Consider the following 128,691-nt stretch of genomic DNA (forward strand, 5'->3'; position numbering starts at 1 on the left):
CCAGAGGGAGACACTGTACTTCCCAAGGCTGTTCATTATACAAACTTCCTTAAAAAGAGAGTCCATAACAAAAGGCAGAGAGGGCCTCTGCTAACGAGCCATGCAGAAGCATGAGAGACCCATGGAGAATTACTTCTGAACACTGGGCAAAGTCAACAGGCATTAGTAATAAAAATAGCCACTGCTTGTTAGGTGTTCATATGTGCCATGTACCGAGCTGAGTATTTTATATGCATTAGCTCCTTTATTCCTCTCAACACACGAGAAAATATTAACACATTTATGGGAAAATATTTTTATCAATTAAGACTTTCAGCATACAAATAATAGCAACAATGGAGAATTTGGAAACACAGGAGCCTTAGGAAGGTCTCAGGAAGTGGCTAAATCTATTAGCTGAATACCACCTGGACTCTCACTCCATCTGCTATCTCTGCTTCTGCCTTTCTGTACTTCTCTGGCAAAAATGTAACTGTGCCAGCTCCCAAATTCACTTGCTGTAGTTCCAGCGAACTTCAGAAGATGATTAAGAATCCCTGAATCCAATCGCCAATTCCATATTCAATTCCAAAGAATATGATTGGCCCATCATCAACACTGTGTATTTGTGTTGGGGAGAGAATTTTACAGTAATATAAATAATAAGAGGTATTTTAATATAAAAGAGGTACACTTTTTTTCATAATCATTACTGAACTTAAGGTAATTTGTGTTCCCACTTACTGATCTATATCTCCCAGGCTGTGAGCAGCTGGAGTTATTTTTATTACCAATGCCTGTTGACTTTACTCATATCGTTTAACAGAATTATAGTCATATTGGGTACATATATGTATATATTCAATTTTTCGAGTTTTATATATATTATTAAAATCGTTTTCCAAATATGTTGTACTAACATAAATTCCTGCCAGCAGCTTGAGTGACCCTATCTGATGGCTTATTTGGTAGAATTGATCATTATTTTTCAGAAAATCTTTAACAGGTAAGAATGGTCTATCTTTAGGTTTTACTTTTTTTTTAACTGGTGAGATTAAACTTTTTTTTTTAGCCATTTATATTTCCTCTCCATTTATTTTCTGTTAAAGCCCTGGCAGGAATCAAGCGTTCTTTTAATGTGCCTCAGTGCTTAGAATAGGTCTTGTCAAGAAGCTGACACTCACAAAGCTCTGAAAACAAACTCATAGATTGACCAACCCAGTGGTAACTGTTTTACATCCTTGTAAGAATAATTAAGCCACTAAAACCTAACAATTGTTTACCATTTTAGAATTTACACAGAATATATTGGCATATTTGAACCCACAACTACTGTGTGTTGTTATTTTCAACATTTTACCATGTGGGGAAAAGTCTGGAGTACTGAGGTCTGATAGGGATAAAGGTTTAAAATCTGGTCTACCGTAGAAACGAAGGAATTCAGCTTCCCTGAAGAAAGCGACTAAACCAAATACATTTCGTCCTCCTGTACACGAGAGGGCGAAGCAGCAGGATATGAAGCAGCAAGAATGAGGGGCCCGCGGGACTACACTTCCCAGAAGGTCTCTGCGCGATTCCCCCGGGATGATCAGCGGCCGAGGACTGCACTTCCCAGGTTGCCGTGAGGCTAGACGTGACTCTGTCTCCCACTGAGCCGAAGTGGAAATGGGCACTGGCTCTCCGGTGGGACTTGACTGTTGAGCTGTACATCTCATTGCCTGGAAACGGGAGCCGGAAGGTTCTCAAACAAGATTCCGCTTTCTTAGGGCGGTAACGGCGTGCACGGGTTGAGGAAGGGAGGTGGGAGAAACGGAGCCGCTCTGAACCATGCTAGGGAACTGTGGGTCAGTCTGTGAAGAGGCCCAGCCTATGAAGAGGCCCAGCCTGTGAAGAGGCCCTGCTTTGCGGGACAGCGGTGCGAGCCTGCGCCGAGAGACGTTCGTGTGACCGGCGGAAAACTACATTTCCCAGCACCCTCTCGGTACCAGAACTACCTTACCCAAAAGCCTGAACGCGATTCATCCAGCTTTTCGCCCTTCCCCGCCAGCTGGAAAGCCGAAGACATGTGGGGTCGCTGGTTTGGGCGGCTCCTGCGTTCTGAAGGCAGCGGGGGCCGCTGGGTTTCAGCTCCCCGCGGGCGTTTTTCCCCGGCCCTGAGGAGAGGTGAGAAAAGGCACCGCATCACCTATGCCTGCGTGCTCTGTAGAAAGACGGTGCCCGTGGTTCGTGCCTGCTCGGGCGAGCGTGAGGCGAGGGTGCCACGCCTTCCAGCCCACTCCGGGTCCTGGCTACGCTGCTCCCGGGCCTCGCCCCGAGGGATTGAGGCGGGAGGGTCGAGGACGGAGAAGAGGACCGCCTTCCTCTTCGGAAGGCTTGCCTCTGAAGGCCTGGCTTCCCGCCTGGCCCCGCCACTAGAGCCCCGCCAGGCGTCTTTCTGAACCCTTCTCCTTATTATTATCAAATGGGGCCGATAATCCCCGCCCTCTCGTAGGTGTGTTGGGAGCAACCGTAAAGTAATCTGTGTTCGGAGAGACCGGATATCTTTCGCGGCCTGTTCAGACTTAGACTGTGTTGCTTACGTGCGGTCCTCGAACCCAGGTCTCTGGTAAACTACAGCGTACATTTCAGGTCAGGTGCGCTTTATTTTCGCTGATTTTCAGTACTCTGTAATCACCTAGTAGCCTTTAAAAAAAAAAAGGAAAGAAAAGAAAACGGGAATGCCGTAACTACAAGGGTTGACTGGGAGGCGCAGCTGTTAGCAGTGTGTCCTGGACGTCTGACTTTATTGAGAGACGTTTCCAGAATCTTTTTTCCCCTAATTTTAAAACTCTGTAAGGTTGTCCGCAGAGTAGGCACTTCGTAATAGCCGTTGTCTGTCCACCTTAAATCTTCAGTGCCGGGTGAACTGAGCCGCCCAGCACCACTACTTTGTGCTGTTTTGCTCATTGTTTCGTTTTACTCACCCAGCAAGACTGCAGCTGTAGATCCCCCATCTATAAGACCGCTGTTTAGTTCCCAGGGTCCTTGGTAAGGTATTTGTACATATTCAGGTGTTTAGTATACACGCACATTATGATGGGCTTTACAAAATGGACGTAGCATTTTTTTGAACCCTGGGAAATCACCGCAGTCTCAATCCTTTGTAAACTTTTAGAGCTAATATGATTTGTGTCCCTCTTCACTAAACAAATATTTATTGAGTGTTTACTGTGTACAAGTAGTTTAAGCTTGCCTCATAATGTCAGTAATCAAGGAATTTGAAAACCTTGACCTCTGACCAAGGGAAGGGTCTTAGTTAACTATCATCTAGTCCCATTCCCTATTTAAAGATAAAGGAAGGCACAGGAAGGTGATGTTATTTGTCGAAGTTTTGTGACCAGTAGTGGTGGATTCCTAGTTCATTACTACTTCCCAAACTTAGCAGAACATCAAAAACACCGGGGGTGCTTTCAAAAACACAGATTTTTTTGGCCCTCCCGTAGAACTGCTGAGTCAGTCTGGAGAGGTGGAGCCCATAGATCTCTGTGTTAGTTCATTATTTAATATATTAATCCTGATAATTTGATGCATCTAGCAAAGCATACGTCTACATACCAGCATGTAAAAATATATATTAATGATCACCCACGTCACTGAAGTGTTGCAGCTCTGAAGTTAGCAGTAAATTTTTAAAATTCTTTAAGTATAGTTGATTTACAATGTTGTGTTAGTTTCAGCAGAGTGACTCAGTTTTATATATATATATATATATATATATACACACACACACACACACACACACATATATATATTCTTTTTCAGATTCTTTTCCATTATACTTTATTTTTTTCTTTTTAAAAACTTTTTATTGAAATATAGTTGATTTACAATGTTGTTAGTTCCAAATGTATAGGAGAATGATTCAGTTATACATATATATATTCTTTTTTTACATTATTTTCCATTGTAGATTATTACAAGGTATTGAGTATATCCATTATACTTTATTACAAGATATTAAATATAGTTCCCTGTGCTGTATAGTGGGACCTTTTTTTTTAATCTATTTTATTTATATATATATATAGTAGTTTGTATCTGCTAAACCCAAACCCCTAATTTATCCCTCCTCCCACCATTTCCCCTTTGGTAACCATAAGTTTGTTTTCTATGTCTGTGAGCCTGTTTCTGTTTTGTAAATAAGTTCATTTGTATTATATTAGATGCCACATGTAAGTGATATCATATGATATTTGTCATTCTCTCTCTGACTTCATTTAGTCTCTAGGTCCATTCATGTTGCTGCAAACAGCATTATTTCGTATTTTTTTATGGCTGAGTAATATTCTGTTGTACCACATCTTCTTTATCCATTTATCCATCAGTGGACATTTATGTTGCTTCCATGTCTTGGCTATTGTAAATAGTGCTTCAATGAACATTGGGGTGCATGTATCTTTTTTTTTTTTTTTTTTTTTGTATTTATTTTTGGCTGTGTTGGGTCTTCGTTTCTGTGCAAGGGCTTTCTCTAGTTGCGACGAGCGGGGGCCACTCTTCATCGCGGCGCGCGGGCCTCTCACTGTCACGGCCTCTCCTGTTGCTGAGCACAGGCTCCAGACGCGCAGGCTCAGTAGTTTTGGCTCACGGGCTCAGTTGCTCCGCGGCATGTGGGATCTTCCCAGACCAGGGCTCGAACCCGTGTCTCCTGCGTTGGCAGGCAGATTCTCAACCACTGCGCCACCAGGGAAGAGCATGTATCTTTTTGAATTATGGCTTCCTCTGGATATATGCTCAGGAGTAGGATTGCTGGATCATATGGTAGCTCTGTTTTTATTTTTTTAAGGAACCTTCATACTGTTCTCCACAGTGGCTGTACCAATTGATACTCCCACCAACAGTGTAGGAAGGTTCCCTTCTCTCCACACCCTCTCCAGCATTTATTGTGTGTAGATTTTTTAATGATGGCCTTTCTGACCGGTGTGAGGTGATACCTCATTGTAGTTTTAATTTGCATTTCTCTAATAATTAGTGATGTTGAGCATCTTTTCATGTGCTTTTGGCCATCTGTATGTCTTCTTTGGAGAAATGTCTATGTAGATCTTCTGCCCATTTTTTGATTGGATTGTTTGTTTTTTTGATATTGAGCTGCATGAACTGTTTGTATATTTTGGAGATTAATCCCTTGTCAGTCACTTCGTTTGCAAATATTTTCTCCCATTCTAAGGGTGGTCTTCGTTTTGTTTATGGTTTCCTTTGCTGTGCAGAAACTTTTAAGCTTAATTAGGTCCCACTTATTTATTTTTGCTTTTACTTCTATTGCCTTGGGAGACTGACCAAAGAAAACATTGATATGATTTATGGCAGAGAATGTTTTGTCTATGTTCTCTTCTAGGAGTTTTATGGTGTCATGTCTTACATTTAAGTCTTTAAACCATTTTGAGTTTATTTTTGTGTATGATGTGAGGGAGTGGGGTTTTTTTGTTTTTGGGGTGTTTTTTTTTTTTTGGTTGCGCCATGCGCCATGCGGGGTCCTTAGTTCCCCAACCAGGGATGGAACCCATGCCTCCTGCAGTAGAAGCACAGAGTCTTAACCACTGGACCACCAGGGAAGTCCTGGGAGTGTCCTAACTTCATTGATTTACCTGCAGCTGTCCAGCTTTCCTAGCACCACTTGCTAAAGAGACTGTCTTTTCTCCGTTGTGTATTCTTGCCTCAGCTGTCAAAGATTAATTCATCATAGGTGTGTGGGTTTATTTCTGGGCTCTCTGTTCCATTGATCCATATGTCTCTTTTTGTGCAATACCATGCTGTTAGGATTACTGTAAGCTTTATAGTATTGTCTGAAGTCTTGGAGGGTTATGCCTCCAGCTTTGTTCTTTTTCCTCAGGATTACTTTGGCAGTTCTGGGTGTGTTGTTTTTGTGGTTCCATATAAATTTTAGGATTATTTGTTCTAGTTCTGTGAAAAATGTCATGGGTAATTTGATAGGGATCGCATTAAATCTGTAGATTGCTTTGGGTAGTATGGCCATTTTAACAATATTAATTCTTCCAGTCCAAGAGCATGGGCTATCTTTCCATTTCTTTGAATCACCTTCAGTTTCCTTTATCAGTGTTTTATAGTTCTCAGCATATAAGTCTTTCACCTCCTTGGTCAGGTTTATTCCTAAGTTTTTGTTTTGTTTTGATGCAGTTTTAAAAGGGATTGTTGTCTTACTTTCCCTTTCTGATATTTCATTGTTAATGTAAAGAAGTGCAACCAATTTCTGTATGTTAATCTTGTATCCTGCTACCTTGCTGAATTTGTTTATCAGTTCTGGTAGTTATTGTGTGGAGTCTTTAGGGTTTTATGTATATAGTGTCATGTTATCTGCATATAATGACAACTTTATCTCTTCTAATTTGGATACCTTTTCTTTTTCTTGTCTGATTGCTGTGGCTGGGACTTCCAGTACTATGTTGAATAGAAGTGGTGAGAGTGGACATCCTTGTCTTATTCCAGATTTTAGCGGGAAGGGTTTTAGCTTTTCACCATTGAGTTATGTCGGTTGTGGGATTGTCATAAATAGCTTTTATTATGTTGAGATATGTTCCCTTTATACCCACTGTGGCAAGAGTTTTTATCATGAATGGATGTTGAATTTTATCAAGTGCATTTTCTGCATCTGTTGAGACAATCATGTGGGTTTTTTTGTATTTTCTTTTGTTGGTGTGGTTTATCACATTGATTAATATGCATATGTTGAACCATCTTTATGATCCTGGGATGAATCCAACTTGATCGTGGTGTATGATCCTTTTTATGTGTTGCTGGATTCGGTTTGCTATTATTTTGTTGAGAATTTTTTCATCTATATTCATCAAAGATATTTGGCCTATAATTTTCTTGTCTTTGTGTTGTTTTGGTATCAGGGTGATGGTGGCTTCATAGGATGACTTTGGAAGTGTTCCCTCCTCTTCAGTCTTTTGGAAGAGTTTGCGAAGGATCAGTGTAAGTTCTTCTTTGTATGTTTGGTAGAATTCTCCAGTAAAGCCATCCCAGTCCAGGACTTTTGTTTGCAGGGAGTTTTTAAATTATACATTCTAATTCACTTCTAGCAATTGGTTTGTTCGTATTCTCTCTTCTTGATTCAGTTTTGGTGGGCTCTATGTTTCTAGAAACTTGTCCATTTCGTCTAGGTTGACGAATTTATTGGCATATAATTATTCATAGTATTCTCTTACAGTTTTTTGTATTTCTGCAGTTTCAGTTGTTATTTCTCCTCTTTCATTTCTTATTTTGTTTATCTGGGTCCTCTCCCTTTTCTTCTTGGTGAGCCTGGCCAGATTTGTAGATATTGTTTATCCTTTCAAAAAACCAGTTCTTCGTTTTTTGTTTGTTTGTTTTTAAGATTATTCTTTTTGTTTTGTTTTGGCCACGCCACGCAGCTTGCAAGATCTTAGTTCCCCGACCAGGGATCAAACCCTTGCCCTCTGCAGTGGAAGCGTGGAGCCCTAACCATTGGACCATCAGGGAATTCCCCAGCTCTTGGTTTTATTGATTTTTTTTTACTACTTTCTTTTCATCTCTGTTTATTTTCTCTCTCTTTCTCCCTCTTTTTTTTTTTGCTCCATGCCGCATGGCTTGTGGGATCTTAGTTCCCCAACCAGGGATTGAACCCAGGCCCTCGGCAGTGAAAGCACGGAGTCCTAACCACTGGATCAACAGGGAATCCCTTTTTTTTTAATTAATTCTTTATTTTGTTTACTTACTTATTTTGGCCATGCTGTGACTTGTGGGATCTTAGTTCCCTGGCCAGGGATTGAACCCAGGCCAAGGCAGTGAAAGTGCCAAGTCCTAACCACTGCACCACTAGGGAACTCCTTATTTTCTCTCTGATCTTTATTATTTGCTTCCTCTGCTGACTTCAGGTTTTGTTCTTTTTCTAATTGTTTTAGCTGGTAGGTTAGGTTATTTGAAATTTTTCTTGTTTTTTTGAGGAAGGCCTTTATCGCTATTAACTTCCCTGTTAGAACTGCTTTTGCTGTATCTATAGATTTTTTATGGTTGTGTTTTCATTGTCATTTGTCTCAAGATATTTTTAAATTTCCTCTTTGATTTTGTCATTGACCCACTGGTTTTTTAGTAGCACGTTGTTTACCCACCATGTAATGTTTCTTTTTCTGTGGTTGATTTCTAATTTCTTGCCATTGTAGTCAAAAAAGATGCTTGAAATAATTTCTATCCTCTTAAATTTTTGGAGGTTTTTTTTGTGTCCTAGTATACGGTCTGTCCTAGAGTATATTCCATGTGTGCTTGAAAAGAATGTGTATTCTGGGGTTTTTTTTTGATGTAATGTCCTAAAGATATCAGTTAAGTCTAATTGTTCTATTGTGTCCTTTAGGATCTCTGTTGCCTCACTGATCTTCTGTCTGGATGATCTGTCCATTGATGTCAGTGCAGTGTTAAAGTCTCCCACTATTATTGTATTTCCATCAGTTTCTCCCTTTATGACTGTTAGTATTTGTTTTATGTATTTAGGTGCTCCTATATTGGGTGTGTGTATGTTAATGAGTGTAATATCCTTTTCTTGTATTGATTCTTTTATCATTATACAGTGTCCTTCTTTATTTTCCTTTATGAGCTTTGTTTTACAGTCTATATTGTCTGATATGAGTATTGCTACCCCTGCTGTCTTTTCATTTCCATTTGTATGAAGTGCCTTTTTCCCCTCACTTTCAGTCTATGTGTGTCTTTGCCCTAAAGTGGGTTTCTTGTAGGCAGCATAATGTAGGTTCTTGTTTTATTACCCAGTCTGCCACTCATCTAGTTCATTGACATTTAAGGTAATTATTGAAAAATAAATATGTACTTATTGCCATTTTAAACCTTGTTTTCCAGTTGATTTTGTATTTCCTCTTTGTTTCTTTTGCTTTTTGTATTTCTTTTTGTTGCTTGATGGTTTTCTTTTGTATTATGCTTGAGTACCTTTCTTTTTGGTGTCTGTGAATTTACAGTATGTTTTTGATTTGTGGTTACCTGGTTTCCAAATATGTTAACCCATTACTATGTCTACTTGCTTTAGACTGGTAGTTATATAAGCTCAAACGCAGTCTAAAAGATCAACATTTTTGTACTCCCTTTGCCCACATTTTGTGATTTTGATGTCCTATTTTACATCTTCATGTTCATCCTTTTCTGTGCATTGTAGTTATAAGCACTTTCATGAAATTTTTTTCTTAATCTCTGTAGTGGTTTATTTAAGTGATTTACTTTCCTATTGTGGTTTTCTCTTTCCTATAGATTCTTGCTTCTCTATTTAGAGAACACTTTTCAATATTTCTTTTAGGATAGGTCTAGTATTACTGTATTCTTTTAGTTTTTGCTTGTCTGAGAAATTTTTTATCTCTCCTTCTATTCTAAATGGAAATATTGCTGGGTAGAGTGTCCTGGGTTGCAGGGTTTTCCCTTACTTTGAATATATCTTGCCACTCACTTCAGGCCTGTAACGTTTCTATAGAGAAATCAGCTGATAGCCTTATGGGGGTTCTCTTGTAACTAATTCTTTATTTTTCTCTTGCTACCTTTAGAATCCTCTCTTTTTAACTTTTGCCATTTTAACTATAAAATATCTTGGTGTAGGTCTGTTTGAGTTTATCTTGTTTGGGACCCTCTTGCTTCCTGTACCTGGATATCTGTTTCCTTCTTTAGGCTTGGGAAGTTTTCAGCCGTAATTTTTTCAAATACACTTTCAATCCCCTTTTCTGTTTTTTCTCCTTCTGGGATCCCTATTACGCATAGATTGGCACACTTTATATTATCCCATAGGTCTTTTATGTTGCTTTCATCTTTTTTTTTATTTGTCTTTCTGTCTGCTGTTCTGATTGGGTGATTTCCATTACTCCATCTTCCAGATCACTTCTTTATTCCATTATTTAGTTTCCTGTTTATTGCCTTTAGTTTGGTTTTCATCTCAGCAAATGAGTTTTCTAGTTTAATTGGCTCCTCTTTATAGTTTCTAGTTCCTTGTTACAGTGATCTGTATTTCTATCAATAACTATTCTTAATTCCTTCAGTATTTTTATTACCTCCTTTTTGAACTCGGCATTTAGTAGACTGTACAGGTCTGTTTCATTGTTTCTTCTTTCAAGCTAGTTCTCTTGATCCTCTAATTGGGGGTGGTTCTTCTGCTGCTTAATTTTACTTATATTTCTCTGACTGCATTTAGGAGAAACAGTTATCTACTGTGGTCTTGAAGGGCTGTTTTTATGTTGGTGTGTCCCTGCATAGCCTCCATGAGTCTAATATTTTTGGTGTGAGGACACGTTTTAGTATGGCCTGCCACGTATCTCCTCAGTGTGTTCTGGTCGTTATCCCCTTGATAAGGGGGTGTGATTGGTGTTGTGGTAACCAGAGCCTGCATTGGATGTTGAGCATGGTCTCATCTTTGGTCTGGTTGTCACAGCCCTGTCAAGGGCAGGGTTTGTTTGCTCCCCAGTTGTTGGAGTAGAAGTCCCTAGATCCATGTCTGAGCTGTGGTGTAAGGTATGCAGGACTGGAGCACTTCTTCTGGTAGAGGAGCCACTGAATATGCCTCTGCAGGAGCTGTCCACCAGGAAGTGCACTCTGTCCTGTTGCCTGTCATCCGTGTGTGCTCACAGAGTACACTGTTGTTGGCACTGCGCTTGGCCCCACCTCAGCTGTCGGAATGCAGCAATCAGCCCAAATGTTCCTCAGGTGCTATGCTCACAAAGCCACCAGCGCAGGTCCCTAGTGCATTTCCGTTGCAATCACACAGGCACCAGTACTGCTGTGGGAGCCACAGAATTAGCCCAGACCCCAGCCCCACCCCTGTGTGCATGCTAATGCCAGACCTGCCCCAGCCATGGGAACACCAGTAATCAGCTCGGATGACCCACAGGCACTGAGCTTACAAAGACACCAGCATCATAAATCTGCCAAACTCTCACATCCTTGGAGATATGGCTCAGGTTTCAGCCCCACCTCTGGATATGGGCAACCCACTGGCACTTGCACGTTCCCAGAGCTAGTAGAGTCAGAACCCCACCAGCTGTGAGCATGCTGAGAATCAGGCTGCTATGGTGGGATATCTCCTCTCCCTTCACACATGCATTAACAGTGGGGCTTCTGTGGCAGACCCAGGCTCCGTCCTGCACACACTCCCAGTTGCAGCCCGGACCACACTCCAGCAGCTTTGTGCTATCTCTTCTCAGACAACATCAGTCCTCTCCCCGGGTCTGTCTGCTGAAGCTCGAGTTTCAGCACCCAGCCCCCAGGTGCACTAGTAGATGGGCGTCTCAGGATGGGGAGTGCAGTGAGGTGGCCAGGACTGGCTGCGCTGGTCTCTGTTCTGCATGCTGCAAGCCAGTTGCTGTACTATTCCCTGAGTCTCTGAAGCACCCTATCTATTCCGGCTGATCTCCCAGCCAGTGAAGGGGGTTCCCAGAGTGAGAGAACCTTTTTTCTTTCACAGCTTCCTCCCAGGGGCATAGGTCCTGTCCCAATTCTTTTTTTTTTTTCTTTAGTCCTACTGCATTACATGGTGATCTTTCTTGAAGCTTTGATTGTATCAGATCTGCCAGTGTTCAGTGGGTATTCTGTGAGAATTGTTCCACATGTAGATGGATTTTTGATGTATTTGTGGGAGGAGGTGAGCTCCACGCCCTTCTATTTTGCCATCTTGATCTCTCCCCTGAGACAAATATTCTTCACTTGGGCCATCTGAGAAATGATTCTTAGTTTCTTTGCATGTGATTTACATATAACTCACATGCCTACACAAAATATTACCAGCTGCCTCTGCAGTTTTCCTACTCAGGAAAGAAAGCAGACCACTGTCAGAGTGAGGGAGGTGAGGGATGAAGAGCAGCAGCTATGTGTGGACTCTACAGTTTGCTTCGGTTTTACATTTTTTCTCAACTTTGATTCTTTGAAGAGCTAAAGAAGACACAGAGTACAAATGTTGAAGAATATATTTATTATCGTTATTGTTTTCATAGAACTTTGACCTATAGTGGCTGCTTTGACTTAGAAATCTGACCGTGCATCAGGGCTACCTGTTGATTTTAAAGCATTATAGGCTTGGACTGTACCTCAGAACTACTACACAAATAACTCTAAAAGTTATGTTTAGGTATATTTATTCTTCAAAATCCTTACGGTTGAGTCTGATATACAGATAGGATTGAGAACCACTGGCCTACAGGATAAACTTTAAATACCATTGCATTGCAAGCCATGATGTTCACAGTCTGGGCCAGTCTATCTTTCTAGTCCATTCTCCCTATTCCCTGTATCTACTCTCCTACCTTTGTAGCAGTATTATAGAACTTGTCATTCTCCAGACATCAGATTTTCTTTTAATCTTCCTGAATGTTTCATTTGTTTGTTTGTTTGTTTATTTTTAGCAGAATCTGACTTGTATTTCTTCTTTTGGAACATGGTATAAAAACCAGCCTGGTTGTTTTACTCTGCTTCTCTTTAGGAAGTCTAACCAGGATATACGTTATATGAACTTTTTTTTTTTTTTCTTATGCAGCAGGTTTACATTTCCCTCATCTTCTCCATTTCCAATGTTACTCATTTAGAATAAATCTTGTTTGAGACCCCATGAATTTACAGAAATCCCCAACCTATTGCTAAAATCGCAAATCCAACTATTTTACAACTCATGAAGTGATTTTTATTGATTAATTTTAAAGATATGAAGCATAAATATCCTTGTTAAGAGTTGGGTACTGTTAAGAGTGCTGAAGAAATATCTGTATAAGGATGGCTACCTAGTTTTTGGCTTCTTTCTAAGACGGATTTTCAGGCACCATATTTACCTGCTAAGGAAACTTATTACCCTCGCTTGTTACCTTCAGTTTCTGGCTGTGGTTCAGGGAGGAGGAACTCAGAGAAAACCTAGTGATAGGGTGACACATATGGTCTGATTTGCCCTGGACTATCCATCCCTCAGTTCCAGGCCAAGTAAGATGATTGGTTACTATACCTGGCACATTCTTAGAGTTGAAGAGGTGGAACTGACAGTATGGGAGACTAAAATGACTTGAGTTCACAGAACAGACACCATAGAGGAGAATGTGCACAGAGAGAGAACTTCAGAGATTAGCAAAGGATCCACTTAGAGTACTTAATGGAGTAGTGAATAGTGTGTACATATGAGAAGACTGCCTGAGGCTAGAGAAAGAACCACCCTATATATATATATATATATATACACACACCATATATATACCATATATGTATGCACATGCACATATATGTATAGTTATATGTACTTAGGGAGAACAGTACCCCACACACCTACAGGACCAGGAACAATGTCTGTTTCCATCAGCCAGGTGGGAAAAAACTCATGATTCATGGGACATTGGGTAGGATATATTTAAGGGTTTTACCTCATTAGTTGGGGATAAATAACCCTAGACTGAGCACTACTCTGGGCCTGAATAATGTATATTAAAATCCAGACCTAAAAAAATCAAACCGTTTCTGAGTAATTTCAATGCATTCCAGAATGAAGCTCAAGAATACTTATTATAAATATATCCACCACCAAACAAGGTAACAAACTTATTATTTAGCATCCAATCAAAAATCACCAAGCATGAAAAAATCAGGAACACACAACCCATAATGAAGAGAAAAAATCAGTCATTTGAAACCAAGCTAGAACTGACAGATGTAAGAATTATCAGACATGAACATGTTTAAAAACTTAGAAGATATGGAAAAGGTAAGAAATCTATCAAGTTGAGTTTCTAGATATCAAAACTAAAAGGTTTTATATGAAAACCGCATTAGATAGAATTCCCAACAAATTTGTCTTGCAATATAACTTGTCCCATGCATCTCTTCCATCTCGTTGTTCCTAGTTTGGTAGTCTTGATGTTGTCACAAAATAATGTTTCTTTCCTATGAAGAAACTTTTAAAAAGTAAATAAAATTCTGCTGAGCTCAGAAAAAAAAATTAGTCTTACAGAAGAGAAGATTTGAAAATTTGAAAATATAGCAGTAACAACTATCCAAAGTGTAAAAGAATGTGGGAGGAGGAGGTAGAAAAAAGGTTCCAGTGAGCTCTGAGACATCTTCAGTTGGCCTAATATATGTGTAACTTGAGGCCCAAAAATAGAATGTGGCAAAAAAATTTTGAAGAAATGATAGGTGAAAGTTTTCAAATTTGAGGGAAACTATAAAATGACAAAGCTCAACAAACACTCAAGTACAAGGAACATGAAGAAAACTAAACCAAGGCACATCATTATAAAATTTGTTTAAAACAAAGATCAAAAAATAGTAAGAACATCCAGGGAAAAAAATTAAATAGCCATACTAAATACAGAGCAACAAAGGTAAGACTGACATCAGATTTCTTCTTGTAAAAAAATGCAATTGAGAAAACATTGAGGCACCATCTATAAATTACTAAAAGATGAAAAGCTGTCAAGCCAAGAATTTATTTAGGTCTTCTGCCCAAATTTTGATTGTATTATTTTTTGATATTTAGCTGTATAAACTGTATATTTTGGAAATTAATCCCTTGTCAGTTGCATCCTTTGCAGGTATTTTCTCCCATTCCATAGTTTGTCTTTTTGTTTTTGTTTATGGTTTCCTTTGCTGTGCAAAAGCTTTTACGTTTAATTAGGTCTCATTTGTTTATTTTTGTTTTTATTTCCATTACTCTAGGAGACAGATCCAAAAAGATATCACTGTGATTTATGTCAAAGAGTGCTCTATGTTTTTCTCTAGGAGTTTTATAGTATCTGGTCTCACATTTAGGTCTTTAATCCATTTTGAGTTTATTTTTGTGTATGGTGTTAGAGAATGTTCTAATTTAATTCTTTTACGTGTAGCTGTCCAGTTTTCCCAGCACCACTTATTGAAGAGACTGTCCCTTCTCCATTGTATATTCTTGCCTTCTTTGTCATAGATTAATTGATCTTAAGTGCATGGGTTTATTTCTGGGCTTTGTATCCTGTTTCATTGATCGATGTGTTTGTTTTTGTGCCAGTACCATACTGTTTTGATTGTTATAGCTCTGTAGTGTAGTCTGAAGTCAGGGAGCATGATTCCTCCAGCTCTGTTTTTTCTCAAGATTGTTTTGGCTATTGTGTCATCCTCAGTTTCTTTCATCAGTGTCTTATAATTTTCAGTGTACAGGTCTTCTTGCTTCCTTAGGTTTATTCCTAGGTATTTTATTCTTTTGGATGCAATGGTAAATGGGATTGTTTCCTTAAATTTCTCTTTCTGATTTTCGTTGTAGTGTGTAGAATTACAACAGATTTCTGTATATTAATATTGTATCCTGCAACTTTACCAAATTCATTGATGAGCTCTAATAGTTTATTGGTGGCATCTTTAGGATTTTCTATGTATAGTATCATGTTGTCTGCAAACAGTGACAGTTTTACTTCTTCCTTTCCAGTTTGGATTCCTTTTACAGTAAGTCCTCTACATACAAACGAGTTCCATTACGAGAGTGCGTTCTTGAGTCTGATTTGTTCGTAAAGTCCAACAAAGTTAGCCTAGGTACCCAGCTAACACAGTCAGCTATATAGTACTGTACTATATAATAGGTTTATAATACTCTTCACACAGATAATACATGACAAACAGAAAAAATAAGGAAACATTTTTAATCTTACAGTACAGTACCTTGAAAACTACAGTAATACAGCACAACACCTGGCATACAGGGGCTGGCATTGAGTGAACAAGCAAGAAGAGTTACTGACTGGAGAAAGGAGAGGAGGTGGGAGATGGTAGAGCTGAAGGATCATCAGCAACAGGAGACGGAGAGCAAGCTGCAATTTCACTCATGCCTGACGTTGATGAAATACACATTCATATCTTTGAAAGTTTTCAACTTTCAAAGAAGGTTTGTGTGTAGGGGACTTACTGTATTTGTTTTTTTTCTCTGCTGTGTCTAGGACTTCCAAAACTATGTTGAATAAAAGTGGCAAGAGTGGGCATCTTTGTCTTGTTCCTGATCTCAGAGGGAATTCTTTTCAGCTTTTCACTGTTGAGTGTGATGTTACCTATGGCTTTGTCAAATGTGGCCTTTATTATGTTGAGATATGTTCCCTCCATGCCCATTTTCTGGAGAGCTTTTATCATAAATGGATGTTGAATTTTATCAAAAGCTTTTTCTGCATCTATTGAGACAATCATATGTTTTTTATATTTCAGTTTTTTAATGTGGTGTATCACACTGATTGATTTGTGGATAATGAAAAATCCTTGCATCCCTGACCTAAATCCCACTTAATCATGGCATATCCTTTTACTGTATTGTTGGATTCCGTTTGCTAGTAATATGTTGAGGATTTTTGCATTTATGTTCATCAGTGATATTGGCCTGTAATTTTCTTTTTCTGTGATAGCTTTTTTTTTTAATTTAATTTTATTTATTTTTTTATACACCAGGTTCTAATTAGTCATCCATTTTATACACATCAGTGTATACATGTCAATCCCAATCTCCCAATTCATCACACCACCACCCCCACCCCCTGCAGCTTTCCCCCCTTAGTGTCCATACGTTTGTTCTCTACATCTGTTTCTCAGTTTCTGTCCTGCAGAGCGGTTCATCTGTACCATTTTTCTAGGTTCCACATATATGCGTTAATATACGACATTTGTTTTTCTCTTTCTGACTTACTTCACTCTGTACGACAGTCTCTAAATCCATCCACGTCTCTACAAATGACCCAATTTCGTTCCTTTTTATGGCTGAGTAATATTCCATTGTATATATGTACCACATCTTCTTTATCCATTCTTCTGTCGATGGGTATTTAGGTTGCTTCCATGACCTGGCGATTGTAAATAGTGCTGCAGTGAACATTGGGGTGCATGTGTCTTTTTGAATTATGGTTTTCTCTGGGTATATGCCCAGTAGTTGGATTGCTGGGTCATATGGTAATTCTATTTTTAGTTTTTTTAAGGAACCTCCATACTGTTCTCCATAGTGGCTGTATCAATTTACATTCCCATCAACAGTACAAGAGGGTTCCCTTTTCTCCACACCCTCTCCAGCATTTGTTGCTTGTAGATTTTCTGATGATGCCCATTCTAACTGGTGTGAGGTGATACCTCATTGTAGTTTTGATTTGCATTTCTCTAATAATTAGTGATGTTGAGCAGCTTTTCATGTGCTTCTTGGCCATCAGTATGTCTTCTTTGGAAAAATGTCTATTTAGGTCTTCTGCCCATTTTTAGATTGGGTTGTTTGTTTCTTTAATATTGAGCTGCATGAGCTGTTTATATATTTTGGAGATTAATCCTTTGTCCATTGATTTGTTTGCATATATTTTCTCCCATTTTGAGGGTTGTCTTTTCATCTTGTGTATGGTTTCCTTTGCTGTGCAAAAGCTTTTAAGTTTCATTAGGTTCCATTTGTTTATTTTCTTTTTATTTACATTACTCTAGGACGTGGATCAAAAAATACCTTGCTGTAATTTATGTCAAAGGGTGTTCTTCCTATGTTTACCTCTAAGAGTTTTATAGTGTCCGATCTTACATTTAGGTCTCTAATCCATTTTGAGTTTATTTTTGTGTGTGTGGTGTTAGGAGTCTTCTAATTTCATTCTTTTACATGTAGCTGTCCGGTTTTCCCAGCACCACTTATTGAAGAGACTGTCTTTTCTCCATTGTATATCCTTGCCTCCTTTGTCATAGATTAGTTGACCATAGGTGCATGGGTTTATCTCTGGGCTTTCTATCCTGTTCCACTGATCTATATTTCTGTTTTTGTGTCAGTACCATGTTTTCTTGATTACTGTAGCTTTGTAGTATAGTCTGAAGTCAGGGAGTGTGATTCCTCCAGCTCTGTTTTTTTCCCTCAAGACTGCTTTGGCTATTCGGGGTCTTTTGTATCTCCATACAAATTTTAAGATTTTTTTTGTTCTAGTTCCGTAAAAAATGCCATTGGTAATTTGATAGGGATTGCATTGAATCTGTAGATTGCTTTGGGTAGTATAGTCATTTTCACAATATTGATTCTTCCAATCCAAGAACATGGTATAACTCTCCATCTGTTGGTATAATCTTTAATTTCTTTCATCAGTGTCTTATAGTTTTCTGCATACAGGTCTTTTGTCTCCCTAGGTAGGTTTATTCCTAGGTATTTTATTCTTTTTGTTGCAGTGGTAAATGGGAGTGTTTCCTTAATTTCTCTTTCAGCTTTTCCATCATTAGTGTATAGGAATGCAAGAGATTTCTGTGCATTAATTTTGCATCCTGCAACTTTACCAAATTCATTGATTAGCTGTAGTAGTTTTCTGGTGGCATCTTTAGGATTCTCTATGTATAGTATCATGTCATCTGCAAACAGTGATAGTTTTACTTCTTCTTTTCCAATTTGTATTCCTTTTATTTCTTTTTCTTCTCTGATTGCCGTGGCTAGGACTTCCAAAACTATGTTGAATAATAGTGGTGAGAGTGGACATCCTTGTCTTGTTCCTGATCTTACAGGAAATGCTTTCAGTTTTTCACCATTGAGAATGATGTTTGCTGTGGGTTTGTCGTATATGGCCTTTATTATGTTGAGGTAGGTTCCCTCTATGCCCACTTTCTGGAGAGTTTTTATCATAAATGGGTGTTGAATTTTGTCAAAAGCTTTTTCTGCATCTATTGAGATGATCATATGGTTTTTATTCTTCAATTTGTTATTATGGTGTATCACATTGATTGATTTGTGTATATTGAAGAATCCTTGCATCCCTGGGATAAATTCCATTTGATCATGGTGTATGATCCTTTTAATGTGTTGTTGGATTCTGTTTGCTAGTATTTTGTTGAGGATTTTTGCATCTATATTCATCAGTGATATTGGTCTGTAATTTTCTTTTTTTATAATATCTTTGGTTTTGGTATCAGGGTGATGGTGGCCTCATAGAATGAGTTTGGGAGTGTTCCTTCCTCCACAAATTTTTGGAAGAGTTTGAGAAGGATGGGTGTTAGCTCTTCTCTTAATGTTTGATAGAACTCACCTGTGAAGCCATCTAGTCCTGGACTTTTGTTTGTTGGAAGATTTTTAATCACAGTTTCAATTTCATTACTTGTGATTGGTCTGTTCATATTTTCTATTTCTTCCTGGTTCAGTCTTGGGAGGTTATACCTTTCTAAGAATTTGTCCATTTCTTCCAGGTTGTCCATTTTATTGGCATAGAGTTGCTTGTAGTAGTCTTTTAGGATGCTTTGTATTTCTGCAGTGTCTGTTGTAACTTCTCCGTTTTCATTTCTAATTTTATTGATTTGAGTCCTCTCCCTCTTTTTCTTGATGAGTCTGGCCAGTGGTTTATCAATTTTGTTTATCTTCTCAAAGAACCAGCTTTTAGTTTTATTAATCTTTGCTATTGTTTTCTTTGTTTCTATTTCATTTATTTCTGCTCTGATCTTTATGGTTTCTTTCCTTCTGCTAACTTTGGGTTTTGTTTTTTCTTCTTTCTCTTGTTCCTTTAGGTGTAAGGTTAGATTGTTTATTTGAGATTTTTCTTGTTTTTTGAGGTAGGCTTGTATAGCTATAAACTTCCCTCTTAGAATTGCTTTTGCTGCATCCCATAGGTTTTGGATCCTCATGTTTTCATTGTCATTTGTCTCTAGGTTTTTTTGATTTCCTCTTTGATTTCTTCAGTGATCGCTTGGTTATTTAGTAATGTATTGTTTAGCCTCCATGTGTTTGCGTTTTTTACGTTTTTTTCCCTGTAATTCATTTCTAATCTCATAGCATTGTGGTCAGAAAAGATGCTTGATATGATTTCAATTTTCTTAAATTTACTGAGGCTTGATTTGTGACCCAAGATGTGATCTATCCTGGAGAATGTTCTGTGCACACTTGAGAAGAAAGTGTAATCTGCTGTTTTTGGATGGAATGTCCTATAAATATCAATTAAATCTATTTGGTCATTGTGTCATTTGAAGCTTGTGTTTCCTTGTTAATTTTCTCTTTGGATCTGTCCATTGGTGTAAGTGAGGTGTTAAAGTCCCCCACTATGATTGTGTCACTGTCGATTTCCTCTTTTATAGCTGTTAGCAGTTGCCTTATGTATTGAGGCGCTCCTATGTTGGGTGCATATATACTTATAATTGTTATATCTTCTTGGATTGATCCCTTGATCATTATGTAGTGTCCTTCCTTGTCTCTTGTAACATTCTGTATTTTAAAGTCTATTTTATCTGATATGAGTATTGCTACTCCAGCTTTCTTTTGATTTCCATTTGCATGGAATATCTTTTTCCATCCCCTCACTTTCAGTCTGTATATGTCCCTAGGTCTGAAGTGGGTCTCTTGTAGACAGTATATATATGCGTCTTGTTTTTGTATCCATTCAGCAAGCCTGTGTCTTTTGGTTGGAGCATTTAATTCATTCACGTTTAAGGTAATTATTGATAAGTATGTTCCTATTACCATTTTCTTAATCATTTTGGGTTTGTTTTTGTAGGTCCTTTTCTTCTCTTGTGTTTCCCATTTAGAGAAGAAGTTCCTTTAGCATTTGCTGTAGAGCTGGTTTGGTGGTGCTGAATTCTCTTAGCTTTTGCTTGTCTTTAAAGCTTTTGATTTCTCTATCAAATCTGAATGAGATCCTTGCTGGGTAGAGTAATCTTGGTTGTAGGTTTTTCCCTTTCATCACTTTAAGTATATCATGCCACTCCCTTCTGGCTTGTAGAGATTCTGCTGAGAAATCAGCTGTTAACCTTATGGGAGTTCCCTTGTATATTATTTGTCGTTTTTCCCTTGCTGCTTTCAATAACTTTTCCTTGTCTTTAATTTTTGCCAATTTGATTACTATGTGTTTTGGCGTGTTTCTCCTTGGGTTTATCCTGTATGGGACTCTCTGGGACTTGGGTGGCTATTTCCTTTCCCATGTTAGGCAAGTTTTTGACTATAATATCTTCAAATATTTTCTCGGGTGCTTTCTCTCTCTCTTCTCCTTCTGGGACCCCTATAATGCGAATGTTGTTGCGTTTAATGTCCCAGAGGTCTCTTAGGCTGTCTTCATTTCTTTCCATTCTCTTTTCTTTATTCTCTTCTGCAGCAGTGAATTCCACCATTCTGTCTTCCAGGTCACTTATCCATTCTTCTGCCTCAGTTATTCTGCTATTGATTTCTTCTAGTGTATTTTTCATTTCAGTTATTGTATTGTTCATCTCTGTTTGTTTGTTCTTTAATTCTTCTAGGTCTTTGTTAAACATTTCTTGCATCTTCTTGATCTTTGCCTCCATTCTTTTTCCGAGGTCCTGGATCATCTTCACTATCATTATTCTGAATTCTTTTTCTGAAAGGTTGCCTATCTCCACTTCATTTAGTTGTTTTTCTGGGGTTTTATCTTGTTCCTTCATCTAGTACATAGCCTTCTGCCTTTTCATCTTGTTTATTTTTCTGTGAATGTGGTTTTTGTGTTTGTGATAGCTTTGTCTGATTTTGGTATCAGGGTGATGGTGGCCTCATAGAAGGAGTTCAGAAGTGTTCCTCCCCCTGCAATTTTTTGAAATAGTTTCAGAAGGGTAGGTGTTAACTCTTCTCCAAATGTTTGGTAGATTTCACCTGTAAAGCCATCTGGTCCTGGACTTTTGTTTGTTGGGAGTTTTTTAATTAATTATTTTCAGTACTGGTAATTGGTCTGTTCATATTTTCTATTTCTTCCTGGTTTAGTCTTGGGAGAGTGCACCTTTCTAAGAATTTGTCCATTTCTTTCAGGTTGTCCACTTTATTGGCATATAGTTCCCTGTAGTAGTCTCTTATGGTCCTTTGTATCTCTGTGGTGTTGGTTGTAACTTCTCCTAATTCGTTTCTGATTTTATTGATTTGGGCCCTCTCCCTTTTTTTCTTGATGAGTCTGGCTAAAGGTTTATCAATTTTGTTTATTTTTTCAAAGAACACGGTTTTAGTTTCATTGATCTTTTCTATTGTTTTCTTCATCTCTATTTCATTTATTTCTGCTCTGATCTTTATGATTTCTTTCCTCCTACTAACTTTGGGTTTTGTTTATTCTCTCTCTAGTTGCTTTAGACGTAAGGTTATTTGAGATTTTTCTTGTTTCCTGAGGTAACCTTGTATCGCTTAGAATTGCTTTTGCTTCATCCATAGGTTTTGGATTATCATGTTGTCATTTTCCTTTTTTTCAGGTATTTTTAAATTTCCTCTTTGATTTCTTCAGTGACTCATTAGTTGTTTAGTAGTGTATTGTTTAGCCTTGATGTATTTGTGTTTTTTGCAGTTTTTTTTTCTTGTAGTTGATTTCTAGTCTCATACTGTTGTGGTCAGAAAAAAATGCTTGATATGATTTCAATTTTTAAAATTTATCAAGGCTTGTTTTGTGGCCTAGCATGTGATCTATCCTGGAGAATGTTCCATGTGCATGAGAAAAGGATGTTTATTCTGCTTCTTTCAGGTGAAATGCTCAATAAATATCAATTAAGCCCATTTCATCCAATGTGTTACTTAAGGCCTGTGTTTCTTTATTGATTTTCTGTCTGTATGATCTGTCCATTGATGTAACATGTAAGTTAAAGTCCCCCTGTTATTATTGTGTTCCTGTCAATTTCTCCTTTGTCTGTTAATATTTGTCTTATATATTGATGTGCTCCTATGTTGGGTATATATATTTTTTCAGTTGTTATATCTTTCTCTTGGATTGATCCTTTGATCATTTTGTAGTGTCTTTGTCTCTTGTGACAGTCATTATTTTAAAGTCTATTTTGTCTGATATAAGTATTGCTACTCCGGCTTTCTTTTGATTACCATTTGCATGGAATACCTTTTCCATCACTTTCAGTCTGTATGATTCTCTAGATATAAAGTGAGTCTCTTGTAGTTAGCATACATGTGGGTCTTGTTTTTGTATCCATTCAGCCAGTCTGTGTCTTTTGGTTGGAGCATTTAGTCCATTTACATTTAAGGTAATTAACTATATATATGTTCTTACTGCCATTTTGTTAACTGATTTGGATTTTTGTAGTCTTTTATTCCCCCCTTCTTTTGTTCACTTGTCTTGTGATTTGATGACTATATTTAGTGTTGTGTTTGGATTCCTTTTCTTTTCTTTTTTTAAAAAATAAATTTATTTATTTATTTATTTTTGGTTGCGTTGGGTCTTCATTGCTGTGTGCGGCCTTTCTCTAGTTGTGGCTAGTGGGGGCTGCTCTTCATCTTGGTGTGTGGGCTTCTCATTGCAGTGGCTTCTCTTGTTGCGGAGCACAGGCTCTAGGCACATGGGCCTAGTTGTGGCTTGTGGGCTTGTAGTTGTGGCTTGTGGGCTCTAGAGTGCAGGTGCAGTAGTTGTGGTACATGGGCTTAGTTGCTCCACAGCATGTGGGATCTTCCCGGCCCAGGGCTGGAACCTGTGTCCCCTATATTGGCAGGCGGATTTTTAACCACTGTGCCACTAGGGAAGTCCTCTTTTTCTTTCTTATGTGTAGATCCATTAAAAGTTTTTGGTTTGCGGTTATCATGAGGTTTTTGTATAGCAGTCTATGTATATAGATGATTGTTTTAAGTTGCTGCTCTCTTAATTTCAAATGCATTTTAAATACCCTTCATTTGTACTCTCTTCCCCTCACAATTACCGGGAGTTTTTTCATGCGTTTTTGGTTTTGCTTTTGGGTTTTTTTGGCCGCACTGTGCGGCATGCGGGATCTTAGTTCCCTGACCAGGGATCGACCCCATGCCCCCTGCATTAGGAGTGCAGAGACTTAACCGCTAGACTTCCAGGGAAGTCCCCACAATTACTGTTTTTGATATCATATTTTACATTTAATTGTTTTGTGTATCCCTTAACTGCTTGTCGTGGATACACATAATTTTACCACTTTCGTCTTTTAAACTCCCTACTGACTTTGTGTGTGGATGATTTCCTGCCTTTACTGTATGTTTGCCTTTACTGGTGAGCTTTTACATTTTGTAATTTTCTTGTTTCTAGTTGTTTTCTTGTTTCTAGTTTCTAGGTGGTCTTTTCTTTATCATCTTGAGAAGTTCCTTTATCATTTGTTGTAAAGCTGGTTTGGTGGTGCTCAATTCTTTTAGCTTTTGCTTGTCTGTAAAGCTTTTGATTTCTCCATCAAGTCTGAATGAGAGCCTTTTGGGTGGAGTATTCTTGGTTGTAAGTTTTCCCCTTTCATCACTTTAAATATATTGTGCCACTCCCTTCCGGCCTGCAGAGATCTGCTGAAAAATCAGCTGACAGCCTAATGGGAGTTCCCTTGTATGTTTTTTGTTGATTTTTCCCTTGCTGCTTTTAGTATTCTCTTTTTGTCTTTGTCATTATGATTATAATATGTCTTCGTGTGTTCCTCTTTGGGTTAATCCTCTATGGGAATCTCTGCACTTCCTGGACTTGGATGACTGTTTCCTTTCCCAGGTTAGGGAGGTTTTCAGCTACTGTCTCTTCAAATATTTTCTCAGGCCCTCTCTGTCTCCTCCTTCTGGGACCCCTATAATGCAATATTATTGTGCTGATGTTTTCCCAGAGGTCTCTTAAACTGTCCTCATTTCTTTTCATTCTTTTTTCTGTTCAGCTATAGTGATTTACACTGTCTTCTAGCTCACTGATCTGTTCTTCTGAATCATTTAGTCTACTATTAATTCATTCTAGTGTAATTTTCATTTCAGTTATTTTATTCTTCATCTCTGCTTAGTTGTCCTTTGTATTTTCTACCTCTTCATTAAAAACTTCTAACTTCTCGCTCTGTTTATCCATTCTCCTCCTCAGTTCTTTGATTATCTTTACAATCATTACCCTGAACTCTTTCTTGCATAGATTGCCTATTTCCACGTCAGTTACTTCTTCTGTGGTTTTATCTTGTTCCTTCAGCAGGCACATATTCCTCTGCTATCTCATTTTGTCTGACTTGCTATTTGTATTTTTATGTATGTGGCAGGTTAGTTACCTTGGAGAAATGGCCCTCTGTAGGCGGTGTCCTGTGCATCCCAGCAGTGCACTCCTCTCTTGTCACCCAAGCTATATGCTCTAGGGGTTCCCCCTAAGAAGGCTATGTGGGCAGTCTGGTAGGTTTGGTTGGCCCCTAATCTGGTTGGTTGCCACAGCCTGCCTTGTGTGGATGCTGCTAGCTGCTATTTAGTGGGGCCTGGTCACAATGTGGATGGTCGCGGAATCCTAAGGGGTCCCAAGGCTAGTGCTCACTCACTGATAGGTGGAGTCAGGGTCCCAAAGTCTCCTGAGCTGTTGCCCACCCACTGGCAAGTGAAGCCAGATCCTGGTGTTAGTGCCAGGCTACTGTCAGGCAGAGCTGGTTCTGGAGTCTTGCTGCAGGGCCCAGGGATCCCAGAGTTCATTTCAGATTGTTGGTGTGGGGCCAGTTCCTTACACTGTTGGATCTGGGGTCCAGGGTGTTCCAAAGTTTGCATTGGCCTGCTAGTGGGTAGGGCCAGGACCCAGCTGGCCCCAGGATAGGGTCTGGCCTCCACTGCAGAATTGTAGGTTTGTTGCTTTTAGTGTCTGCCTCCTGGTGTGTGAGGCTGGTCTAAGGGCTTGTGCAGGCTTCTTGGCAGGAGGGACCAGTGCCTGCCCACTGGTGGTTGGAGCTGGGAGTTGGCCCTCCTGTTGACTGGGCTTTGTCTAGGGGTGTGTCCAGAGGTGGCTGTGGGCTTTTTAGTCTTTAGGCAGCTTCAGTGCTTATGGGTGGAGCCGTGTCCCTGCCCAGTTAGTTGTTTGTCCTGAGTCTTCCCAGCACTGGTGCCTGCAGGCTGTTGGGTGGTACTAGGTCTTGGCTAATGAGCCAAGATAGCAGCTGCCAGCAGCAGCAGTGCTCACACAGCTGAATGTTCCCCAATTTCTGCCACCTGTGTCTATGTCCCCAGGGTGAGCCGCAGCCACCCCCCTCACCGCCTCTCCAGTAGACTCTCCAAGACCAACAGGTAGGTCTGGCCCATGCGCCTATCAAGTGACTGCTTTGCCCTGGGTCCTGGTGTGCATGAGATTTTTGTGTGGGCCTTTAAGAGTGAAGTCTCTTATTCCCCCAAGTCCTGTGGGGCTCCTGCAGTTAAGCCCCATTAGCCTTCAAAGTCAAACGCTCTGGGGGCTTATCTTACAGGTGTCAGACCCCTGTGCTGGAGAGCGTGACGTGGGGCTCCGAAATCTCACTCCTGTGAGATTACCTCTGCAATACAATTATTCTCCAGTTTGTGGAGATGGGATTTGATTGTATCGTGTGTTCACCCCTCCTCTCCATCTTGTTGTGGTTCCTTCTTTATGACTTTAGTTGTAGAAGATCTTTTCTGGTAGGTTCCAGTCTTTTAAATCAATGGTTGCTCTGCAGATAGTTGTGATTTTGCTATGCTCATGAGAAGAGATGAGCTCAGGGGTCTTTCTACTCCACCATCTTGGCCGCTCTCTCCCAAGATGGAGCTCTTTTTTTGTGTACACAGTTAAGTTAGAAAAAGCCAGCCTGATTAAAAACGTCTTTTCAGAATTCTGACCTTAAACAAAAGCCCTTCTAGGGGGAACTTGCATTTCTCTTCCTGTGTCTTTGAAATGTAAATGTACATTTACGTGTACATAATGTACATGTACCTGTACATGTACATGTACTACCTGATCTTCATCTGTGTGTGTGTGTGTGTGTGTGTTTTGAGAACTTGGTCTCTGCCATCCAAAAGGTGCACATATGGTATACATTTGGCAACCTATTGAATAGACTGGGTTTCTGAGCAGTCTTTTGTGTGATGGCTTTTTGCCATCTTAACCTTTGTTGAGTCAACCTGTACAATGAAGTCTTTTACTTTCTTAACTGTTTTGGAGAGTAAACTTTCTGGATCTTGTTTAGGCGCCATCTTTTGCACTCTCTTGCGGGGAAGCCTCTTGCATCTTACTGGTTTGAGTCACTATTAAGATATATCTCATTAATGGATAGATGATGGATCCTTCAAATTTGAGAAACTTCTAAATTGGTAAATTTTAGAGAGCTCATTATAAACAGCTGTTTTATTGGTACCTATGGGGGGGAAAACAAATTAAAAGGTGGGAAATACATATAAATGGTATTGCCTGAAAAAAACATGCACAACATGAGAGTTGTGAATTAAGTTTTATTTGGGGCATAATGAGGACTATAGCCCAGGAGACAGCCTCTCAGATAGCTCTGAGGAACTGCTCCAAAGAGGTAGAGGGAAAGGTCAGTATATATATGATTTTAGTGAAGGGGGATATGTGCAGTCAGGCACACATTTTTTTTTTTTAAAGATAGTAGTCATCTTTTCTTTTTTAAATTTATTTATTTTTATTTATTTATTTTTGGCTGTGTTGGGTCTTCATTTCTGTGCGAGGGCTTTCTCTAGTTGCGGCAAGCGGGGGCCACTCTTCATCGCGGTGTGCGGGCCTGTCACTATCGCGGCCTCTCTTGTTGCGGAGCACAGGCTCCAGACGCGCAGGCTCAGTAGTTGTGGCTCACGGGCCCAGTTGCTTCGCGGTATGTGGGATCTTCCCAGACCAGGGCTCGAACCCGTGTCCCCTGCATTGGCAGGCAGATTCTCAACCACTGCGCCACCAGGGAAGCCCCAGGCACACATTTTTGCAGGAGGTTACTGCTGGTCATGAGAAGCAGATGTCTCCCTTGATGATTTTAGTGCTTTTCTAAATATGAAAAGATACACGAATTTGGGCTCATGAAATCTTCTCCTGAAAATATCTAACTATCTGAAGGCCTGTTCTGCCAATTTTTCCCAGAGCACAGAGTGCCTCATTCCTGATCTCTTCCCTGAACTCCTTTCAGGGTGTGTTGAAGGTCAGTGACTGCAGTGGCTAGTGACTTAATCCTTAGAGAGGCAGATGGCAAATGCCAGTTTTTAGTTGGCAGTGGTTAACCTAAAAACTCCCTTAGTTTAAAAGAAACCAAAAATACAAATGGCTTGGGAAGCCTTGTTTGTGATCTCCACTTCCCCTCAGTGGGTCTTAGAGATGCTACTAAAAACATTAGAATAATTCATGTTAACTAGGTTGATTAACAGGGGAAAAAAAAACTGAAGGGAAATTCTAGAGACTTTTTCTCAACCCGGTGGAAATTTTAAAGGGACGTGTCCCAAATTAATAAAATCTTTAGATGGTTATTTTTAAATGGAATAAATAAAACGGAAATTAATGGGATTAAATCAAAGGTTTGATACCGCACTACCTGAGGTTAGATGGGCCAAAGGGATCCCTTGCTGTCCCCAACATTACAGGGCCCCAGACAAGTCCACTCTGTTTACCTCAGTGTTTTGTTTGTTTATATTTATGTATTTATATATTTAAAAGGCTGGAAGAAAATTACACTCAGATACCTGACCAACAGTTACTTGGGGCAACAGGCCAATAAAGTTAAAAGATTGAGAAAAGGGCTTGAAACCCTTGGCTCAACCCCCCCCACTGGGGATCCCAGAGCCTTTTATACAAAAATGGTCAGTATAAAAAGAAAGGCTTCTAGGACTCCTTGTAAGACCTACACTTGTTGATTGGGTCCTAATGGAAACTAAAGATAAAAGAATAAAAGTTGATAGACTTGAGATTAAAATTTATAAAAATGTACCCATTTTAAGTGGGCTTTATATAAGATGGTTACATCTCTTTTGCTTAATTATATCGTGGAATAGACATGTTTCACTGGCGAATGCTTCCCCTGCTTGGTATTATAAGGCAGGGCATATGAATTTGCCCCTCAGGAAATATTAATTAAACATGCTAAAGGAAACCAGTAGCATTACCTGAGTCCATACAGTATAAAGTAAAACTGAGAAAGAGGGCCTTTGTTGAATGCCTTATGCAAGCTTTTGAAGGCATGATAAATTAAGCTCTGAAATCCTAGAACATAGAACTCCTGAATTGCAGTTTAGTTGGAAATCTTCTCACTGATATAAAAAAGGACATTAAAGAAAACATAGTTGGGCAAATTAATCTTTTAATATCACTTAGGTGACAAACCCGTTCTTTGTGGAATTAAAAGCAACATCTTTGTCTTGCAAGTCTCTATAAATCAGAAATGTAAATACAGCCCACAATGATCTGAGACTGAACCTAATTAGCTCAGTCAGGTTTCAGAACCTGAAACCAACGGGGGAAAAAAGGAAAAAAGTGGCCTTTTTAAACTCAAACCACTGGAAAGGCTCCCTCAGCCAGAATCTAATTCATAGCCTCCTTAAGGGTTTATCAAGGACAAATACAAATATTGAAAGTCTTTTCCACAAATAATAAAGCCTTTGTCATCTGAGCAAAGAAATTTAACTTACCCCAACTGTTATAAATAACTAGTAAATTTACATTGTAGTACATGAATCATAATTAAGTTTTTAAAGTGAAGCTATGAGATCTCTAAATTTGTCTGTTTATGTGTCTGTGTAGACATTATATGTATGAAATATCTCTAGCTCTGGGAAGTATTATCAAAATTAAATTTATAAAGAGCTCTATTTAATTGACTTAAAAGTAAGTGCTTACAAATTAAATATTTCTAAATATGAAAGAAACTGGCCGGAAGGAATTTCAGGGTCACATGATCTAGGAAATATTCAATATTAAATTAACATCTGGTATTAAAGCTAGCTTAAGTTTGCTGGTTTAATCAATGTAGACATATCTTACTTTTATAATAAAAGTAAGTTTACCGAAGGTCAACATGTTCATGTTATTTCTGTTACAGAGTTTGTCAGCAAAAAAAAAAAAAAAAAAAAAATTTTTTTCACTTGGTATGATAGTATTTTCATAAGTTATAAAATAAAGGGGAATGGGATGAGAGTTTTTAGGTGAACTCTTTAGGAATAATTATGTTTAGGGTATGTCTATTTAAAATAGTTTCTCCAGATTTTTGGTAAGTTGAGTTTTGCTAAGTTAAATTAAATGATGGCAGTTCACTGAATATCCAGGTCATTTCAAGTAAGATAAAATACTGGAACAGTAATTGCTGAACAGATCTAAATTTACCTACTTTTGTCTCCTTACGAGAGGGAAACTAAAGATGTTTGGGTTTATTAGACCCATATCTTATACCACATTGAGGAAAGAAATTATGTTATATGTTTCTAGAGGTTATAGGATATTCCAATAAGGAAATGCTGGTATGACAGTTTACAGTTACTTGCTGATTGTCGATTTTTGGTAGAGAGTAAGGTTTTTAAGGGTTAAAAGTGTAATATGTAATTAGAGTTACTAAAAATAATAAGGGAAACATTTCAATATGCAAGGAAAGTAGGATGGGTGTTTTCAGCAAAAGAAGGTGTGAGGAATGAAAATACATTTTGTTAAGGGGAAAAAATGATTGTCCTAGAACTGGCCTTTTTGGATGGAAAAATATAGGACAAACTAATATGTATACAAAAAGTCTTAGAAGGTATGTAGAAAGGGAGCCCTGAAAAAGGAGTTTTGTACATAGGGATTTTGTACAGTTTTGTACAGGCTGGGATTAGATTAAATTTAATTAGGTAAATGGATTTTTATTTTATTAAAATAAATGGATTTTTTTTTTTTATTAAAAGTAGGCTGGTGCAAGACTGGATTTGGTTCCTCTCTTTGTTAAGAGAACAAAGTTTTCTTGGAGTATTGCTATTGGTAACAGATTGTGTGAGTTTCTTTGCCTTTAAGTGATCTGTATTTGTTTTTTGAAGTATTGTTTCACAATGACCTATGATCCTATTTGACCAAGTGTTTTGAAACCTTTTTGATGTTTTTGACAAACTTCCCAAATACGAAATTCTTGTTTTTTTTTTAAATAGTTCCGCTAACATCTTTTTTTTTTCTTTTGGCTGCATTGGGCCTTCGTTGCTGTGCGCGGGCTTCTCTAGTTGAGCAAGTGGGGGCTACTCTTCGTTGTGGTGTGCGGGCTTCTCATTGCGGTGGCTTCTCTTGCTGTGGAGCAGGGCTCTAGGCACACGGGCTTCAGTAGTTGTGGCACGTGGGCTCAGTAGTTGTGGCTCATGGGCTATAGAGCGCAGGCTCAGTAGTTGTGGCGCACAGGCTTAGTTGCTCCACGGCATGTGGGCTCTTCCCAGACCAGGAATCAAACCTGTGTCCCCTGCATTGGCAGGCAGATTCCTCACCACTGCACCACCAGGGAAGTCCCCCAAATATGAAATTCTAACTAAAGTTCTTTTGACCTCCAGCTAACTCTGGGATGCTTTGAAGGAACGCTGAGACATCTCAGAGAAGAATATTAAACTAATTAGGCTTATTTGGTTATGTTAATTACTTGAGAAGCATCGTCAAGTGATTGGAGGTGAACCATAGGTTATAGTGTATAGATAAATGTCATTAATACAGATATTCCAAAATTTATATGGAATACCTAAAAATCTGATGTGCCCTGGTATAATGTTATCAGTCATAAGTCTGGTTATCTTAAAATGTGTGTCACAGAAGTATCCAAGTTTCTTGTCAATTGCATTGTAATCCGATCTTTAACCGTGCCATTTTAAGTCTTGTCGTTTGTAAACAATCATTGTTTTACTCTGATGCTTTTATAAAATGAAGATCTTAAAGAAGATTCGTAAAAAGGACTTTTTGACAAATTCAAGTTGCTGATAATTTTCAGATCATACCACTGAACTGGGTAAGAAATTACAGAATTCGGATGGGAGACCTGATGACTGCATTCAGATCTTCAGGAATTAATTACATGAGACTAAATGAACTGATGAATATGATTTATAATTATCACTTTTTCTGAAACATACTGGCTTTTTATCCTTGTTTTCCAGGAAAACAGGAAAAGCTTTCCTCTTATGCTATGACCTACAACAAGTTGATAAAAGTATACCTTTGTAAACAAAGATGAAATATATATCATTTTCTCTCTGCCTGATCCTTCCAGAATTTGGCTTCTCCAGCTGGCTCCCCTGTGAACTTGATGGTTTATTGCAACCAGATTACAACTAGTTATACTAATCATTGCTTTAATTTGTTCTCCTTGTTTTCAATTTGTTTATGCTTTCTGTCTCTCTCTGCTGTACTATGACTTTATTAATGTATAAAGCTGTACTAGTTGTGTTACCTACATCCTGTCTGTTTTATAAGATTAGTCTCTTGGGGAATTCCCTGGTGGTCTAGTGGTTAGGACTCCAAGCTTTTACTGCTGAGGTCACAGGTTCAATCCCTGGTCGGGGAAGATCCCACAAGCTGCACAGCATGGCCAGAAAAAAAAAAAAAATTGTTGTCTCTTGCATAACCCAATGTGTAACCAGGTCTCCAACAAAATTAATGATGGCTAAAAGTCTTCAGACCATTGATTATATATACATAACCTACATAAAATAACTGTAATAGTACAACTCTAGTTATGGGAAGAAGCAACAAGGGAAAACATTTCCTGGATCAAAACAGACTAGTAAGACAGGTGATCCAGAGAAGTTTAGATTATCAACAGGGCCTAATCCAAAAATTAACACATCGAGTATAGCCTATCAACAGAATCTTCACCTGATCTAGGAATGAGCCTTCCTAGCACCATGGGACAAAATTGGTCATGAAATGCTTCCCAAATGATGCTTGGATTTATGACCAAGGCAAGGCACTGTGGATGAAAAATGTTGCCTGCCATATCAGTAAACGAAGGATGCTGCAGCCACCAGCCACTGCAGCCACCCTCAGCTGTGCACTCTGAGGGGATTCAGGATGGAGAAAAGCAGGATACTGGTCCTAGATAGTTAAGGTGCATATCAAAGGAATGACTTCGGTGAGCCCAGACCCTTGCATCTTCCCATACACAGAAAAGCGCTAAATTCATTAACTTGAGATGTCTGGTTTTCTTTAACAGTAATCTTTTGATGTTCCAACTACCTGGTTTTTGTTGCAAAACTCCTGTATATCTTGGCTCCTCCCTGGACCTCTTTGGAGCAGTCTCTCAGACAATCTGAGAGGCTGTCCTCCAGGCTTAAGTCCTCAGAAAATCCACTGAATAAAACATAATTCTCAACTTTTAGGCTGCATTTTTTTTTTTCAGTCAAACAAGTAGGAAGCGTCTCTCTTTTTTTTTTTTTTAAGATTTATTTATTGATTGATTGCTATGTTGGGTCTTCGTTTCTGTGCGAGGGCTTTCTCTAGTTGCGGCAAGCGGGGGCCACTCTTCATCGCAGTGCGCGGGCCTCTCACTATCGTGGCCCCTCTTGTTGCAGAGCACAGGCTCCAGACGCGCAGGCTCAGTAGTTGTGGCTCACGGGCCTAGTTGCTCCACAGCACGTGGGATCTTCCCAGACCAGGGCTCAAGCCCACGTCCCCTGCATTAGCAGGCAGATTCTCAACCACTGCGCCACCAGGGAAGCCCCAGGAAGCTTCTCTTTGTGGAAGGTATTCAAAGTTTGTTGACTGAAGTCAGAGGAACTGTGTACTAATATGCCTTGCTCTGAGACCATAAGATCTCAGACGAATTACTTAGCTCCTCTGAGCCTCAGTTTTCCTCATCCACAACATGACAATTTTAAGGATAAAGTAATAGGTGTGAAAATAGTAACATGTTGTATAAATATTATTACTGATTTTTTCCCCTAAACCCCAAATGAAAGACTGAACTTCTAATCAACTGAATCAACTTCTAATCAAGGATAGGTAACTAAGGGTACCAATCATTGTTCCTAATGCAGTTGTTATAGGAATCTGCCCCTCTTTTTCCTCTAATTTTCTTTTTCTCTCCCTCCTTAGGTTTAATATTGACCCACAGGCACACTGCTTAACTCTTCTAGATGCCACTCAAAGCCAAAAAGATTGCTGACCTCTGTGCTAATGAGTGTGTGTGTGTTCAGAATTGATCCACCTTTACGTCTGCTTAACCAGAATTCATCTGAGTACTTGAATTAATTAATCTAAAGGACTGGATATTACTCTTTCATTATTTGAATTTAGAGTTTATGTTTAGATTTTTTTTTAAAATATCTGTTTCCTGTTCATTAGTCTATAAAGTCAATGAAGACATCTGTTATGTCTGGTTTTGCTCATCATCCCCTGTGCCTAACACAGTGCCTGGCACTCAGATGTTTCTTGACTAGAAAGTTATATAGGAAGGAATCGCATTTGCCTTACATTATACTAGCAGAAAAGTAATACCTAAGGTTGCAGCTTTGTCTTTTAAGTACCTAGATGTCTTAAGTGGCTTAGGATAAAAAAGACAGCATGGGGTAAGAGAGCATGAGATTTGGAGTCAGAAGACCTGGATCTGAATCCTGATTCTGCCAGAGACTCTATGACCTTAGGCAACACCTTAGGCAAAACCTTAGGCTTTACTTTTCCTAGGCTTGATTTTCTTATCTAAAAAGGTGAATAATACCACAATGCCTTGGTAGTATATAAAGTATCTAGTATGGTACCTTGTGTTTGATTAGTAGTTTATACTAATTAGCAGTTATTTTACTTAATACATAGTAATGGCAGTAAAGTTGTATACAGACAGAGTTCTCCCCCAAAGAAAATACTTTTTAATAAATTCATCAGCAGTAGATGGAAAAGAACCATTCTGTGTCTAGGTTAAAAATTGGGAATTTATTGAAATAGGACATTTATTTCAAAAATGAGAACAACGTCCTAGGTCTTTTGTGTTGATACCACTAAATACTCCAGGATTTAAAATCCGATTCACTGATTGATTCAACAATAAAATATTGTGAGCCAACTATTTACCAAGCACTGTTTTAGGTACTAAAGATACAGATGAAAAACACAGTCCAGGCCTCATGGCACTTACATTCTGGTTCAGAGAGACAAGCAGTAAACAAGATAATTTCAGATTAGAACTGAGAACTGTGTAGGAAATAAACTGTGGATATATAAGAGTGGGAGGACAGAAAGCTACTTTAGATGGGGGTATATGTATAAAAATTATCACAGCTCTATGAAAGACTTCTGAGCAAGGAGGAGAGTTGCTGGACAGTTTCTGCTCTCCAGTAATTAGAGATGTGCCAGCAATACCCAAAGCTTTTGATGTATATTATGTTATGATGTTAGACTGACTCTTAAAATTTTGGAATACTAAAAGACAGCAAACATTTACTGAATGTTTACTATGTACAGAATAATGTTAGAGACTTTTCAAATAAAAGAATCAGGGGCTCAGGGACTTCCCTGGCAGTCCAGTGGTTAAAACTGCACTCCCAATGCAGCGGGTATGGGTTCGATCCCTAGTCGGGGAATTAAGATCCTGCATGCTGCACGGCGTGGCCAAAAAAAAAAAGAAAAGAATCAGGGGCTCAGATAAGTCCTTTATCTTGCTTGAAATTACAGAATTCCCAAGTAGAAGAGCTGGAACTGTATTACAAATAGATGGGGGGAAATGCTTTAGAAGCTAAAATGTGATGCTTCTATTAGTTACTACAAAAAAAACTGCCTTCTCTTTTCAGATTTCTTCACCACCACAACCAGGGAAGGATATGATATGAGGCGAGTGGACATAACTCCTTTAGAACAAAGGAAATTAACGTTTGATACTCATGCATTGGTTCAGGACTTGGAAACTCATGGTGAGAAACATGGGTCCCTTTTGAAAGGAGAATATCAACAGTACTCATAACAAATTACCTAGTCAAGACAACATCACCATTATGAACAATTAAGAGTCACTGTTTAGGTTGCTTCCGTGTCCTGGCTATTGTAAATAGAGCTGCAATGAAAATTGTGGTACATGACTCTTTGAATTATGGTTTTCTCAGGGTATATGCCCAGTAGTGGGATTGCTGGGTCATATGGTAGTTCTATTTTTAGTTTTTTAAGGAACCTCTATACTGTTCTCCATAGTGGGAGTATGAATTTACACTCCCACCAACAGTGCAAGAGGGTTCCCTTTTCTCCACACCCTCTCCAGCATTTATTGTTTGTAGATTTGTTGATGATGGCCATTCTGACCGGTGTGAGATGATATCTCATTGTAGTTTTGATTTGCATTTCTCTAATGATTAATGATGTTGAGCATTCTTTCATGTGTTTGTTGGCAATCTGTATATCTTCTTTGGAGAAATGTCTATTTAGGTCTTCTGCCCATTTTTGGATTGGGTTGTTTGTTTTTTTGATATTGAGCTGCATGAATGGATAAAGATGTGGCACATATATACAATGGAATATTACTCAACCATAAAAAGAAACGAAATTGAGTTATTTGTAGTGAGGTGGATGGACCTAGAGTCTGTCATACAGAGTGAAGTAAGTCAGAAAGAGAAAAACAAATACCGTATGCTAACACATATGTATGGAATCTAAAAAAAAATGGTCATGAAGAACCTAGGGGCAAGACGGGAATAAAGACACAGACCTACTAGAGAATGGACTTGAGGACACGGGGAGGGGGAAGGGTAAGCTGGGGCAAAGTGAGAGAGTGGCATGGACACATATACACTACCAAATGTAAAACCGATAGCTAGTGGGAAGCAGCCACATAGCACAGGGAGATCAGCTCCGTGCTTTGTGACCACCTAGAGGGGTGGGATAGGGAGGGTGGGAGGGAGGGAGATGCAAGAGGGAAGAGATATGGGGATATATGTATAACTGATTCACTTTGTTTTAAAGCAGAAACTAACACACCATTGTAAAGCAATTATACTCCAATAAAGATGTTTAAAAAAAAAGTCACTATTTAAATATGAGCCATCCATAAAATAGAATATTTTAGTCATGAAAATGGTATAGCTTGAAGAATATTTACTGATGTGAGAAATGCTCAAGATACATGTGCAGAATGATTCCAATTATGTAAAAAAACAACTGTAGTTTCTAGGCTGATACTAAAGTTTATGTGGAAGTACAAGCACAATGTTTAAGAATAGAAAAAAAGAAAATCAAAGAACAGTCACAAAAAGTTACCTGATGTCAAAACAGTTATTTAAAGTATATGAAACTATAGGAATAGAAGAGTTGATTTAATGGACTAGAATGGCATTCAGAAACGTGTGTCTTAGAAAGCAATAAAGAAAGCATTACAAATTAGGGAAAGGAAGGACTGTTTAATAAATGAGCTATGATAAATGACTAGCCATTGGGAAAAAATAGATTAGATTTCCTTACTGAAAAATAAATTCCAGATTGATTAAAAGCTAAATGTAAAAAGAAGAAAGACTACAAAAAATGTTATAATATAGAAATATTTTTTGACTTTTAGAGTAAGGAAGCAAGACATAAAACTCAAAAGCAATGAAAGTAAAAGTAAAGAATGACAGATGTTACTACAGAAATATTTATTTAAATCTGTGTATCAAAGGATATGATCTGTAAGGTTAAAAATGTTAGCAACACATATGACAATGAGCCTATTGCTTTAATATACAAAGAATTCATATGAATCAATAAGAAAAGTTAAGCAGTTTTATAGAAAAATGGACAAAGGCCATAAACAGCTCACAGAAAAATAAATTACCAATAAATATATGTAAAGATGCTTAATCAAGGAAATGCAAATTTTAAGTACAAATTAAAATAATAATGCAATACCATTTTAATGCCAATTATACACTCAAAAAAGACTAGTAATACCCATGTTGATGTAAATGTGGGGAAATGGATCAGTGGAATTAAAATTGGAGGGTGCTTTTTAGAGAGTAATTTAGCATAATCTATCGATTTTTAATTATAACCATTTTTTTAAAAGACTGCAGTTGACCCTTGAACAACACGGGTTGGGGCACCGACCGCCTGTGTAGTCAAAAATCTGCATGTAACTTTATAGTGGCCCTCTGTATCCGCAATTCCACATCCACAGCTTCAACCAACCACAGACTGTGTGGTATGGTAGTATTTACTATTGAGAAAAATCTGCACCTAAGTGGACCCACTCAGTTCAAATCCATGTGTTCAAGAGTCAACTGCATGAAAATTTAAATGATAGAAGTTATTCTAGCTGTCTATTTTGAGAAGGATGTGCACTTTTTAAAAAATATAAATACCTATTTGCTGCTTGTAGGATTTGACAAAGCACAAGCAGAAACAATTGTATCAGCATTAACCATTTTATCAAATGTCAGCCTCGATACTATCTATAAGGAGATGGTCACTCAAGCTCAACAGGTAATGTTTTCATTTTTATCACTCCTGACAGTTTCATTAGACAATCTTTTTCATAACTGCATCTCTTTTTACCCACCCACCTTCTAAACACACCTGCGTCTTCCTTATTATTCTCTCTAAAGGAACCAAAAACAAAAAACGTGTAATAAAGTCAGTATCCAGAGAGACTGAGGAGTTAGAATAGTCATCACAAAATTATGGTAACACAAAGAGTAAAATTTTGTCAAATCTTTCATTGTGTAAGATAATTATATTATTTGAGTCATGGGTTGGTGGGAGGTTGTTAGTGAAACAACTTTTTCCACATAGAAAGCCCACCACAGTAGAAGAGCTGACCACTTTACTGCAGTCATGTGTATGTTCTACAAAGTTGGAAAGCTGGAAGGGACTTACATGGCTGGGAAGGAGTTCATAAATCACCTGGCTAAGATGCTTTAATCTGACCAGATACCTGAATCCTTAAACCCCAAGTAATACCATTTACTAAGAACTTAAGAAGTGAGAGGCAGTGCTGGGGACTGCTCATATATGATCTTATTTAATCTCTCTAACAACCTTGAAAAGTAAGTAGAATTATTCTATTTTACCACTGAAGAAAGGATCAGAGAGGTTCAGTAATTTGCAAGAGTTGTCATTGTGGTGCTATGGACAAAAAGCAATAATTTTATATGAAGGATAGAATAAGCTAAATGAACTTAACTGTAGAATAATAATTCATAATCTGTCAATCATGAATTACTGTGTTTAAGAATCTGTTTTCTTTCTCTGGTAATTTTTTTTAATTTTAGTTTTTAAAATTTAGGCTTTCTTCTTCAGATAAATATTTCACAGCAGAGAAATATTAGGATTTCTTTCTTACATAAAATTAGGAGCTCTTGCATAAAATGTCACTACTTTAAAGGTCATGAAAAAGGGAAATTTTTGAAAGATTTTTACTGTAATATCCAATTAATTATATATTTAGAATTAAAAGCATTCAGCCCCTAGATTTAACTTAACTTTAAATTTGTATGTGTATTATTTTAGCTAAATTTATTCAGGATCATAACAGACTATTAAATCCACCAAAGAAAAAGCCACTCATTTAATCCCCCCAAACCTTTGAGCTATCCTGAAAGAGCTAATGGTACTCTTAAATCAGATTTTTAAGTTTCTCTGTAATATAAGCAGTGAATTAAAACTGTTGTTTGAGGAATTTTTATGCTGCCAGGGCCATTTAATCTTACATTTAAAATGTAGGATTGGATGTAGGAACACTACTACTGAACTTTTGGGTTTTTTATTACTGGTGTATGAAATCAAAATCCCATTCCATCCTTGAGCCACAGGCTATGAGGCAAACAAGCTTCATACTTGATCACTTCAGAAAGAGCCATGCTGAGTCAAGTGTGCTCAGTCTGAGAATTCGGTTATATTCTGAACTTGCTTATAGTCTGAATAACATTCATATTCTCTGGTGGCTCCACAATAGTTACAATGATCACACTTTTAATAGATTTGACTGGATTATATTTTTCCACTTAAAGTTTTTGAAGATGGACATACGTGCTATCTTATAGGCTTTTTGAGTCCCAAACTATTTAAAGGCGGAAAGGGAGATAGAAAGAGTTTAGAGTCACAGTACAGTAATTCCTTATTCTCAAGTTCAGAGTCTATAAGAAGTATGTAGTTACATTTTCTACTCTTCTCTATGTAGTTGTGGTAATAAAATAACACTTTATTAAAGACTTAAACAAAAATAATATTATAGTTAATGTCTTAGAACTCCTTCATAATGATATTTTGGGGGAACAAGACCGACAACCCCTAGAGGCCACTTCTGTATGACTTCTGAGGTAATTCTCATGAATATTTCAAGCAGAACTACATAAAAGAAAATGAACCTCCTCCCCAGTAATACAGATGAGGGTTAGGGAAGGCATTAGAGTCAGGGATGTCTATTGTACACAGTAAAAAATACTTTTTAATTTTATGATAGGAATAATATTTAAAGCAAAACTCCCTCCACATCAAAACATTGGAGTCACACTGTCCTGCTTCAGCCATTAGACACCTGTCTCATCACATTCATCGAATGCTAACTGTGCACCAAGTATTACTGTAAGCATTTTACATGCATTATATCATTTAATCCTCAAAGCAACTCTATAAGGTATAGGTAGTTATTATTCCCATTTCAGCAAAGAGGAGGTCAAAGAAGCTAAATAACGTGCCCAAAGGCTCATAGTAAATGGCAGCGTTTGGATTCAAACCCAGGCAGCCTGACTCCAGAACTCACATTTTTAACCTCCAGTCTATGTGGCTGTGCCATCTGAGAGCTGTTTTTGGAGAAGATGTGTGCATTCCAGACCCTTTGAAGACTGAGTCATTCTGTAGCCATGCATCTGGAACTATTGTAGCCTCTGTTTTCTAAACGTCAAGGCAGTTTTGAAATAGCCTTTCTCACCCATATTGTGGTCAGTGGAGCACTGTAACCCCAACAGTGTACCCCTAGCCACAAACTATGACAAAATGGGGGTTCCACTAGGCATTCTGTTCTTGTTTGGGGTTTTCTGTTTTGTTTATAAACCCTGTTATAGAGGGCCTTTTTCAAGGTTACACCTTCATCTACTTTTTCTTTTGATTAAAAAGGGATAAAAGATGAGTCAGCAAGCTACACGATTTTGAGAAGTTTAGTGGTGAAAGTTATATTTTCCTTGTAAGACTGCTTTAAATCATTTCTACAAAAATGTCCCTCCCTAGCAAAGTAAAAGTTTATAAGTCTATCAGATAGGGCTTCCCTGGTGGTGCAGTGGTTAAGAATCCGCCTGACAGTGTAGGGGACCCAGGTTCGATCCCTGGTCTGGGAAGATCCCACATGCCACGGAGCAACTAAGCCCATGCACCACAACTACTGAGCCTGCACTCTAGAGCCCGCTAACTCCTGAAGCCCGTGCACCACAACTCCTGAAGCCTGCTCACCTAGAGCCCATGCTCCACAACAAGAGAAGCCACTGCAATGAGAAGCCCGTGCACCACAACAAAGAGTAGCTCCCGCTCGCTGCAACTAGAGAAAGCCCACACGCAGCAATGAAGACCCAACAGCCAAAAATAAATAAATAAAATAAATTTTAAAAAAAGAAAGAAAGAACTCGTGTGGTGACGGAGGTGTTAACTAAAAACTTAAAAAAAAAAAAATGTATCAGAGGGGCCACCTTTTCTTTCACAAATTCTTTGTAGTGCCAAATATAGGAAAGATACTCAGGAATTTAAACCAAACTATGTTATACTGACAATTATTTAAATCATACTTCTATTTTATTACCTGACTTCTAAGTCTTATTCAGTATCCTAGAAATTTCTGATGGTAGAAGGTCCTTCAAAATCAACTTCCCTGGCGGTCCAGTGGTTAAGACTCTGTGCTTCCACTGCCTGGGGTGCAGGTTCGATCCCTGGTTGGGAACCAAGATCCCGCATGCCGCGCAGCCAAAAAATAAAAATTAAAAAAAAAAAAAGCAAAGCAATGAAAGGTAAAAACTTTCCCATGTAGATATTTTAAAAATAAAGAAAGAAAGAGTATTTGCTGAGGAACTCTTGGAGGTTAAGTAAGCATTTAATTGGGATTCTTTCATTGAAAAGACCTAGACATTTGTTTCTCTTCACTGGGAAATACTTTTTCTTCCTTGAATCTCTTACTTCTTTTCATTTTGATATTTCAGATATATAGGTTTCATATGTTTTGTTTTGTTTTTTACTTAGCCAAGCAACATACCTTGTAGCAAGACAATAATTTTTTTAAAGTTCCATGAACAATTTCATGCAAGGGGATGGCATCACTAGGTTATTTTAATTTTGCATTTTAGGAAATAACAGTACAACAGTTAATGGCTCATTTGGACTCCATCAGGAAAGACATGGTCATCCTAGAGAAAAGTGAATTTGCAAATCTGCGAGCAGAGAACCAGGTGATACAAGTCTCAATTTATTACTAATAAAATAACTGATTTCATAAGTATCCTACTTGGTGAAGAACAGGACCCCAAAACAATTTCATGTGGTTATTAAATAATTATTAGCAAGTTTTTAGATAAAAGTATACATGTTTAACCATACCTGATCTATGTATACCTCATAGTTTCTTGCATACTGAAGAATAACAGTTGTATCTTACACAGGTCACATAAAAGAGGAAATCTTTGAGCTACATACATTTTATTAAATTTCTAGTGTAGTTCAGAATAATGTTCTCAGAACTGACAGTAATGTGGCATTTTCCATTTTTTTGGTTCTGTAATAATTATTTTGTCACTTAAGAGAAAAATGTTTCTGTAATTCAGTCAGAACTTTGTTGTTACCCACTAGCTTAAAATATTTTAAAATTTAGAATATCAATCTTTTTTTTTAAGTAGACTACAGTAGGTCCCCCCTTATCTGCATTTTCGCTTTCCACAGTTTTAGTTACTTGTGGTCAACTGCAGTCTGAAAATATTAAGTGGAAAATTCCAGAAATAAACAATTCATATGTTTATGTCACACTCTTCTGAGTAGCATGATGAAATCTTTCACCGTCCCACTCCATTCCCCCCAGGACATGAATCATCTCTTTGTCCAGTGTATCCACACTGTATATGCTACCCACCCATTAGTATGAGAAAAAACATAGTACGTATAGGGTTCAGTACTATTCGAGGTTTCATCCACTTGGGGTCTTGGAACACATCCCCAGTGGATCAGGGGGACTACTATATTGAAACATAAATACATTGTCTAATGTTATGTTCAGTTATTTTCTGAATACGATGAACTATTAGTTTTTTGTCTTTATTCTTAATCAGATAATGTATTAGAAATCCACAGAATGTCCAATTTTTGCTTATGCAGTGTTTCAGATTTTTTTTAATAAATCATAATATGGACTTTTGGTTTAACACCAATTGTGTGTGATCTTTCTTTATACCTAGAAAATGAAAATTGAATTAGAACAAGTTAAGCAACAGCTGATAGTAAGTGAAACTTTTTTCCCCACTTCAGAATAGTTCATTAATTTCAGAACAAATATTCATTACAAGATCACTTTTTTAATATTTTTATTTTCTTTAAAGAATGAAACCAGTCGAATCAGAGCAGATAATAAACTGGATATCAACCTAGAAAGGAGCAGAGTAACAGATATGGTAATGTGCTTTTAAATGTACTTTTTTGCACTTACTCCTTTTTAATTCCTTTTAGTCTTCTTTTTTTTAACCTCTTGATAAACCATATCGTTTAGTTTACAGATCAAGAAAAGAAACTTATGGAGGCAACCACAGAATTTACCAAAAATGTAAGCTGCTATGTAAAAGTTTCTCTTCTGTATAGCTCTCATGCCTTATGTAACTGCCTTTATGTGTATAATTTTATAAGTTTGGATTTTAACAAGCTAGCCATATAGAATCCATGATTTCCTCATAGCTATTATAGTAAACCAGTACTTTGGGGGAAGCTGTTACCAGGTGGATGATAGTACCTGAGCTGTGACTTCTGAGTCAGAATCAAGCTTTCCAGGTAGCATACTTTTTTTTAACTAAATTATTTTTATATGGAAGAGAACTATTTTTTAAAAAAGACAAGGATTCACAATTAGTATTTCAATGAATGCCTGGGTTCAGTCAAATAAAAAATGTTTATGTTAGATACTGTTTTACTTACCTTTTTTGTCTTAATTTATTTAATCCTCATATCAGCCTCTGTGTGAGGTAGGCACTCTATTCCCATTCTACCAATTTGGAAAGTGAGGCAGAAGGAAGTTAAGGTCACACAACTAAAAAGTGGTAGAGCCAGATGTCAACCTGGATTCTAAACTCCATACTCATAACTACTGTTTACCTCAGTAATCCTAAATTGTGATCATTATTTAATCTCTGTGGCTGAGTAAAACCTAGCTTTCTAACTCAGCCTAGTCCTTTTCTTAAAAGTTAAAAGTCACTCGGTCTACAGTCTAACATAAGAGACATCACTCTTGATTATAATTCAGTAGACGCAAAGGTCCCATTTGCCGTTCTAAGCAGCCTATTCCCTTCTCTAACTTCCTGGCCAGATAAAGGAGATAAACAAGGAAATCAACAAATTCTCTCCCAGCTAATTTCTGAGCTCTAAATATCATCTTATTTCTCTTTCTACCCCTTAGTCCCTATGCACATAGCATTCAGTGTTGTTACCCAACAAGCATTTCTGCCATCCTTTAACATTGGTGCCAGTTCATATTATAAACCCAGTTTGTTTTTCCTTTTGCAAAATATATTTAAAGTTTTAACTATGATATCCTAAGGACTTTATACACATAAGGTGATAGTTCTGTGACTAACATTTTTGCTTCTTAGTTTATCCTCATATATTTAGGTCTCAAATACAGGCATACCTCAGAGGTATTGCAGGTCCATTTCCAGACAACAGCAATAAAGCAAATATTGAAATAAAGTGAGTCACACAAATTTTTTGGTTTCCCAGTGCATATAAAAGTTATGTTTACAATATACTGTAGTTCATTAAGTATGCAGTAGCACTATGTCTAAATAAACAATATCCATACCTTAATTTAAAAATAAGAACTGCTACAAAGATGCTAACCATCTTCTGAGCTGTCAGTGCGTGGTAATCTTTTGCAATAGTAACATCAGAGATCACTGATCACAGATCACCATAATAAATATAGTAATAATGAAAAAGTTTGAAGTATTGCAAGAATCACCAAAACGTGACACAGAGACGTGAAGTGAGCAAATGCTCATGGAAAAATGGCGCCGATACACTTGTTTGACTCAGGGTTGCCACAAAGCTTCAATTTGTTTAAAAAAAACTTGCAGCATCTTCGAAGCACAATAAAATAAGGTATGCCTGTATCTTCCTGTGAGGTTTTTAGTAGAATGTGCCCAGAATGTGATAATCCTAAGAAATAGTCTCCAAATATCAAAGTAGAAGGAATACTTTTTGTCAATTTGTAATATTCATGTAGTGTTATTTTTTCTTTTTAATATCACTGTGCTTTTTTACTGTGTTTCCCCACTTAAAACATTTGTTACACAAAATTAGCCCATAAGTGAGGATTTCTAAAGTAAACATTTTTCTCCATGATACACAGGGACAAAATTTAATTGTCTTATTCTTAATTACTACAGGATACCAAAACCAGAGGTGTTATTTCAGAGACCGGTAACAAAATTGACACTGAAATTGCTTCTTTAAAAACCCTAATGGAGTCTAACAAGCTTGAGACAATTCGTTACCTTGCAGGTAAGGCTGTGTTTGTCAGAGAAAGGAATTACTGTCATTTGATTTTTGGATTTATTAGCTCCTACCTCCCAAGGGAGCCATGGGGCACAGAAGAAAAAAAGGAGGAGCTGTAACAGATCTCCTTTATTGTTTGGTTCCCTGGAGTACTTGGAAAATGTAAGTTTAATAGGCAATAAATTTAGGATATAAGTTTAACAGGCAACTCTGCATCCTCCTAATAGGAAAAAGCATATGGATGTCAAAGATAAACACAAGTACAAAATGATGCAAAGATACACTGCGTATTCCACAATGAAAATTTTTAGATAAAGATCACCAAAATAGATATAGACCATTAAAAACCACAGCAAGCAAAGGGGCAAAAACTACCTCCTATCTTGAGTCCAACTGACAGAGCAGGGATACTACCCAAAATTAGATTATTTGTCACATACTGAGTTCCTCAAGTACCATGTGACCTGACCAATTTACAGAGCCCCAAGGAGCTAGAAAGAATGCCCTAGTCAAGTAGTACTTTTTTCTTTGTATAAAAAAGTAATATATTTTCACCCTAAATTGTTCATATAATTCAAAAGCAATATAGTAAAAGTGAAAGCCTTCTCCCTCCCCATATGTATTTACTATTAGTAGTATATATCTTTCTAGGCTTTTCCTTCTATATGTGAACATTGCAGATTTTTTAAATAGTAATTAGATGATACTGTACAGAGTACAACTTCTAAAAATTTAACCAAATGCCTTGATTATCTCTCCACATGAATACATATATAGACTTTTTTTTTTACTAGAAAACATACTATTCCGTTGTATGAAAATACCATAATTTATTTATCCAAACCTCTATTAACAGACATTCTGCTCCCAATTGTTTTTATTAAAAACAATATTGCGGGCTTCCCTGGTGGTGCCAGTGGTTAAGAATCCACCTGCCAATGCGGGGGACATGGGTTCAAGCCCTGGTCTGGGAAGATCCCACATGCCGTGGAGCAACAAAGCCCGTGTGCCACAACTACTGAGCCTGCACTCTAGAGCCTGTGATACAACTACTGAAGCCTGTGTGCCTAGAGCCCGTGCTCTGCAACAAGAGAAGCCCCTGCTCGCCACAACTAGAGAAAGCCCACGTGCAGCAACAAAGACCCAATGCAGCCAAAAATATATAAAATAAATAAATTTATTAAAAAAATATATTGGACCGAATAGCCATATATATGTGTGAGTAAATACACACATACCCCTTTATGCCCTCATGCTAGTATTTCTGTATAATAAATTGCTTATGCACATCTTAAAATAGGGGTCAAAAAGATAGGCACATTTAAAGATTTTATGTTACTGAATTGTCCAAAATAAAATTGCTGCTTTATACCATCTGTGATTTTCTGGGTAGGCACTAATCATGTTGAAGCGGCAGCAGGAGTAGAGATGGAGCCCCTAGCCCTCAGCTAATGCACACCCCCACTCCCCCTTCCTTTCTTCAACTTGAATGACTTAGCGTCTAAGATCCATTTGAAGAAAGGGTTCTAAGGCTAAAACAAGTTTTGAAAACCCCTATTCTAGCAAAGTCTCTGGAACCAGAGATCTTCTGTCAAATAGGAATGCTAACGGGAAATGCCAAATCAGCGCAGTTTGCAGTGTTCATTCCCACTTTCAAAATAGACCTCAGAGCACCCCAGGTTAGGAAGAGCTTCGTATTCCACTCAGCTTCTTCTAGTGTATTTACCTAAAGAGTCATCTTCCTTTCCTTTTTTCACTGAGGATTTACAACTAACAGTTCTGAAGGCACCACCCTTTATTTTTAAGAGTAACAGCAACTACCTTGGAGACAGGTACACATAGTGTTGAGTCCTGCTTCCACCACTTGCTAGCAGTAAAACTTTGGGCTTGTTGCCTCATCTCTATGATGGGAATACTATCACCAACCTCATAGGGTTTTAATTATGGCTAAATAAGGTAATACATGAAATTCTTTAGCACACTATCTGGAACATGGTAAGTAGTAGCAGGATCAAATGAGAGAATGTATAATTGACCAGTGGCAACAAGACAAGAAACTGTTAAGTGTTATTCTTTCTCCTCAACTGTCCAGCTTCCCCCTGTGTCTCAGAGAGACCTAATCCCATTTCTTAAAATTAAGGAAATGATCTTGTCATTAATCAAGTTTCAGTAAGTAGTGTGATCAAATGGGATAATGTATAATTAGATTTACACATTAAAAATAGGCTAGCCTTAACTATGAAAGGCTGTTTCTCATGTCTTTTTTTTTTTTTTTTTTTAATTCTGTGGCTGCATTGGGTCTTCGTTGCTGTGCGCAGTCTTTCTCTAGTTGCGGCGAGCGGGGGTTACTCTTCATTGCAGTGCGCGGGCTTCTCATTGCAGTAGCTTGTCTTGTTGCGGAGCACGGGCTCTAGGCGCACGGGCTCAGTAGTTGTGGCACGGGGGCTCTAGAGGACAGGCTCAGTAGCTGTGGCGCACGGGCTTAGTTGCTCTGCAGCATGTGGGATCTTGCCAGACCAGGGCTCGAACCCGTGTCCCCTGCATCGGCAGGCGGATTCTTAACCACTGTGCCACTAGGGAAGTCCCTCTTGTGTCTTTAATCATAGAAGTTTGCTCTTCATCTCAGAGTCTCTATTTTAAAATCATGGCTGTTTAAACAGACTAGAATCTAGGGAGTCCCTAAAAGCCTCACCCAAATTCACCTTCTTAAGAAGAACAGAAAGGTTTTCTATCCAGAATGATGTAACATAGAGAGCAGGTGGTATATTAACTATTTAAAAAGCCTGATGCGGGCCTTCCCTGGTGGCACAGTGGTTAAGAATCCACCTGCCAATGCAGGAGACACGGGTTCTAGCCCTGGTCCAGGAAGATCCCACATGCCACGGAGCAACTAAGCCCGGGTGCCACAACTACTGAGCCTGCACTCTAGAGCCCGTGAGCCACAACTACTGAGCCCACGTGCCACAACTACTGAAGCCTGTGCTCCTAGAGCCCATGCTCCGCAATGAGAAGCCACCACAATGAGAAGCCCACGCACTGCAACAAAGAGTAGCCCCCCGCTCGCCACAACTAGAGAAAGCCCACAGGCAGCAACGAAGACCCAACACAGCCAAACACAAATAAATTAATAAATAAATAAATTTAAAAAAAATAAAAAGCCTGATGCTTTCTCTGCCTTTTCTTCTACCTCATTGAGGTTTTTCTTAAAGGGTTTCCATTAAAATTTCATTTTTTATTTATATATTTTTAATAATTATGAAATCATTTTTTCTTTTTGCCATTAACTTTTTTTTTAATAATTGCTTCACCATACTGTGTTAGTTTCTGTTGCACAACAAAGCGAATCAGCCATATGCATACACATGTCCCCATATCCCCTCCCTCTTGAGCCTCCCTTCCATCCTCCCTATCCCACCCCTCTAGGTCACTGGAAAGCACCAAGCCGATCTCCCTGTACTATGGTGCTGCTTCCCACCAGCCAACTATTTTACATTCAGTAGTGTATATATGTCGATGCTACTCTCACTTTGTCCCAGCTTTGCCCTCCCACCCCATGTCCTCAAGTCCATTCTCTATGCCTACCTCTTTATTCCTGCCCTGCAACTAGGTTCATCAGTACCATTTTTTTTGTTTTTAGATTCCATATATATGCATTAGCATAGCGGTATTTGTCTTTCTCTTTCTGACTGACTTCACTCTGTATGACAGACTCTAGGTCCATCCACCTCACTACAAATAACTCAGTTTCATTTCTTTTTATGGCTGAGTAATATTCCATTGTATATATGTGCCACATCATCTTTATCCATTCATCTGTTGATGGACATTTAGGTTGGTTCCATGTCCTGGCTACTGTAAATAGTGCTGCAGTGAACATTGTGGTGCATGACTCTTTTTGAATTATTGTCTTCTCAGGGTATATGCCCAGTAGTGGGATTGCTGGGTCGTATGGTAGTTTGTATCAATTTACATTCCCACCAACAGTGTAGGAGGGTTCCCTTTTCACCACACCCTTTCCAGCATTTATTGTTTCTAACATTTTTGATAATGGCCATTCTGACTGGCATGAGGTGATATACCTCATTGTAGTTTTGATTTTCATTTCTCTAATAATTAGTAATGTTGAGTATCTTTTCATGTGCCTCTTGGCCATCTGTATGTCTTCCTTGGTGAAATGTCTGTTTAGGTCTTCCGCCCATTTTTTAACTGGATTGTTTTTTTTTTTTGATATTGAGCTCCATGAGCTGTTTGTATAGTTTGGAGATTATTCCTTGGTCTGTTGTTTCATTTGCAAATATTTTCTCCCATTCTGAGGGTTGTCTTTTTGTCTTGTTTATGGTTTCCTTTGCTGTGCAAAAGCTTTTAAGTTTAATTAAGTCCCATTTGTTTGTTTTTATTTCTGTTACTCTAGGAGGTGGGTCAAAAAAGATCTTGCTGTGATTTATGTCAAAGAGTGTTTTTCCTATGTTTTCCTCTAAAAGTTTTATAGTGTCTGGTCTTACATTTAAGTCTTTAATCCATTTGGAGTTTATTTTTGTGTACGGTGTTAAGTAATGTTCTAATTTCATTCTTTCACATGTAGCTGTCCAGTTTTCCCAGCACCACTTATTGAAGAGGCTGTCTTTTCTCCATTGTATGTTCTTGCCTCCTTTGTCATAAATTAGGTGCCCATATGTGCGTGGGTTTATCTCTGGGCATTCTATCCTGTACCACTGATCTATATTTCTGTTTTTGTGCCAGTACCATACTGTCTTGATTACTGTAGCTTTGTGGTATAGTTTGAAGTCAGGGAGCCTGATTCCTCCAACTCCGTTTTTCTTTCTCAAGATAGCTTTGGCTATTCAGGGTCTTTTGTGTTTCCATACGAATTGTAAGATTTTTTGTTCTAGTTCTGTGAAGAATGCCATTGGTAGTTTGCTAGGGATTGCACTGAATCTGTAGATTGCTTTGGGTAGTATAGTCATTTTCACAATATTGATTCTTCCAATCAGAGAATATGGTATATTTCTCCATCTGTTTATGTCATCTTTGATTTCTTTCATCAGTATTTTATAGTTTTCTGAGTACAAGTCTTTCATCTCCTTAGGCAGATTTATTCCTAGGTATTTTATTCTTTTTGTTGCAATGGTAAATGGGAGTGTTTCCTTAATTTCTCTTTCTGATTTTTCATTGTTGGTGTATAGGAATGCCAGAGATTTCTGTGCATTTTGTATCCTGCAACCTTACCAAATTCATTAATTAGTTCTAGTAGTTTTCTGGTGGCATCTTTAGGATTTTCTATGTATAGTATCATGTCATTGGCAAATAGTGACAGTTTTACTTCTTCTTTTCCAATTTGTATTCCTTTTATTTCTTTTTCTTCTCTGATTGCTATGGCTAGGACTTCCAAAACTGTGTTGAATAAGAGTGGCGAGAATGGACATCCTTGTCTTGTTCCTGATCTTAGAGGAAATGCTTTCAGTTTTTCACCATTGAATATGATGCTTGCTGTGGGTTTGTCATATATGGCCTTTATTATGTTGAGGTAGGTTCCCTCTGTGCCCATTTTCTGGAGAGTTTTTATCATAAATGGGTGTTGAATTTTGTCAAAAGCTTTTTCTGCATCTATTGAGATGATCATATGGTGTTTATTCCTTAATTTGTTAACATGATCACATTGATTGATTTGCATATATTGAAGAATCCTTGCATCCCCGGGATAAACCTCACTTGATCGTGGTGTATGATCCTTTTAATGTGCTGTTGGATTCTGTTTGCTAGTATTTTGTACAGGATTTTTGCATGTATGTTCATCAGTGATATTGGTCTGCAATTTTCTTTTTTTGTGATATCTTCTAGTTTTGGTATCAGGGTGATGGTGGCTTCATAGAGTGAATTTGGAAGTGTTTCTCCGTCTGCAATTTTTTGGAAGAGTTTGAGAAGGATTGGTGTTAGCTCTTCTCTAAATGTTTGATAGAATTCGCCTGTGAAGCTATCTGGTCCTGGACTTCTGTTGGAAGATTTTTAATTATGGTTTCAATTTCATTACTTGTGATACGTCTGTTTATATTTTCTAATTCTTCCTGGTTCAGTCTTGTAAAATTGTACCTTTCTAAGAATTTGTCCATTTCTTCATGGTTGTCCATTTTATTGGCATATAGTTGTTTGTAGTAGTCTCTTATAATCCTTTGTATTTCTGCAGTGTCCATTGTGATTTCTCCTTTTTCATTTCTAATTTTATTGATTTGCATCCTTTCCCTTTTTATCTTGATGACTCTGGCTAAGGGTTTATCAATTTTGTTTATCTTCTCAAAGAACCAGCTTTTAGTTTTATTGATCTTTGCTATTGTTTTCTTCGTTTCTATTTCATTTATTTCTGCTTTGATCTTTATGATTTCTTTCCTTCTACTGAATTTGGGTTTTCTTTGGTCATCTTTCTCTAGTTGTTTTAAGTGTAGGGTTAGATTGTTTATTTGAGATTTTTCTTGTTTCTTGAGGTGAGATTGAATTGCTGTAAACTTCCCTCTTAGAACTGCTTTTGCTGCGTCCCATAGGTTTTGAGTCATCGTGTTTTCGTTGTCATTTGTTTCTATGTATTTTTTTATTTCTTCTTTGATTTCTTCAGTGATCTCTTGGTTATTAAGTAGTGCACTGTTTAGCCTCCATGTATTTGTGTTTTTCACAGTTTTTTTTCCTCTAATAGATTTCCAGTCTCATGGCACTGTGGTCAGAAAAGATGCTTGATACGCTTTCAATTTTCTTAAATTTTCCGAGGCTTGATTTGCAACCCAAGATGTGATCTATTCTGGAGAATGTTCCATGTGCATCTGAGGAGAAAGTTTATTCTGCCACTTTTGGGAGGAATGTTCTATAAATATCAATTAGATTTATCTAGTTTATTGTGTCATTTAAAGCTTGTGTTTCCTTATTTATTTTCTGTTTGGATGATCTGTCCTTTGGTGTAAGTGGGGTGTTAAAGTCCCCTACTATTATTGTTACTGTCGATTTCTCCTTTCATGGTTGTTAGCATTTGCCTTATGTATTGAGGTACTCCTGTGTTGGGTGCATAAACATTTATAATTGTTATATCTTCTTCTTGGACTGATCCTTTGATCATTATGTAGTGTCCCTCTTTATCTCTTGTAACAGTCTTTATTTTAAAGTCTGTTTTATCTGATATAAATATTGGTACTTCAGCTTTCTTTTGATTTCCATTTGCATGGAATATCTTTTTCCATCCCTTCAATTTCAGTCTTTATGTGTTCCTAGGTCTGAAGTGGGTCTCCTGTAGAGAGCATATATACGGGTCTTGTTTTTGTATCCATTCAGCCAGTCTGTGTCTTTTGTTTGGGGCATTTAACCCATTTACATTCAAGGTTATTATCAGTATGTATGTTCCTATTACCATTTTCTGAATTGTTTTGGGTTTGTTTTTGTGGGTCTTTTTCTTCTCTTGTGTTTCCCACTTAGAGAAGTTTCTTTAGCATTTGGTGTTACTGAATTCTCTTAGCTTTTGTTTGGCTGAAAAGCTTTTGACTTCTCCATCAAATCTGAATGAGATCCTTGCTGGGTACAGTAATCTTGGTTGTAGGTTTTTCTCTTTCATCACTTTTAAGTATATCCTGCCACTCCCTTCTGGCCTGCAGAGTTTCCACTGAAAAATCAGCTGATAACCTTATGGGGATTCCTTTGTATGTTATTTTTTGTTTTCCCCTTGCTGCTTTTAATATTTTTCCTTTGAATTTAATTTTTGTTAGTTTGATTAATATGTGTCTTGGTGTGTTTTTCCTAGGGTTTATCCTGTATGGGACTCTCTGTGCTTCGTGGACTTGGGTGACTATTTCCTTTCCCACATTAGGGAAGTTTTCCACTATAATCTCTTCACATATTTTCTCAGAACCTTTCTTTTTCTCTTCTTCTTCTGGGACCCCTGTAATTCAAATGTTGGTGCGTTTAATATTGTCCCAGAAGTCTCTGAGATTGTCTTCAATTCTTTTCATTCTTTTTTCTTTATTCTGCTCCTCAGCAGTTATTTCCACCATTCTGTCTTCCAGCTCACTTATTTGTTCTTCTGCCTCCGTTATTCTGTTATTGATTCCTTCTAGTGTATTTTTCATTTCAGTTATTGTGTTGTTCATCTCTATTTGTTTGTTCTTTAGTTCTTCTAGATCTTTGTTAAACATTTCTTGTATTTTCTCAATCCGTGCTTCCATTCTGTTTCCAAGATTCTGGACCATCTTTACTATCATTACTCTGAATTCTTTTTCAGGTAGATTGCCTATTTTCTCTTCGTTTATTTGGTCTTGTAGGTTTTTACCTTTCTCCTTCATCTGTGACATTTTTTTTTTGCCGTCTCATTTTTTTTTTTCTTTTATGAGTGGGATTGTGTTCCTGTTTTACTGATTGTTTGACCTGAGGCTTCCAACATGAGTTTGTAGGCTGTTGGGTAGAGCTGGGTCTTGGTGCTGAGATGAGGAACTCTGTGAGACCTCACTCCAATGAATATTCCCTGAGGTCTGAGGGTCTCTATTAGTCCAGTGGTTTGGACTCGGAGCTCCCACCACAGGAGCTTCCGCCTAACCCTGGGCTCACAAATCAAGATCCTGCAAGCTGCATGGGGTGGCAAAAAAAAAAGAACAATAACAAAGTAAAAAATAAAATTAGACTAGGAAACTAACAGATATGTTAGAAATAATGTAAAAATTAAAATATAGATGAATCAACAACCGGAAGGTACATCAGTACCACAATAGTAAAAAGGAGGAGGAGGGGGAAAAACAAAAAAAAAGAAGATGGAGAGGGGAGGGCGTTGGCTGTAGAGAGCAGGACCTAAGCAGGGTGAGGTTTGGGCGGTGGGCAGGGCCAATGCTCAGGACCCACAGGGCTGGAATAGGCCCCAGGGGCTCTGGAGGGTGGGGCTTAGGCTCAAGGAATGGAAGGGACTGAGGCGTGCCCCCCACCCCTCGTTTCAGAGGGCAAGGGACCTCACCTGGGAGCCCAGCAGGCTTCCTGGGCTCGAGTGGGCAGGGCAAATGCCCTCCTCTCCTCTCCTGCTCCTCCAGTATGGGGTCTGGGAGGGCCCCTCCTGCCTGCCTCTCCTGATCTCCCCAGCCTCCCTCCTATGCCCCCAGTACCAATGCAGCTGGGTGGGGGGGGGGGGGGGGGAAGGGGGAGCCTTGGAGGGCAGGGGACCAGCCTGGGAGCTCAGCAAGCATGAAATCATTTTTAAATGTACTGAAAAGGCAATTAAAATTTTCTTATGGATGATATGGATGTCTATTTTACTGGCTTAACTATGTAATTTTTTAGTACATGTAAGAAAGGTTGTTTTTCACTTATAAGTTATTTCTAAAATTAGAGTTTGTAATTATTTAAAGTAGTCATTGTTAATGCTAATGTTAATAATGACTTTAAACACTTTATAGATTCTAACTGACATAATCTACACTTTTAAATTACTGTCATCCTTATTCTGGTTTAAAATACAGGAAGCTTTTAAGAAAAACTAGTATTAATCCAGCCCTAATGGATATCCTTTATCCTTAGCTTAATTTTCTAGGGAATGAAAAACCTAAAGTAGAAAATTGGTTGGATTGGGAATTCCCTGGTGGTCCAGTGGTTAAGACTCCATGCTTCCAATGCAGGAGCCGTGGGTTTGATCCCTCGTTGGGAAACTAAGATCCCACATGCCATGCAACACCGGCAAAGAAAAAAAGAAAATTGGTTGGATTTCTGATTTTGCTTTCAATTTAAATTGAAGATGACATTATTCTCTTTGTCTCTGCAAGACAATCACAAATGCATGACCTATAACATGTTTTCTTCTTTTCACAGCCTCAGTGTTTACTTGCCTGGCAATAGCATTGGGATTTTATAGACTCTGGAAATAACAGTGAAACTACTATATTATGCTCCTACTCCTGCTGTTGACTTCTTAGAACAAACACTGTGCCAGGATGGATTTACTCTGAACATTGAAAGTTGCAGTAGGAACTTAATACAAGATTACTTAAAGTACATATGGACTAAAGGAAATGTTTTAGAATGGGAAGGTGTATTTTGTCTTTGTTTTTTATATATGTCTTTATTTTTGTTATGTTGAAAAGATGCGGTTCAAAACCTGATTGATTTGAGATAGGCCTTTTGTCTTTATCCTTTTGATAGCTCATAGAAACTGAACCAGAGTTTTGTTTGCTTGAACAACTGTAAATCATACAGGATTTCTTTGGTATGTGTTGCAAATTTGTTTAGTTATAAATAGGGAATCTAAAGTATAGAGCAGTCAAAAGACTGACCTTGTATGGTCCAGTGAGTGAGAATCAGAGGCTCTCCAACTAAATTTTTTTCAAAGGGCTAACAGCTGGGTTGTTTTCAAAACAAAACTTTCTGTATTTTGATTCAAAATATCTCAGAATCCTCTTGCCTAAGAAAATTCTTGGCACACTGTAGATAAATTTGTGTTGGATTAATCAAGACCATATAGGTTCCATTGTAATAAACTCTACAGTACATTTGCTCACTCAGTAAATAAGAATGCCTGCTATGGGCCAGACAACATGCTGGTACCCATGTGCACAGAGCTGAATGTGGCTTCCTTATCATGGAACTGACAATCTTAGTTGGAGAAGACAGACAGTAAACAGGTAAATTATTCATTTGTTACCATTTAAAATATGCTAAAATATTGAGAGGGAGTACTTCTTTCCTCCATGTGAAGGAAGCTCCAATAGCATAACATTGTAATCACTCTTCCTTCAGCCACCCTGCCCTAGGTGATTAAGGTGAAAGGAGAAACAAGGCCCAAGTAGCCCAGCCACTTCTCCCCATTCCTGTTTGGGACCAGCCTGTCTACAGAGAGCATTCATTCTGTTCTGCTCCTGTAGGATCAAGTTCACCTCTGCAGGGTGAGGCCTGCTCTAGTACAGTGATACTTGGGACAAGGTAAGTCTGTCTGTCCGATTCGGGGGTCAGTGATAAGTTTACTGGACTGAAGATATTAACTACATTCTCCAATATCAGTTTTATCTAAAGGTATTATTTAGGTCCTTATATCAGTTCATTTTTTTGAGTTTATTTTTGTATATGGGGTTAGAGAATGTTCTCATTTCATTCTTTTACATGCAGCTGTCCAGTTTTCCCAGCACCACTTATTGAAGAGATGGTCTTTTCTCCCTGGTATATTCTTGCCTCCTTTGTTGAAGATTAATTGGCTGTAGGTGTGTGAGTTTCTCAGCTCTCTATTCTGTCCCATTGATCCAGATGTCTGTTTTTGTGCTAATACAACACTGTATTGATTACTGTAGCTTTGTAGTAATGTCTGAAGTCTGGGAGGGTTATGCCTCTAGCTTTGTTCTTTTTCCTCAGAATTGCTTTGGCAATTCTGTGTCATTTGTGGTTCTGTATAAATTTTAGGATTATTTGTTCTAGTTCTGTGAAAAATGTCATGGGTTGTGGTCAGAAAAGATGCTTGAAATAATTTCTATCCTCTGAAATTTGAGGCTTGTTTTGTGTCCTAGTATGTGGTCTATCCTAGAGAATGTCCCATGTGCACTTGAAAAGAATGTGTATACTGGTTTTTTGGGGTGTTATGTCCTGAAGATATCAATTAAGTCTAACTGTTCTATTGTGCCATTTAGGATCTCTGTTGCCTTATTGATTTTCTGTCTGGAAGAATCGTATTCCTGTCAATTTCTCCCTTTATGTTTGGTAGTATTTGTTTTATGTATTTAGGTGCTCCTATATTGAGTGCATATATGTTAATGTGTACTACCCTCTTCTTGTATTGATCCTTTTATCATTATACAGTGTCCTTCTTTATCTTTCTTTATGGCCTTTGTTTTTTAAAGTCTATTTTGTCTTATATGAGTATTGCTACCCCCACTTTCTTGTCATTTCCATTTGCATGAAATATCTTTTTCCATCCCCTCATTTTCAATCTGTGTGTGTCCTTCACCCTAAAGTGGGTCTCCTGTAGGTAGTATATTGTAGGTTCTTGTTTTATTATCCAATCTGCCATTCTGTGTCCTTTGATCAGAGCATTTAGTGCATTGACATTTAAAGTAATTATTGATAAGTGTATATTTATTGCCATTTTAAACCTTGTTTTCCAGTTGATTTTTGTATTTCTTCTTTGTTCCTTTCTTCTTTTTGTGTTTTCTTTTGTGGTTTGATAGTTTTCTTTTGTATTATGCCTGAGTACCTTTCTTTTGGGTTTTTGGGAATCTATTGTATGTTTTTTTGATTTGTGGTTACCCTGGTTTTCAGCTATGTTAAACTGTCACTATATCTACTTGCTTGAGACTGGTAGTCATATGAGCTCAAACACATTCTAAAAGATCTACATTTCTTACTCCCCTTCCCTACATTTTGTGATTTTCATGTCCTATTTTACATCTTCATGTTTATCCTTTTCTGTTCAATCATTTCCACAGAATTTTTTGGATTGTTTTTTAACTGTGTACTGTCTTATTTAAATGATCTTCAATCCTTTTATATATTTACCTTTTCTATTGTGATTTTCCCTTTCCTATAGATTGTTGCTTCTTTTCAATTTAGAGAAGAGCTTTCAATATTTCTTTTAAGATAGGTTTAGTATTGCTGTTTACTCTTAGTTTTTGCTTGTCTGAGAAATTCTTCTTGTCTCCTTCTATTCTAAATGATAATCTTGCTGGGTAGGTTGCAGGTTTTTCCCTTTCAGGACTTTGAATATATCTTGCCATTTCCTTCTGGCCAGCAAAGTTTCTGTAGAGAAATTAGCTGATAGCCTTATGGGGGTTCCCTTATAACTGTTTTTCTCTTGCTGCCTTTAGAATCCTCTTTTTAACTTTTACCATTTTAATTATGATATATCTTGGAGTAGGTCTGTTTTGAGTTCATCTTGTTTGGGACCCTCTGTGCTTCCTGGACCTGGATATCTAATACCCTCTTTAGGTTTGGGAACTTTTCAGCCATAATTTATTCAAATACATTTTCAATCCCCTTTTCTCTTTTTTCTTCTTCTGGGAACCGTATTAGATGTAGTAGATTGGTGTGCTTTATATTATCCCATAGATAGCATATGTTCTGTCTGCTGTTTTGATTGGGTGATCTCCATTATTCTATCTTCCAGATCACTTATTTGTTCTTCTGCATTATTTACTTTGCTGTTTATTGCCTTTAGCTTTGGTTTTCATCTCAGCAATTGAGTTGTCTAATGTTGATTGGCTCCTCTTTACAGTTTCTAGTTCCTTGTTACAGTGATCTACATTTCTATCAATAGTCTTTCTTAATTCCTTCAGCATTTTTATTACCTCCTTTTTGAACTCAGGGTCTGGTAGACTGTAGAGGTTTCTTTCACTGTTTGTCCTTTCAGGGGATTTCTCTTGTTCTTTTAATTGGGAGTAATTCCTTTGCTTCTTTTTTCTTATATTTCTCTGACGACTATGAATTTAGGAGAAGCAGTTATCTACTGTGGTCTGGAAGGGCTGTTTTTATGTGGGAGCATCCTAGTGTAGCCTGCTTGAGTCCATTATCTTTGGTGCAAGGGCTGTTTTTGGTATCAATGCTTGCCACGTCTTTCCTCAGTGTGTGCTGGCCATTATCCCCTTAATAGGGGAGTGTGATTAGTGTCATGGTGACCAGAGCCCACACTGGATGTTGGGCAAGGCCTCCTCTTTGCTCTGTGGGTGTCACAGCCCTGTCAGGGGCAGGGTCTGCTCCCCAGTTGTTGTAGTGGAAATCCCCAGATATGGTTCTAAGCTATGGTGTGAAGTAGGCAGGACTGGAGCGCTCCCTCTGGGAGAGGAGCCACTGCATGTTCCTTCCCAGGAGCTGCCTGCCAGGATGTGGGATTCTGTGATGCCGCCTGCCACCCAGTGTGTGCACCCACAAAGATCAGTGTTGCTGGCACTGCCCTTTGGGCCCACCTCCTCTTGGGGGCCCTGGTAATAAGTTCAGAGCATACGCACTCACCAAGCCACCGGCACATAAACCCACTGGAGCTGCATCCCCTGAACCCGCAGACAGTCGGCCCAGGGCGCCCTCAGGCACACGTGTGCAGTTCCAGTGAAAAGTCCACCAGAGCAGGAACCTGCCAAAGCTGCATCCCAGCAACCACATCCATAGCTGGATGGCCAGCTATCAGTTCCGCTTTCAGTCCCACCTCCACATGCACACACCTCCAGTTATGGTCTGGACCACACTCCAGACCCTTTGGTCTGTCTCCGTGCAACCAAACCAAGTCCTCTCCTCGGGTCTGTCTGTCTGCTGAAGCCCGAGTTTCAGCACCCAGTCGCTGTGCACACCAGCAGGCGCACATCTTGGGCTGGGAAGTGTGGTGACGTGGTCAGGACCTTCTGTGTTGGTCTCTCCGTACCCTGCAGTGCCTCAGGCCAACTCTCATACCCTCCTCTCCAGCCTCTGAAGCGCCCTATCTGACCTGGCATACCTCCCAGCTGGTGAAGGAGGTTCCCAGGGTGAGGTTAGCATTCTTCTTTCACAGCTCCCTCCCAGGGGTGCAGGTCCCATCCCAATTCCTCCTCTTCTCCCTTTTCCCTTCATCCTACCCAGTTACATGGGGATCTTTCTTGAAGCTTTGGTTGTATGAGCTCTGGAAGCATTCAGTGGGTGTTCTGTGAGAACTGTTCCACATGTGGATGGATTTTCTGATGTATTTGTGGGAGGAGGTGAGCTCCACATCCCTCTACTTATAAAGGGAAAAAAAATGAGGCAGTGGAAAACACTATGGTCATCACCAACACTAGAATTAGTGATAGTCATTTGTAGAATAGCTACATTGACTATATATATAACAGTGAATATACTAAATGATATATATCAACTCACCTATTTTTCATTGCAGTCCTCTTAAGTAGGTGGTATTATCCTCATTTTACAGCTAAAGAAACCAGCTAAGTGAAGTTAAGGTCACACAGTTATAACTTCATGCAGGTGAAGTTGCCAAGATGACACAGCAGATAAGTCACAAGACTTTAACTCAAGATTTTATGCTCTTATTCAACAGTAAGAGTAATCTCCAAGTTGAGTTCTCTGAGAACTCACTGTAGTTGTGATTTGCATTTTGCTAATACTTAGCAATGCTGTCCAGGCTCTTCTTTCCATGTGTCCTGGCTCCTTTTTGTCTTATGCTCCATCACCCCTGGTAGTGCTCTCATTTGCAAAGTTCAGTGACTCACTACCACCCCACATTCCAGAAGAAGAAAGGGGAAGGTGTGGGAAAGCCCTTTCCCTTTAGGGACATGACCCCTAAAGTTTTACACACCATTTTCGCTCACACTCTATTGGCCACACTTGGTATCTTAGCTGCAAAGAAGACTGGGAAGTCAGTCCTTATCCTGAGCAGCCACAAGCCCAGGTACATCCTAATACTATAGAAAAAGGGGAGAAGAGGTATTGGGAGACATCCAGGGAACCTCTGCCACAAGGGTGCATGCTTCTATTACAACACTCTTCTGGTATTTCCTACCTCACTTGTACAGAGACTAGAGATGTGGCCTTGAGAAAACAGGAGGAAGTGTAACAAACTATTTCCAGGGTTGGGATTACTTTAGAGTCATCAGGCTAGAAGGAAAAAGTAAGGCTGTGTGTAGTCCCAGAAGGTGAGAGAAATGTTGGCTTTGGGAATTCCAGAATGCAGACTCCGAAATTCCCCTCCTAAGGTTAGAATCCCAGCTCCACATTGCTGTGTGACTCTGGGCGACTTTCTTAATCTCCATGTATGAAATGCTGTACCTCTCTTCATACAGCTGTGGTGAGAATTAAGCGGTAATACATGTAAAGGACTTGGTACAGATCACACACATAGTAAGTGCCCAATAAATGTTGACAACTGTTTTTACTACAGATTGAAAGCCTATTGGAAACCAGAGAAACTAACAATAATGACTATAAAGGTTATGAAAAGGATAGGTAAGCCATTTTCGAACACTTGCTTACAGGCCTTTGACCAGCCTAAACTGGTCTTAGCAATCAAATGCACTCGTGTCAGGGCAAACTGGTCCTGATGATACTGGGCCAAAATGGCCCGTCCATGTAAGGTACTTGCCAGGGCCTAGAGGTGGACAGTCTGGGGTATGGTGGGAAGGTTAATGCCAGTGAAGCAAGCTCAAAGCCAGCAATCAGATCTTCAGAAGGAGGCAGAAACTAGACAAGCGCCCCAAGAGAGTCACACATCTTTGCTAGCTCAAGGAAGAAAAGGGTGGGATAGGAAAAATGAGGGAATTGAAGTCAGAACTGAAATGAAATGCCATGGTGGTTTTTTGGTCAGCGAAGTCAAGGGAAAAGAGAAAAAAGAGAAGAAAGAATAATAAAGCCACATATTTTTCATCCTGTCCAGTCAACCTCATCTCTGTTATTCCTTTCTTATAAGGCTTGCAAGACAAAACAATGGTTGAATTCTAAAGCAGATTATTTAAATGTATATTTTTAGCAAACATGCATTATGGTTTTTTTTCTTTTTATGAGAGCTGATTTTCATTTTATGTAAACTTTCCTGGAGATATTTGGTTGTTATTGTAAAAAGTTGTCCTTTTGTAAAACTTGTCTTTTTCTCCTAAGTTCAGATGCTGTTTAAAAATCAAGTCATTTGACATACACATGGCCAATAGGTACATGAAAAGATGCTCAACATCACTAATTATTAGAGAAATTCAAATCAAAACTACAATGAAAAAAAAAAAAAAAAAAAAAAAAAAAAACTACAATGAGCTACCACCTCACACCAGTCAGAATGGCATAACATTTGTAGTGAGGTGGATGGACCTAGAGACTGTCATTCAGAGGAAAGTAAGTAAGAAAGAGAAAAACAAATAACTGTATGCTAACACATATATATAGAATCTAAAAAAAAAAAAAAAAAAAAATGGGGCTTCCCTGATGGTGCAGTGGTTGAGAATCTGCCTGCTAATGCAGGGGACACGGGTTCGAGCCCTGGCCTGGGAAGATCCCACATGCCGCGGAGCAGCTAGGCCCATGAGCCACAACTACTGAGCCTGCGCATCTGGAGCCTGTGCTCCGCAACAAGAGAGGCCATGATAGTGAGAGGCCCACGCACCGTGATGAAGAGTGGCCCCCGCTTGCCACAACTAGAGAAAGCCCTTGCACAGAAACGAAGACCCAACACAGCCAAAAATTAATTAATTAATTAATTTTTTTTAAAAATGGTCATGAAGAACCTAGGGGCAGGACAGGAATAAAGACACAGACCTACTAGAGAATGGACTTGAGGACATGGGGAGGGGGAAGGGTAAGCTGGGACGAAGTGAGAGAGTGGCATGGACTTATATACACTACTAAATGTAAAATAGATGATAGCTAGTGGGAATCAGCCGCATAGCACAGGGAGATCAGCTTGGTGCTTTGTGACCACCTAGAAGGGTGGGATAGGGAGGGTGGGAGGGAGACGCAAGAGGGAGGAGATATGGGGATGTATGTATATGTATAGCTGATTCACTTTGTTATACAGCAGAAACTAACACAACACTGTAAAGCAATTATATTCCAATAAAGATGTTAAAAAAAATGTAAACACATTAAAAAAAATCTACGAATAACAAATGCTGGCGAGGGTCTGGAAAAAAGTGAACTGTCCTACACTGTTGGTTGGAATGTAAATTGGTGCAGCCACTGTGGAAAACAGTATGGAGGTGCCTTCAAAAAACTACAAATAGAGCTACCATAGGATCCAGCAGTCCCACTCCTGGGCATAGTCCCAGACAAAACTATAATTCAAAAAGATACATGCACCCCTGTGTTCATAGCACTATTCACAATAGCCAAGACATGGAAACAACCTAAGTGTCCATTAAGAACTGAATGGATAAAGAAGATGTGGTATAGATACACAATGGAATACTACTCAGCCATAAAAAAGAATGAAATAATGCCATTCGCAGCAACATTTACTTCATACTAAATGAAGTAAATCAGAGAAAGACAGATATATGATACCACTTATATGTGGAATCTAAAATATGACACAAATGAACTTACCTCCCAAGCAGATACAGACTCACTAACAGAACAAACTTGTGGTTGCCAAGGGAGAGGAGAGGTGGAGGAGGGATGGATTGGGAGTTCGGGATTAGCAGATGCAAACTATTATATATAGAATGGATAAACAAATAAGATACTAGTGTATAGCACAGGGAACTATATTCAATATCCTGTGATAAACCACAATGGAAAAGAATGTGTGTGTGTGTGTGTGTGTGTGTGTGTATAGCTGAATCACTTTGCTGTACAGCAGAAATTAACATTATATATCTATACTTCAATAAAATAAATTTTTTTAAAACAAGTCATTTGAAAAGTTGGGAGAAAAGCTATACCTACACTAGTAAAATGGTACTCTCTAGAGAAAGTAAAAAAAATATAATTCTATTATGAAGCCATAATAGAACTTCTAATAATCCTTAGACCTTTTGATTACTGTGTTATATTTTAAAGTTTATGTCAATACTTGCAAAATTAACTACTCATAAATCTAGAGTTTTGACTTGCCTACATAAATACATAAAAAGTATATTGGGAGGGGGAATACAACTGAGTCCATGTAATTTTAATCCCTTTGACATTATACATTTCTGCCTTCAGAATTGGAATAAAAGCATGTCAGAGTAATTCTGAGAAGAATTTATAGGTTTACATTTATATCAATTTAAAAATAAAAGAAAATTCAAGCAAGTTTATATAAAGTTATTTCACTGATTAGTACCTTTTCACAAAAACTCCCCCAGAAGACACCTTTTTCTTCACTCGCCTCTTCTCTTTGCTTGACTCACAGGAAGAGTCATCTTCCTACAAAGGAAAAGAGAGCCAAATAAGATTTCTATGCTAGACACATTTTTTTCTTTCTACGTTACTGTTCCAAAAGAAAAAATTTAACCATGATAATATTTTCAACTCTGGTTTACATTTCTTCTAGAATTTTGTGTAAATACTTACATCGGAAGCACCAGTTCATATTGTGCTGATTCATCAGACTGGAAGGCACCTTGAGAAATCATCCAGTCCTACCTTTACCTCATACATCCCCCACACAGAACACCCTGTTGTTTCTGCTTCTATTTTAGACCAACATATTACTAAACAAAATAACACAAAGCATTAGCATGGCATCCTCTGGATTCTTTGCAAGCCCCGTTCTGTTAGGAATCACATTTCCTTGGTCCTGTATTTCCTTCTCTGTTCACAAAACATCCCTCAGCTGCTCTTGTCTCTTCCACTTTGCCCTGCCACATGCTGTTTCTGAATATTTCTCACCCATTGTGGTACTCTCAGTACCTAGCACAGAAGATTCTTAATAAATACTCTGGGAAGGAGTAAGAGAGGACTAGAAACACAGTGGATACTCACTAGATGTCAGTCATCTTTGAATAATTCTTCTAGTCAGAAAAGTGCTCTGCGCCCAGTTGGGCAGGACAGATCTGAATGCAGGAGTTTCAGGAACATCACAAGGCACGTGTCCATCAGGAGAGTCCCTGGCTAGAGGTAGGATTCCCCAAGGTGTTCCCACCTACACCTTTGCTAATGAGGTCAGTCAGCTTAACTCATAGTAGTGTGTGACATAGAAGCAAACTACTTCTATGTTCTAAGCAAACATAGAAGCTGTTATTCCACCACCACCCAGGAAAACAGAACCACACATCCGTTCTCTCCCCCTTGAGAGGGGAATAGATGGGGAATCTGCTGGCCCTCCCTTATAGTGGCCAGGCACTGGTGGGCATAGGGCAATATGATGGTCCCTTCTCTTGAAAAAGCTTGCCAACCAGTCTGAAGACCAGTAACAACAAACCTTTTACTGGGGCTTAGCATATGGTACCACTGTATTTCATACTTTACATATATAACAAGGTGAAGTAGGCTGTATTACCAACATTTTATAGATACAAGGACAGAAGTCAAAGAGGTTAATCAACTTTTCCCAAGGTCACAAAGCTAAGTAAATGGCAGGATTCAAATCCAGATTTTGTCCAACACTAAAGTTCATGCTGTAACCATTCCTCCATCCTGTCTTCCAGCAAAAAATTTGCTCGTTCAGTTCCTAAAACTGCACTGTATACTGTGTATACTGTGCTACAGGTATACAAAAAGGAATGAGATCTGGTTCCCACTCAGGAGTCTGTGGTGGAATAGCAGATATAAAAGAGGTGCTCAGTTCACTCCCCAGCTTTCAAGGGGTCCTCAAGATCATTAGGGGATGAATGCAAAAATGTCTATGAAAGAAAAACACTGAGGTAGAGCAGGAGTTTTAACCTCATCCAACTAGACAGAATTAGAGAAAGAATATAGAAAATGTAGGAAAAGAAAGGAAGCTACTTGTCAGAGGTAGCCAATTTTCTAGTGCTTAATAGGGTTACCAGACTTTCAGAAACAGTTAATATTTATTTTCCTTTACTTTTCATATATGCTAACTCCTAAAGGAGGTTTAAACAATCCCAAATACTCTAGAAATAGTGGTCAAATACCAAAGCATCTACTAACATCAAATATGTAAGTTGTTCTATCAAACCAAGCAAGCCTTACTGTAAACTAGTTCAAAAGAAAATATGTGCTTGGCACTCAACAGGCCTCCAGTAAGTGTTCGTTGAAAGTTCCAAACTTTCAAATTCCAGAAGTTTCTGCATTTGGGGAACATTCTTCACCAAGATTACTCATTCCCTCATCATAAATTATAGCCAGAAACATATTTCTCCCTAATATGTGTTTTCTCCCAAACTCAGGAAAAGAGAACTGCAATACTGAGGTATTAAACGCATGAATCATGGTGCTTAGGCACCTAAAGCAATTCTAAGTGTAAATTAAACAACCACCCCTGTGTAAAAATATATATATTTTAAATATTAACCAGTTTCCATCTGAAAGAATTTACAGGTTTGTTGAAGAGATTAATAATACTGTGTGAAACTGTTGACAGGTTATGTGTCTACAAATTATTGCCTGGGTATATGGAATTCTTGTTTTTAAAACAACTTCAGGACTTCCCTGGTGGCGCAGTGTTTGAGAATCTGCCTGCCAATGCAGGGGACACGGGTTCGAGCCCTGGTCTGGGAAGATCCCACATGCCGCGGAGCAACTGGGCCCGTGAGCCACAACTACTGAGCCTGCGCGTCTGGATCCTGTGCTCCGCAACAAGAGAGGCCGCGATAGTGAGAGGCCTGTGCACTGCGATGAAGAGTGGCCCCCGCTTGCCGCAACTAGAGAAAGCCCTCGCACAGAAACGAAGACCCAACACAGCCAAAAATAAATATAAAAATAAATTAAAAAAAAAAAAAACAACTTCATGCAATCTGATAAATTTTGGGAAGCATACACAACTAAAAGGAGATAAATCCCACTTTGATTACCAGAACAGTCTCTTATCAGAGTGTCAAAACAGTATAACCAATAAAGAAAGAGAGAGAAATCACAAACTTCTAGAACTTCCTTAGACTAACAGCTCAGCTTGGATAAACTCACTTAAGCCCTCAGATTGCTCCAAGGGCCCTTACAGGCTCACAGGCTAGGATGTCAGAGGACAGGGAGAAGCCCAGTAGAGACCATATCAAAGCCCAACCCGGTTCCACATCCTTGTAGGTAGAAAACAAGGGTAAGTTAAACACATAAGTATTCATAGAATATTACCAGTTCCAGGTTGGCCGTTCTTGATTAGCAAGCATGGCCCAAAGCTTTAGACCAACGACTTCTCGAATGATACTGGTTTTGGAGATGGAAGCTATGAGGAGTTCAGTGCTGCATCAATCTGTGGACAGACATCTCTACCAAAGCTATTATAGTTCCCATCTAGTTTAGGTTTTTTAAGTAAACATTTTTATTTAAGTACAATACACATATCAAAAAGCACCCCAAAAAGTGTACAGTGTGATGAATTTTTACAAAGTGAAAACACCCAATGTGACCACAACTGAAATCAAGAAACTGAACATTACCTGTATCCCAGAAGCATCCATTTGCCTCCTCCCAGGCACTATTAACTTGATTTCTTTTACAAATTTTGGGACTGCATGGCATCATACTGTAGTTTTCTTTTGCTCAGCATTATGTTTGTGAAATTGACCCACAGTGATGTGCAGAGCAGTAATTCATACATTTCCATTGCTTTATAATATTCCATTGTATGATTATACCAAAATGTATTTATTCTTACTGTTGATGGAATTTTTTATCTAGTTTGGGGGATATTTATAATAATGCTAATATGAATATTCTTTTTCATGTCTTTTGGTGCCCATCTGTGTACATCAAGAGACATGTACTCACTGCACTGGGAACTGAGTCAAAGATATGTATATGTTCAGCTTTACTCAATATGGCCAAACAATTGTCCAAAGTGATTAAAATCAATTTACACTCCACCAGTGGTGTATAAGAGTTCCACTTGCTCCACATCCCCATCAATACTTGGTAATGTCTGTTTTGTATTGTTTTAATTTTAGCCATTTTGGTGGTATATTGGCATCTTATTGGGTGTTAATTTATATTTGTGATAACTAATAATTCTGGTAACACTTCTGAGTACATTTTGATGTTTATTGGCCACTTGGATATCTTCTTTTGTGAAGCGCCTGATCATGTCTTGCCTGGTTTTTTACTGGGTTGTCTGTCTTTTTCATACTGGTTTGTGTAAGTTCTTTGTGCTTTTGGATACAAGGAAGGAAAATAAGAAGGAAGGAGATATATTTTCGTACTCTTTGGCTTGCCTTTTCAATCTATTAATGTTGTCCTTGATAAAGTAAGTCTTATTTTAATAAAGTCGAATCTATCAATTTTTTTTCTACCCCAAGGTCACAAAGATATCCCACTGTGTTATCTTTTGGAAGCTTCATCACCTCAACTTTGGATTTAAGACATATCTTGAAATAAATGTTTGAATTACTGTGTATAATTCCAGTATAAGTAACATTTTATCAAATTACTATAAATTTTATATTTAAATTTTCATAAATAAATTCACTTATTTGAAGAGCTAACATCAAAAATTTTAAAGACCAATTTTTCAAACTAAATTTTCTCATAAGCACAGTGAGTGAGCTGGAAGGGCAAGGGGGCTATACTGGCAGTAACAAGTGTCATTAAAAGGGGGTTAGGCAGTTAGGTTCAAATCATGGCTGCCCATCTAACAAGCTCTGTGACTTTACGCGAATTCCCTATTTTCTCTGATATTTGGTTTCTCATTTGTAAAATGAAGATAATAACATGTGCCAGATATAAAGTTCCTGGCACTGAGCGCAACACATAGCAAGTACTCAGTAACTGTTGATGATGATGATGCTATTAATCAAGGCAAGTTAGATGATCTCACAGAACTTAAATTTTCAGTGCTGTGTGTAAAGTAGCCAATTAAACTATAATACAAATGATGAGGTGCCCTCAGAGCAGTACAAAGTGCTTGCTGAAAGGAGGAAAGATCATTTGTGGTCAGGGGGGTTAGGACAAGGTTGACGAACAAGATGGTTCCTAAAGAGGATTTTGAGAGGCAGAGTTAACAGAAAGGTTTCAAGGTATATGGACAAAATGAGCAAAGGCTTGGGGGTGGGAAAGTGTGGGGCAAGTTCAGAAAAGGTAGGCCACGTGTAGGAGAATAGAAAACAATAAGGCTGGTGAGGTGGGTTAATGCAGGCTGAGACAATATGTGAGAAAACACTATAAAAATTTATTATTATTATCAAAACCAGTTGTTATTATAAAAAACCTATTTAAGTGCATTATCTCAAACTATCCTAGGAATTTTTTTTCTGGCTAAAAATTATACTCTTGCAGATTCTTTCACAGGGGAAAAAGTCATATGCAATCATAGGTCCTTACCAGAAGGTGGCAGGAGAGATTTAGTCAGAGCTTCTTGAAGCCTCTATATAAATGAGCACTGAATCAAAAGTTCATTTTATTTATACTTTACATATTTAGACTCCACAATAAACTAATTCCTCCTACTTTCAGATGCAAAGGGCTATACACATTTATTTATCCACTGACTGTTTATACAACTCAAATGTAGAAAATTGAAAGAAAGGAAAAAAGAGAAAAGGATATGAGGAAGGTAGAATATAATACCATGAATACTAGTAGACAGAAAATACCTCAGGAGTTCTACACAGTATTTCATCTAACATCAATACCATCCCATGAGGTAGGTGTTATCCTCGTTTTAAAGATGAGGAAATTGAGACCCAGAAGCTTTTGCAGAACAGAAAATAAGCAGCTGCCATGAGAGGTCAGTGACATTTGCTCATTTACAAAAACTCGTGTAACCTACAGCAGGACCGCAAAAAACGATGGACCCAGAGTACAGGGACCTCGAGTCAGCGCTCCTGAAAGCTACACATTGTTGGTAGAGAGCAAGGTCTTAGGAAGGATGTGCTCTATTAGTGTGTGACATCAAACCACCCTGGGAACAGACATTTCTGGGCAAGAAAAGAATAATTTTAAATAGCTAAAAACCAAAAATTTTCTATGTAGACCATCAGTCTGGATTGACTCAAAAGGTGTGCAGCTTGGGTGATCTCGAAAAGATCTAGGCAGCTAGCTAGCGAAGAACAATGTATGTTCTTGCCTCTGAGGAGACTGGAACTGGCAGAGTTCCTGCCACAGGTGGAGAGGGAGCGGACCTGGAGTGTCAGTGGTAGTTTATAAAAGGTGTGTGTCTGCTAGCCAACACCACATGACTGCCCCAGCCAGCCTCTCCAGACTAAAGTGTCCCCAGAGGCTAAACGTGGTATAAGATGGTCACTGCAAAAATGAAGATAATGGATTAATTATGATGATTATTTCTATCCCTTGGAAAATTAAGCACTGGTGAGATACCAAAACCCAGAGAAAGTGAATTTGTATACAGAAATACACACGTTTGCAGATGAACAGAATGTTGTCTAATATGAGACCAAACCATTAACAGCGGCTTCCTCTGGAGAGTGGAACTTGGTATGGGGAGGAGCATCTGCCCTGTTTTTAACATTTTACAACAAGCACATATATTAATATTTTTTAAGTGGTTATTAAAGAGACTAATGATCAGTTTGTACAAAATAAAAAGAAGCCAGGAAGTTTTTATATCATATTTGAGGTGATGTAGATCTGGAACAAAATTAACTTACCCACGAGGACTGAAGAAAAAAATTCCCTATGGAAGGAAAATATGAAACGTACCTGAATCCCTACACTATGTCACATGAACTGTCCACAAAGGCCACATCTTCAGAGCAGAGGAGAGTGAGGGTCAAAGTTTCCCTGGTGAGCTTTCTGCCTGCTCTACTGAGACTAGATGGCCTGAAATACAAGCACCACTGGGGGTTTCTTGCTGTCACTTTCACTCTATTTTCTATACTCCACCTGCTTTTCTTCATTTGTTCTTTGTTATCTGTTTCTCATGTCAGTTTCTTTTTAGAGCAGTTTATTTGGGATATTTAGAATTAAAACATACATACTCCATAGCTGTCTCAGAATTCTTATTGATTACTCTGCTTATAAAATTTTTTTCCTTACATGATACAGTAATAAGAATAAAACTTACTGCACACACATGAACCAGGTTGCTATTCCAACTGATAGATAGGTAGATAGATAGACACATATGTATGTGTATGTATATATAGTTTTATAGAGTAATGTGTGTGTGTGTGTATATATATATGTATGTGTATATGTATATTCCTTTACTCCTTACAGCACTCTAGAAAATATAAGTTATTAACTCCAATTTACAAATAAGGCAAAGAGAGGTTAAATGACTTGTCCAAACCAAAAAGGGCTGCAGCCAGGATTCAAACCCAAATAGCCCCCTCCAAAGCTGGTACTCTTAGCTACTCTTGTATACTACTTCTTGAGAAAGATAAATGTGTTAAGAAGGATACCAACCACAGCCGCAAAGTTGGGAACCTGAGTTTTCTCCAGCATCTCCCTGAGTTGATCCACCTCTGCTCGATACTCATCCAGCTGACATTCTAATTTTTCTCTGCGTAGTCGTTCATACTCCAGGTGGCCCTGCAGCTCTTTGATAGTCCTGTCAAAAAAATTTGGTTTCAATCAATCTCCAATATCAACTAGCAATTATTTTTGGTAATAGTGAAAAGTATCCATACATTATATACATTATATTTAAGGCAAATAAAACAAAGAAAGCATTTTTTCAACAAATATATATTGAGGGTATACTATGAGCCAGCACTGATCTACATACTGGATATAAAAGTAGTGAACAAAACAGGCCAAATCTGCCCTTGTGGGGCCTACCTTGGCAGCAGTGGTGGAAGACAGTAAAGAAAATAAGTAAATATATGTATTTAAATATAAGTAAGTAAATATAAGTATGTTGGAAGGTGATAAATGCTAAGGGAGAAAAAAATAAAGCAAGAAAGTAATAGAAATGTTGTTGAGGAGGGGGTTAATACCTCATACACAATGACCAGGGAAGGCCTTACTGGGAAGGGGGCTTGTGAGCAAGGTCCCAAAGGAAATAAGAGATAATCAAGTAGACATCTGGGGGACGAGCATCCCAGACAGAGAGAATAGCAAGTGCAAAGGCCTTAAGGCAGAAGAACACCTGGTGAACTTGAAGAAAGAAGCCAATGTGGCTGGAGTAGAGTCAGAGAGGTAAAAGGGAGCCAGAACAAGTAGGGCCTGGTAAGTGGCAACAAGGACCAGGCTTTTACTCTGAGTGAAACGGGAAGCCATTAGAGGATCTCAACAGAGAAACGACATGATCTTACTTAAATGTCTTTTGCTTTGTTTAGCTTTGTTTTTTTTTTAATGATGTAAAATATACTTTGAGTGAATTACACAAATATCAAGTAAACAATTCAATGAGTTTCCACTAATGCATCCACCATGACTACTAAGATACAAAATACTTCCATCATCTCAGAAAGTTCCCTCATGCCCTTCCCAGGCAACCCTCACTTCGCAGAGGCAACCACACTTCTGAATACCTATCGTGTTAGATTAGTTTTGTCTCTGCTTGTAAATGAAATTGTACATTATATTCATTTGTGTGCCTGGCTTCTTTCAGTCAACAATATGTGAGATTTATCTGACTTAGGTTTTAACATGATGAACAGACTGCAGGGGATGAGGGAGCAGGGACAGGAGTTGGGAGACATTTCAGGAAGATGTTAAAATATATCCAGACAAGCGATGCTAGGACTGGAACCAGGGTTTCTTTCTGCCTTATTGCTGGATGGTGAGGGCACCAGAACTCCCAAGGCATGTTGAGTTGGATGTCAGGTCTGAAGGAGGGCAATCTAAGAGTATACAGTAGTAGCTCTGGTATGGAAGTGAGTGGGGTTGAGGTTGGAGATAGGAAAGAAGAACATTAACTGTGGAAACCTAGAATTCAGCAAATGAGAAAAGAAAATCAGCCCCAGGACAGAATAACACAACCACGTTTTGCTGTATTCTGAGTTTCATCTAACCAATCAATAACAACAAAGGCAAAAGGACATCCCTCAAACTAATACTTATCCAGGTTTCCTTTACAATTAGATATAAGATCAGGAGTTTGTACCCAAAGAATAAATGTCTTAAGATGTACTCAACACAAAGTGAGAAACACATACTAGAGAAGAAGTAAAGCTTACTCAGAGGAAACACTGAAGTCTCAGCTAATAAGAAACTACAATCTGGCACAAAGGCTAAAGCAATCTTTATAAAAAAAAAAAATCCTGCTCAAATGACTTACATCAATATAATAACCATTTCACAGTGAAATGTGAACATTAGAATTAAAAGTTCCATTAAAGACTATTATTAAAATTGTAATGACCTTGGATAATAGGTTTGGAGTCATACAGACTCAGACACAAATCCTGGCTCCACCCCCCACCCTTAATCCTCCCTTCGTGACTTCATGCGAGTTACTTAACTTGTAAGTTCAGTCTTGGTTTCCTAATCCGCGTAGTGAGATAATAGCTAATGGAGCTGTGAAGACTGCAGGAAACAATACACACAAGAGGCTTATACAGCGCCTACCATACAGTAGTGCTCAGAAGTACTGCAAGCACCCCTAGCAGTAGTACAGTAATAAGCCTTGGAAGAGAAGTAAAGGGAACAAAATTAAAGCTCATTATCTAGGAAATAATTGCTCTACTGTGAAGTACTTTTCTAGACTACAAGGGAGCTAAGAACTTTCGGCTAGGTTCTTAGGCAGAGGCCAATACTAAAAATATTCCACATCTCAAACACTTTAATCAATACAGAGGCAGTCAGGAATTCCCCGGCGGTCCAGTGGTTAGGACTCCACGCTTCCATTGCAGGGGGCACGGGTTCAATCCCTGGTCAAGGAACTAAGATCCCGCATGCTGTGCGATGCAGCCAAAATATACATACCTACATACATATATGTGTAGAGAGAGAGGCAGTGGACAGCTACTTATGTGATGTGATTTATGAGATACCAAGAAGGCCCCTGATTAAAAAAAAGAAAATTTCTTTTTGGTCTACCACAACTTCCTAGTGCCTAAAATCCCATTAAGAGACAGAGTATTTTGGCTTAAGATTTTGTCTTCTGTTCAAACTCCCAAGTACCCATCTTATCAAAGATTTAGATGTTACTCTGAATACCAGACCTCTTACTGAGATTAAATTCAGCAGAGGGTGAATGCAAGAGAAACAGAAGGTTCTAAGAGTATGAGGGAAAGAGGCCCAACCAAAGGAGAGGGCAAGGGAAGCGGGGAATCCACGTGCACTGCTCTTTACAGACCCATGTTCTGACTAAACTGGAAGTCTCCCCTCCTGTCTCCCTGTGTTCCCTGGCCACTGTGCAAAGCAGAGAGACAAGCAAAGAGGCAGTGGGAGGAAATAAACACTTGGCATCCTCTATCCCAGCAGCCATTAATTAACTAGAGAGGTACCATATGTACCGAGAGCCAATTTCAGGTGCAGGAAGTGAAAGGTGAGGGAATATGCAAGCGTTCTGAGGGGTGCCACTGTCCGTGAACATAGGACTAGGTTGGTGACTTGTGAGCAAGCAGTCCAATTCGATAGGGATGGCTAGAGACTGTGTTGGTTGAAAAGCTCAAAGTAGCTGTGGTCTCAAAAAAACGAAAACAAAAAACAGGAACCCTTCTTAGCGTTTTAGTTTTGTGAGACAAAAAGTTCTGGAGGATGGCTGTACAAAAATGTGGAATGTACTTAACACTACTGAATTCTGCCTTAAAAGTGGTTAAGATATATTTTATGCTATGTATATTTTACCACAATTTTTTTTAATTTTTAAAAAAATTTTTTTAATTTTTTCAAAAAATTGGTGCACAATTTTTTTGCACCACAACTAAGACCTGTGTTGGGTCTGTTGCTGTGCGCGGGCTTTCTCTAGTTGCGGCGAGCGGGGGCTACTCTTGTTGCAGTGCACAGGCTTCTCACTGCGGTGGCTTCCCTTGTTGCAGAGCACGGGCTCTAGGCGCGCGGGCTTCAGCAGTTGTGGCGCACAGGCTTAGTTGCTCCGCGGCATGTGGGATCTTCCCGTCCCAGGGCTCGAACCCGTGTCCCCTGCACTAGCAGGTGGATTCTTAACCACTGTGCCACCAGGAAAGTCCCTTACCACAATTTTTAAAAAATCTTAACACCTTCTCCATCTGGGGGCTTAGGAGGAAAACAGGTTGGAAACTCACACCCTTTGGTGGGGATGAAAAAATAAGTTGTTGATCAACAAACCCTCACGTGGCATTTAGAAAGGTAAGTAAAAACAAACCATCAAAGTTTTGAGGACATTACTTTTCAGACTCAAGCTGTTCTTTCTTCTGCTTTACATCTTCTTCTGTTATGCCTCCCAAGTGTTTATAGTTGCTCTCAGCAATTTCCAGGAGGTGTCTCAATTCTACAATTTTCTTATAAGCTCTCACTGCAAGACAGAGTTGAACAGGAAGCTAGTTTAGACAGGTAACAGCTCATGTGCTCACAGGATGCTGGTCCTGGAGCATACTCTTCCTCTAAAGCCAGTGTCTGCACGGTCAGTGTCTGTGTGGTTCGGGGAAGGAGATGGAGGGAGGGTGGTGTCTACATAGAAGGATACGTATCAGTAGCAGAGAATTAGGGTGAACAAGCAGTGAGACATCTAAATGGAGGATTCTGTCCCTGCTGTCGGAGGATGTATCATGTTATGACTGTTAATACCAGGGGAGGGGAGGGGAGGGGAGGGGAGGGGAGGGGAGGGGAGGGAGGCTGGCTAGCAGTGTTTTAGGACTAGTTGTATATTACAGGACCAGGCACAATCTATTTATGTCGGAAAATTAGAAAAACTGAAATATGCTTGATTTATTTATGATAAATCAGAACTAATCCAGCCCCCAAATTTTATGATTAGTCACTTGTAAGATCTAGGCAAGAGGATATTGAGAAGGAAGTGTGTTGAGAGCTACCTTGAGCTATTCTCCAGCTATCAAAACCATGATTTTTTCTATCCTTTGTGGTACAAGTTCTCAACCTGGGGTGATTTTCTCCTCCAAGGAACACTTGGCAATATCTGGAGACCTTTTACTTGTTAAACCTCGGGGGATGGAGGGAAACAGACTATTGGCATGTAGAGGCTCAGGATGCTACTAAATATCTTAAAATGCACAGGTGGGCCCCCCTCAACAAATAAGTATCTGGCCCAAAATGTCAATAACACAGAAGCTGAGAAACTCTGCTTTACAACCAGGTTAGCAAATCACAGCCTCTTCTCCCTGACACTCACCACTCTGATTTATCTCTCAATAGGTTAGAGCTGCAGGTTCCAAACTACATACATCAGAATCAACTGGGGTACTTTTTAAAAATGTATATGTTTGAGCCCCATAGCAGTCCTACAAATTCAGGTATCAGTAGTTAGTAAAAGCTCCTCAGACAATTCTCACGGGCAGACAGGTTTGGGATCCACCATAACTAATAGCAAACAAGTAGAGGGGATTTTTTTTTTTAATGTTACATAGAATGGAAAGAATTGTGATGGTTTATTTAATTCTTTAATATTTGAAGGCTATGTTTTGAAAGAGCTGTTCTGTGGGATCATCGGAGGTAAGAGCTAGGATTAATTGGGATTAGTTCCAGGAAGAAAGATCTTAACAAAGGCGAAACTTTTCAACAAAAACAGTTAAGAGGGTGGGAGGGAGGGAGACGCAAGATGGAAGAGATATGGGAACATATGTATATATAGAACTGATTCACTTCCTTATAAAGCAGAAACTAACACACCATTGTAAAGCAATTATACTCCAATAAAGATGTTAAAAAAAAAAAAAACCAGTTAAGAGCTATCATGTATTTGTGGAGTGCCTGTGATGGGAAGGACACTACGATAAGTGCCTTATACATTTACCCCTGTCAAAAGGTAGAAATGGGCCACATGGGCAATAGTGGGGGCCTTGTCACTGAAGGTGATTGGATGCTGGATGACATGTGACAGGAATGTTGAGCCAGGAGTCAAACCTCAAATGGGGTTCTATGATGCCATGACCCTAAACCTAATTCACTAAAGAATGCTCTGAATTGAGGCTCAGTTCCAAGAAGTCTGCGATGACAAGAAATCCAATCAGTTCCCTGTAGGCACTCTGGCAAAACCTAGTGTTCCAAGAAGAGACTGGCCAGTCCTTTGGATTTTGCCCTGGAATAAAATTAAATACGGACAAGAAAATAGCACATGACTTCATATATAGTACCTTCACTAGCTGCAACCACCCCAGCTGGGCACCAGCCAGAGCCTCACTATATGGCAAGGGTGTAAGAGTGCATCTGTGTCAAACACACCACAGAAGGAAACTGTTCCAGCCTCGTTCTTGGTCTTTCCTGAAACATCTTTTAAAATTTTTGTGATTCACTGACAATGATCACTTCACAAAAATCTCCTACTCAACTAATTTCAGAAGACACTGAAATTCTACAAATCAACTGTTCATCTTCTGCAGTTCTAGTAAGTCCTTGCTAATTCTCAGTACAATCAACAAAAAAGAAATTTAAGCACAAACAAAATTTTAAAATAGATAAAATGGGGGCTTCCCTGGTGGCGCAGTGGTTGGGAGTCCGCCTGCCAATGCAGGGGACACGGGTTCGAGCCCTGGTCTGGGAGGATCCCACATGCCGCGGAGCAACTGGGCCCATGAGCCACAACTGCTGAGCCCGTGATCCGCAACAAGAGAGGCCACGATGGTGAGAGGCCCGCGCATCGCGATGAAGAGTGGCCCCCGCTTGCCGCAGCTGGGGAAAGCCCTCGCGCGGAAACGAAGACCCAACACAGCCAAAAATAAATAAATAAATAAATAAATTTAAAATAGATAAAATGGATTTCATCAAAATTAAAAACTTGCACTGGCAAGGACATCATTAAGAAAGTTAAAAGACAACCCACAGAATAGGAGAAAGTATCTGCAAATACTTATACTTGCAGATATAAGGGACTTATATCTGCAAGTACTCTTACAACTCAACAGTAAAAAGAAACAACTCAGTTGAAAAATAGGAAAAGGATTTGAATAGACATTTCTCCAAAAGCTATACAAATGATCAATAGGCACATGAAAAGATACTCAACATCATTATTCATTAGGGAAACACCAATCAAATCTACACTGAGATACCACTACACACTCACTAAAACAGTTTTAGTTATCAACAAGACAAACAATAACGAGTATTGGCAAGGATGGGGAGAAACTGGAACCCTCAGGCATTGTTGGTGGGAATATAAAATGGTGCAGCTACTTTGCATAACAGTTTGAAAGTTCCTCAAAATGTTAGACATATTTTTACCAGACGATGCAGCAATTCCAACTGCTAGGTGTATATCCAAGAGAAATGAAAATACATTTCCATTTTCAAAAAAGCACATATACAGGGCTTCCCTGGTGGCGCAGTGGTTGAGAATCTGCCTGCCAATGCAGGGGACACAGGTTCGAGCCCTGGTCTGGGAAGATCCCACATGCCACAGAGCAACTGGGCCCGTGAGCCACAATTACTGAGCCTGCGCGTCTGGAGCCTGTGCTCCGCAACAAGAGAGGCCGCGATAGTGAGAGGCCCGTGCACTGCGATGAAGAGTGGCCCCCACTTGCCACAACTAGAGAAGGCCCTCGCACAGAAACGAAGACCCAACACAGCCATAAATAAATTAATTTAAAAAAAAAAAGCACGTATACAAATGTTCATGGCAACATTATTCTTTTTTTTTTTTTTTTTTTTTTTTTTAATTTATTTAGGCTGTGCCAGGTCTTAGTTGTGGCACTCTTCGTTGCGGCATGCGGGATCTTTAGTTGCAACATGCGGACTTCTTAGTTGCGGCATGCAGGATCTAGTTCCCCAAACAGGGATCAAACCCGGGCCCCCTGCACTGGGAGCGTGGAGTCTTACCCACTGAACCACCAGGGAAGTCCCAGCAGCATTATTCTTAATAGCCAAAATGTGGAAACAACTCAAATGTCCAACAACTGATGAACAGATATATGAAATGTGGTATAGGAACTTCCCTGGTGGTCCAGTGGCTAAGACTCCACATTCCCAATGCAGGGGGGCCGGGTGTGATCTCTGGTCAGGGAACTAGATCCCACATGCTGCAACTAAGAGCTCGCATGCTGCAACAAAGATCCTGCATGCCGCAACTAAGACCCAGTGCAGCCAAATAAATTTAGGAATAAATAAATAAATAAATAATTAAAATTAAAAATAAAATAAAATGTGGTGGGCTTCCCTGTTGGCGCAGTGGTTGAGAATCTGCCTGCCAATGCAGGGGACACGGGTTCGAGTCCTGGTCTGGGAAGATACCACATGCCGCGGAGCAACTAGGCCCGTGAGCCACAACTACTGAGCCTGCGCGTCTGGAGCCTGTGCTCCGCAACAAGAGAGGCTGTGACAGTGAGGCCCGCGCACCGCGATGAAGAGTGGCCCCCACTTGCCGCAACTAGAGAAAGCCCTCGCACAGAAAACGAAGACCCAACACAGCCAAAAATTAATTAATTAATTTTTAAAAATAAATAAGATAAAATAAAATAAAATGTGGTATATCCATACAAAAATATTATTTGGCAATAAAAAGGAATAAAGTATGAAGTAATGATCCACGTTACAATGTGCATAAACCTTGAAGACATTGTGCTAAGTGAAAGAAGCCCGTCACAAAAGACCATATATGGTATCATCCCATTCATATGAAATGCCCCAAATAGGCAAACCTATAGAGACAGACAGTAGATTAGCAGTTGCCTAACTGGGGGGTGGTTTGAGGGGAAGGAAGAAGGTAGAGGTTAGGGGGATTGACTACTAATGGGTATGAGGTTTCTTTTGGGGGGTGATGGAAATGTTACAAATATTATTGTAATAATGGTTGCACAAATCTGAATATACTAAAAACCATTAAATTGTACACCTTAAATGGGTAAATTGAATGGTATGTGAATTATATCTCAGTGAAGCTATTTAAAATAAAGCTGTCAGGAAATTCTGAAGGGATCATTGACTCTGAGCCTCACTGTGGGGTGATCCAGGTGGGCTGCTTGTTGGGAGCCCCTAATATTAGCATCTTTTAGGTTGCATTCACCAGGAAAGAGGTTTCTACCATCACATGGAGAGTGAGGTTCTGCCTGACGATGTTCTGGGAGCTCTTAAAAAAATTTTTTTTTTTAATTTAGACATGAATTAGAAGTTTTTCTCAGAGAATACAGTTTTGGTACAACTAGTTTTTCCTGCCAGAATAACTGAAGATACTTTCCAGAGATCACGAGGAAGGGAATTGACATTTACTAAGCCTCTAGGCACTTCCCATTCTCTAGTGCAGTCTGTGGGATGACATTACGTTAATATTCTCATTTTTACAGATGAGGAAACCGAGGTTCAGAGAGTAACTAGAAAGAGTTCAGCTACAAAGAGGTGAAGCTCTGATGTCTGAATCCAGTGCCCAAGCTCTGCTCACTTTACTACAGCTGCCTTTGCTTTGGTTAGCCTCCGTTCAAAAAGATCCTTCTCACCTTTCTCCTATGAAAGAGTGCCACTGAAACAGTTCTTCTCATCCATTCATATGAACCATGGCTCTCTGACAAATATCATGAGAAGTGAAATCGGGTTATATGGCAGGAAAATACCCCTTTCCTCTTTGAGGGACAAAGATCATGTCTCACATTCTTTATATGTTCAACAACCCCTAGTACAAAAATCTGTACTAGTTCTGGTTCCCCAAAAAATATCAAAGTATTTTACTTTGTAGATGGTAGTTGTCTTTAAAATAATTCCCAAATCTGTGGTATTTTTTAAAGGAAAAATCATGGAAGAGTTGGCACACTTACCTCTGGCATCTGTTTTATCCGACTCACTGAGACCTATATCATCCTTGGCATCAGTGCTTCCCTCAACACCATGTCTTATGAAAAACTTAATATCATTTTCATCAATTTCACTCTCATCATCTATATCATATTTCTGTAGTCCTTCCAATAGCTTTACTGCTGCTAAATGGGCAAACCTGTAGAAAAGAATTAGTAATTACAAGATCCACAATCTTTTTCAAATTGAAATAGCAGTTTGCATTTAATTTAGGAAATTACACTCTACATTATCCCACCAACTCACGCACCAGTGAAGAACGAAAACTGTATCTGAAGGTCAGTGACAATTTGATGCATATCCAGCAATGTGGGGAATTCAAACAGTTAGTGGAAACTAAGGACAAGCAGTCATATTAAAGACTGATCCCAGAATTTTTTTTTTTGGCCACGCCGCGGGGCTTATGGGATCTTAGTTGCCCGACCAGGGATTGAACCCGGGCCCTCGGCAGTGAAAGCGAGGAGTCCTAACTACTGGACCACCTGGGAATTCCCAGATTCCATTTTTTAGTGGCAAAAATCCAACTGAAAGAAGTGACCCAATATCAAAAGAATATCTGGTGTGCCCCCAAACGGAGCTGCTCAACTGAGTAGAAACCCCAGAACCACCCTACTTGATTTACCTGTATTTACTACCCTTTCCTGATGGCCTAATTTAGATCATAGAATTAGTTCTGGTTCGTTTTAGGGAAAACTATAGCTCTAGCCCCCTTAATCTTCATCCTTCCTCAACCCTCAAAGCACCCAGCATGGCTTTTAAATTTAATGGAAAAATAATGACTTTTATATCCACATTTCTTATTTTCTTTGATCCTTCCCACATCTCTATGAAGCTTCTAATAATATACCCTTGGTTTTCAAGTTGTTGTTGTGATTGTATGTAATCTGTATATTTTTCCCACAGTTTTGCTAATTAAAATGTTCAATGCTTTCTCTTAGGACATGGAGAATTACTCGCTAAACATAAAAACCTCAAATTTTATTTTGTTCACACACTTCCATAACCACGTGCACATGCACACATATATCTTTACCTTTCACCAGGTACTGCAAATCATTAACAATATAGTAATAAACACAGGAAGTTGTAAGGTTAATAGAATTCATTATCTCTATTACTAGATTGTCACTTCACAGCTATCATTTACTGAGTACTTGTTTTATGCCAGATTCAAGGTTATTTCTGTAACACTACACTCACACTAGCACTTTGGTGCATGAATGACAAAGAAATGTGGGCCAGAAATTATGAATATCTTCAGATACAGTACTAAATCACCCATGTGATACTGATACAAAGAGAGACAAATAGATCAATGGATAAAATACAGACTACAGAAATAAGCCCACGCATACATGGACACCTGACTTGGACAAAGACACAAAGGCAATAGAAGAAAAAGGACAGCTTTTTCAACAAATGGTGCTAGAACAATTAGATATCCATATGCAAAAAAAAGAACTTGGATACATATACCTCATACCACATACAAAAATTAACTCAAAATGGATCACAGACCTTAATGTAAAACCTAAAACTGTACCTATAACAATGTCTAAAAGAAAACATAAAAGAAAATCTTTGTGACTTGGTGTAAATCAAAGATTTCTTAGATATGATACCAAAAGCATAACCCATAAAAGAGCAAATTGATAAAAAATTTTTGCTCTTCATTGTTAAGAGAATGAAAAAACAAACCACAACTGGGAGAAAATCTTCACAAAACAAAAATCTAAGAAAGAACTAGTATCCAGAATATAGAAAGAGCTCTAAAAACTCAACAATAAGAAAACCACCCAAGTTTTAAAAGTGGCTAAAAGATCTGAACAGTCACTTCACCAAAGGAAAACATACAAATGGCAAATATGTATATGAAAAGATGCCCCAAATCATTTTCCATTAGGAAAAAACAAAAAACACAATGAGACACCACTACACACCTACTGGAATTATGAAAATAAAAAAATCTGACAATATCAAATGCTGGCAAGATAAGAAGCAACAGAAACACTCATCCACTGCTGATGGAATGCAAATTGGTGTGGTCACTTTGGAAGGCACTGTGGCAGTTTCTTATAAAGATAAACACACCCTTAGCATCTGACTCAGCAATCCTACTAAGTATTACTCAAGTGAACTGAAAACTTATGTTCACACAAAAATCTGTATGTGAATGTTTATAGCAGCTTTATTCATAATCATCAAAAAGTAGATACAAACAAGATATCCTTCAACAGGTTAGGGGATAAGCAAACTATGGAATAGTATGGAATTCCACAGTCAATGGAATACTACTCAGCAATAAGAGATGAACCACTAATACACATGAATGATTTTCAAAATAATTATGCTGAGTGAAAAAAGCCAGATATATAAGAGTACATACTGTATGATTCCATTTATATAAAATTCTAGCAAATGCAAACTAATCTATAGCGACAGAAAGCAAATTAGTGTCTGCTTGGGGATGGGGCAGTGGAAAGCAGTAGGAGGGAGAGAGATTACAAAGGTGCACAAGGAGATTTTAGGAGCTGATGGATATGTTCACTATCTTGATTGTAGTGATGATTTCACAGGTATATACATATATCAGAATTCATCAGTTTGTGCTGTACAAATATGTGTACTTTACTATATGCCAATTATACCTTGATAAAGCTATTTTAAAAAATAAAAAATAGTGGGCCTGAGTTGATAATGATGCTACTATGTGGTAAAACAAAACCATATTCCATGGTTTCAAAGAGATCCCACAGACAAAATTTTAAGGAACATGAACTCACAAACAAAAATTGCATGGCAATTTAATGAATAATTGGGCCCTTGCATCCCATCAAGCTTCATGTGCAACTTTTAGCCCACACTCCTACTTTAGATTCAAGCAGTTCTGAACCACATGCGTTCCTCAGACACACAAGGTGTTATCTTACAACTCTTCCTCCTTCAACTGTCAGCATAAATGTTGCTTTCTCCAAAAAAAGTTTTCCCAGACTTCTATATAAATTCTGTCCCCCACAGTTGCCTTCATAACTCTTACCATCATCTGTATTAACATTTCTCCCCCATAACTTTAGAATAGGAATACTTGGGCACTTTTTCTTCTGCGCTCTTACTGCACCTTATACATGACATGTAATACGACATACTGATTATAATCAATAAAAGTTATGTTTGCACATTTGTCTCTCCATAAGACTGTAAGTTTCTTGAGGGTAAGGACTATTTTTTTTCATCTTGGTAATCTTAATGCTAACCACAGCACTTGGAGCATGGTAAGTATACAGGAAGTTAAATGAAAAAACAACCAAATGAACAGATGGATGAACTAAATATTCCGTGAGGGCCTGACCTGAATGAGTTGGAGGTGTTCAATAATAGGTGTTACATTTAATTCAAATATAAATATTAAAATTTGTTTCAAAATCCATGTGACTCCTTTTGATTACTCCTTTTTATCACACAGCATTTCTCAACGGGTACCAGCATTTGGGCGGGACAATTCTTTGTTGTACACTACTGTTCTGAGCACTGTAGAATGTCTGACATTCCTGGACCTGACCTCATGAAACATTAGTGATGGTCTCCATCACTGTGACAACCCCCTCCCCACATTTCCAAATGCACACCCCCCGAGAAGGGGGACTACTACCTCCCAGCTGAGAATCACTGCTTTAGAGAGAAGAGCTGATATGCTGTCAAATGTCAATTCAGCTTGAAAATTATCATTCCGTCAGCATTTGACTGAGTCCTATAATCCAGAAATCTTCAGAGATTTCTGAGTATAGGAGAGTAAATGCAAAACTTTAAAAACGAAAGAAGCAAAGCAGATAGGGATACCTCTTAGCCACATCACTGGGATTCTCCCTTGCTTTGTTGGTAATATTACTGTCTGCTCCCATTTTAATTAGCCACTGCAAACACTCTATGTGGCCTTGCCCAGCAGCTGTAAAAACAAAACAAAATGTACACACAAAAAAGTTATTGTTATTAGAACAATTTTCTAAAATTTTGGACAGTACCACTGCAGAGTACTTTTGTAAATACTAATCCTGACAATAACCAACAGAAGTAGGTTGGCCAGATGTTATTTTCTCTATTTCATTTATTCATTCATTAGACAAATATTTAATCAAGTATCTGCTGTACTCAGCCCCTATGCAGAGAGCTTTGCATACAGATATAGACATTGAAGCTCAAAGAGGCTATTTAACATCACACAGCCAGTAAGTAATGGATTTGAAACTATAATCTAGGTTTTTTTCTAATCCTTATCCAGTGCTCATCTACTGTATTCATAGCTCCTGACCAATCTTGTATCAGGCCAAATGTAAGTGCAATCTGTGTGAATGTGAAAGACTTTGAAAATCTTTTGCCATCTTGTATAAATAGCTTATTCCTCTGACCCTCATAACTCAAAATGTTCAGGGCCTCTCACTGATTACCTAAACTGTTCACCACCTTTCCTTAAAACACATGCACTCAATATTAATTTTCACCTCCACAACTCTGCTTATGTGTCTTCTCACCTAGTGCCCACCACTTAATCATATGATCATCTAATTTCTCCCCTCCTTCTAGGTCCATCTCAAAATGCAGGGAAACTGTTGGGGGGAAACTCAGTCTAAAAAGATCTGAGTTTAGGTGCACTAAACAACAGACTGGAGGATAGGACAGAACTTAGCAAGTGGCTGGCATATATAGACACTCAATAAATGTCTATAGAGTTGATGAATAAATGAATGGAATAAATGAATGGAAAAAATGAATGAAATCTCAGCTTTGCTCTTACTAGCTGTGTAACCTCAGTCAAGAAACCTGAGGGGGCACTTCCCTGGTGGCGCAGTGGTTAAGAATCCGCCTGCCCATGCAGGGGACACAGGTCCGAGCCCTGGTCCGGGAAGCTCCCACATGCCATGGAGCAACTAAGCCCATGTGCCACAATTACTGAGCCTGCACTCTAGAGCCCATAAGCCACAACTACTGAGCCCATGTGCCACAACTACTGAAGCCCGTGTGCTTAGAGCCCGTGCTCCGCAACAAGAGAAGCCACTGCAATGAGAAGCCCGCACACCTCAACAAAGAGTAGCCCCTGCTCGCCTCAACTAGAAAAAGCCAGCGCGCAGCAGCAAAAACCCAACACAGCCAAAAATAAATAATAAATTTTTTAAAAAATAAATAAATAAAAAATAAAAGCTAAATAACTCAACAGCAATTGTGTCAGAACTGAAGATGAAGCAGGAATCATAACTTACCTTTATGCATAAGAGTTGATCCATTATTATCACGTTCATTAATATTGATTACTCCATCTTCTATTAATTTCTTAAGCATTTCCAAATCACCCTTAAAGGCAGCCACATGACCTGGAAATGCTAAAGCTATGAATAAAAAATTCAGCATTTCAGGAAACAAAGGAATTCATTCCTTTTCCCTGCCTTAATCAGTCACACATTTCAGGTTTCAGTATTAACGCAAGTATGAGAATGTTATATTGGAATTAGTTCAGTTGATGCAATGACAAGTAATAAAAAGAGAATCATAAAATAAGATTATTATTAATTGTGTAGGCTTTCCATCCCTCAGGATCTCAAACATGCCAGGAATATATGGTACCAGAACTATTCTTGCCATCTTCCCTGTTTCTCTCAGGCCACCACAAAACACAAGGAGATGGACATTTTCAACCCTTTGTATAAAGATATACTTGGTCTCAAGTCCTACATTTGCACAGACCACTCCCTCTCTGTTTACAAGTGAAGAAAGCAAAAGAAACTGGAAGGAGATAAAGTATATGTGTGTATCTATACATAAACATAGACATAGACAGGTGTGAATGCACCTGACCTAGTGCCTAGCACATAGTAAATACTTAATAAAATGTTTTTAATGATAACAACTATATACTGAACCCTTACTGAATGACAAGCATGGTAGTAAGCACTTGTAAGGATTGCCTCATTTAACCCTCTTAACGACCCTGAGGTAGCTATCCTCATTTTTATATATGGAAAGGAAACAACCTAGAATACCCAAGGAGTATTTTAAAAAGAACAAAGTTGGAGACTTACAATACCTGACTGTAAGTCTTACTATAAAGCTACAGTAATCAAAACTGTGTAGTACTGGGCTTCCCTGGTGGCGCAGTGGTTAAGAATCTGCCTGCCAATGCAGGGGACATGGGTTCGAGCCCTGGTCCGGGACGATCCCACACGCCGCGGAGCAACTAAGCCCGTGCGCCACAACTACTGAGCCTGCGCTCTAGAACCCGCAAGCCACAACTACTGAAGCCTGTGCACCTAGAGCCTGTGCTCCGCAACAAGAGAAGCCACTGCAATGAGAAGCCCGCGCACCGCAACGAAGAGTAGACCCCACTCACCGCAACTAGAGAAAGCCCGCACGCAGCAACGAAGACCCAATGCAGCCAAAAATAAAATAAATAAATTTATTTAAAAAAAAAAAAGAGAGACACAAGAGAGCTTGCTTCCTCTCTTTCAAAAAAAAAAAAACTGTGTAGTACTGGCAAATAAACGGACATACCAATAAGACAGAATGCATAAACAAAATATGCATCCATACAATGGAATACTATTCAGCAATAAAGAGTAACGAACTACTAATATACACAACACAAATGAATCTCAAAAGATTAGAGAAACCCATTAGAAATCCATTTCCATTAGAAAACCCAAACTAATCTATAGTGACAGAAAACAAATCAGTGGCTGTGTGCCGCCAGGGTGAAAAGAGGGATGAACTGCAAGAGGGTATGAAAAAACATTTGACATGAACTGCATACTTTAAATAAATACAGTTTATTTTATGTAAATCATACTTTAATAAAGTTGTTTTTAAATAAGGATATCATTTGTGAAAAAACAAGTCACAGTGTGAGAGAAAATATCTATATCAGATAAAATTAATAAATGATTGGTATCAGAACTATATAAAAGAGCTCAAATTATTTAGAAAAGGACAAAGAACACAATTCTACAGGCAATTCAATAGAAGAGAAAACGAGAATAGCCAATAACTTTACTAAACAATGTTCAGCGTCATTAGTAATCAAAAAAATGCAAATCAAAATACAAATTAGGGCTTCCCTGGTGGCGCAGCGGTTAAGAATCTGCCTGCCAATGCAAGGGACACGGGTTCGATCCCTGGTCCGGGAAGATCCCACATGCCACGGAGCAACTAAGCCCGTGCGCCACAACTACTGAGCCTGAGCTCTAGAGCCCGCAAGCCACAACTACTGAGCCCACATGCCACAACTACTGAAGCCTGCGTGCCTAGAGCCCGTGCTCCGCAACAAGAGAAGCCACGACAATGAGAAGCCTCCACTCACCACAACTAGAGAAAGCCCGTGCTCAGCAATGAAGACCCAACACAGCCATAAATAAATAAATAAATAAATAAATTTATAAAAAAAAAATACAAATTAAACCGCTTCATACCCAACTAAGTGGCAAAAATTTTTACATGTGACAATACTGATTATTGTTTCTCTAAATTCTCACCAAACGTTGCTGATGAGAGTGTAAATTACTATAACCACTCTGATAAAGAATGCAGCATTTATAACTATTTATACTGAAAATGGGTATATCCCACCAAACAAAACCTAAAGTAGAGTTTCCCAGCTATTTACCAAGGCAGAGCTCTTAACTCTCAATCTTCAGAGAAGATAGGCAGTACCTCAGGAAGCCTCATCCAACAGTACCAGTGTGCCATACAAATATCATTTTCTATGTGGGCAAAGTGTGAAAAAGGTAGGGAAGCACTTCTCTAAAGAACATCTTGTGCATGTAAACAAGGACACATACAAGAATATCCGTTACCACCTTGATTGTAATTCTGAAAACTGTAAACAATCTAAATGTCAAATTGGAGAATGGATAAACAGTGTTTTTTATTAAATGCAATACCACAAACAATTTAAAAGAATAAACTAGAATACATCTATCTGTCTAATAAACCTCAAAAATCATAACATTTTGTGAAAAAAGAAAGAGAGAAGGATACATTACTGTTTTATGCCATTTTTATAAAGTTTTAAAAGAAGTTTCAAAGACTTCTAGTTGTCCACTAAAATCCCCTTCCTTCCACAATAACAAGAGTTGCACCTGAGCTGAGGTCTCTCAGCTGGGTACTGAATTATCCAGGCTTTCTTGCAGCTGGGTGTGGCCATGTGACTAAACTCTTGCCAATAGAATGTTCGCAAAAGTGATGACTGCAAATTAGACCTTGAAAATCCTAGCTTATACTCGTTCTCTCCCCAGCTCCTGCCAGATTAGCAACAACTAGAGAGAGCTAGTTAGGAAGAAAACAGGTCCCTGAATGACTACATAGAACAGATGCACTCTCCAACCAGGGCTATCATAGAAAAGAAATAAACTTCTATATAATTTAAGCTGCTGAATTTTAGGATTTCTTATTAGATATAACAGTTTAGTCACTTACTCTCAAAATACACAAAATGATACTGCATATTTTTGTAAGTACATATATACTAAATATAAAACCAGAGAATGGAATTATAAACCCAAAATAATGGTTACCTCTGAGGAGGGAGAAAAGGGAATGAATGGTATTAAGGAGAGAGAACCAGGAAGCTTCAAGTGTATCTTATCTATAATATTTTATTCTTAAATCTAGTGGTATAAAGAGTTCATTGAAGACCCTCAAGATGGCAGAGGAGTAAGACGTGGAGATCACCTTACTCCCCACAAATACATCAAAAATACATCTACATGTGGAACAACTCCTACAGAACACCTACTGACCGCTGGCAGAAGACCTCAGACCTCCCAAAAGGCAAGAAACTCCCCACATACCTGGGTAGGGCAAAAGAAAAAAGAAGAAACAGAGACAAAAGAATAGGGACAAGACCAGCACCAGTGGGAGGGAGCTGTGAAGGAGGAAAGGTTTCCACACACTAGGAAGGCCCTTCGCGGGCGGAGACTGTGGGTGGCGGAAGGGGGGAGCTTCGGGGCCACGGAGGAGAGCACAGCAACAGGGGTGCGGAGGGCAAAGCAGAGAGACTCCTGCACAGAGGATCGGTGCCAACCAGCACTCATCAGCCCGAGAGGCTTGTCTGCTCATCCGCCGGGATGGGTGGGGGCTGGGAGCTGAGGCTCAGGCTTCGGAGGTCAGATCCCAGGAAGAGGACTGGGATTGGCAGCGTTAACACGGCCTGAAGGAGGCTAGTGCACCACAGCTAGCCGGGAGGGAGTCCGGGAAAAAGTCTGGAGCTGCCGAAAGGCAAGAGAATTTTTCTTGCCTCTTTGTATCCTGGTGCACAAGGAGAGGGGATTAACAGCGCCGCTTAAAGGAGCTCCAGAGACAGGCGTGAGCCACGGCTATCAGCGCGGACCCCAGAGACAGGCATGAGACGCTAAGGCTGCTGCTGCAGCCACCAAGAAGCCTGTGTGCGAGCACAGGTCACTCTCCACACCTCCCCTCCCGGGAGCCTGTGCAGCCCGCCATTGCCAGGGTCCTCTGATCCAGGGACAACTTCCCTGAGAGAACACACGGCGCGCCTCAGGCTGGAGCAAAGTCATGCCAGGCTCTGCTGCCGCAGGCTCGCCCCGCACTCCGTACCCCTCACTCCCCCGCCCTGAGTGAGCCAGAGCCCCCTAATCAGCGGCTCCTTTAACCCCCTCCTGTCTGGGTGGGGAACAGACGCCCTCAGGCGACCTACACAGAGGCAGGGCCAAATCCAAAGCTGAACCCCAGGAGCTGTATGAACAAAGAAGAGAAAGGGAAATCTCTCCCAGCAGCCTCAGGAGCAGCGGATTAAATCTCCACAATCAACTTGATGTACCCTGCATCTGTGGAATATCTGAATAAACAACGAATTATCCCAAAATTGAGGAGGTGGACTTTGGGAGCAACTGTAGACTTGGCGTTTGCTTTCTGCAACTAATTTCTTTCTGGTTTTATGTTTATCTTAGTTTAGTATTTAGAGCTTATTATTATTGGTAGATTTGTTTATTGATTTGGTTGCTCTCTTCTTTTTTTTAATATATATATATGTTATTTTTCCTTTTTCTCTCTTTGTGAGTTCGTATGTGTATGCTTCTTCATGTGATTTTGTCTGTATAGCTTTGCTTCTGCCATTTTTCCTAGGGTTCTGTCTATTTTTTGTTTTTTTGTTTTTCTTTTTTTTTGTATAGTTTTTAGCACTTCTTATCATTGGTGGATTTGTTTTTTGGTTTGGTTGCTCTCTTCTTTCTTCCTTCCTTTCTTTTTTATTTATTTATTTTTATTTATTTATTTTTTATTATTAATAATATTTTATATTTTATTTTAATAAATTTATTTATTTATTTACTTATCTTTCTTTCTTTCTTTTTCTCCCTTTTCTTCTGAGCTGTGTGGCTGACAGGGTATTGGTGCTCTGGCCGGGTGTCAGGCCTGAGCCTCTGAGGTGGGAGAGCCGAGTTCAGGACACTGGTCCACCAGAGACCTCTCGGCCCCAAGTAATATCAAACAGCAAAAGCTCTCCCAGAGATCTCCATCTCAATGCTAAGACTCAGCTCCACTCAACAACCAGCAAGCTACAGTGGTGGACACCCTATGCCAAACAACTAGCAAGACAGGAACACAACCCCGCCGATTAGCACAGAGGCTGCCTAAAATCATAATAAGGTCACAGACACCCCAAAACACACCACCGGAAGCGGTCCTGCCCACTAGAAAGACAAGATCCAGTCCCACCCATCAGAACACAGGCACTAGTCCCCTCAACCAGGAAGCCTACACAACCCACTGAACCAACCTCACCCACTGGGGGCAGACACCATAAACAACAGGAACTACGAACCTGCAGCCTGTGAAAAGGAGACCCCAAACACAGTAAGTTAAACAAAATGAGAAGACAGAGAAATATGCAGCAGATGAAGGAGCAAAGTAAAAACCCACCAGACCAAACAAATGAAGAGGAAATAGGCAGTCTACCTGAAAAAGAATTCAGAGTAATGATAGTAAAGATGATCCAAAATCTTGGAAATAGAATGGAGAAAATACAAGAAACATTTAACAAGGACCTAGAAGAACTAAAGAGCAAACAAACAATGACGAGCAACACAATTAATGAAATTAAAAATTCTCTAGAAGGAATCAATAGCAGAATAACTGAGGCAGAAGAACGGGTAAGTGACCTGGAAGATAAAATAGTGGAAATAACTACCGCAGAGCGGAATAAAGACGAAAGAATGAAAAGAATTGAGGACAGTCTCAGAGACCTCTGGGACAACATTAAACGCATCAACATTCGAATTATAGGGGTCCCAGAAGAAGAAGAGAAAAAGAAAGGGAGTGAGAAAATATTTGAGGAGATTATAGTTGAAAACTTCCCTAATATGGGAAAGGAAATAGTCAATGAAGTCCAGGAAGCACAGAGAGTCCCATACAGGATAAATCCAAGGAGAAACACGCCAAGACACATATCGCCAAGACACATATTAATCAAACTATCAAAAATTAAATACAAAGAAAAAATATTAAAAGCAGCAAGGGAAAAGCAACAAATAACATACAAGGGAAACCCCAGAAAGTTAACAGCTGATCTTTCAGCAGAAACTCTGCAAGCCAGAAGGGAGTGACAGGACATATTTGAAGTGATGAAAGGGAAAAATATCCAGCAAGGATCTCATTCAGATTCGACGGAGAAATTAAAACCTTTACAGAAAAGCAAAAGCTAAGAGAATTCAGCACCACCAAACCAGCTTTACAACAAATGCTAAAGGAACTTCTCTAGGCAGGAAACACAAGAGAAGGAAAAGACTTACAATAACAAAACCAAAACAATTAAGAAAATGGTAACAGGAACATACATATTGATAACTACCATAAATGTAAATGGATTATATGCTCCAACCAAAAGACATAGACTGGCTGAATGGATAAAAAAACAAGACCCATATATATGCTGTCTACAAGAGACCCACTTCAGACCTAGGGACACATACAGACTGAAAGTGAGGGGATGGAAAAAGATATTCTATGCAAATGGAAATCAAAAGAAACCTGGAGTAGCAACTCTCATATCAGACAAAATAGACTTTAAAATAAAGACTATTACAAGAGACAAAGAAGGACACTACATAATGACCAAGGGATCAATCCAAGAAGAAGATATAACAACTGTAAATATTTATGCACCCAACATAGGAGCACCTCAATACATAAGGCAAATGCTAAAAGCCATAAAAGGGGAAATTGACAGTAACACAATCATAATAGGGGACTTTAACACCCCACTTTCACCAATGGACAGATCATCCAAAATGAAAATAAATAAGGAAACACAAGCTTTAAATGATACATTAAACAAGATGGACTTAATTGATATTTATAGGACATTCCATCCAAAAATAACAGAATACACTTTCTTCTCAAGTGCTGATGCACACTGTCCAGGAATGATCATATCTTGGGTCACAAATCAAGCCTTGGTAAATTTAAGAAAATTGAAATTGTAACAAGTATCTTTTCCGACCACAATGCTACGAGACTAGATATCAATTACAGGAAAAAACCTGTAAAAAATACAAACACCTGGAGGCTAAACAATACACTACTTAAAAACCAAGAGATCACTGAAGAAATCAAAGAGGAAATCAAAAAATACTTAGAAACAAATGACAATGAAAACACGAAGACCCAAAACCTATGGGATGTAGCAAAAGCAGTTTAAGAGGGAAGTTTATGCAATACAATCCTACCTCAAGAAACAAGAAACATCTCAAACAAACAACCTAACCTTACACCTAAAGCAATTAGAGAAAGAAGAACAAAAAAACCCCAAAGTTAGCAGAAGGAAAGAAATCATAAAGATTAGATCAGAAATAAATGAAAAAGAAATGAAGGAAACAACAGAAAAGATCAATAAAACTAAAAGCTGGTTCTTTGAGAAGATAAAGAAAATTGATAAACCATTAGCCAGACTCATCAAGAAAAAAAGGGAGAAGACCCAAATCAATAGAATTAGAAATGTAAAAGAAGAAGTAACAACTGACACTGTAGGAATACAAAGAATCATGAGAGATTACTACAACCAACTATATGCCAATAAAATGGACAACCTGGAAGAAATGGACAAATTCTTAGAAAAGCACAACCTTCCGAGACTGAACCAGGAAGAAATAGAAAATATAAACAGACCAATCACAAGCACTAAAATCGAAACTGTGATAAAAAATCTTCCAACAAACAAAAGCCCAGGACCAGATGGTGTCACAGGAGAATTCTATCAAACATTGAGAGAATAGCTACCACCTATCCTTCTCAAACTCTTCCAAAATATACCACAGGGAGGAACACTCCCAAACTCATTCAATGAGACCACCATCACCCTGATACCAAAACCAGAAAAAGATGTCACAAAGAAAGAAAACTACAGGCCAATATCACTGATGAACATAGATGCAAAAATCCTCAACAAAATACTAGCCAACAGAATCCAACAGCACATTAAAAGGATCATACATCATGATCAAGTGGGGTTTATCCCAGGAATGCAAGGATTCTTCAATATACGCAAATCAATCAATGTGATACACCATACTAACAAATTGAAGGATAGAAACCATATCATAGTCTCAATAGATGCAGAAAAAGCTTTCAACAAAATTCAACACCCATTTATGATAAAAACTCTCCAGAAAGTAGGCATAAAGGGAACCTACCTCAACATAATAAAGGCCATATATGACTAATCCACAGCCGACATCATTCTCAATGGTGAAAAACTGAAACCACTACCTCTAAGATCAGGAACAAGACAAGGTTGCCCACTCTCACCACTATTATTCAACATAGTTTTGGAAGTTTTAGCCACAGCAATCAGAGAAGAAAAAGAAATAAAAGGAATCCAAATCGGAAAAGAAGTAAAACTGTCACTGTTTGCAGATGACACGATACTATACGTAGAGAATCCTAAAGATGCTACCAGAAAACTACTAGAGCTAATCAATGAATCTGGTAAAGTAGCAGGATACAAAATTAAAGCACAGAAATCTCTTGCATTCCTATACACTAACGACAAAAAATCTGAAAGAGAAATTAAGGAAACACTCCCATTTACCACTACAACAAAAAGAATAAAATACCTAGGAATAAACCTACCTAAGGAGATAAAAGACCTGTATGCAGAAAACTATAAGACAATGATGAAAAAAATTAAAGATGATACAAACAGATGGAGAGATACACCATGTTTTTGGATTGGAAGAATCAACACTGTCAAATGACTATACTACCCAAAGCAATCTACAGATTCAATGCAATTCCTATCAAACTACCAATGGCATTTTTCACAGAACTAGAACAAAAAATTTCAGAATTTGTATGGAAACACAAAAGACCCCGAATAGCCAAAGCAATCTTCAGAAAGAAAAATGGAGCTGAAGGAATCAGGCTCCCGGCCTTCAGACTATAATACAAAGCTCCAGTAATCAAGACAGCATGGTACTGGCACAAAAAGAAAAGTATATATCAGTGGAACAGGATAGAAAGCCCAGAGATAAACCCACGCATATATGGTCACCTTATCATTGATAAAGGAGGCAAGAATATACAATGGAGAAGACAGCCTCTTCAATAAGTGGTGCTGGGAAAACTGGACAGCTACATGCAAAAGAATGAAATTAGAACACTCCCTAACACCATACACAAAAATAAACTCAAAATGGATTAAAGACCTAAATATAGGCCAGATACTATAAAACTCTTAGTGGAAAACATAGGCAGAATACTCTATGATGTAAATCACAGCAAGATCCTTTTTGACCCACCTCCTAGAGAAATGGAAATAAAAACGAAACTAAACAAATGGGACCTAATGAAACGTAAAAGCTTTTTCACAGCAAAGGAAACCATAAACAAGACAAAAGACAACCCTCAGAATGGGAGAAAATATTTGCAAATGAAGCAACGGACAAAAGATTAATCTCCAAAATTTACAAGCAGCTCATGCAGCTCAATGTCAAAAAAACAAACAACCCAATCCAAAAATGGGCAGAAGACCTAAATAGACATTTCTCTAAAGAAGATACACAGATTGCCAACGAACACATGAAAGGATGCTCAACATCACTAGTCATCAGAGAAATGCAAATCAAAACTACAATGAGGTATCACCTCACACCAGTCAGAATGGCCATCATCAAAAAATCTACAAACAATAAATGCTGGAGAGGGTGTGGAGAAAAGGGAACCCTCTTGCACTGTTGGTAGGAATGTAAATTGGTACAGCCACTATGGAGAACAGTATGGAGGTTCCTTAAAAAACTAAAACTAGAACTACCATATGACCCAGTAATCCCACTACTGGGCATATTCCCTGAGAAAACCATAATTCAAAAAGAGTCATGTAGGGGGCTTCCCTGGTCGCACAGCGGTTGAGAATCTGCCTGCCAATGCAGGAGACACGGGTTCGAGCCGTGGTCTGGGAAGATCCCACAGGCTGCAGAGCTAGGCCCGTGAACTGCAACTACTGAGCCTGTGCATCTGGAGCTTATGCTCCGCAACAAGCGAGGCCGCGATAGTGAGAGGCCCGCGCACCGCGATGAAGAGTGGCCCCCGCTTGCCGCAACTAGAGAAAGCCCTCGCACAGAAACGAAGACCCAACACAGCCAAAAATAAAATAAATATTAAAAAAAAAAAAAAAAAAGAGTCATGTACCACAATGTTCATTGCAGCTCTATTTACAATAGACAGGACATGGAAGCAACCTAAGTGTCCATCGACAGATGAATGGATAAAGAAGATGTGGCACATATATACAATGGAATATTACTCAGCCATAAAAAGAAATGAAATTGAGTTATTTGTAGTGAGGTGGATGGACCTAGAGACTGTCATACAGAGTGAAGTAAGTCAGAAAGAGAAAAACAAATACCATATGCTAACACATATATATGGAATCTAAAAAAAAAAAAAAAATGGTTCTGAAGAATCTAGGGGCAGGAAAGGAATAAAGACACAGACATAGAGAGTGGCCTTGAGGACACGGGGAGGGGTAAGGGTAAGCTGGGACGAAGTGAGAGAGTGGCATGGCCATATATACACTACCAAATGTAAAACAGATAGCTAGTGGGAATCAGCCCCATAGCACAGGGAGATCAGTGCTTTGTGTCCACCTAGAGGGGTGGGATGGGGAGGGTGGGAGGGAGATGCAAAAGGGAGGGGATATGGGGATATATGTATATGTATAACTGATTCAATTTGTTATAATGCAGAAACTAACACACCATTGTAAAGCAATTATACTCCAATAAAGATGTTAAAAAAAAAAGTGTTCATTATATTACATTAATCTCTCTATATTTCTGCTTAAAATATTTCATATAAAGAACAGAATCTGGATGAATGTGTAGACAGTGATACATAACATATTTTAATACAACATTTGTCTTATAACTCCTTTCTTTTCCTTCTCCATTTATTCTACTTATTAAATGCTAAAACACTTCAGGTTTATTACTTACTTTCTTGATCTTTTGGATCATTTCCTTCATACTCAGCCCCCTGGATAAACTGTAAAATGTTCTGCTTGAAGAACCTCTGGGCTAGGTCCAATACATTTTCTCCATTATCATTGAAGGCTTTCAAAGCTTGGGAGGCACTGCTCATTCTACTGAGTAGGAATTTAAAACAGTGAAGGTGGCCTTCCATGGCTGCTAAGTGAACTATAGGTGAGAGAAAAAATAATAATTTAATTTTAAATTGACAATAAAATATCTTGAAAAAAGAAACAACACATTAACTCTAATCCTCCTAGGGAGACAACTATCCCTATCCTATATAACAGGGATGTACTCTGGATGCAAGAATAACAGACCATTTTTCCAGCTTACATGTCCTTACTCAGTCAGCCTTCTAGTCAAGCCACAGCAGTAGATTAAATGGTTGAATAGCTACACCTACTGTGAATGTAGAGAGGCCAAGTGAGGGTCACCAAAGAGCAGGTCTCAGAAAATTTTCTTGGAAAGTGAAATCCCAACTGTGCAGCTTATAATTATATGAAAAAAAATGCCTTCTATGTAATATAGGTGCTAGATAGATAAATTTACCTTAATATTTTGGAAAAAAGTGGAAGAAATAAACCAAAATAGTCACTATGCAAATAGGGGTAATGTTATTTTTATCACTATGTATTTTATCACTTTTTCATAAACATTATTTTTTTTATAAACAAGAAGACTAGATCAAAACTGCAGACTAAGCACACACACTATCTCACCATTTCTTCTCTTAAATTCTTGAAAATAATAGGAAAGATATTTTTTAAAGCCATAAAGGACAAGAAAAACAGACAAGAACACCACGAACAGACAAGAAATGTTAAGGAATCCCTGAAAGAAAATATCAATATAATCAATCAGATTGAGGGACAGCCATAACCCAAAAGCTGCAAAAAACAGGAATGGTTCTGGGGTATTACAAGCTTAGAGGCAATGACTACAAAGAACAAGAGAGCCTTTACACCTCTTGAGAAGTGACTATTTGGGAAAGACTCCAATTTGTATACAAATCTTGGCTCTGGAGAAGTAGGGCAGTGCCCAAGTGACCAGTAAAACTCAGGAGAATCAATTAAGTAACAATGTCCACAAGATAAGTAGTTGGCACATGCCACTGTACACTTTCTCAGCTGAACCTTCCACTAAAAAACTCCCCCTGAAAGTTCAGACTCCTCTAACTGCTTACTCATCATATACATGAAATGTGTCATAGGCATTTCGAACTTAACAGGTCAAAAACTGAACTCCTTAACCTTTTTGCATACATATTCCTTACACAGCTTTCCCCATCTCAGTTAATGGAAATGCTCTCCTTTCCATGAAGGTCAGGCCAAAACCCCTGGAGCCATCCTTGACTCCCATTTCTGTCACTCCCCACATCTAATCAATCAGCAAATCTTACTGGCTCTATCTGTAAAAGATACGCAGAACCCAATTACTTCTCACTATCTAGTCCAACCAAACAGTAACCTAAATTATTGCAACAAGCTCCTAACCGCTCACGCCCACACCCTCACTACAATCTAGTATTAGAAACACAATAGCCAAAATGATGGTTTTAAACATAGATCATGTCACTCCCACGCTCAAAATCCTTCAATGGCTCTTGTTACCTCTCTGACCTCATCATCTATTACCCCCTCACTTCTGTTCCAACCACACCGACTTGCTGTTACTCAAATAACGCAAGGCACAACCCTGCCTCAGGAGCTTTACACATTGCTGTTACATCTTCCTAAAATGTTCTTCCCCCAGGATATCAAGACTTGCTCCCTCAACTCCAAGTCTTCACCCAACTGTCACCTCTTCAGTGAAGGCTTCCCTGACTACCCTATTTCAAACTTCATCCCCTGTAACACTCTATTCCCCTTTGCTATTTAATCCAAACACATATCCCTATTTAATATAATATATATTCTGTTCATTCATTTTTATTATTGTCTGGCTCCCCCCTCACCGCACACAAAGGCAGAGACTTTTGTCTGTTTTATTTGCAGTGATATCCCCAGCACCTAGGGACTGACACACAGATGCTTAATAAATTTTGAATTAATAGTTTTTAAGACAGAGGTCTGAATATAAGCAGTCTAGTCCTGAGGCCACATTCTTAACCTCTACCTTATACTATTAAAAAATATACTACACATGGTTATAAAATAATTATACATGTTTAAGGAAATAAAAGTTGAATTGTTTTCCAATGAGCAGGCAACAAGAGACTAACAAAGTGATCAGGCAAATTCAATAAAGAACTAAATAAAAGTGAAATTCCCCCCTACCTTGTATTACAGAAAAGTCAATTCCAGGTGGAAATGTGAAAGTAAAATATAAAATTCCTAGAAGATAATATAAAAGAGTGTCTTCATGAAATGAAGACTTTCTGAATCCTGTTAAAATAAGTCTTTCGGGCTTCCCTGGTGGCGCAGTGGTTGAGAATCTGCCTGCTAATGCAGGGAACACGGGTTCGAGCCCTGGTCTGGGAGGATCCCACATGCCGCGGAGCGGCTGGGCCCGTGAGCCACAATTACTGAGCCTGCGTGTCTGGAGCCTGTGCTCCGCAACAAGACAGGCCGCGATAGTGAGAGGCCCGCGCACAGCGATGAAGAGTGGCCCCCACTTGCCACAACTAGTGAAAGCCCTCGCACAGAAACGAAGACCCAACATAGCCATAAATTAAATAAATAAATAAAAATTAAAAAAAAAAAAAAATAAGTCTTTCCTTACTTTTTTTTAACAGGATTCAGAAAGTACTGATCATAAAGGAAGAGCTTATTAAACTGGACTACAGTAAAATGAAAACTTCTATTCATCAAAAGATATCTTAAAAGAATGAAAAGGCAAGACAATAGAATGGAAAAGATACTTAAATGGAAAAGATAGTTGCAACACATGTAAGTGACAAAGAGCTTGTAGGTAGAATATATAAAGAACCCCTACAATTCAATTAGAAAAAAAGAGGAACAACTCAATAAAAAAAAAATGCAGAAGCTTCAAACTGGTATTTCACAGAAGAAAATAACTAAACAGCCATTAATCATATGAAATGATGTTCTACATCTCTAGTCATCAGGGGAAATTCAAATTAAAACCACAATGAGATATTACTATACACTCAAAAGAATGACTAAAACTAAAAAAACTGATAGTGTCAAGTGCTGATGAGAAGGTGGAGTAACTGAAAGCCTTAAACACTGCTTGTGGATGTATAAATTGATAACAACCACTTTGGAAAGTCAAAAGAAGCCACACACAAAAAGACACCAGTGTATTATTTTATTCCATGGAGTTCAGAAAAAAAACAATACTAATTTTTATGTTGGAAGTCAAGGTAGTGATTAACTTTGGAAGTTGGCAGTAACTAGAAAGAGGACACGAAGGAGACTACCCTGTTTCTTGATTTAGCTGATGGTCACAGAGAAGTGTTCACTTGTGAAAATTTAGTGAGCTGTGCATTTGAATTGGGCGTTTTTCTGTATGTATGTTATACGTCAAATATAAAATTTTTTTTTAAAAGACTGAGAGTAAAATAGTTGCTTCCAGATACACAAAAATTGAGAGTTCATACCAACAAACCTTCACTAAATGAACACTAAAGGATATCCTTCAGAAAGAAGCAAAATGATCCAAGATAGCAGTGTCAAGGGATGGAAGATGAGGGCAGGGAGGAAGGTCAGAGCCAAATTATGAAGGCCCAGCATGCCAAGCTAAGGAATCAGAGATCCACTGGGATCTAGGGAGTTTTTAATAATCAAAGTGATTATTTTGCCTGGACTTCCCGTTCATTTGTTTGCTACCTAAGATTCCTTTAAGACATAGTTCAAGTATTGTTTCAGTAACCAATCTCACTGTGGTCTAACTCTCTTCTCAACTTCTACAGCACCTCTTAGAAGAAGACAGGGTACTTAGAGTATAGGTCTCAACTGACTAGTTGACCACAGGCTAGACAACTGCAATTAGCAAATTAACTCAAATACACTAGTGTCCACTATCTGTACTATTACTTTTTTAAGTAGTCTGTGGGGAAGAGACATATGAAGTTAAAAAACAATAACACTAGACAGTAGATGAGGGAAACAGCTGGTGGGAAGAGTAAATCCAAGTTTAATTTTGGATATTTCTCTTTTGCTGATATGGTTCCAGAAAAAAAAATCAGTCACATGATGGGTACATAACATAGACATAATATAAGATAAAAAATGTTCATGTCTACATATTTACTACTTTAGTTTGTTAGGAAATATTAGAATGACGACATTTCAAATTTCTTAAACATGATCAAACATTGTTAAAGTTTACATTAATAGAAAAACAAAATATTAGCTTTTGCGAATACCTGGAAGGTTTCCATTGTAGTCCACATCTTCTATGCTACATCCCCATTTAACGAGAAGCTGCAAACAGCCAAGCCGCCCATGAAAAGCTGCATAATGCACAGGTTTCCACTCTCTCTTATCAGTCACGCTGGGATCCTAGAGGTAACATTCACAAGGACTCAGTTTTTTTACATTTTGCAGGCGAAACACTAAGTCTAGCAGCTTAATTCTGCAAATGAGAATTGGAGGCTGTTCTTAAAACTATAAGGCAAACACTAAATATCATAGAAATATTTACTGCAACCACTGATTTGAACATATGAGCTAATAATATACAAATGAAATTATAAAGTCTTTTAAAAAAGAACTAGCCACATAAAAGTCGTTTCTAAAAAGGAACTTAAGTAGTCATTTTACTGGTCACAAGTTCCTGACCAATAAAATGAAAGAGATGGATTCAAATGATCAAATCTTATCCTTGGGAGAATAACCAAAGAGTTAATGAAAAAATATTTAACACTTAAAAGAAGTTATTTTTTACAACCACTGGGTAATATTAAAAATAAATATCACAATAAATGAAATTTCTGGAGATATAAATCACTTTCTAAATTAGTGTATGAAATAAGAGTTACAAAAGAAACAGGTAAACACACAGCAATTCAGAAAGATTTACAATCCCTGGTTAAGATGTGTCTGGAAGCTTCAGAATCTTCCCTGTTAAACTCTGAACTGACATGAAGAATCCATAGCCTCTGAAATATTTTGTGCCACTAAGCTGTTTTTTTTGTTGTTGTTGATGATTTATCTAAATTATTGCTCCCATGTTTAAAGATAGAAAAGCTAAAGAGAGAGATCAAATTACTTCCTCAAAGTCACATAAGGGATTTACAAAGTCAGGAAGAGATAACCAGACTACCAAATGTCAGTCCATATGATATGGACTGTATGGACTATAGTCCATATCATTATACATTCTCACTTATTAACAGGAATCCCTCACCACTCCACTTCGCAGCATTATTTGTAAAGTGAAAGAATGTCCGTGTGTTGTAGCAAGATGTAAAGGAGTGCATCCACGATCATCTTGAGCTGCCAGATTGGCTCCATTAATTATAAGAGCCTGAAAGTAGAGAAATAAGAATGAGTTTATATGAATATAGATGTTAAATCATAAATGCAGATGCAGATTATTTAAAGGCAAGGAATTTGTTAACCTATAGCTAAGCTATTATGTAAGTTCTTACATGTGTGCTACACACAAAGTGTGAGAAATTCTTAGCTAGTCCTAAGAAAATGCTTGAGATCCTTTTTAACATTGCCTAGGAGACATGTATACCCGATTTCACATTCTGATTTGAGCATGTACATACAATTTATAAAACAAACTTTTCATGAGCACAGATTAACAACCACTAACTTAAATAATTTAATGCTAAGCTAATAAAATTGAAATTTAAAATTCCTCTATTTCAAAAGCAGAATCTTTTATTAACTGGGTTTTGAATACAATAAAAGGATTTCATTATTAAAGTAACCAGTTCTAAGCTCCAAATCAAACTTCTAATGGCATCTGAGGAGATTCCATCTGAATTTACAATTGGCCCAGTTTCTGCATATGGGTTATATCATATACACAACACACCCCTTTATATAATATACAGAGTAATTGGTTTAAAAAATTATTAGCAAATATTTTTCAGTTTTATCTCCCTCAGACTTTTTTTCTTTTTTAACCAGCCTATATTTACCAGCATCTCAGCAAAAGTTTACTTAGTCATAATTCCCACCAAGAGTTTTAGGAAGAACAGTATCCATGATTTTGCCTGACTCCCACTAACAAACTAGTCAATAATCATCACAAACCATATACTGAGTGCTTACTATGTCACTACAAAGAATATGAAGATATATCAACTTAGGGAATTAGGACACATGTAGAGACAAAGACAATCAACTATACAAAGCAGTCCTTGGTAAGTAACAACTACATAGTATAGTACCCCAAAGCATCACAAAAGCTCTAAGAATGAAGAGATCACTTTGGGGAACAGAAGGACAATCAAGGGAGAGGGAGTGGGTTAAACTAATGCTTAGAGGAAGGAAAGCATCAAGTAAAGCTTCATTTGACCCTGATATCCCCTTAAGTTACTATTGTATTTGCTCCTTCCTTTCACTGCCTACTTTTCAAATACCTCAATGCCTCAACTTCAAATCCACCTGCAAATTGGGTGCTGTCCCTATCACTGCATAGAAATATAGCCAGCCTCCCCCTATAGAGAGTTCTCTAGTTCAATGGCATTTCCTTAAGTGCTATTCCCCTTAGTTTTATTCTGTGATACTCTGCCTGACTTCAACTTCTTCCTTCACTTGCACAGCGCTAATGGGTCCTGGCTCTCTCTCTTTCTCCTCTGAATTCCTTACTCATTTTGCTGCTTCCTCCCATCCTTACTAGTAACATTCTTCAACATTCAATCCTCAGTACTCTGTACTCTTCTCTAAGTTTTATTACTCCTGAAATCTTTGTCACCAGTGTCCTTTTCAACTGCCCTGTCCTTCTGCACCCGAATGACCTATAGGCACCTTAAACTCAACATGGGCCAAAGTTAAACTCAACATCTTTCCTCCCAAACCTCCCCTGCCTTTCAGATGTCCCTATCTATAGTGCCATAATTATCTGTCGTTCTGACTCAAAACCTTACAGTCTCACTACACTTTGCCAATGCCTGCTATGCAAGATGTTTTAAATAATTTTCTTTGTTTCCCACTGCCACCAACTAATCTCACCCTCTATGGTTAGTGATAATACCAAAAGTCTCTGATTATCTTGCTTCCAAACTCTCTCTTCATCCTACATAATCCTGGATACATCTTGCTAGAATAATTTCCTGAAATACTGTTTTCATTACCACATTCCCCTGTTAATGTCCATGTGCATGTGTGTGTATGTATGTGTATGTGTGTATATACATATATATACACACATATACATGTGCATAGTATACATATAAAATTCTCTTTCCTATACAAATGAATCTTTATTCTATTCCTAAGACATTTTACAAATCTGGCTTTATCTAAACTTAGTTCAGAACAAATCATCTACTCTCAGTCAAACTCATATAATGGTATATTCCTTGAACACACCTCATTTTTCCAATTCAAAATTTCACATAGAATTATAGCATAGAGGTTAATGGGACAAAGTCTAGGTTCAAACCCTGGCTTTGTCACTAACTTAAGCAACAAACTTAACTCTCTGAATCTGTTTCCTAACCTACATGAAGGGAAACTCATAAGATTATTGTATTAAATGAAGTGATGCATGGGAGACGGTGATTGACACATAAAAAGTGTTCAATAAATAAAAATCATTATTTTTATTTGCTCCTGACACCATCCCTACCTATAATGCTTCTTCACTACTTATCTTTTTAAAATCAACCCATTCTTTTAGAATTAGCTGAAATTTCATTTCCTCCATTTATGATCCCCCTATCTTCTCTTAAGTTCTACAGTTCTTCTCATCTATACTTTTCATGAGAACCTTACTCAGAGACTGTGATTTGTACTGTTTTGTAACTCACTGAGTAAAGTTACTGTCATTTCCAATAGAATCTCAGGCTTCTTATAGGCAGGGACTGTTTGCTTATATGATTTTGTATTCCTCAAAGTTCCAGCCCATTTCACGACATTGATTAAGTCTATTTACTCTAATAAACTAGATCCTGCCACATATTTATGTATAACTCTGGCCAGGAAATACATTAAATGAGGAATTTTAGGCATGGCAAGCTATAAAGAAGATAATCTGGGCATGACTATGACATCCCTTAAAACAACCCCAACAGATGGCCAACTACTTTAGAGATAATATAATTTCCAATCTTATACAATCTGTTTGAGTGACAGTTGGTACCAAAATATCTGAGTCCTGGAATCCAGTAAGTTTTTGTTTAGAACATAGAACTACTAAGTCTATGGGATCAAATTATTAGAATAAAGGCAATAGCCCAACAGAACTATGCTAAAGTAATTAAACTTATTGAATTTTTTTAGAAAATAACCAAAGTTATTATTACCTGCATGCAAGCATCCTGTCCCCTGATTGCAGCTATGTGAGCTGCTGTCCAACCTCTCACGGTTACTTGTGAGAGATCAGCTCCATGCCAGAGGAGCCAATGAAGACACTACGTTAAGAAAATACCCATGTTAACCATGTTAGCAGATATTTTTAACATTTTTATATCTTTCAAGTTAGTCTATCATCATGAAATACTACAGCCTTAGAAGCATCATAAGTGAATGAGGGGGCCAGGTATAAGAAAAACAAAAGCACAAGCACAATGATATGGTAACCCACATTTGGCCTTACTGTTGGGTAAACACTATGGAGTGGTAGGAGCTATGGCAAACTGGAGACCACATTCCTTGTCCACAAGGTGAAATACTACTTAATCCCAGCCGGTTTTTGCAGTGAGTGAAATGCTGGTCCATATCTTATGTTTGACCAATACTCTACAAGCCAAACAAAACACATCTGTGGTCAAATTCACTCAATGGCTGCCAATTTACAATCTCTGCCATAGATCTTTAAATGGGTCCAGAAACTTCTGTATCACAGAAGACACTGTAATTCTGATGATACTTTCTAAGAAAATAAGTGGCATATTAAACAAAGTGGGGGAGTAAAATACATCTTCATTTACGATTTTTTAAAATTAACTTAAGTCTCAATATAGTTCAGTACTAGAGGTCTGTGCCACATATAGTGTTACTGTCTTTATATGTTCAAGTTTGTAGATTCTACCTTAGAGAAGTTTCTTTCTTTATAAAAGAATTGATTGTATCATTGGGATACACTGTCACATCGATCATTGCGATATCATTTTTTGAAAAGGCTAATCATTTAGGTATCATTTGCCTGTCATGGAGATTAATGGCCAATAAAATATGGGGGGTGGAGGTGAACCTCACTAATAATCACAGTAAGTCATTCATTTACTCAACAAATATTTATGGAGAACCAACTATATGCTAACACTGTACAGGTACTGGAGAATAAAACCACTGTAAACATTCATGTACAAGTTATTTATCTCTCCGGGGTAAATATGCAGAAGTGAGATTTCTGGGACACAGGTAAGTATATGTTGTTTAACTTTGTAAGAAACTGCCAAACTGTTTTCCAAAGTGACTGTACCATTTTACATTTCTACCAGCAGTGTATGAGAGTTCTAGTCGCTCCATATCCTTGTCAATATTTGCTATTATCATTTCTCTGGGTTATGTTTTTGTTTTTGTTTTGCCATACTAATAGGTGTGTAGTGACACCTAATTGTGGTTTTAATTTGCATTTCCCTAATGGCTAATGATGTTGAACACTTTTTTCATGTGCTCATTACCAGCCACATGTCCTCTTTGATAAAGTGTCTATTGAAGTCATTTGCCCGTTTTTAATTGGGCTGTTTTCTTACTATTGAATTGTGAGAGTCTCATATATTCTGGCTATAAGTTCTTAGTCATATTTATGATTTGCAAAGATTTGTAACTCACTGAGCAAAGATTTGTAACTCACTGAGTACTCCTATGTTTTCTTCTAGAAGTTCTATAAGGTTGAGTTTTACATTTGTTTATCATCGCTTTCAGTACATTTTTACATATGGTACCAAGTATGAGTTGAGGCTCACTTTCTTACGTATGACTGTCCAACTGTGCCAGCACCATTTAGTAAAAATACTATCTGTTCTCCATTAGATTGCCTTTGCATCTTTGTCAAAAATCAACTGACCAATCAGCAGGACTTCAGAAATGGCTAAGTGAGGAGCTTGGTAAATCCTCCCCAAGAAGCAATGACAAAGCTAGACAAAGTTGTCAAAAACAACCATTTAGGGAATTTCTTGGCGGTCCAGTGGTTAGGCCTCCGAGCTTCCACTGCAGGGGGCACGGGTTTGATCCCTGGTTGGGGAACTAAGATCACACATGCTACGTGGTGCGGCCAAAAAAAACCATTTAAAGACTCTGGAAGGCATACAACAAAATGAGAAGCATTTATTCAAGAAAAATCTACTGATTCTCAGTTAGAACAGGGAGAGCCTGTGGCATAGTAGCCTGGGACTACAAGGATCCTTACCCCCAGCGTCATGATGCATAAGTTCTACCCAGGTGGACAGCTCCACTGCCCTGCTGGAGGGACTGAAAAGTCCAGGCCCAGGCACATTTTCAAAAACAATTCTAATCCTCAGTGGCAACAATTTAGGAAAGCCAACATCAGAGCTAGCCTGAAGTCATGATACTTGTTGGGGCAAACAACAAAACTAAAAACCACCTGGAAAATTAACAGAAAAATACAAGAAATGAGACAGCCAAAGTGGGCCTTGCTAAGATTCCGCTTATCCCTTGTGATCTAAAAAGCTGTGTACATATACAAAGTCACTCATACTCAGGAAAGACTGAAGAGGTCCCAAGTTGGCTAGACATTCTTGGCTAGACATAAGGCCTTGAAAACACAGGGGGGGGGAAAAAAAAAAAAAAAAAAAAAGCCAGGCTGACTTGTATACTGCTTGGACTTTGAAAACATTCCCCAAACCATACACAGATCTATCAGCAAAAGATGGACTCCTTACTGGCTCAAGGTATTTAGGCACAACCTCTGATTAATCTCTGGCTGATCACTAAGCTATGCTGACCCAGGGGTGACCCCTATGAAGCCAGGCTTAAAAATAAAAACAAGAGGGGAATTCCCTGGCAGTCCAGTGGTTAGGACGCCACGCTTCCACTGCAGGGGGCAAGGGTTCGATCCCTAGTCTGGGAAGATCCCACATGCCGTGGAGCAACTAAGCCCCTGTGCCACAACTACTGAAGCCCCCATGCCTAGAGCCCATGCTCCGCAACAAGAGAAGCCACCGCAATGAGAAGCCCGCGCACCGCAATGAAGAATAGCCCACACTCGCCACAACTAGAGAAAGCCCGTGCGCAGCAACGAAGACCCAACGCAGCCTAGAATAAATAAATAAATAAATATTAAATAAAAAGGATATATATGTATAACTGAGTCACTTTGCTGTACAGCAGAAATTAACACAACATTGTAGATCAACTATACTTCAACAAAATTTTTTTAAAAAAGAATTCTAATATCAAAGTTATTGTGAGGAATAGACAATATATTTTGTCAATACATACCAAAACTCAAGGCACCTAATAAATACTAAGCACTGCAAAAAATAAAAATTAAATGTCCAGTTTTCAAAATGTCCAAACTAAAAAATTATGAGACATACAAAGAAAACAAGAATGTATAACACATACACAGGAAAAAAAAGGAATCGATAGAAACCATCTCTGAGGTACTTCCCTGGCGGTCCAGTGGTTAAGACTCCGCAATTCCAATGCAGGGGGCATGGGTCCCATCCCTGGTCAGGGAACTAAGATCCCACATGCCATGAGGTGTGGACAAAAAAAAAAAGAAAAAAAAAAGAAACCATCTCTGAGAGGGCCCAGATGCTCAACTCAGAAAGACTTCAAAGCAGGGGCTTCCCTGGTGGTGCAATGGTTGAGAATCTGCCTGCCAATGCAGGGGACATGGGTTCAAGCTCTGGTCTGGGAAGATCCCACATGCCGCGGAGCAGCTGGGCCCGTGAGCCACAACTACTGAGCCTGCGCGTCTGGAGCCTGTGCTCCGCAACAAGAGAGGCCGCGATAGTGAGAGGCCCGCGCACCACAATGAAGAGTGGCCCCCGCTTGCCACAACTGGAGAAAGCCCTCGCACAGAAACGAAGACCCAACACAGCCATAAATAAATAAATAAATACAGACTTCAAAGCAGCTATTACATATAGCTTTAGAGAACTAAAAGAGATTATTTTTTAAAGAACTTATGTTGGGACTTCCCTGTTAGCACAGTGGTTAAAAACCCCCCTGCCAATGCAGGGGGTACCGGGGTACTGGTCCAGGAAGATCCCTCATGCCGTGGAGCAACTAAGCCTGTGCACCACAACTACTGAGCCCACGTGCCACAACTACTGAAGCCCGCACACCTAGAGCCTGGGCTCCGCAACAAGAGAAGTCACCTCAATGAGAAGCCTGCACACTGCAACGAAAAGTAGCCCCCGCTCGCTGCAACTAGAGAAAGCCCGCGCGCAGCAATGAAGACCCAATGCAGCCAAATAAATTAATTAATTTTAAAAAATTTATGTTTAATGAATTAAACAAAAATATGATGACAATGATTCATCAACTAGAAAATAAAGAGACAGAAATTTTTTTAAAAAAAGAAAATTCTGAAGGTGCAAAGTATATCTGAAATAAAAGTTTCCTACAGGGGCTCAAAAGCTGATTTCATCTGACAGGAGAAAAAAAATGAAGTCTAACAAAGCACAGTTTTCACCAGCTGTTAATTTAGTGATCATTTTATACTACCAACATAAGCACCATGAGTCTTAAGAAATTTCAGAAAGGATAATAAAATGTAAAGGTATTAATGCAGTACTCAAGTAGAGAATTAGGAGATGATCCTCAAATGGGAAAGTAGAAAGGTGCCAAAACCTTTTGATTTAGATTTATTTGTGTTAAAATTTAACAAACATTTCTTGAACAGCTGCTATGCACTATGCTAGACAGTAAAAATATAAATTTAATTCAACAAATTCATCAATACAACAAACATTTATTGGGAACCCGCAATGTGACTCCAATATGCCAGACACTATGCTAGATGCTGTGGAAAAAAAGATAAATAAAACCCAAATGGTACCTTCAAAGAGCTCAAAATCTAACAGAGAGGGACTTCCCTGGCGGTCCAGTGGTTAAGACTCCGTGCTCCCAATTCAGGGGGCCCGGGTTCGATCCCTGGACAGGGAACTACATCTCGCATGCCGCAACTAAGACCCGGCACAGCCAAATAAATAAAAAATAAATAAATAAATATTTTTTAAAAAAAATATTAAAGAGCTTCCCTATTAAAGGGCTTCCCTGGTGGCGCAGTGGTTGAGAATCTGCCTGCTAATGCAGGGGACACGGGTTCGAGCCCTGGTCTGGGAAGATCCCACATGCCGCGGAGCAACTAGGCCCGTGAGCCACTATTCCAGGCCTGCGCGTCTGGAGCCTGTGCTCCGCAACAGGAGAGGCCGCGATAGTGGGGGGCCCGTGCACCGCGATGAAGAGTGGCCCCTGCTTGCCGCAACTAGAGAAAGCCCTCGCACAGAAACGAAGACCCAACACAGCCAAAAATAAATAAATAAATAAATAACGGAGTTCCTTTAAAAAAATAAAAAAATATTAAAAAATATCTAACAGAGAATGCAATTCAATGTGATAAATACAATTTTTTAAATGTGTATAAAATTGAGGGAAAAGTTGCTAGTTGGAGGATACTGAGCGGGGAAAACAGAAGGCCCTGCCAAGTGGGTGCTACCTGACCTGGATTTCAACAAGCTAACCACTGGGAAGAGGTGAGACCAGGCAGACGAAACGGCATGTACACAGTCTATGATAATATGAAACAGTGGACTAGTTTGGGAAATGACAGTAGTCACCAGTACTGCAGCATAAAACAAGTCTGATGGGAGATGAGGTTGGAGAGGCAATTCTACCATATTAAATAGCTTAAACTTTATCCTACAGGGTATAGAGAGTCACTACAGGGACTTAAGGAAGGTTTTAAGTAATAGCAGATTTTTGTTTTAGAGCAATAATTTTGTATGCCAGTTATGAACTAGAAGTAGACAAGACAGGAAAGAAGGAAATCAAGTAGCTCTAAGGCAGTGGCTATGAAGGTGGAAAGGACAAATTTGAGAGACAAAGATGGAACAGAATCAACTGACTTAGGGATCAGTTCTCACTACATCAATGTGCATCATGAAGCACTTGACCTAGACAAATGTTGATACTGTGTTTTGCTTCTGTAAAATCCTGAGACAACTCAATGTGATGCAAAGGACATTAGCCTGGAAAACTAAGAAAGGGAGGGAAAAGAATAACAGTTTAGTTTTAGACCAACTAAATTTAAGATGCCAGTCAGATATGCATGAGCTGTTGATAAGCGCCGGATGCAGAAACCAGAATTCAAATTCTGGAGAGAAAGCCAATCAATGAATTATTATGTAGAAGTGATTAAGCCAAGGAAGTCTAAAATGGCCTGGAGAGAGAGTGTAAAATTGAAGAGAGACACCCATTGGCAAGAGCATAAAGAAAACCACTAATTTTAGAGAAGGCAGGGTAGGTTAATCAGAGAAGCTGAAAAGATTCCAGGAAAGAGATGAAATAAATGGTATAGCAACAAGTGCTATCCTATTTGAAATATGGCAGAGTAAAATCAGTATTTCCTCCTCTCTTCAAAATCATTTAAAAAATAAAAAAAGAGCAAGAAAACCCCATCTTTGATGAAGCTAGGAGATATCTGAAACCACAAAACAGATGGGAAAGCTACCAAAGTATAGATCAAACAGGGATGTGGGAGGAAAAAGCAGAGAAAATCCCCACGCAGGGCTGCAAGCACAGAAAGACCCGTCAAGGCACATTTCTCCCAGGTGAGAGGAAGCCACTAAAAGGCCAAAGCAAAAACCCCTACAGTTCAAGTGGGGCACACAAACTGGTGGAGAGAGATTCTTTGGACCAGATTTGGTTCCAAAAAGCAGAAAAGCCCAAACAAAGAAATCACACAGAGAAGCCATATTCATGGAAAGCAGACTCTGTTTGTGTGGCAGGGAAAAAAGAGAGTTGCACAGTGAATAGACCTACTGCAGCCTACAGACTGGGGAAATGTAATAGCTAAAATAAGCTCCCCCCACACAACCATGAATCATGAGAAAAATTCCAGTTGGCTTTGCACACAGCCCAAGAATAAGAAGTTGTGCATACAAATGAACTTATCTATGAAACAGAAACAGACTCACAGCCATAGAGAACAGACTTGTAATTGCCAAGGGGGAGGGGGGTGGGAGAGGGGTGGATTGGGAGTTTGGGATTAGCAGATGCAAGCTATTATATACAGAATGGATAAACAACAAGGTCCTACTGTACAGCACAGGGAACTATAGTCAATATCCTGTGATACACTATAATGGAAAAGAATATGAAAAAGAATGTATATACATACGTATAACTGAATCACTTTGCCGTACAGCGGAAATTAAGACAACACTGTAAATCAACTATACTTCAATAAAATAAATTAATAAAAAAAAGAAATTGTGCATAAAAATATTCACTAAGCACTGCTTGTACTAGTGAAAAATTGAAACCAATGAAATATCCATCAATCAAAAAATCAATAAATTCTGATATTCATCTAAGAATAGACTATTACAACATGGCTGAAAGGAATGAACTAGAGTACATATATGTAACCATGTCGTTAAAATGCAAAAACACATTGTTGAACAAAAAAAGCAAGCTGCAGAATGATACAAATAATATGATGACATTTATATAAAACATGTCCTTTGAAACAGTGATATAATCACATGTAATAACAGCATAAAACATATACGGTAATAATAAACACCAAATTCAGGGTAATAGTTATCTCTGGAGTTGGAAGGAGAGAAATGACACCTGGGAGGGGTGCTCAGGGACTTCAAATATATCTGTGATACTCCATTTCTTTTCCAAAAATCTAAAGCAACTACAGCAAAAATATTAGGATTTGATAGAGCCAGGTATGCATTACGTTATCCTCTGCAAGTTACCCTCTATGCTTGCCTTAGGAACCCAGCCGCCACCCTGTGAGGAAGCACAGACTAACCCACGTGTGGGGACCTCACAAAAAGACCCCCGTGGAGAGGGGTCAAGGGGCCCAGCCTACAACCAGCATCTACTACCAGATGTCTGCGTGAATAAGCCTTCAGAAGATTCCAGCCCTGGCTTTTAAATCTTCTAGGTGGAGCCCCAAACATCATGGAGTAGAGACAAGCTGTCCCTGAAATCCAAATTCCTGGTTCACTCCTGAGCATAAATAAACGGTTATTTTATACCACCAAGTTTTAGGATAACTTACTACAAAGGTAACCAGAACACCCAAATGTTAGACTGAACTGAAAAGAAAAATATTTGTATATAAATGTATAACTGAATCACTCTGCTGCACAGCAGAAATTAACAAAACATTGTAAATCAACTATACTTCAATAAAATAAATTTTAAAAAAAAAGAAAAGAAAAATGTTTTCAGTGCCTAGCATAAGGCCTCAGTCCTGTTTGCTAAATTTACAAAACTGTCAACAGCGCTAAACTTACCTCAGTTTAATAATTTATATAGTTTCTTACCTCCAAACTGCCAGAATGTGCTGCCCCATGTAAAGGGGTAAATTTATGGAGAACGTCCACTTCATTAATGCTGGCACCACGTTCTACTATTTCTGAAAGCTGCTTTACATCTCCAGCGCGTACTGCATCATGTATGCTACCAAAATGCACTTTCTTCCTGGCACCTACTGAAAAACAAAATTGCTTAAAATATATTACAAAACTAAAAAAAGACTAAAGCAACGATCGAACTGAAAGTATAAAATCACTTTGGCTTTCCAAATAATTTACTACAAAGATGTTTGTGATTAACATCTTAATCTGACTTCAATTTCAGCTCTAATATGTAAAGAGCACGGCCGTTTCACCCCCATCCATACAGGAAAAAAGCAGAACAAACTGAAAGTCAACAACTTTTCTTGCACTCATCAAAGAATTGAGGTCTCAGGACAAACGGCCACCCTGAATTTGGAGAGACAGGCAAATACAGAGAAACACGGTCAAGTTCAGCTTACCTGGATCAGAAGCCACTAGAACCGTAAGCTTCTAAAAGCACTTAAATAGTAATTTTGACAAATTGCTGGGGGCTGGGTATGTAGTAGCCTAACAGTGAGAAACTCCTCGGGGCCATAGTCTTAGAGGAGGTCCCCTCATTTTCATAGATTTTACCTTCAAAACTCCACCAGGTTATCACTGTGAAAAACCAAGAAAAATCACCTCATGTCTTTGGTAAAGGAGGACAGAGGTAAACACTTTGAAATCTGCCCAGCTATTCTCTGTAACAAAGGCCTACTCTGTAGTGAAAAAGACTTTACCAGAACCTTATCTCACATAGGCAGATATATTTTACTAATATTTTTCATATCTTTCTCATATGTCCTACACTAAGACAGGAATGGCAGGTCACAATTTTTACTTCGTATATTCTAGCGTCTTATATTTTATAATATAATGTTCTAAACATCAAGACTGGATTGTCAGCCTTATTGTACCATGAAATATTTTAATGTGCATTGTGAACCAGAAGTAATAAAAGTATCTAAGCACGAACAGACAGTTGTTGGAGAAGGAAGAAGTAAATAGTTCAATCAAAGCATTTCCTAAACCAAACAAACAGGCACAATTCCTGACCTCAAATTGTTTTGAAAAGAACTCACCAACACCTCTGGCAGATAATCTATGCAGCCTTGTATTACTATTTATCTATGTATATGTCCTCTCTCCACAATTAGCATGTTAATTTCTTGACGGCTGAAATCATATCTTACACCAACCCTTAGCAAAATGCTATGCATTTTACTCAAAAGTCCTTTCTGAGCATTTACCATATGCCAGGCACTACGATAACACAATGAATAGACATGGATTTAAGACATTTTCTTTCCACTGACACTTTAAAATCTATTGGGATAAATTCAATGAAATCGAAAACCTGACAGTAACATCCTAAGAGATTACAGGTAAAATAAAGGAGGAGGAGGAAACACTCGAGCAAGTCTTTGAAGAACAATTAAGGTCTATGCATACGGGAAAGAGAGTAAGGAAGCACCCCGAGAAAACCAAACCACTTGGTAAATGTTTAATGATGTTAATCCCCTAGGTCAGACCTTCATTACTCTCCTTTATGTTTGTTTTTTTTATATTTTGGCCATGCCGTAAGGCATGTGGGGTCTTAGTTCCCCGACCAGGGATCGAACCCATGCCCCATGCAGTGGAAGCACGGAGTCTTAACCACTGGACCTCCAGGGACTTCCATTATTCTCCTTTAAACTAGTACTGCAAGATCTACAAATGATGTTCTACCCACTCTAATACATTTTATACAGGGACGCTCTAATCCATCGTATACAAGGACACTATTCTGATCACTTCATTCCTCCACTCTTAACTGCTTCTGATTATCCACTGCTAGTCTAGAGAACCAAATCCAAACCCTCAGTATGACAGTCTATGCCCTCCCATAATTTGGCTCCATCTAATTTGACAGCCTTTTTTCTCACCACGTTTCGTTCCAATTTATTCATTCATCCACCCATCCATCCACTCAACATTAATCTGGTATCTACCATAAGGATAAAAAGATAAAGAAGACATGGTCTCTATCCTCAAGGAACTCACAGAGATATACAAACACAAATTACAAAATAATGTAGTAAGAGCAATGACAGAAATATTCATAAGAAGTCATGAAAGCACAGAAGACTTCTAACTCAGCTAGGGTAGGAGGGAAGGAGAGCAGAAAAAGATTTTTAGAGAAGGTAACACCTAAGATGAATCTTCAAGGATTAGCAGTAATTTGCCAGGTGAAATGGATGCGGGGAAAGGCATCCTGGACAGGTCAAGAAACTATAAAAATACCCACCCTATTGTTGAAGCATAAAGTGGAAGGAAAAGAGGCTAGAATTAGACAAGAGGCAGGCTGTGCTGGAACTTGTTGAACTTGAGCAGAGAGTGGGGAGTCATTGAGGGATTTTAAGCAGAAGAATAAGAATGATCAGATTTGTAATGCTGAGTCTATATGGCTGGCTGCAGTGAGGCGAATTCATTGAGCAAAGGGCAAGAGTAGAGACTCAGGGAGACCATGTAGGAAGATATCTACAGTAGTCTACACCAGAGAGGCTGAGACCCTCAGCCAAGTGAATGGCAGTAGGAACAGAAAAGGAGACAGGGGCTTCCCTGGTGGCGCAGTGGTTGAGAATCTGCCTGCCAATGCAGGGGACACGGGTTCGAGCCCTGGTCTGGGAAGATCCCACATGCCGCGGAGCAACTAGGCCCGTGAGCCACAACTACTGAGCCTGCGCGTCTGGAGCCTGTGCTCCGCAACAAGAGAGGCCGCGAAAGTGAGAGGCCCGCGCACCGCGATGAAGAGTGGCCCCCGCTTGCCACAGCTAGAGAAAGTCCTCACACAGAAGTGAAGACCCAACACAGTCAAAAATAAATATAAATAAATTAATTAATTAAAAAAAAAAATGTACTTTAAAAAAAAAAAAAGAAAAGGAGACAGATTCAACATGTATTAAGGAAACAGGATGAACTGAACTTGGATGGATATAGTGGGTGAAATAAGGGAAAAGTAACGGGACAACTCCAAGGTGTCTGGCTTAGTTACATAAGTGCTGTACTGCCACTGAGACAGCGAACACTAAAGGACAGAGAGGGCATATGAATACAAAATTATATTTTGAATGTGTTGATCTTGAGGTGCCCATGGAAGAGTTGCAGAAAGGAGTTGTACATATGAGTCTGCAGCTCCAGTGAGAGGTCTGGAGTTGAGTTCTCAGTGTTAGCTGTGTCTCAGTATTAGGCAGCTTTTTCTGATCCCCAACCTCACCCTATACTGGAGCCAATGGCCCTCTACTCTTCTTTATAGCATTCATCACACCAGTAATTACTTGCTGAGTATTCATCTTCCCCACTAGGAGGAAGGAATGTGCCTGTCTTCTCTGCTTACATATCCTTAAGACAAAGCACATAATAGCCACTCAATAAATATTTACTGGATGACTGAATGAATAACAGATTCTGGGGTCGTCAGTAGGGTTGAAGCCATAGTACATGACAAGGAAAAAAGCACTAATGATGGCACTATCCAAGGAAAAAAGCAACGTTTTAAGAAGAGGATAGAAGAAAATTCAGGGTAGATAAGTAGATTAGGTAGGTAGGTAGGTAGGTAGGTAGGTAGATAGATAGATAGATAGATAGATAGAGTCAGTAGAGTGGAAGGATAGGTAGATAGATAGATAGATAGATGGATAGATAGAGTCAGTAGAGCGGAAGGAAGAAAATGAGATAAGTCTAATATTATCTCCACAGAGTCAAATGCTGCAGAGACGGTAAGAACTTAAAAGGGTCCATACATTTTAACAAGAGTTGATGTCAGCTGGGAACGAAGTCTCAGGAACGCGCGCAGATATTAAAATAAAAAAGGAAGTAAAGCTGAAATGAGGAAGGATAGGGGCCAGGTGAGCAGCTTTGGGACCTACTGAAAACAGGTCAATTAAGGGAAATGAGGAGTAACAGGTGAGAAAGGGAACTGCCAGAAGGGGCGAAGCTCCTGTGAGCTGAAGTGAGAAAAGGAGTGTGGCAGAGACGAGGGCCAGCGAAGTAATCTGACTCACACGGGGTCGCAGTCTCCGTGGAGGAGGTGGAGGGGCCTGAACCGGACACCCCGGGCATGGTGCGACCCGTCGGACTCCGGGGAGGAGTGGAGTCCAGGCCCCTGCTGCTGCGGCGGTCTTCGCTCGCTGTCACCCACGAGCCAGTGCAGCAGCGGCTGTCTTTCTCGTCGTCGCTGGGCCCGGGGACGCCGTCCTCCGTCGTTCTCTCCCAAAAGCCCCGGCAGCGGGAGCCTTCGTCTTCGCTTTCTCTCTCCCAGAAGCGGTGGCGGCTGGCGTCTTCGCTGACGCTCACCACGGAGGAGTCGCTGGCCACGTAGCCGCGGTCTTCACTCACCCCCTCCTCCCAGGAACCGCTGAGGCTGCGGCCGCCATCCACACTTCCGCCCTCCCAAGAGTCACTGAGGCGGCGGCTGTGGTCGTCACTGCCTCTCTCCCCGGAGTCGCTGGTTCGGGGACCCCGGACCTCCTTGACTCCCTCCCAAGTCCCACCGAGACGGAGGCCGCGGTCTCCTCTGACCGTTCCCCCGGAGTCACTAGTGGGGTGGCTTCCGACTTCACTTAAACTCACGTCGCTGCTGCAGTCTCCCCTTACTCTCTCCCAAGAGTTGCTGAGACGGTGGCCACCGTCTCCCCTGACTCTCTCCTGAGAGACACTGCGACGGTGGCCCAGGTCTTCACTGACCCTTCTCGAGTCATTGCAGGAGAAGCCGACATCTTCACTTGCTCTTCCCGTCGGTACCCTGCAGCGGTGGTCGCTGCCTTCACGGATTCTTTCCCTGTCTTCGCTACGACTAAAGCCCTGGCCTTCGCTAACTCTTTCCCTGGATTGGTCGCCGCGATGGCCGTGCCGGCCGTTTATCCTCCACACGCGATGGCTGGTGCGGCGGCCGCCGTCTTTGGTTGCTACTCCCCGCGATTCGCTGTGGCGGCGGCCGCCGTCTGCGAGTACCCTCTCCTCCGAGTCCCTTTCCAGCGTCCCGACTCCAGCCACCTGGTTGCAGCGGTGGTGGAGCCGTCGCCTTGGAAATGAGTAAACTTCCGGCGTGCTGCGGTCATTTCCGGTTCCTCGAGGTCGTGCGTCACTTCCGGCTTCCCTGCAAATTTTTTTTTTTTTTTTTTTTTTTCCCCCCCCCCAAGGCTCCTCTTCTAGAGATGGTGGAGTGGACTGGTTTTCGGTGAAATTCCGCTCGGTCTCACATTCAGCCTGTCTAGGCCCCGCCTCTATAACGGCCTGGCATAGGTCGCGCCCGCCGTGGCTCGGCGACGCACGTGGAGACTCCAGGACTGCAGTCGGCGTAGGTGACCTGCGTGTGTGCCTCGGGCCAGACGGGGCCTTTTATCCTCGGCAAACCGAGTGTCATTTTTCAGTGCTGGTTGGAGCACTGGAGAAAATATATCCTTACCCAATCATTTCATAAGTATGGACAAAAGATCTAACGGAGGAGTTAGCAGCTGCAGCGCTATCATTGTTGCGTGTTACTACTGCCAGGCTCTTTGATAATCGCTTGGTACTAATTCTCACACTAATTTAGTAAGGTAGGTGTTATCCCCATTTTACAGGTGAGGAGATTCAGGGTATCAGTAATTTGCTAAAATCCAACAGCAGATAAGTTGTGAAGCCAGTATAAAAACACAGGTCATTAGTCAAAAGACTGCACTAGGTCTCCTGACTCCAAGGTTCCTTTCACTGTAAAATGTTTACTTTCAACAGTTTGGCCCAGATCTTTTTCTGCAACCCTATTGCATAACGTGTATTCTTCCATTCATATTTATAGCAAATGTATCGGTCAGGTCTTGTGCTAGCAGCTGAAAACACAGAAATTAGAATTCTCTGCCCTCCAAGGGCATCACCCACCTTGATTCTCCTCTTACCCTGTTTTTTCCCATCCTTTTGCCACAGGTTTTGTTTAGTGAACACAGCTGGCAAATTCCCGTGACCCTACCTTTCCTCTCTTGAAATACAGTAAATGCCTTTCTTTAACTTCCATGGCCTTTTGTAACATTAATAACTTCCATTTGTTGAGTTCTTATGATGAGTCTGGCACTGTACTGAGCGCTTTATATTAGTTTTTCTGTTTAATCCTTAACATAACCTACCAGGATAGTATTACCGTTCCTTTCTACAGTTAGAGAAGTATAGCACCAAAGTTAATTGCCTGAGGTTACACAGCTAGTAAGTATTAAGTCCCTGCGTTAGGTTTCCAACCTAGATCTTTGATTTTGCTGTGCATACTCCTCGAAGTCTCTGAATTCCCACAGCCTTTATTAGACGACTTATCATACTGTATTACAATTACCTATTTAACAGTTGGTGCTCACCCCTACCCCCCACGGACTCTGACCTTCTGGAAGGTAGAAACTGTATCATTATTCATCATGACATCATCTAGAATACTTAGTTGAAGGGAAGGGTTTACTAACTGTTGTGTGGGTGAGTGAGTGAGTTGATGGTTGGTTGATTGTCTGGTGGATGAACTGATAGATTGAAAGTAAAATTTTTCAGGGACTTCGCTGGCAGTCCAATGGTTAAGACTCTGCGCTTCCACTGCAGGGGGCATGGGTTTGATCCCTGGTCGGGGAACTAAGATGCTGCATGCTGCTCGGCGTGGCCAAAAGAAAAGTAAGAAAAAAAAGTAAAATTTTTCAGTTGGAAAGGAATTTGGGATTAGTCAGCCCAATCCTCTCATTTTTGGAAATGGGGCAACTGAGGCCTATTGTCTTACCAGACATCTATTGAGTTATTAATATGGGCCAGTTTTTATGCTAAATGATTTGCAAATAGTCTTAAACTTAATCTGTATTATTATTTCTGTTTTTACAGGTGAAGAAATCAAGATTTGGCCAAGATCACATAACTAGGTGGTGGGGAGTTGGAACCCACTATGACTGAACTCCAAATTAATACAGTGTTTGTAGCCAGTTATATAATAATGGTAAAGGCATTACTTTTTTGCTCTGTTGTATGGATGAACACACTGAGGCTGAGGGAATAAGGCAGCACACTCTTAAAGGATACACACTTGGTTGAAAGGATCAGAAAAGGAAACAGAAACACAGAGAAGCAGAAAAAGTAAAATCTTGGGCTTCCCTGGTGGCGCAGTATTTGAGAATCTGCCTGCCAATGCAGGGGACACGGGTTCGAGCCCTGGTCTGGGAAGATCCCACATGCCGCGGAGTAACTAGGCCCGTGAGCCACAACTACTGAGCCTGCACGTCTGGAGCCTGTGCTCCGCAACAGGAGAGGCCGCGACAGGGAGAGGCCCGCGCAGCGCAATGAAGAGTGGCCTCCGCTTGCCGCAACTAGAGAAAGCCCTCGCACAGAAACGAAGACCCAACACAGCCAGAAATAAATAAATAAATAAATAAATAAATAAATAAATTTAAAAAAAAAAAGTAAAATCTCCCAAAATAAACTTGAAAGGAATTAAAAATAAAAGCAGAAGTTAATGAAATAGAAAATAAAATTGATCATAATAGTAGCTGGTGTTCAAAAAGAACAATAAATAGCAAATCTGAGGAAGAAGAGGAGAGAAAACAATATCAGAAGCAAAGGGAACACATTACAGATATGAGGGACTTTGAAAACAAGTGAATTATGTAGTGTAACCTTATACTAATAATCTTGAAAATTGACTTGGACAATTTTTTAGGAAAATATAAATTTAAAAAAATTGGCTCAAGAGTTAGAAAACGTTAATAAACTGATAATTATAAAAGAATGCCTGGGCTTCCCTGGTGGTGCAGTGGTTAAGAATCAGCCTGTCAATGCAGGGGACACGGGTTCGAGCCCTGGTCCGGGAAGATCCCACATGCCGCGGAGCAACTAAGCCCATGCGCCACAACAACTGAGCCTGCGCTTTAGAGCCCGTGAGCCACAACTACTGAGCCCACCTGCCACAACTACTGAAGCCTTCATGCCTTAGAGCCCGTGCTCCACAACAAGAGAAGCCACCTCAATGAGAAGCTCACGCACCGCAGCAAAGAGTAGCCCCCACTCACTGCAACTAGAGAAAGCCCACACACAGCAACAAAGACACAACGCAGCCAAAAATAAAAATAAATTAAAAATGTAAAAAAAATAAGAATGCCTTACGTATCCCAGACAAAAGTCACTAGGAACAAGGCATAGAGGAAAATGGAGTACTTTCCAACTTTTAAGGTAGCATAACCCCAACAGAATCTAAACAAGGATAGTGAAGAAAAACTTAACACCTCAGTCTCACTTATGAATATACATGCAAAAATCCTAAGGAAACTATGAAGCCAGCAGTACATTTAGAGAATAATGTCATAACCAAGCTGGGTTTATCCTACTAGTACAGGATGGGTCAACATTAGACAATATAGTAATGAAAATTTCCTACATTAATAGATAAAAACTATGATCTTAATTGATACTGAAAAAGCACTTGAAAAATTAACATCTATTACTGATTTTAAAAGAAGAAAATAAAATTCATATTAAGCAAGTAATAAAAGGAAGTTTGCTTAACTGGATGAAGGGTATCAACCAGAAATAAACAGCATGCTAATGTCATAGTCCAGGTTATCTGCTATCATTCCTATAATTCTGCATTGTTCTGAGAATTTTGGACACAGTATAATAAGCAAGATAAAATATGAAATTGGAAAGGAAGAAATTAAGACAAATGATAATTGTATGCCTGGAAAATCTAAGACAACTGTAAAATACCATTAAATATTAGAATAAAGAGTTTATTAAAATAAGCTATCAGAGCAACCTACAGAATTAAGATTACCTATATACTAGATATAATAAAATTTTAAATGTAAAGGAAGATCTTGTTCACAATAGCAGCAATGATGGCAAAATATCCTAGAAATTAACCTATCAAGAAGTGAACAAAGGGACTTCCCTCGTGGTCCAGTGGTTAAGAATCCACCTTCCGATGCAGGGGATGCGGGTTTGAGCCCTGGTCAGGGAACTAAGATCCCACATGCCACGGGGCAACTAAGCCTGTGCACTCTAGAGCCTGCACATCACAACTAGAGAGCCCACGTGCCACAACTACTGAGCCCGCGCACTCTGTAGCCCATGCCACAAATAGAAAGAAGGCCGTGCACCATGACAAAAGAGCCCATGTGCTGCAACTAAAGACCCAAAGCAGCCAAATAAATAAATATTTTAAAAGTAAATTATTAAAATGAACAAAACCTATGTGACAAAAATCATAAAACTTCATTTATGGATGTTACAGAAGATCCAAATAAATGGAAAGATAACCTGTGTTCCCTACATGAGTAGGCTCAGTACTGTAAAGATAACGATTCTCTTCAAACTGTAAATTTGTTGCATTTCAAGTACAAATTCTAATGTAATTTTTAGTGGAGATGGGCAAGATGTTTTTGAAATTTATCTGGAAGAATAAATGTGCAGTATTAACCAAAACATTTTTGAAAAAGAGGAACTACTGAGGACTTACCCAAATACATATCAGAACTGTAAGGCTAGAGTATTTAGAACATGATAGTATTGGAACAGGACTGGACAAATAGATTAGTGGAACAAACTAAAATCCTGAAATAACCCCCTTTTTATTTATGTTTGTGTTTATTATAAAGGTGGCATTTCAAATAAAGAAATGAGGGCTCTTCAGAATTTCCATATACAAAAATTTCAGAAGAATTAAAGATATTAAAGTGTTAGAAGGAAATACAGAAAATTTCTTTTATAAATCTTAGGAAGGCCTTCTTAAGCAAAACAAGCCCCACAGAAAAAAAGTTTACTATATAAACTTAAATGTTTATGCCACAAGATACATTACCATAAAGTTGAGACCAGAGATAGGCTTAATGTTTATTATCTTCTAACAATTTAACTCAGTGATAAAGAGTAAGTCGATAGGGGCTTCCCTGGTGGCACAGTGGTTAAGATTCCACCTGCCAATGCAGGGGACATGGGTTCGAGCCCTGGTCCGGGGAGATCCCACATGCCGTGGAGCAACTAGGCCCGTGTGCCACAACTACTGAGCCTGCGCTCTAGAGCCTGCGAGCCACAACTACTGAGCCTGCAAGCCACAACTACTGAGCCTGCGTGCCACAACTACTGAAGCCCATGCACCTAGAGCCCATGCTCCACAACAAGAGAAGCCACCGCAATGAGAAGCCTGCACGCCTCAACGAAGAGTAGCCCCCACTCACCGCAACTAGAGAAAGCCCATGCACAACAACGAAGACCCAATGCAGCCAAAAATAAATAATAAATTAATTTTTTTTAAAAAAAAGGGTAAGTCGATTGAAAAATTAATGAGCAAAAAACAAAAATACCAAGAGCATATTACAAAAGAAAGGATATTCACAATAGAGAAAGACTGCTGTTTGTGCATCACAATGATAAAAACTAAAAGATTATGGATAATGAGTTTTGGAAGAGGTTGGCTAAACAAAGCACTGAAGATCCTGCTGGTGAAAGGCTAAATTGGCGTGACCCATGAAGGACAATTTGGCAGTATCTGTCAGAATTCTAAGTACACATTAACCTTGAACCAGCAACTATTCAGTTGTAAAATCTTCAAAAATAACTTGCTCAGCTGTATGTACTAGGATAGTCATTGCAACACTTTGTAAATAATTAGGAACTTGAATATACATCAGGGAAAGAATGGCTAAATAAATTATGCTATATTCATATGATGAAATATTACACAGGGGGAGAAATGCAGATCTACGTGCATTAATCAAAATGGAAAGAGTTGTAAGAGTAAATGAAAAAAGAGGCAGAAGAATACATACGTGGTGTCATCTGATTTCAAAAAACTACTTTTTAAAATTTTTTTTCAAAATTTGGTAAAGATCTATACTAAATTGTTAACTCAGTGGTTACTATAGAAAAAGAAAGATATGAAAGGAGACTTTATTTTCTATACTTCTGGTATTTTTTAATTTTTAAAAAATTCCTAAGTAAAACTATAAAAGCACAGGAAAACATGCACTGTCACATAAAGCAAAAAAAGATTAAGAAGTATAGGGCTTCCCTGGTGGTGCAGTTGTTAAGAATCCGTGTGCCAATGCAGGGCACACGGGTTTGAGCCCTGGTCCACGAAGATCCCACATGCCACGGAGCAACTAAGCCTGTGCATCACAACTACTGATCCTGTGCTCTAGAGCCCATGAGCCAAAACTACTGAGCCCGTGTGCCACAACTACTGAAGCCCACGCGCCTAGAGCCTGTGCTCCGCAATGAGAGAAGCCACAATGAGAAGCTCATGCACCGCAATGAAGAGTAGCCCCCACTCGCTGCAACTAGAGAAAGCCCGTGAGCAGCAACAAAGACCCAACGCAGCCAAAAATAAATAAAATGTTTTTTAAAAAAATTCAATTGAAAAAAGAAGAAGAAGAAGAAGTATATGGGCCAAGAGCGATTAAGAGGCTAAGAAAAGCACACTGGTTTTGGCAAGGAGTCATTGATAATATTCAGGACAGCAATTTTAATGAAATAGGCAAGATGTTAAAACCAGATTGCAGGGCTTCCCTGGTGGCGCAGTGGTTGAGAGTCTGCCTGCCAATGCAGGGGACACGGGTTCGAGCCCTGGTCTGGGAAGATCCCACATGCCGCAGAGCGGCTAGGCCCGTGAGCCACGACTACTGAGCCTGCGCGTCTGGAGCCCGTGCTCCGCAACAAGAGAGGCCGCGACAGTGAGAGGCCCGCGCACCGCAATGAAGAGTGGACCCCGCTCGCTGGAACTGGAGAAAGCCCTCGCACAGAAACGAAGACCCAACACACCCAAAAATAAATAAATTAATTAATTAAAAGGAAAGGAGGGGGGAAATTGATAAATGAAGATTAGTGTTACTATACGTATACAAATACATATAAAAAAAATTTAAAAAAAAAAAGCAGATTGCACAGGATTTCAAGGTAAGTGAGGGACTGACTATGAAGGAAGTTTCTCAAGTGAAACAGGTTTCAGAACACACTGAAGTGGGCATCTCAGCATTCCAGAGACTCAAAACCCTTTTAAGTAGGAAGCTTATTCTTACAATGAGTAAAATTGGCTAGTCCTCCATCTCTACCTCAATTTTTCCGAAGTGGGGTGATAAGTCAGGTTGTTCCTCTGATCCCCTGTAGACCAGCTCTTTCCATCTAGTTCTAGAGGAGGGAGTAAGTCCAACTCCAGGACAAGAATTAAGTGGATTTTGGTAACCGTCTCTACTCTTTTCTGCCTATATACCCTCTTGCTTCCTAAGCATTCTTTCTTTCCCTTTGGTGCTCACCTCTAATCCCACACTGGGGCACCCCATGGGTGCTTTTTTGCTCTTATTCTTTAACTTGCTCTTCCCCACCTGCCCAACAAAGTGCCCATTATTTCAGAGAGCTGACCCCATATAGGAGTAGGAGGAAACTTTCTACTCCTATAGTAGAAGTTCATGTCTTTCTTGACACTAGTATGATTTTCCATTTCTACCTCCAGATTACCTCTTCAGTCAGCTAAATCTTTCCATTTGTAGACATGCTTAGATGCCTCCTTATATCTTCCTGAATGTTTTGTATAAACCCCTCAAAGCATTCGTTAGATGTTAAATAGGCTGTAAAGAAAGACAGCCAGGAAAATATAACTAGAATCTAAAATTGTCTATTTTAGGTTAAACTATTCTGTGAGAATCTTTTTTTCTTTTCTTAATATTGAAATATAGTGGAAATATATGTAAGTCTCAGGTGTACCACAGTGATTCACAATTTTTAAGGGCTATTTCCATTTATAGTTATTATAAAATATGGGCTAGATTCCCTGTGCTGTACAATATATCCTTGTAGCTTATTTATTTTCTACATAGTAGTTTGTACCTCTTGATCACCTACTCCTATCTTGCCCCTCCCCCTTCACTCTCTGGTAACTGCTAGTTTGTTCTCTATATTTGTGAGTCGTTTTCTTTTTTGTTATATTCACTAGTTTGTTTTATTTTTTAGATTCCATATATAGTGATATCATACAGTATTTATTAAATTTTTAATATATATAATAATTAGGTCCTTATTTTTCTCCCCAAAGCTTATTTTGAGCTGAATAACAAATTACTTTGTAGTATTTAATGGAACCTAAAAGTTGGAAGTTTAAAAGTAGGTAAATTATGTTGAAATCCGAGAACATTGTAAAGAGGGTATGAACAATGAAATTTGTAGATTTTAATACAATATTCCTTTTATTTCTTCTCACAAACTTCAACTCTTATTTCAAAAGACAGTATTCCAGGGACTTCCCTGGCGATCCAGTGGTTAAGACTCCGCGTTTCCACTGCAGGGGGCGTGAGTTCGATCCCTGGTCAGGGAACTAACATCCACATGCTGCACGGTGTGGCCCAAAAAAACAAGACAATATTCCAGCTTCCCTGAGGCTTCCTTTAGCTTTCTTTGCTATACTCTCTTGTGTAGAATAATGGTTCTAGTTCCTAATAGTATGTGTTGACTACTACTTTTCTGTTTTTTTAGGGGGCTAAAATTAGGTGTTGCTGATTTCTAGGTCAGTTGTCAGATCTGGCTGTTTATTATAATAGAATTAACTATGGAGCTTTTTTTAATTGGGATGTAATTGACATAAAACATTAGTTTTGGTGTTTAAAAAGCTATGGAGCTAAATATTAGAGGTGTCTCTGAATGAGAATCTACTAAATAAGACTCTCGAGATAAGCAATCTCTTCTTAGCATTCACCATGATTCTAATGCACAGCCAAGTTGGGGGGCACACTTCTAAATCAATACCCGACATCTACATCAAACAAAAACTAGGAATTCTCAATTTCAACTGCAACTACCTATGAACATGTCAGAGAAATACTGTCCCTCCGCCATTCCAACTAAATCCTCTTGTGCTATTGATAGTATCTCCTTCTAGCTCTGAGACTGACCTATCAGTCATCTGTCTTCAATCTGTTTCTCCAACAAGTTCCTTTTAACGTTAAGTGCTAACATCTCTATTTGTCCAACTACAATTAAATCTCTCCAGTTAAATTTCATAGATGAGCAGATTTTATTATTTTGTCACCTCTCACCCATATTCAACTGTTCTTCAGTCAATAGGCAATACTTCTCAATTTTTCCGTATTTCGTAACTTTGTTGACTATTTGAAAAAAAACTTTTTTCCCATTGCTGGTTTTATTTTACTTCTTTAATTGTGCTTATTTCTCACGTTCCCACCTATGAGTCTTTAAATGTTTGTTTCCCAAATACCCTTGGTACACTTGTAGGTTTCAATGTCGCCTTCCTCTTGTGACATACTTTTAAGCATTTTAAGCATTTGGTAAAAAGTTATGGTCTTCCCCAAAAAAGGCACAACAGGAAGTTTTGCCTACATTTTTAGATGCAGACCCCAGCATTTCTTCCATGACATTGTTCATATATATTCATATGTTGGGGTATCACATGTGTTTCTCTCTCTCAAATTCAGTGGACACGTTTTCTCACTGGACCTCTCTGTAGCATTTGCTAATCTCTTTAAATTTTTATTCACTTGATTCTTTAAAAACAAAGGCCAACCTTAGATGCAGATAGGATATCACCTCTGTTTAAAATTTCTAGTGTCGGGCTTCCCTGGTGGCGCAGTGGTTGAGAATCTGCCTGCCAATGCAGGGGACACGGGTTCGAGCCCTGGTCTGGGAAGATCCCACATGCCGCGGAGCAGCTGGGCCCGTGAGTCACAACTACTGAGCATGCACGTCTGGAGCCTGTGCTCCGCAACAAGAGAGGCCGCGATAGTGAGAGGCCCGCGCACTGCGATGAAGAGTGGCCCCCACTTGCCACAACTAGAGAAAGCCCTCGCACAGAAACGAAGACCCAACACAGCCATAAATAAATTTAAAAAAATAATAATAATAATAAAATATATATATAAAAAAAAAATCAGTTTAAAAAAAAAAAAAAATTTCTAGTGTCTGCTGTGGTCATCAGTGTAATACAAACTCCTTAGCATGACCAAGAAGACTCATTCTATTCAACATTACTGGGTTTTAACCATATAAAAACACATGAAGTGTTTTCGAGCCTTCAATTTTGCTGCTCATTCTTCATAGATACCCTTGCCTCCTACCAATGTGGACTCCACTTCAATTTATCCTCCAAGACTCAAATACCACC

At 39.0% G+C, this 128,691-nt stretch overlaps 2 protein-coding genes across 10 annotated transcripts; one reads left to right on the forward strand and one right to left on the reverse strand.

Annotated features, from left to right (window-relative positions):
• Positions 1 to 1,584: 1,584 nt before the first annotated feature.
• Positions 1,585 to 63,432, forward strand: CCDC90B (coiled-coil domain containing 90B). Of its 8 annotated transcripts, none has more exons than XM_059930692.1 (10): positions 2,055 to 2,142; positions 6,870 to 6,948; positions 35,267 to 35,386; positions 37,813 to 37,916; positions 41,759 to 41,860; positions 42,857 to 42,898; positions 42,998 to 43,069; positions 43,165 to 43,218; positions 45,050 to 45,164; positions 54,972 to 63,432. In XM_059930692.1, the coding sequence occupies exons 3-10, from the start codon at positions 35,302 to 35,304 to the stop codon at positions 55,025 to 55,027; spliced, it is 630 nt and encodes a 209-aa protein (XP_059786675.1). In that variant the 5' UTR covers positions 2,055 to 2,142; positions 6,870 to 6,948; positions 35,267 to 35,301; the 3' UTR covers positions 55,028 to 63,432. The 8 variants fall into 8 exon arrangements, with proteins under 8 accessions (XP_059786672.1, XP_059786673.1, XP_059786675.1 ...); XM_059930691.1 differs by lacking the exon at positions 2,055 to 2,142 and adding an exon at positions 2,520 to 2,607; XM_059930689.1 differs by lacking the exon at positions 6,870 to 6,948 and having other exon boundaries at positions 1,585 to 2,142.
• On the reverse strand, positions 43,049 to 118,615 carry ANKRD42 (ankyrin repeat domain 42). 2 transcript variants are annotated; one of them, XM_059930687.1, is made up of 14 exons: positions 117,602 to 118,615; positions 113,505 to 113,671; positions 105,321 to 105,428; positions 102,242 to 102,361; positions 101,259 to 101,394; positions 96,893 to 97,093; positions 85,655 to 85,780; positions 84,240 to 84,345; positions 80,366 to 80,541; positions 74,838 to 74,964; positions 70,986 to 71,130; positions 63,850 to 63,932; positions 45,352 to 45,378; positions 43,049 to 43,665 (listed from the first exon to the last, which is right to left on the reverse strand). In XM_059930687.1, exons 1-14 carry the CDS (start codon positions 117,657 to 117,659, stop codon positions 43,599 to 43,601), a joined length of 1,647 nt encoding a protein of 548 aa, XP_059786670.1. In that variant the 5' UTR covers positions 117,660 to 118,615; the 3' UTR covers positions 43,049 to 43,598. The 2 variants fall into 2 exon arrangements, with proteins under 2 accessions (XP_059786670.1, XP_059786671.1); XM_059930688.1 differs by lacking the exon at positions 105,321 to 105,428 and having other exon boundaries at positions 43,050 to 43,665.
• Between the last annotated feature and the right edge of the window lie 10,076 nt (positions 118,616 to 128,691).

Source organism: Balaenoptera ricei, chromosome 8 (genome assembly GCF_028023285.1).
Source record: "Balaenoptera ricei isolate mBalRic1 chromosome 8, mBalRic1.hap2, whole genome shotgun sequence".
Classification (NCBI taxonomy): domain Eukaryota; kingdom Metazoa; phylum Chordata; class Mammalia; order Artiodactyla; family Balaenopteridae; genus Balaenoptera; species Balaenoptera ricei.

What these genes read in the sequence shown, in the direction of transcription:
- CCDC90B (XM_059930689.1), top strand. Translation starts at nt 2,043, where the DNA reads ATGTGGGGTCGCTGGTTTGGGCGGCTCCTGCGTTCTGAAGGCAGCGGG. An exon ending in TTCCCCGGCCCTGAGGAGAG is followed by an intron (nt 2,143 to 35,266) that starts GTGAGAAAAGGC and finishes TTCTCTTTTCAG; the next exon opens with ATTTCTTCACCACCACAACC. An exon ending in ATCTGCGAGCAGAGAACCAG is followed by an intron (nt 41,861 to 42,856) that starts GTGATACAAGTC and finishes CTTTATACCTAG; the next exon opens with AAAATGAAAATTGAATTAGA.
- ANKRD42 (XM_059930687.1), bottom strand. Translation starts at nt 117,659, where the DNA reads ATGCCCGGGGTGTCCGGTTCAGGCCCCTCCACCTCCTCCACGGAGACT. An exon ending in CACGGAGACTGCGACCCCGT is followed by an intron (nt 113,672 to 117,601) that starts GTGAGTCAGATT and finishes TTTGTTTTTCAG; the next exon opens with TAGGTGCCAGGAAGAAAGTG. An exon ending in ATCAACTCTTATGCATAAAG is followed by an intron (nt 84,346 to 85,654) that starts GTAAGTTATGAT and finishes TTGTTTTTACAG; the next exon opens with CTGCTGGGCAAGGCCACATA.